The sequence below is a fragment of the Diadema setosum genome, unplaced genomic scaffold (genome assembly GCF_964275005.1).
Source record: "Diadema setosum unplaced genomic scaffold, eeDiaSeto1 scaffold_43, whole genome shotgun sequence".
Taxonomy (NCBI): domain Eukaryota; kingdom Metazoa; phylum Echinodermata; class Echinoidea; order Diadematoida; family Diadematidae; genus Diadema; species Diadema setosum.
In genome coordinates, this window is record NW_027307669.1 from 43,698 (window position 1) to 187,876 (window position 144,179).

At 38.8% G+C, this 144,179-nt stretch overlaps 1 protein-coding gene and 1 long non-coding RNA gene across 2 annotated transcripts; both read left to right on the plus strand.

The window, feature by feature from the left end:
- Nucleotides 1–42,801: 42,801 nt before the first annotated feature.
- Nucleotides 42,802–99,869, plus strand: LOC140245849 (uncharacterized). The gene is made up of 2 exons (XM_072325344.1): nucleotides 42,802–42,909; nucleotides 99,123–99,869. The coding sequence occupies exons 1-2, from the start codon at nucleotides 42,802–42,804 to the stop codon at nucleotides 99,867–99,869; spliced, it is 855 nt and encodes a 284-aa protein (XP_072181445.1).
- A 19,178-nt stretch (nucleotides 99,870–119,047) lies between these two features.
- LOC140245848 (uncharacterized) lies at nucleotides 119,048–120,818 on the plus strand. Its single transcript, XR_011902388.1, has 3 exons — nucleotides 119,048–119,176; nucleotides 119,638–119,743; nucleotides 120,702–120,818. It is a non-coding gene; the product is annotated as an uncharacterized lncRNA (long non-coding RNA).
- The last annotated feature ends 23,361 nt before the right edge of the window (nucleotides 120,819–144,179 follow it).

Below are 144,179 nucleotides of genomic sequence, written 5' to 3' on the forward strand. Positions count from 1 at the left end.
TTAAAATCACCGAGTATAAAGGACTCTGAGTTAGCAAATAAAGAATCTGTGAGTAGCTCGGTGAGATATGATAAAAAATCTTTGTTATTAGAATTTGGGGGTCTATCACAATATTTTTACTACCAGGAACATTAATTTGAACAAAAAGGGACTCCACAATATCATTCATTTTGCTCAACTTTTCACAAACAATACATTCAAAACTGCTTAAAACATATGAGGCAACCCCACCGCCAGAACGATCGGGTCTGTTATTCACAAAAACATTATATCCTTCAAGCGAGAAAGATCGTTTGGGGCATGAAGATAACCACGTTTCAGTTAATCCTATCACTGTATTAAATAAAGGGTTATTTGGGTTATCCAACAACAACTGTAATTCATCAAAATGCTTACTTAAACTTCTTATATTCAAATGTATCAACGAAAATGTGTCTTTACATAAACCCTTACGAATTTCTTTAAATTGATTCATAGTAACATAACTACATAATGGAGCTTGGGTTAAATCATCAAAATCATACTGCATTTCTTCAGCTGTTGAGTTCACATTATCGGCAACTAACTTATCATAAAAAGATGTATGCGAATGAGAAACTACATCATCTAGGAAATCATATTCTGGTGTAGTAGGTCTAAATAGATCAAAAAACTCATCATCCAATACGGAATGAAAAGGCACATTTATCCCTTCAGCCATTTTGAATGAGAAATTCTCTGACAGTTGAGCGCGCAAATGATGTTAACAGGGAGAAACCAGCATAGGCATAACAGCAAAGTCGACGCGGCAAATACTGCACCGGATTCTGCGCAAAGTGAAATGGTAGGCTGGCGCCATGTGTGACAATGAAGGGTACGTGCCTCTCACAGGCATACAAACAAAATGTTCGGGCTAGTTGGCTGTCAGCAAAACCAGGGGTACAGATAGAGTAGTTAGAGGCAAGGAAATAAGAGGAGCATTGAACAGTCAAGAAAATATAAAACATGGCTAATGTCTCTGTAGGCTTACACTTCGTTATAAAACACAACATACTTAGAAAAGAAAAGAACAAAATGTTGAAAATACACATGATGGACATTGATCTAACACGATACACTACAGTACAGGTAAATTTCTCGTATGAAACGAGGGTGTAATCCCAGTTGCGGGTAGAGCTCCCGCCAATAAGTGCTAAAAAAACATCAACAGCTGATTTATATCGAGATACATGGAATGAGGTAGGCCTTTGTGAAAAGGAGAAAAGAGAAAGTGGGATAATTGATCAATAGTGAGAGTACATTGTCAGAGCACCTTGTATTTTGAAAAGAAATAAGTGCGGCGGGGAGAGTCTCGTCTCAGTGGACTTGGAATAGTATTATGCAGAATGACACCGAATAAACCCAAGGGCTTCGAAAGGGTAGAGATTTGGGGGACTTTGACGTATTCAATAAAAACAGAAGATCAGAAGAACTATGTACAGGTTAAGAAAAATGTGCATATACCATGAAATACGACATGTACATCTGAGCAATTTATCGACGTGTTGACATCAATCATCATTTTTTTTTTATCAATGTGCAGCTGTTCAAAAACTTGCTCAACATCAGGGTCAAGGACTTACGTAAGACAAAATAAGAAGAAAGAAAAAATAAGAAAGAGAGAGAGAGAAAAGAATGTTTAAAGGGAAGGTGTCAGCAAGTAAAACGTATGAACCGCATACTTCTGAACTGGGTGTGGGCAAAACAGCACCAACTGAACCCGGTAATCTGCTACATCGACAAAGACTAAACAAGGATAATAAATTGAGGGAATTGACCTATTCCCAACTTGTAACAAGACAAACAAAAATCGGAGAAAAGTTCCTGTAACAGGGAACAAAACGTTTGTACTTGGACATTGGATCTATTAAAGGGAATGTGTATCGGTTCAAAAACTTGCTAAGCATTAGCGTTTAGTCAGAGGACTTGCGTAAGACAGGAAACTTGCATATCAAAACGAGTGGGAAGTATAGAATGAATGCTAGACTAACAAGAGCAAGAAAGAGAAAAAATGTACATATATCATGTGATAATGCACATAAAGCTGAATATTCTGTCGATGTGTTGACATAAATCAACGATTATTCTATCAATGTGCAGCTGTTCAAGAACTTACTTAACTTCAGGGTCAAGTGACCCTGGTAATCTACGACATCGCCAAACAAAAGACTTAACAAATCTGGGACAGGGAACAAAAAAGATTGAACTTGGGAATTGGGTCGATTAAAAAGAATGCGTATCAGTCATGTCAGTTCAAAGACTTGCTAAGCATTTGTTGGAGGACTTACGCTTCCTGCAGTTGTGAACAATGTTATCGTTGATGATGAGGAAGAGAGCTACGCAAAGGAAGTGCACGCTTTCCAAGTCAGCCACCATGTTCCCAGTCCTGTTGATCAGCACAACGTGCCTGTTCGTCTTGATGATTGGTGGGCAGCTGTAGCAGACCTTCACAAGTTTCCCCTACTGTGTAAGATGGCATTTGCCCTCATGAGTTGCTTCCACGGACCTCGTTTTGAAGGATCTTTCAATGTAATGGGTGATGTCATGTGTCCAAAATCTGCTCGCATGGATGTTCACACATACTCAGCAATTCAAACTGTTAAGTATGGAATAAGATCTACTGGGAAAAGTGCTCTGGAGCTCTTTACACGAAAGGAGCCTAAACATGAACCTGTCAACATGAAACTCTGCCATAATATTAGAACTGTACGGAAGCAGTATGCAGATGAACTTGCAGCAAAGAGAGCCGTCACGGAGGAATGGCGCAAGCGGCTGAAATTGACAAAACCAACGGAGAGCACGCAAGCAGCTAAACGAACGTTGGACCTCGCCCAGAAGGCTGCTAAGAAAGCGCACAAAATTCGTCACCTGAAAAAGCAGCGAGTTATGTAATGACATGCACCATGGAGCTGTCATTTATTTACTTTCCGATGCTTTACATTCTGGACTTCATCCAACAATACTTCACTTGGTCTACATTAGCTGTTTATGGACTTAACCTGGTCTACAAGTATACCTCCTGTATGGTATAGCTGTTACATGGACGTAGAGACGGTCAGCAATTGCTGAACTGCATGTATGATTTATTTTCAGCTGTCTTACATACATGTAGGCCCTATAGATTCTCTACATGGACCAAGATCAGCAATACTTTGCCTGGTCTGCGCACTGTAAACTGTTTATGGACTAAAGACAGCCAACAATGCTACGCTGTGATTTATAACACTTTTTTTTTGTGTACCCGTATGAACTGAATCCAGCAAGACGTCACCTGGGTGTACATTACTGTGATGTATTATGGCCTCACATTTGAGTAGGTATAACAGTTCAGCATATTCTTTCCTTTAAATTTTGCAAGTGTCATTTATGAGTTCAATTATCACAATGTTTATCTGTAAAATGTACCTCATAACAATAGTAAATTTCAGTTGTAAAATGCATTAAAATGAGTTTTTTCATACCTTAAATTTCAAAAAGTCCTTACCGTGGGAAGGGGGGACACCCCCCTCACACACCCTCCCCCCGCTCGGTCGCTCCGCTCCCTCGCAAAGTCCCTCCTTTTTTTCTTTTTTTTTTCTGTTTCATGCCTGATATATAGATAGGGCCTCATCCACGTCAAGCTCTGCTTATGATGACGGTCCCCTGTATTGATTTCTCCTTTGTTCATAGATACAGTATGCCTTAAAACCCCTAAAAAGTTCTGGTAGGCCTGCAAAAGTTGTCAAATTTTGCTCCAAAATGTGAACGTATGCCTAGGAAATGTGCGGAATAACGCTGTAATAACAAGATATTCGATGGGTAACGACGAAAATGGGAAATATTAACCAAAAACGTTCAGTCTCAGAACTTACCCGAACGGGGTCAGGCTAGACTCGGACTCGGGGATAACTCGGCCTCGCTCTGCTTGACGGCGGGATGAGTTGTATTGGTTGTCCCTCTGGATTGTACAGTGTGGTGTACTATGCATATGGGAGCGGCCTGTATGAACTACATTCAGCGTGTTTCTACAGAGAATCCGATAGACCTAGCATTTGCAAGCGCGTAATCAAACAGTGCGCTAACGCAGAACCGGGTTGTTTCTACAGAAAGCGCATAATCGGATTGAATCCGATTCTCCACCTGAATGCAGGTGTGACCGGATGTCTGGAAAGTTGGCTGGTGCATTGTGGGCCCTAGCCCGGGTCAAGCATCTACTGATGATGCGGATGCGATCACCGATTGAACGAAACTGAGCACAGGGCTTGCCGGCCCTGGGCCGGCCCGGCGCGGCCGGCCTAGTGTGGGTACAAACTACAACATACAAGTTACAACCGGCTGCTGGACGAATTTGTTTTCATCTAACTTAACGTTAGGGCTCCTACTCTAACGTTAGCTTTTCACAGCGTTTATATGGATTAGAAACTAGTTTTCTACCAATTCTTTGGTTCGTCAATTTTTCACGGATTTTAAGATTGGATTTTTGTTACTGGATTATCACATGTGACGAGACAACATCAGTTCACAGAGACACAGCTTCTGTCGCGTCTGAGTTCTGTAAGTTCTATCTAGATTCTAACTAGTTCTAACAAGTTAGAGTAGAAGTAGTTTTCTAGAACCTCTACTTAACTGTTGGGCTAGACCCTACGTTAGGCATATTTCTAATCTAACATTTAAGGTTGACAAGTTAAGATAAAAAAATTATTTTAGATTAGGGCCTACACGTTTTAGGTGTAACGTTATAGATAGATCTATATATAACAATTGTTAGATGATCCCATAAATAGGCCATAGGGCCTAACTTAGAGTCGTTAGGTCTACTGCGACTGGATACTATCTAACTTGTTAGCTCTAATGTTACTTCTACTTGTTAGACTAGAGTCTTTCTATTCATGTTACTAGTTAGTGATTTCCACATAACATTACTTGTCATTAAGCCTAACGTTAGATTCTAACGTAAGGCCTACGAGTACGTACTTTTATTATTACTAACGATAAAGGGGCCCTGAAATCCAATTTTATTTGAAAACATCACTTTCGCCGTGAAACAAATATCTCCATTGTTACAAGGGGGGTTCTAAGAAACATTCCATAGCCATATGCTCTAGCTTAGGCCTACTACTTTTTAACATTTTTTTTTCTTCTATTTTTCTTGAGATTACTTGGGAACGCCCACAAAAAAAAAAATCCTTCAAAACGAACATGTTAATCAATAGTTTTAACGTTAACGTTAACAGTTAGAACTAGATCCAGTCTAAGTATTATTCTGATATAAATGAGATGACATCATCTGTCAATCATTGCTGAAGTACAGAAAATGAGAAATGTTTAACAAAAGACATTTGGAATGCACCTTCCTTTCGACTCAGCATAACGTAGATTAGAAGTTGCATGTTTCTATCATATAATATCATTGGGACTAACAAAAAACATGGCGAGGGAAGGTGTAACTGTTATTCTAAATCTAATGTATTTTGTTAAATATTTCAGTACTTTAGTCTTTACCAATGACTGAAAGATGAGGTCATCTCTAGAATAATATTGATTAGAAATGTCTTAAAGTAGATCTAGCTGTTAGCCCGTTAGAACTAACATGTAAGTTTTTTTTTTTTTGTGGGCGTTGCCAAGTAGAACTCTAGAGTCTAATCTGAAGAATAAAAAAGAAAAAGTGGTTAAAAATAAATGGAATGTTTATAACGATAGAATATTCGTTTCACCAATAAAGTGATGTTGAGAACTTGAGGGTATTTCAAATCAACACAAATCAACATGCATTTGAATTTCAGGGCCCCTTTAATTAGGCCCTAGACCTAGAGAACCACTCTAACTTAACAAATTCAAATGTTCAGTAGTCTAACTGTTAAGAGTATCAAACACAAACGGCCTAACGTTACAACTAAACTAAGGATCGACTGTGTGTCATTGGATTTATAAGTAACGTTAGAACAAAGGCCTAACGTTAGGGCTAACGTTAACTGTTAACTGTGTTAGACCTCTTTCTTCGGGCAGGAGTGCTAGGATTTAATTCAGGTAGAAACTCGGGTCTATGGAACATCTACTACACTAGAACTGTAACGTTAACGTTAGTTATATTCCAAGTCAACGTTAGATTTTAGAATAGAAGTAGCTGTTGCTAGGATGCCTCACAAAACACTTAACGGTTATCGTTAGATAGCGTTGATTTTAAAGTTTGTTAGTTAGGCACCCTGCCTCTAAATCTAACGTTAACTAGACATCTAACGTTACACCCCAAGTGGACTCACTTTTTCCGTTATTGGATTGACAAAATGTGCTTTAAATGTTTCGATAAATCAATGTTTTAATTTCCTTTCATTTTCGGACTAACGAAACGTCGTATTTTCATAGGCCCTAGGCCTACCAAGATCCATATTTGATTCTTTGTCGGATTAACAAACTATAAAAGACCCTAGTAACGAACCTCTAGAATAATGACAAAAAGTTCGTAACACAAACCCTAACACTAGTTTGCTAGTGCTGGACTTGATTAGAGTTTGTCTTTTCCGAACTAAAAAGTATTACTAATTAGGCCTAGAATATCTATTTAGACCCCAATGTGCATCTCACACGTATTGTTAACGCTAGTAGTAGTATAGTATTGTCAATAATAGAATGTAACAAGTTAGTCGTACTCGTACTAAGTCGTAGAACTAGCGATAGGTTCTAGACTGAGTAGTCTGTCCTAGATCTAGCTCGAATCTAACGTTAACTGTTACTAGTGTAAGTTGCCTTGGTTTTAAAATCACAGCGCAACGGTGTTAAAATAACACCCCTGCCCCTGTTCGTGTGTCTTTTCTTTATGCTAAAATTCAGAGTATTTTCTTTACAAGTTTGTCAAATCTGAGGCAAATTGTGACTAGTAACGTTAGAACCTGATACTCGGCCGTGTTGGAGACACCCAACTAACGTTAGATAAATAGCTGCAGCCTGCAGGGTTACGCCATTTCCTGACCCACTTTATCTGACACACTCTTTCTGACACACTTTTTTTGCCATTCACTTTGTACACGAGGCAGTTTTCATGAGACGGCCTCTGTTATTGGCTACTGTGCTAATGAATATTCAAGACTATGGTATGGCTTGTCGAACGTCGCGCTCAAAGCCGGCCAATAAGAGGCGGCCAGGAGCTGGTGAGCTGGAGGCGCGCGGCAATTTCTAACCTCATCCACGTGTAGGCCTTGCTACTACGTGCGCTTCCAGTACCCTTGGGCCTCTGTGTAATCTGTAATTTCGTGCCTGCCTAGTAAGTCGGCAGTGAACTTGGGCGCGATCTTCCCTACGGCACGATCTACACGCGAAGGGTATTCATACGTCATTGAAAAACTGCCTGTGTCATTCCCACGACAGGAGGGATGATGCATGTACACTTGTGGGAATGTGCACTTAAGTTGACTCAGTACAGCACTATTCATGTGAATTTTATGAAAAGATATAATAAACTGTGAAGGAATTATGAAAAAATAGCTAATCTATTTTAGAATAAAATCGTAATCGATCTATGCTTAGATAACCTAATTCAAATTGGCAGAGACATAGAAAAATATTTGTTTTACAATCGTGATACGTTCAACTACTCATCTGTGCTGAAATCCGCATGTCTGCTCAACACATGTTATCGCTATCGCTCAAACTTCGATCGCGGTGCCGGTGGTACGTGGCTTGTGTGTGTTTACAACATGTGTGCATATGGAGGAAGCATGGGGCTGAAAAAACAGCACCACGTGGTGAGTTAAAAAAACAAATCGGACGTAAGAAGTCTTACATTCAAGAGCTAAACAGACAAATAGCGAAATCAAAGTCCACTGAAAAGGTCTTGACACTGTAATGTATGTTCCAAATTCATGTCTGGCTTAGTTTCGAGAGAATTTTCTGCACTTGTGAAAGTTTTCTTTGCAAGAGATCAGGAGTGAGATCGGTGAAGTAGCTAAACGTGTACTCTATGTGACCGTTGCATGCATGCGTGCACGTGGCTGGGAGAGTGCGGCAAGAACGCTAGGAATGCACCACCAGCAGGTACGGTGGGCTGCAAATTCTTGGGGCAAAATTAGACTTCATTGTTCAGCCCGTCTAGTATTTATAATATATTCATGATAATTCTAATTCTTCATGAAATCACCATAAAAATACTTCATATATTCATAATACATTTTAGAAGCGTAATATGAAATATTTTGACTTTTTTTTTTTGCAATCCAAAGAAAAAAATATTTTGAATAAAAATTAATAATAGATAATAGTTCTTGACTCAAGTCTAAACTTCGTGCGTCTTCTTGCAGTTACCCCGCAGTTGCCCATGGATACGACGCATAAATAATCAGCTGTTTGCTGAGTCATTCCTACCCTACTGCCTCTGTTCAAATTGAGAGCGATTGTGATTTTATCGGTGGCATTTATAGTTTCATGACCTAATCCAATAAAACTAGACAAATGTAAACATCAAATTTGTGAGTTTTTGTCAGAATTCTCTATCAATATCACTTGTTGCCATGACGATAGTTTTCAGATTTCACTAGCTTCATTATCGAAGCTGTTCTGAGGCTGTTGGACATTTGTAAGAACTGCTTTGTAAGAAATCACCTTTCATTTATTATATATTTTCACGCACAAGAATTTTGATGACGTACATAATCTTTTAAAACTATTCTAATGTCATAATATTTCATGATGGTATGTGTTCTGTCTTTACATGGCAAGATGGGATTTTTTTTTCTTCCATCCAGGGTCAAACTAAGAAGGAAGTGACAGGAAGGAAACCAACACGATAGGGAGGAAATGAAAAGGATAGAATGAAACACCTGCTCAGCGGGCTCTTTTTTATTGATTTTTACAATGGTGAATGCAGTACATCAGAATTTAAGTACAGTTCTAAATAATTTATTATTTGAAAAATGAGCAAAGAAAGTGGGATATCATCGAGTTCTAAATGAAAACTAAATTAGCATCGCCATTTAGATCTAATATTTACTAAAGAGTAGCCCTGGTGCAACCTTATTGTCAAGCTTTTGGTTGAGTTTCTTTAGAGAAACGAATTTTTGGAGCACTCACCCAAGTGAACAACCAAAAGGTTTTAAAGAAAATGATGAAATGCAGGTCTCTAGACCACTCCTGTGCATGAGCGAGCAACAGCCCCCGTGGACAGGTGTCACTCTCGTCCTTGGCCTAGGCTAGGCTACTCGTGTCGTTCTCGCCATCATCAACGTCATGGTCACACGAAATAAACTGCATCATCAAAAGGGTTCGTATATCATCACCAGAATCATTATGATCATCATCACTATCATCTCAACCACAGCAAAACCCTGAATATCATTCCCACCATAGTCACTCCCAGCTCACAAAAAACACATCTTGATCAGCAAACGTACAGACATCGCAGACTTTGTAGCTAACTACGTTAGACTTTAGATCAATGTTAGTTGTACACAAAATGAAACGGAGGTGGAAAACTAGTAATGAATACATGGAGATCATCAACGATGGCATTTTACAGTAGAAAAAAATACACTGAACATCTTGCACCGCAAAAAAAAATTGAGGTAAAAAACTACGTTGAAGAAAACTAGGGTGAAAACCCGCTGCTTGGAAGGCGAACAATGAAGACACTGTACGGTAAAAATGCACACGAAAAACAAACGAGTGGGTACCACACAAAGTATGACTGTTCTCGCACATACGTAGATAATCTACATCGTGTTCAATACAAAAACTCAACAAACACTCGAACAAAAACTCACCTCTAAATTGTTGCAAACGAGATAATCACTTCAAAAATGGGGAAAAAACACTTGTGGTAATACGATTGTACTCTAAGAATAACAGAGATAAGATGATACGAAAGCAAAAGAGAGAAAAAGAGAGAGAAATGGACAGGAGACCTGCAGAAGTTCTGCCACACTCACTGACACTAAAACGCAATTCGACACACACACGCACACAGGTAATCAGATATCGTCATGGACCCCCTTGAGGAGATCGATATCACGATACCACGCGTAAGTCAATAGCTAAAAGCCAATCACAGACACAGAATCAGACCGAGTGACTCATTATGAAAAAGAAATCGTAAGGCTGTTGAATATTCATTAGCACAGTAGCCAATAACAGAGCCCGTCTCATGAAAACTGCCCCGTGTACAAAATGAATGGCAAAAAAAGTGTGTCAGAAAGAGTGTGTCAGATGAAGTGGGTCAGGAAATGGCGTAACCCCAGCCTGCATGCAAAACATAAAAAGTCATGGCCACATTACCGTACACGTGTGTGTCAAACTGGTGATTGTCTTCCGGGTCAGTACCGGATTATTGAACCTGGCGTGTTTCTACAGCGCTGACACTGGAAACTGCCCCGGAAAGAACTACCTCATTAGACGGTTAAGTTAAGCGGAATCGGTATCGGAATCTGCATCGGAAAGAAACCGTTACTGGTTTGTTTCTACAGCCCCCTCTATCGGATACAATCCGATAGACCCGGAATTTGGGGTTCTGTAGAAACACGCTGATTGTAGCGTTCTGGCTACTCGCAGTAATGGTCCGAGTTGTTACAACGCGCGCATCAAAAACCTCTTTGGCGCGCATGCAAAATTAGTGTGCGCCTCTCAAGCACCTCTAAAAACAATCAAAGACGCTTGATAAACAACAACAAAAACTTCAAAGACCGCGCGTCTCAGCAACTGAGGTGATGTGCGTATACTAGTAGGCTTGAGGACCGCGCGCTGTCCATTTGTTTTGTACAGGATTAGCACGCACTTTCCTGTCTGCTCACTTTTGGTACCCGTAGTATTATAGAGTACTGATGAACATGGCGATCACGAACTGTGTGTAAATTGTCTGAAATAGGGTCGAGTTTTCCCTGACACCGAGTTAGTCTGGAGCCTTCTGGAATAAATGTCGGTCTACCGACTTTTATTTTTCTGAAAATACTCCAAAACGACTCATCATTCCGGCAAACCGCGTCAGCCAGGTAAGTTTCTTTGTAGACTCTTTCGATATATTGCAAGCAAATATGAAATGGTGCCAGACGGGTTCTCAAGCCCTTACCAGAACTTTGTTTTCACTTTAATATGTTATTTTGATTCATATGTCACTACAGACTGATGTTGTTACGAAAATGATATTTTTTTGTATTGATTTGTATGTTAACTCTCTCTTCTTTTTTTTTTTGGTGCATACTCTGTATCACTCTGTTTTCATTTGCAATTGTATTTGGAGAAAGAAAATGCAGAAATAAACCAAACCAAACCAAACCGATGATGTAGTCCAAAGTCAAATTTGAAGTCTTGAGGACACGTCGCACTTATTCTTCATAAAAACACAAAGCAATATCACCATGTTGTTCGACATTGACGAATGGTGAAGTCTGCATATGTACTTACCATTCAATAGCAGTCTTATGTGCCAAATGTCAACTATTAAAGTGAATTAGCTCAATTCATATTATTGTTGAATACAAAGAAAAACATTGTCGCCATGCAATCACATTGTTTAACGATGACAAAGGAAAGAAGTTTTGTTAATCAAGAGATTATTATGTTTACAGAAGTTTTATAACATTTACAAACATGTTGGAAAAAGGAACCAGTGGGACTCGAACCTGTCAACTACTGGTTTCCGGGCAGCGAGACTACAACTAGGCTGTCCCTAGTTGCCCGCAGTGTCACGATGAACATGGAACAAATATTCAAGCTCCGAAATTCCGACATTATGTTAAGTAGCCGAAGACGGACAAGGCATTTTAAATGAAAGAAAGATATTATTCAGAGGGGTGAAGGTTCAGTTGTGAGTTTCTTAAATTTGTCTCCCTCTACATATTAAATTTGTTAAAATCACAACTGTTGATCTGTAATTAACAAACATGTCGGAAAAAGGAAACAGTCGAACCGATCATCTATTGCTTTCCGCGCAGCGACGCTACCACCAGGCTGTCCCTGACACAATGAACATAGAAAAAATGTCGGAATTTCGGAGCTTGTCTATTTGTTCCATTTATGACCGCTATAATGTCAGTAAATAATTGCGATGAATCATGTTTGTAAGCACACTGTAAAGTTTTCTTCAAACTGTAGATCAATTTTGGAAAAGACTATGCAAAAAAAAAAAAAAAAAAAAATCTAATTGCTGAAGGGGGAAAGGTGCCAGCCCCATTTTAAGAGGCAAACCACTCGGCACACGCGAGCGTGTTGTTTCTATATTTTTTTTTTTTTTTTTTGAGGGGTGGGGTTATAAAGGGGGCATTCCTCGTGCCCTCACTGCCTTTCATGACAGATAGGCAAACCACTTGTTTGAAACCTCCGCCTTCACTGATAACGGGCTGGTCCTTACCAGAATGAGAATGTAAGCGCCCTATGACCACTAGCTCTCTTGATCCCCACCCCTCCTCAATCTCTCTGCCGCTCAGTTCTATTAAACTTTGCTTTCATCAAACAAGAACTAATACGTAGGACAGGGCATACATTTGTCTATTCATATTGTAAAACATTTTGAAAGATAATATTGTAAGAAATGAATAATAATAGTCATGTGCCAATAATCAATGACAGGCAAGAAAACGAAGCACACTTTGCAATGGTATTCTGTCCTATGATGCAGTACGACGTGATAACCGACAGTGGACCGCTATCGCCTCTAATCGCAAATCTTGTCGCTCACTGTCTGGTGGGCAGCAGCCTCCTTCGAAAATGATCGCAGGCCCCACCTCAATGGAAAAGGCCAACGGAGCAACCCTAAAAGGCCAATTTCCCGTGCAACCGCTGCAAAGGACCGTGCCTGACTTGCCCGTCTCCTACGGGTCTCCAACAGACATGGACTGCATCCTCCATTAATCAAAGCAAAGGCACAATATGGGGATGCTCTATGGAGCCTTTCTCTCTCACTCGTTATTCATTTATCTATTTATTCCCATTAACGCAGTCTTTTGACCGTAAAGAAATCGTTAATTACACTATATAATGTGTAAGGTCGTTCGCTGTCCTCTTGACATCTAAGGGCCAATGTAATTCTAACCAGACTAACCAACATAAATCATTTGAAGGACTAATAAAAAGTTTTATTATACATATTGTCCTAACAGTCTTTAAAGGAAAACTGAGGAATATTTTCTCTAGCAAAACACGACCTGCGGAAGTGTGCAGATTGACAATAGCAGAAATAATACCAACATATTTTTCCCCAATTCACTATGGCCAGTCACGATGAGGATATTAACCCGTTTCATACTGAATTTGGAAATCCACACAGACCTAATACGTAGGCCACTAGGTTCCCGTAGGAAATGGGTTAAAGAATTGGAGATTATTTGGCAGTATAGAATTATTATTTTTCTCAAGGCTATTATATCATTAGTTTACATAATCACAACAAGCGAACGAATAGTAAGGATGTGAATGGAATCCATATGAGCATGTCATAAGTAATCAGGTGAGCGAGAAATTACGCGTTTAGAAGCACATCCCCTGTATACTTTCATGTAGTCAACTAAAACTACACATTCGAAAAACATTTTATAATCTGAAATCACGATTTGATAGGCTGACAATAAAATTACATTGTGAGGTCCTAAGCACATCTGTATTCCTCTTTAATTACTTAAAACGGAGGAAAATTGAAGGGGGTGCAGAAGTATTCTCCTAAGATGAATGCAATAATGATTACATGCATGGGATAATCTATCGGCCTTCTTGTAAAAATGGCCGCCGTTGGGTTCCATTGCGTAATTCACCAATGTGCCAAATTCGTAAAGTTTGTTTGTTTGTTTGTTGTTTGTCTTTATTTTCGTCTTCAGTTAGAAAATAAACACACAAGTTGCATATGCATTGCATATACGTACAGGATAACAGAACGGGGGATTGCCTGTTCAGTCATATCAGCAAAATATGACTGTTTTTCCACAGTTTAGCACATCAGTGCGCTTCTATACTCTCTGATTGTGAGTACTTATGCTTACTCGTTGGAGAACCATGGCGTACTGTCATCCATCAAGTAGCGCTCCTCCAGCAATCTTGAACTGGGACGGGAGAAAAAATTTTCATTATCATTATTATCATTAATTATGCAGCCGAACATAGACATTGCTGCCTTACAAGTTTACACACAATACACATTCACATGGAAATGACACAGTTGACATTATATTTACAATTTGTTACCGACGCAACACGTGGGCTTGGGTTCAAAACAAAAATAGTTATTAGAATTATCAACTAGATTTATTAGAATTATGTGAGCCCCCATGCAATGCGATGCCCTCTCCAACATAATTACACATACGATGACAATATCGAAATAAACATTAAAAAAAAACAGATGAATGATGAAAATATCACCTTCGATTATATAAAATGGAATTAAAAAAAACTACTGCAATTCTATTATAATTCACTCAATAAACCTACACAAATCTCTCCTTTTTGCCATTTATTCATGAAAACAAACAAACAAAAACCTCAACGATCAAAGGTCATGATCATGGAAACAGTGTAAAAAAAAGATAAATTCATCATAGTGCATACCATATTCATTGTACACAAACTTTGACAGTATCAGATTGACGATTTAAAATATCAAATGTTAAACATGTCTAAAACACATGTTAAAACACTTCAATAACAAATCAGTAGTGTTGAAATATTCAACCTTTCACAATTTTGCATTGTGCTAATGATGTTATTTATCATCATTTCATGTTTTCAAATGAACTCCTCGTTGCAAAAGCCGAAACTGAGAATGAAACCTTGTGGGGATGTCATCTTTTGGCCAAAGGTACTTCCCAATCTCCTTTGAAATGTATTTTGTTTTCTGCTCCTACTACTTGGTATCAGGTTTTTACAGGTATGATTTTGAATATTGGAGTCAGATGCACATCAGGAAAAAAAAATCGGATTTTCTAATGAAGTTTGTCATAATTGTGTCATTTCTTATTTCGTTGATTTAGTGTAATGATCACTCTGTTTTCCGTGATACGGCGAAGTGACGAAAACCTAAATTTTGGTCAGATTTTCGATTTTGAGTTTTAGTAGAGGCTACTATGTAATCCCGTGAGATTTTTGTGCCAGAATTGATTTTTGTGGCTAACTTTGTCAATTTTGGGGTGCTGAATCCAAAAAATTTTAGTTCCATTTTTTCCGACCACGTCTTCAGCCGCCATTTTGAATTTCAAAATGGCCGCCATAGCAAACAGTATTTTTATCCATATCTCATTAAATGGACATTGTAGAAGCTTCAAATTTGGTGCAAAATGCTTGGTTGTGATGTCAGACACTCTGGTATATGTTTTTCTGATATTGTGGATTGTTTTGATACAATTAGTAGGCTGCCATCTTGAATTTCAAAATGGCCGCCATAGCACACAGTATTTTGAACCATATCTCATACAGTGAGCATTGTACAAGCTTCAAATATGCATGGTTGTGATGTCAGACACTCTGATATATCATTTTCTGATATTGCGGATTATTTTGATTCAATTTAAAGGATGCCATCTTGAAAATCAAAATGGCAGCCATAGCGTTTTTACCTGTATCTCATGTTGCAATTATTGTAGGAGCATCAAATTTTCAGTAATGCACATGTTTGTGGTGTCCAACGTTAGTACAGCTGTTTCCTATTGTGGATCATTAGATAGGCCACCATCTTGAAATTCAAGATGGTGGCCATAGAAAAACATATGATACTGTGGTAAGTGTCTTAGATGAATTTGCCAAAGTTGTCCTAGTTAGACCGAATTCATTTTCAGCTCACGCAGAACGACAGCCATCTCTTAATTCAAAATGGCCGCCATAAATTCAGACTTTAAGGACGAGGTTCCAATGACGTCACAAAGCCATCCTGAGGGGCAAAAACTGCGTAAGGGGGTTGGGGGAGGGGAGGGGGTCCTATACCACTTCCCATAAGTTTTGGCAAGCGTGTAGGCCTAAGCGTTACATCATCCCACGTCCCATAATAGCCAAGCGGATTGTGATTCGAGTACAAGCGATTTGTTTTTGCCTCTCAGGCAAAACATTATTTGGCGTTGTTGAACCTCGTTAATAGTTATATTTAATCCCAGTTATTAAGTATTTGTACAAAAAGGTGATCTTCAAAATCTTGATGCTGCCTCGAGAGAATGAAGACATACAAGGAAGAGTCTCGCAATGGCAAGAAATGCCATGGTCATCCTAGCAGACATCCCATTCACAAGCTTGTTTGTTGACCACAAAATGAAACAACTCATCAGGGAGCTCATAATTGCTGAATGTATTTCTGGAATAACACAGAATGAATAAGAAATGCCAATGAGGAGGTTTTTCCTGATTGCTCTTTATTGTGTGGGTCATCCTCAATCAAGACTTCCAAGATGCTTACTGCTGTACCGCAACTGATTCTAAAACTATTAATACAAAGAGCAATAAAAGCTCAGTTCTGTGGCACTTTGGCTGCATCAGAATTCCTCAACAATTTAGAACACCATCACACGAGGGTAATCTAAAAAATTGTCAATGCATTTACACTGATGAATGTGGTGTTGGCTATCAGGTATCCCACATTCAAGGAGGATATTCTAGAAAGAGATGGAAAGGGAAGTTTTCATGTTCTGTACAAAGAATTTGTATCTGAAAGAATAAAAAAATCAGTCTGGGATAATATGAGAAAGGCCAGACATTCAGCTCTTGCAATTGAATACACCTACCTTCTTAATAACACTTCTACCGGTACAACAGTCTGATATACAGTATGTCCAAAAAAAAAAAAATACAACGGGGCCCTCCGCAATGATATCCTTAAGAATAGTGAATCAATCTAAATACAAATTCAGCAGGGTATGAAACTATAACTCATTGCCCACATCTTACAGTAAACCCCATTCGATTTGCTTCAGTGGTCAAAGACAAATACGGAACTTTGTAGAGGATGTCGGGAATCTCTTCTGTCCAAGTTCTGTCTATTGTTCACACACAAGATCATCGAAATGCTAAACTCGGAAGAATCTGATTCATGACATGCTTTACAACAATCCACATTTCTCTGTGACCACTTAACCAAATCGAATGGGGATTTCTGCGAAATAGAGCTAAAATGTTATATTTCAAGACCCTGAAGTAGCATTTGAAAAATTTAATCATATTGGGCATTATCAATGCGAAAATCGTATTGTAATTTTTTTGGGGACATACTGCAGAAAGTCGCCCCAAAAATTAGACTTTCGAATTGATAACACCTATTATGATCAACCTGTGTACGTGCTACTTGAGAGTCTTAAGGTATAACATCTTAGCTCTATTTTGCAGAAAACCCCATTCAATTTGGTTAAGCGGTCACAGAGAAATGTGGATTGTTGTAAAGCATGTCATGAATCGGATTCTTCCGAGTTTAGCATTTCGATGATCTTGTGTGTGAACAATAGACAGAACTTGGACAGAAGAGATTCCCGATATCCTCTACAAAATTCCGTATTTGACCACTGAAGCAAATCGAATGGGGTTTTCTGTAAGATGTGGGCGATGAGTTATAGTCTCATACCCTGAATTTTTATTAAGATTGATTCACTATTTTCAAAGATATCATTGCGGAAGGCCGCGTTGTAATTTTTTTTTGGGACATACTGTACCTGTCATTATTCAGTCATTACTGGACGATGCGATTATCGGAAGTTATAAGTTCTACTGTTCTAAAAAATTATTCCACAATCACTCTTCATCTCACAATTTTATGGCATTCTCCTCATTCTCACTAACAAACGTTCTTTTTTCATACCCATGCCTTAGAAACCCACAAAACTGAGCCAAATAATCAGCCTGAAAGTTGAAATACTAATCAGTCAATTCCATCTAACACAGAACGGGGAAAAACAAACGAAGGGTTCAGCAAAGATGTCATGGGAGCTGTCACCCGTCACAACGAGGAAGCAGATATCCTCATTCCATGACATGTATTAGATGCTACCTCAAGAGCAACAGGGAATTTCAGAGATATTGATGATTATTACGTACAGACACTGAAATTTTCATTCTCCTGGTGGACCTTTGCTTTACTTTTAATACTGAATCGCATGTTCTCTGCTCCATCACTGGAAAAGGAGATGATAAAGTACAATTCACATTGTTGAGAGATTATGTTCTGTAAATTGTTGCGAAAAAACAAAGGTCTGCTTGGTCATGCCTTTCATGGCGCAGGCTGAAGTTGAAAATGTGATGATGTCTCAAAGAGCAGATGGATCAAGAATTTTCTAAGCCGTGAATCATGCAGAATGTGCAATGACACAGTCCATGCCTTCCAGAAGTTGGGAGTGGATGACTTCAACCTGGACAATCTCCCGCTTTGTTCTCGTAGAGTCTTGATACAACACATCCAGAGAACAAACCGCGTAAACCTTCACAACCTAATTTGTGCCTCTACTTACAGGGGAATATGATACGGTACATTGTAGTTATTTTCAGCGGATATACATAAACTGTGCAATTAAATGCTTTGAGCTTCCTACACCAACGGTAGCCACAGATTTCATTATCTTCATATGCCAAGAAATACAAGAGTCATTGTTTCTGGAAGAATTTAGAACCAATTTTCCCCTGTGTACAGCCCTGTACAAGTGCCGTGACTCCAAAAACACATGCAGGGAATGAGCCTAGAAGACATTAACTATTACAGTGAATTTCCGATAAATTTTCTAGTACACGGCTAATATTGTTTATTTTTAAAAACTCTACAACCAAATCGTCTTAAATGGGGGCATTTTATAGTCACTCAGACACAGTTATTTAGGCTCTTTTGAAAGTCATTTGCTTTGACACCAGAATCACATGATTTCCCATTCGCAAGTTTTACCCAAATGCAATGCTCTTAAAGGAATGTTTCCCACGGCAGCCATTTTGCATTTCAACATGGTAGTGTACCTACAGGAAGCAGTCCCGCCTATGCAATAATAATATTATTGAAGTGATTGACTTACACATACAAGTGTAGGTCATACGTGAAAGTGCTCCAGCATGCTTGAGTTTGCAGGGTAAAGATCTTACAGCACCAAATATGGGTCGAAATCCATCTTGAATTTCAAGAGTGGCAGCCAATGCGAATAATCCATTATTACAGAATGTATATAATTATATTATGTGTGTGTGTGTGTGTGTGTGTGTTTGTAAAAGAATGTACAATGTACACCATCATAAACATTGATATGCCTAAAAGTTGCTTGTAACCACGGATAGGCCTATTAGCCGAAAATCAGCCAGTTTTGAATGATAAAATGGCAGCCTCAAAAATGATCTGCAATATTAGGGAGGGGATCAAAGTGCATTTTGAATTTCAAGATGGCCCCCTATAATATCAACATGGACCATCATTTCAGAAAAAGATGTTTCAGAATGTCTGATAGCATAAGCATGGTCTTTGTCCCAAGTTAGAACCTTACACACTGCATACGATATGTGATATAGGTCCAATTACATTTGCTATGGTGGCCATTTTGAATTTGAAGATGGCCGCCAACCAAAATGATCCATCATTTCAAACAGAAATTTTTATATTAGCATGTCTGACATCATAAGGATGCTTTTTGCCCGTAATTCATACTTTCCATAATGCTTACAACCTGAGATAGGGCCTACAGGTAAAAATACATTTAGCTATGGCGGCCATTTTGAATTTCAAGATGGCAGCCCTCAAATTGTATCAAAACAATCTACAATATTTTCAAGGTATTGAGAAAAAGTATAATTTCAGTATCAAATGGGAAAATAGCATTTATCTAAACATGTCCTTTGACCTCACAGTTCCAAAGAGAATCACTGTTAGGTTGAACATGCATAAATATGTAAGTTTCATGATAATACCTTGAGTTACTTTTGAGATATGGAGGAAAAAGTGCAATTCAGCACTTTCACTTGACCTTTGACCTTTTGACCTTTGACCTTTTGGCAAGAAACCTCCCACAGAATATATATTGGGTAATACATGTATACATCAAGTTAAAAAAAAACAACAACCTTCATTCATTGCATAAATATAAGGAAAGTAGTAATATTTTGAGTAGTTGACCTTGAACTTTGACCCCCCGACCTTTGACCCATGATCCCCAACTTCTCTAGATAATCACTGACCATCGGTACAAGCATATATACTAAGTTCTATGAAGATACCTTGAACCATTTGCGAGATATGGAGAAAAACATGAAATTTCAATTTTTTTTTCACACAAAATAGCCTGTGACCTTCGACCTTTGACCCTGTGACCCTAAAATCCACACAAAGTATTATCCTCCAAGGATATACCCTCATACCAAGTTTTATGTAAAACCACCACTCGGTTCTTGAGATATCGACAAAAACAAAACGGGACGGACGGACGTACGGACGGACGGACGTACGGACGGACGGACGGACGGGCGGACGACCCGAAAACATAATGCCTCCGGCCACTTCGTTGCGGAGGCATAAAAAAATCCTGACCTTGGCATATCGAGAGTTGACGAACTGACGCAAAGCGTGTTCGTCGCTTTGCCGTCTTTTGTTTATGCATGGAGTGAATTGCATGTATGAAGTTGACGAACTGACGAATCAAGTCCCTTCCGTAAGTAATCGAAGGAAAATGTACATTTCGTAGTTTTTCCTCTTATAAATTTGTTTGTAAATGCCTTAAGGACTTATATAATGTACCCTGATAGTATTCAGAAAAGTACAAATATTCATTTTGTCCTCAATCGCTATGTTTACGATCGTTGTTTAAGGTCTAGGCATCTTAGTCCCACACATGCATAAATCTGCTTGTTGACCTTAGCATGTCACGGAGAATCTGCGTGTCACTGTCAGACACTGTTTTACAATTGAAATCAGAGTTACAGTTCGACAACCAATATTTGTCAAGTACTAGTAGACCTACTATCTAGAGAGTCTAGAATAAATCTATCACCCATAGAATGTCTGAAATCGTGGTTTAGAGCTGGGACTGAGAAACTAGAAGTTAAACTAGATTCGTTGATCTAGAAGTGTAGAACCCCTAGGCCTGGCGGTCTAGGATAGAATATAGACTGTGTAACGTTAGGCCTAGAGGGAGAATTAGAGACTCTTATTCTAAAATGGTATAACGGTTAGGTGTAGGGACTGTAGTAGAAATTTCTACTACACCTAACCGTTTTACCATTTAAGAATAAGAGTCTTTAATTCTAGGCCTACGCTATAGTCTATCCTAGACCTAGGGGTTCTAGATCAACGAATCTAGTTTAACTTCCAGTTAAATGGTATAACGGTATAACGGATGGATGTAGTAGAAATTTAAGAATAAGAGTCTTTAATTAGGCCTAGAGTCTACACTATCAAATCTGGGCCTATCTATAGGCCCATACTTCAATGCTGGTATAGGAGTAGTACCGGTAGTAGAACTAGAAGTATTACTATTAGGAGACAACAGGCAACAAATCTTAGCAAATCAATCATGATGACATGACAACAGTCAGTGATCAGAGTCTGACTGTGGCTGCACTTCAGGCCCTGACCTAACCGTGTCCAGCCCCACTGGAAAGCCACAGTAGACCAATATAACTGTACCCTGGATAATAATGGTACAAATGGTTCCTCAGACAGTGTAACTCAGGACTGGGACTGTTGGTACCAGCATATCGATCATTGTTTAACAAAACTGGTGCGGATAGTGTAGCTTTAGGATTTCTTCGTGGTACCGGTAATCCTTAGACATATCCAAAAATACGTTGTAGGCATTTGACAAAGTGTAGGCCCTATGGCAGTCAAAGACAAAGCTAGTGTAGGTGGTCATCCAAGTTCTTCTCAATACTGCCAACGTGTGTATGAATAATAGATACCACTTGGTCTAAATCCTACCACTGTAAAACTAGTAGTTACGTGCACCTACTAGTGTACTTCTCTAAACTATGCAAGAATTTATCTATAAAATCTATAGTAGATAGATAAACATAAAGATTCTGACCACAAAAAACTGTGTCTAGATCTATACTTATAGATAAAGATCTGAGGTAGATGTAGACCTTGTAACCAGGATGCTTATTGAAAAGACCTAGTATAATCTTAGGTCATTAATCCCAAAGAATTGGCCTACATGTTGAAATGAGACAACACAAATGAATTGTCTTTTTGTTCAATAATCAAAAGCTTCAAAAAAAAAAATAAGGTCTGTGTACATGTGTAGTGCATAATCATGTTAATAGATTTCAAATTTGATACAGATGCCAGAAAAAAACATGTTTATATGTAACATATATACTCAAACAAGAGCTGTGATGCACACTTTTTATTTTGTATTCACATCATTGATTGCAGTGTTACAACAAGACTTCTGAACCTTGCTACAAAGCCCAGAGTCAGACCGCTGAACTTTAGCCGGCCCAGAACCAAGCTGCTGAGTACGTCCCCACAAGAGCTAGACTTCTATGGAAGTCCATCGAGCTCGTCAAGATTCATCCAGAGCAAAATGCTAGTGTCTTAGTTTAAACTTTTAACTACTACACAGCATTATGTGTATTTTCTAAAACTGCAATTACAACTTCTTCTTTTTTTTAATTTGGACATCATTGTCTCTGAATTCTTAGTTGCATAGTCACAGTCAGGAGAAGTTAAAAAGAAACAATGGTTGTTATATCAAGCTAGATAATTGAAAATAAGCATTCTTTTTTTTTTTTTTTTTTGGTAGTCATAATGTTGTAATCAAATGTGACACTTCTAGGAATTGTATGCATTTTTATAAAAACTTGACATACTGATCAAACCAAAAAGATTAATATCATGAAACTGGGTGGACCCACTTGTCTTCATTTAAAGAAGTCAATTTAGGCCTGTGGGAGGGGGAAGGGGCAAATACTGTATAAGGGTCAAGAGGATCAGGATGGAAAGTTGTCATAAAAAGAAAAAATGCTGAAAGCCATCGGTCATCAGATGACAATTACACTGACAAGTATTTCTCTGTCTTCACTTGTTATCGTCAATGATTGTTTCCTAGCACTAGAAACAGAATTGAGTTATAAAGTACACACAATAGTGTACTGTTAAATTTCCTTAATTCAGTACTGGAATATTTTCATGCTCTTACAAAGCTGCAAACAGGAATACCCTGCATTATCCATGATTTGAAACTAGTACACCTCCTTTTCACAACTATGCATTTCCTCAGTTCATTGTTGGTTGCAAAAAGATTATTTGATGGAGACTGCCCAAAAGTATCTCCAACATGCTTCAATCACCCTGCAAACTGCAATACATGTGTATGCTTTTAATCTGTATTATGATATAGACCCCAAAATATAACTCTCCTTGCATCTGAATGAACTTTAAACAGTCAAGGACCAGACAATGGTAGAACTTCATCCAGCTGTAGAGAGATAGGCTGCAGCTGAGTCTCATCGAGGTGTATGACCTGACTGCAACTGAACTTCACCCAGCCAAGAATCAGACTGATACACTCCATCCAATTCAGAGGTAAGGGCAGGAGAGCAAGGTGTTCATCAAATGGTCAAGTGACTTTGGGATGGACGTCCTGCTGTCTTCATTTGGTATGTTCAGTAATTATTTCATAGCTCCTAAAACAAACTTGTTCTGTGATGTACTGTGATTGTTTGTGATTACAACCCCCATTTCTTATATCGAAACAACTTCCTGCTATTACAATGTAAAAAAAAAAAACCACAATATTCTGCAGAGTTAATCATTTCAAACTGTAAAAAGTCCTTATTACAGCTTGTCACTTGATACTAGTAAATCGTTCAATCTTTCAACATCAGTTGTAGGGCTTTTCAGTTTGATGTTATTGCTAGTTATAGTGAAAGCTAGAAATACACCCATCGCTAACATACTTTCTAATCATACCATGTCAGGCACTCTGTGTTTTGTTTGTGTAATCTTAATAGCTGTTCTTGTATTTGAATAAACTCCAAACAGTCAAGGACCAGAAAACGGTGAACTTCATCCATTTCAGAGTGAAGGACTAGGGTCAAGGTGCAAATGGAAAATTCCCAGACATGGATATTCCACTGTCTTCATTTGGTATGTTCAATCATTTTTTTTTAGCTCTTAAAACAAGCAATGGACTACAAACTTCATATTGACATCCATCTATAAAAGAACACAGGCATGCTTTTCTCAAATAATTAAACCTGAAAGTATTAAGACTTTCCCTTAATAAACAACTTCGATAAAGATTGAAATCAACCAATTTCTGGTGATGGCTTATGAGATGCAGGGAATTCATTCTTTCATATTTTAGCTATTATTGTAGACTAGGTGACAGGCCATCTCACCTCTTATGTGGACTGTTCTATAAAGAAGTAATGAAGAAACTAGTGCATTTATAGACCCCACTTGGATGTTGTTTTTATGCTGAAGTCTGTGTAGTTCGTAATTGGGGCTTCAGTATTGCTATCAATAAATGAAATTGATAAATGCATTGGCATAGCAATGCAGCTGACTTGTTGCATAACCTCTTGAATCATATTTTATTTTTATCTCGGAACCTCCAATTTACACGACGTAAGTTACAATGCTATACAACAAAAACAAAAAAATCGATTTAGTGTTTACTGGCATGAACGTAAATTTCTGTCAAAGGAGTGTCTTTATTTGTAATCACATTCCCAGATTCCATGTGGGTCATGCCTTTAGAGAAAGATGTTTTTTTTTTTGTTATCAGAATGAAACTGCGAGACGAAGTCTTGTGTATGAAAATCTAGACTTTTTTTTTTTTTTTGCTTGATTTATAACTGTTGTTTACCGTATCAGGACAACTCCCCCGGAGGACTCCTCCCCCGGGGACTACTCCCACCTGACAACTCCCCCGGAGGACCAATCCCCCGGAGGACGTCTCCCCCGGAGGACGTCTCCCCCGGAGGACTACTCCCCCGGAGGACGTCTCCCCCGGAGGACTACTCCCCCGGAGGACGTCTCCCCCGGAGGACGTCTCCCCCGGAGGACAACTCCCCCGGTGGAGTAGTCCCCCGGGGGACTACTCCCCCGAGGACTACTCCCCCGGGGGACTACTCACCCGGGGGACTACTCATCCGGGGGACTACTACCCCGGAGGACTACTCCCCCGAATACTACTCCCCGAGGACTACTTCCCCAGGGGACTACTCCCCCGGAGGACTACTCCCCCCGGGGACTACTCCCCCGAGGACTACTTCCCCGGAGGACTACTCCCCCGGAGGACTACTCCCCCGGAGGACCACTCCCCCGGAGAACCACTCCCCCGGAGGACCACTCCCCTGGACGGCAACTCTCAGGTTGACTAATCACCTGGGTGACCACCCCACCACTTTTTTTTTTTTCATGAAAGAATTCGATTTAAATTCATGTGGACGCTCATCTTTCAAGAGTGACAGAGTTAACTTTAAGTTTGTGTTCTTTGTTAATTCCTTCATTTTTATAATGATAATTGAGCTTCGGCTAAGTACACGGAATTTTATTTCAGAAATAACGCATAAAATAGATGTTCTACATCATTATTCTGTAAAACTAAGGGGACACCTCGTCCCTTAATTCCCAAATTCCCATCTGCTGTCTATCTAATTAATGCACTTTTGGCAATCATATCGTATTTCTTATTATTTACATTCTGGAAAAAAAATTCATACAAATCCCATTAACAAAAACTGTCAACGTGAAAAAATATTCCACACAATTTAGGAACGTCACTGTAATGTTATATTTTCGAAATAAGTTTCTTCCTTCCTTTTACATCTAAAGGAAAGTTCCACAAACCATGCGTTCTTTTGAAGACTTTTACAATGTAGGTTTGAATGTGATCGCATATGTTTTTTCTGTGTTTTTTAGACACCTTACTAATGGGTAAACTTTCCTTGTATTTATTATGATATTACGTTATGAAAAACTGATGGCCGGTAAGGAACCAAAGTCAACAAAATAAGAGTCATTGTGGGAGCGACGGAGCGAGCGTGTTTGAAAATGTTTGCATTTTTGCAGTCCAAACTTGCTCGTTGTCGCTTTATTATATCCAAGTTTATTTGTTTATTGCTCGCTTATTATTCCTTTCAAATTGGTGTAGAAAGAAAACAAGAGCTCGGGGGAAAGGGGGGGGGGTGTGCTAGACGCCCACTCGAGTATCACAGTCACCACATCTGACGCAATTTCCCTGTAAATTAAAGCTACTTCTCTATATTTCTAGGAGCCCCCCCCCCCCCGCCACATACCCAACAAAACTGTATTATAGCGATCTCAGGGACGTAACAGGTGTGGGTGGGGGGGGGGGGGGGAGGGGCAAGACCAACATTTTCCCGGTCAGTGGCAAGTACAGATTTTTTTTTTATTTTTTTTTTTGGGGGGGGGGGTAGAAGAAGTAATTTTCCCTGACTCTTAAACATAGGTTGCTTTACAAAACACATTCCTTCAGCGTAAAACTTGAATGTAGGTCGGGTGCAGAGTCTCCCTGCTGGGGGTCCGGGAGACGGAGCCTCTGGAAGCTCTCGAGATTTAGCCACTTTAAATTGAACATGTCAACTATGTTTTTTTTTTTATGTGACGCGCGTATGTTTTTATTTACACAATACAATCAAGATGTATGTGCATAGGGTGCAGGCTTCAGAGCCCCTTGCCCCTGTCGTGGTTCGGGGAACGAGCCCCCGGAAGCTCCCAAGATTTTAGACATTGTAAGCCTTGGAATTGGGCGCTGTTTCAATCGAAATTAAGCATGGGTGGCTTTACAGAACACATAGCTTCAGCGTAAAACTTAATGTAAGTGGGGTGCAGGGACAGAGCCCCAGCGTGCGGGGAGGGGGGTGGGGGGAGTAGCCTTTTGCCAAGGCCCTCTCGCTGTATGGTGAAGAGAGCCCAGCTGAGTTGGCTGGGCTCGCTTCGCTCGCCCATTACAGCGAGAGGGCCTTGAGAAAAGGCAAGGGGGGGGGGGGAGCGGAGCCCCTTGAAATTCTCGAGATGTATACATTATTTTAAACCATGAAGAAGGCTGCTATTTTGAATAAAAACGTGAAATGCCTATAATTATTATGCTTTACAAAATAAATTGCGCCATTTCTATGCGGGTAGGATCCAGGGGCCCACCTTAGGATCCCTGGTGGGATGCACCGTGCAGGGCAGAGCCCCTGCCGGGGGTCTTGGGGAGCTCTACAGATTTAGACATTTAAACCTTGAAGTCGGCAGCTATTAAAAAAAAAAAATAGCATGGCTGGCTTTACAAAACACATCGCTTCACCGTAAAACTTAGAGCCCATCCAGTGAAGCCCCCCCCCCCGAAGCTTTCGATATTGAAGCACTGTAAGGCTTAAAGATTTTTAATTAACAGTGACATGCCCATATACTTTACCAAAGGTCATACGCACAGTTTTTCCTGCATAGAGGGGCACAATTTTCCTAAATGGTGCGAGGGTGCGAAGCGCCCGAGTTCGAAATTTTTGCATTTTCAGAACTAAAATTGAGTGATTAGGTGCACATTTTTGGGGAATTTCGGGGGCGATTGCTCCCCCCCCCCCTTGCTGCTCATTAAGCAAACACTTTCAACAATATAAAACTTCTGTCTTTCCTCACTTTTAAAAGGTGTGTACAGTTCAGGTCGAGGTGAGGATTTAGCTTTTAATGTTTTGCGAGACATTCAGAAACCACTCTATGAGATGTCAAAGAGCATGCAATTCTAAGGGATATCAAAAGTTTATTTGATGAAAATTGGTTTTGAAATGGCTGAGATATCCAAAAATAAGGTGAAACAAAGAGATCCTAATAAAAGGCGTGGCCTGTCGCTTTTTATTGTTATCACTCTTTTTGATATCTCATCCATTTGAAAAACAATTTTTACCAAATAAACGTTGAATCCTTTTTAAAATTACATGCTCTTTCATATTTCATGAGAGGTTTCTCATTATCTCACTTTGGAATGTTCAAAACATGAATCCCCACCTTAACCAGTACTGTACAGTCCCTTTAAATAACTGGGTTCCCTCGCGTCTCCCAATCTAGGCTTGGCCGCTTGGCCGTGCCCTTTCCTTTTCCCTTTCTTCCCACTTTCTGTCTCTATTCCCTTTATTTTTTCCATCCTCCTTTCCCCTTTCACGTTTTCCGTCTTTTCCGCTCCGTTTTGTTCTTCCCGATTTCCAGTTTCTTTTTGCTCATTGTTTCCTCCTTATTTCTCACATAATTTGTTTTCCCCTAATCCTTCTCTTCAACTCCTCTTTTCTTTCAATTTCCGTCTGTTTCTTCACTTGTCCCATTTCTTATCTTCATTTTCTTTCCTCTTTTTTTTCCTTCCCCTCTTTTTCCTTTCCCTTTCTTCCTTCCCCTTCCTTTCTTTCTTTCTTTTCCTCTTCCTCCTTTCTCTTTCTTTCTCCCTCTTCTCTCTCTCTCCACTCTTTGCCTTTCTTTCTCCCTTTTCCTATTCTTCCTTTCCCTTCCTCCCTTCTTTTTTCCTTTCTTTCTTCCTTTCCTCTTCCACTTTTTTTTTCTTCCGTTTACCTTTCTTTCTTTCTTTCTGTTCCTCTCTCTTTCTTTCCCCTTTTTTCTTTCCTTTTCCTTTCTTTCTCCCTCTCTCCCTTCTCCCTTTTTTCCTTCATTCCTCTCCCTTCATTTTCCCGGTTAGAGTTAGGGAGGACTTCTGGAGGGCAGTCTGCACTGTTTGTTTTTTGTTTGTTTGTGTGTTTTTTTTTTTGTTTCTGTTTTTTCTTTAGAAGGGATTGTTCTGGGCAACTTAAAATTCCTGCTTTGTTACAGGATAACATACCCGCATTTCACATTTGATGTCTCAAAAAGTACTTGGAATTTATCAACAGAATCAACTTCACTCTCACTTTTTACAAAGTGCATGAGTCCCCCCCCCCCTTTTTTTTCAGGATCAAAAGAGGATATCGGCCCTTTCAGCTGCAAGATAAAAAGTGCATGTAACCACCCCCCCCCCCCCCCACCATCCCAAGCGAGAGGGAGACTTTCAGGCCTGGTGGGTAATAAGTATGGGGGGAGTTGTCCTCGGGGGGAGTGGTCCTCCGGGAGAGCAGTCCTCCGGGGGAGTAGTCCTCCGGGGGAGTTGTCCCCGGGGGAGTTGTCCCCGGGGGAGTGGTCCTCCGGGGGAGTGGTCCTCGGGGGGAGTGGTCCCCCGGGGGAGTAGTCCTCCGGGGGAGTTGTCCCGGGGGGAGTGGTCCTCCGGGGGAGTGGTCCTCCGGGGGAGTGGTCCTCCGGGGGAGTTGTCCTCGGGGGAGACATCCTCCGGGGGAGTAGACCTCCGGGGGAGACGTCCTCTTGGGGAGTAGTCCTCCGGGGGAGACGTCCTCCGGGGGAGTGGTCCCCCGGGGGAGTAATCCTCCGGGGGAGTTGTCCTCCGGAGGAGCAGTCCTAGAACCCAGATATGCAGAGCTGCTTTAGCTCTGCATATCTGTGCTAGTTGTGTGTGTATTCATTTAATCGAAACCCTACCTACTTTCACCATTCTGTACATTTATATAAGGCACAGTGGATGTTATTTGAGTGTCATAAAATTTCAAGATGTTACCGATGTTAATTGCATTTCTGTATTTTTTCTTGTTTCCCTTTTTTCTTTCGTTTTCTTTCTTCCTTTCTCTTCTTTTAAACATAGATTCTCAAGGCATGGACCTTGCTGAGGGTGATGCAGACAAGTTGAGTGCAAGATATGATGGTGTAACACTCTATTGTTTTTGGATTGATTGTGGTAAGCGTGGACTTATAGGCGAGTGTCACTGGAGTATAAGTATCAGGATCACGACGGTGATAATAATGCAAAGTCACCACTCGTAACACTTGTATAACTGAGTGTTACTAGAAACGTATAACAGTTCAGTAGAATGTGCGATGACAGTCTCAGCTGGATGACACAATGATAATGATGACGAAGAGACGCGAAGGAAAGTACAGTTCAGCCAGAATGTATACTTTATTTGTAGTAATACAGGAACTTGGTGAAAGTACAATCTCAATATATGAACACTTGGCACTCCCTGGTATGCTCCCAATCGGGGCTGGAGTGTATCACTGATATCCCTCTGCCGGGTGGCTAGAGGCCTGGCCGAACCAGTGTAAGTTTGGCTGAACAAGAACTAAGAGTATGGATTTACAGGGGCATTTATACTAAAACCTGTGAATACATTATTATTGACACTTTGCATAAAATAAAAGGGGAGAGTATTGTTCACTAATACATATGCAGGATATCTCTTAGAAGGCAATCCAAATTTGGGAAGGGGAAAGTTCATATACCATATTTGGTCATGAGAGTTTATGAATGAACTGTAGCAGTGGTCGTCAGCACAAAGGAATGTGCTGGTCAAGTGTTTTAGGGAGAAGTCTAAACAAAGGGGCTCATAATCGGTGGGTGGCATGGGTCAGTGGGGACTGACCACTTTCCAAATAAACCAGTGCGTCCTGCGTCATAATGCACTGCAAGGACATCTACAGTGGGAAGTGAGGAGTGGGGAAGAAGGACATAATTTTGGGTCTTACAATGGTTTTGGCTGCTATGATTTTTTTTTTTTTTTTGCTGGCACTGTGATGACAGTCGTGAATGCAGATTTCATTGTGATTTTTTAATAGATCATTATGACAAAATCTTCCAACAAAACAAAAATTTCTGAAATACTATGTCTTCAAGTACATATAAGTTCAAATTCAAATAAGTTCAATATCAAGTCTTTTAGGCTATCATGTGAAAAAATAAGAAAAAGTCTAATGTTGTGTGGTATAGTTCAAACACATGATAATGAATTTCAAATTCCATGTGTATGCTACAAATAACATGTATAATGTTAAATTTATAAAACATGTTGACTGTTTATTTTTTGACTGATTCTTTAATTGTGTTCACATTAATATTATCAGCTTTATCTGATAATCCCTTCACTACTGTTGCTATGGAGCTTTCCATTATACTTTTGTCTCTTTCATGGTACTGGTAATTTTAATCTTTTAAGTAGACCCGATACTTCAGAGCCCATTTCTCAGTATACTTTTCCAGAGTGTGTACTTCTTTCCAACATTCAAATAGGTTAGAAGAATCAATTTCAATGAGTTATAGACCATTAAAGGCTGAGAGTCTGCTTATGCAGAATGTACTGTTTAACTAAAAATCCATGTTTGAGGATTTTCTTTTTTTAATGTAGGGTAACAATTGCAGTGTTAGGCATTGAGCTACAACCAGACATTTGCGGTCTAACCCCTGAACTTCACTCAGAGTTTTGTCAGAGATGAGTCCATAGGCGATGGTATAAGTGCTCTGCCAGATATCAACCAAACCAGAAAAAAAAAGACAAATCCCCTTTGAAAAAAAAAGGCAAAGTAAGCAAAACAAAACAAAGCAAAAACAAAACAGAAAAAGCATAAATAGTATAGGGGTTAATTATAGCACCAGGAAAGTCAAACGGATTCATAAGTGAAAGGAGGCATGTTAAAATGGACAAATGCAAATCTCCTTGAGCTTGATTTTATCACTATATCATCATTACTATTGTTATCATCATTAGTATCATCATCATTTTCATTATTACTATTATTATTATCATCATTGTTACATTGATACAGAGAACCTCAGAGTGCAATGAGTGTGAACTGGAACATATGTCAGTATATGCGAGTAAATCTCTGTCATGATAGATTTGCTGGCAGTTCAGCTGCTTTCTTGATTTGCTTGATAAACTATGAAAAATATTTCTAATGATTATGAAAGATATGTTAGTCATCTATTGTCATGTTGCCATGCATTCTTGATATTTCTACTTCCAGGCGTGTGACAGCAAACTTTATGTAACCCAGTTAGTAAATTTTATTTATCTGTGCAATTTCATTTGACTTTTTTTTTTTTAAATTCAAGTTCCATATTCCACATTCCATATTCAGGTTTCATATTCCATTTGATTTCAGAGTAAAATATGTATAACACAACATTCAATTTTAGACATAATTTCACAAACGCATAAGGACATGTAATATAATGATGTGTAAATATGAGGAACCTACTAAAAGCAATGCTTGTAGGGTTTGAAAAGAAGAATTAAGAATAGCTTACTAATCAGTGTACTCCTGTAATATAATAAATCTAAAGTGATTTTCAACTCGTAAGTTATTGGGTGACAAAATGCTCTTTTGTATTTGTGTATGTATGAGGGAGAGATTGTGTGTATGTGTGTGTGTGTGTGTTCTTGTCTATGTCTGAATGTTTCCTTGAGTTTTATATTTTGATTACAAGTGTACTTCCTACTGTTTTGCAAGTTCACTTGCAAAATCACACACAAAAAAAAATAAATCTGCAATATAACTAAATATGACATGATGCAAAACGGTGATGATAAGTTTATTTGCTAGCTGAGATTTGTGTGAGAGAGACAAAGGCGGCATGTATTTTCCTAGAAGCCCCTCCTTAAATTTCCTTTATGTATATATAGTTCTCAGTAAAGGACAGTGTTTGGTGAGGTGGTTCCCCCCATTTATAGGCTTTTAGATAGAGACGACACATCTGATATAGAAAGATACAGAAAAAGATATACTGAAACATTGAATAGACCGAAAGTCATAAGCTCCAATGTGTAAGACGGAATCACACTTGTAACGAAAGTTGGGTAAATATCCCTTGCTTCTCTGATGATGAGAATACAGGGAACCTCCGTTATCAGTTAATGAGAAATGTATTGTGAAGCATCGCACCACACACTCAGCACGCAGTTCAGTCGGACAGCTTGTAGTGTAGAAAGTAAAGGGGACACAAAGTCTTCCGGACCTGACAGCAAGTTTATTGTCTCATCCCAACTCGGAGTGTTACACAGTTCAGAACAGAATCTCTTGGCTGACTGTCCAGCCCGACTCGCAGTGTTATGGTGATAAGTGTTTAGTCCGAACCCGCAATCGCAATCTCAATCCGACTCTCTCTACTCGATACACTCCCTAATTTCTGCAAGGAGCCAGTATTTATACCATTCATACGTCCCTGGGCCTGGCCTGGGCGGCACGCGACCAAGCCTCAAGAGAGTACAGTTAATTGGTCACAAGGCTGGACCTAAGAACTTAGTCCTTGACCTAATTCGCTGAGGGCAAGTTGAGGACATGGCCAAGTCAGGTCAGTGGAGCGAGGACACTGTGGTCCCGAAGGAGAAGATAACAGTCGGGAGAATCAAAGGGACTTGGAAGGGAGAAAGACTTGTCGCAGACAGAGTAAATAGAATAGCAGATGGGGGAAGGGAAAGCGAGGCCAAGACCGTTACATTCCAAAGCGTTACATAACCATGATAGCAGGCTATAGTCTGACACACAGGACGTAGTTATTTGTAATATTATCATCAAATATCCGTAACACTACCTCCCTCCGTAGAAAAAGTCACTGTCCTCAGTGACGAGGAAGTTTAAAAAACAAACAAACAGAAGATTCACTAAACATGTACAACTTAGTAGAGACCATTGGATTGAGTGTCAAGGACTTTAAATGTACGTATACCAGAGAGTAATGAATCAGGTTCAAAGTAATGTCATTAAAATACCGTGTAAGCAATGCTGTTGTACAAAATACAGCAGTCCGGATAAACGCATATACAGAATATTTACAAGTACCGGGTTAATTAAAATAAACACACTTTTAGAGCAGTGGCAAGTAATTGGGTGTAGCCCACTTAAACAATCACACAAAAAACAAATCAGTGTTAACGAGAAATGCAACATGTAAAATCAACAATAGCGAAAGAAATACGTCACTTGCCTAAATTTTCACAGAGGGAGTGCGTTGAATAGGAACACTCGTAGGATACGAAACTACAATAACACATAACGTACAGTTCAACTACAGAGCAAGCATAACATAAAATAATCCATCTGAAAACGAACGCACAAAAAAAAAAATGTGTGAATATGACACAAGAGAAAAAATGACGGAAAATCCAACTAAGATACTTTTACACTTGTGGCAATGACGCCTACTCAAAATCGTCTGAACAATCTTCAAAACAGAGTCAATTAAATCACAATATCACAGAAAACGTAAAACCGCCACAATATGTCACCCAACAAGCTGGTTCTGAATGGCATGATTGGAAAACAATATTCATTCAAGTTTGCTCTTTTGTTTACTCTGGATGCAGCAACGGCAATCACACAAAAATGTAGACTACGACTAACTGCTTACCGTGAGTGAGAAAAAAAAAATATGACAGCATAATTATAAAAAACTATACAGCTTCCGACGAGCGACATAATAGTACACAAATTCAGCCAAAGAAAAAAAAAAACGTCTTCAAAAGGTGTTCAAATAAACAAGGAACAACTAACAGTTTTTGCTAATAATGGCATAGTTGTGAACTCCTTACGACAGCACTCTTCTACTTTTGTCCCTGGGTGTGCTGACCACTGACCTATCCAAACAGTCGTAAGAGTGCACTGACCACGAGGGAACGTTGAGTCGAAGGCCAGTCGGCCTTTAGAAAGAGATTACACTGCAAGATCAGGCCTTACGTAACAGGTGGCAGAGAGATGTAGAAGGAGAAAGAGGATGGAAAGAAACAGCCGGGGTCGCTAGGCAGAGGTGAGAGGTAAAGGTGGTTTCTGAGAAGAAGCCAAAATTCAGATAGATCATGGAAACCGGGTAATATACGAAAGTGCCCTGTTTCTACCCAAATTTGTTAGGTTCAACGACGATATCGAGTAACAATTACTAAAATCGGCCCTTTTCAGAATTACACGATAAAGACATGCATTAATGCGAGACAAGATGAATGTAAATACGACAAAATAAGGGAAGAATTAAGACGGTAGTTATATGAGACATAATATCAACGTATGAAACAAATGAGAAAAAAAAATCACAGTCATCACGATAACATCACAATGGTAAGTTATCAGTACCATGAGGCAAGATGTGACAATTCGAAACTAAATCTGAATATCAGCTGCGCATATCATCATAACTATATTTACACTTGTAATGACTAACATGAAATGCTAATACACAATTTTTTTTTAGCTTTCGTTTTTAGCAATGGTAATCGGACAGCAATCAACGAAATGTCACTTAGACATTTGAAAAGAAGGAAATTAAAAACAGTCGAATTACTGCAATCTGTCATTGTAATTTTATCGTATCAGCAAAATAGCATAATTATTATACACTAGGTGGCTTATCACGTTTAGAACACACCGAGTGAATGTTAACGAAGCTAAACATATTAATATATACACGTATCTATATACAGCAGAGAGATTTGCAGACAAACCGACTGGAGAATCATATCTGAGTACTGCCAGATCACGTTTTTTTTTTTTTTCAATCGATTAGTCCTATGCAATAATAGAGAATCAACTTTAAAGCGATAATACCCCGTAAGGGCAAGTAGAGGCCTTTACTTGAGGACCGTCACAAAACATAAATCTATAGTACGTGCATAAATTTAACTCGTCACGTATGTATGTATATTATTGAAAAATAAAATATAAAGAAATAGAAAACAACAATGTTATAGACACATAATGCTTTTCATGACTGGAACACAAAGCGAATAAACGATTCAAGCAACAAAAGTGAGAGGTGAACCATAAGAATACAGAAGGAAGAATATGTGACAGGGCCGAGGAAATGATAATGCAGACAAAAACAAGCGAAAACAGACTAATGGCTCAGAGTAGAGGATAAGGAGAATGAAACGAGGAGAAAGTACATGACTATACAGACGAAATACAACCGTAACAAAATGTAACCGCACAGGCATGTCATATGCCGACTCCATGCACATCAAAACGTCAATAAGATCAATCGAGTCCCTTTGGTCAACAAGAGTTCACTGTCCAAAGGAGGGGAATGCAGGCATGCACTCATCAAATGGAAGTCCATATTTATCCGTTGAGACGAAATGTGAATTGGTTAATCATATATTCTCCGTTCACGTAGTGTAAGAAAAAAAAATCAGTTATCGTCATCTCCGCAAATGAGAAAACAAAACAAGTAAAAAAAAAAAATATTATTTTATCCCTATGTAATCCGGATGGGCGTGGGCAGCGGTCTCTCTCGGCAACGGATCGGGACGCTAGGTATTAAATTGATTAAAGAAAAGAAAAGAAAGCACTCGTTTTAACTAACAAAACTGGGGGAAAATCCTCCTCGGGGATCGTCAGACGTGAAATAATCCAAAATGGCACAGGCGAGGGTAGAGCCCATTAACTGGAAAGTAGACCCCGTAGCAACGTAGATGCTTTTTGAATCGTCTCCTTCTCGTTTGTGACGAGGCCAGCTACGTGGTTGATCCCATGGCGTAGATTGCTCTGGAGGCACTCCGCGTCGGCCCTGGCATCAGCGGCGAGTTGGGAGTTCTTTTTGTCCATCTCATCGACGGCATGACGGAGCTGGGATACCTCTCCCCTAATAGCATTGAGCTCAGCCGAAAATCTTCCCTCCATGGCCCGCAAAGCTGCAAGTAGGTCGCCATTCGAAGGCGCATGTGGCGTGGTCGGGGCGCTGCAGCGTGGTAGGCCTACTGGGTGCTGGCGACTGGAAAATTGCCTAACGCCGTCAGGCCTGGTCGGCAACGGGGTCGGTGTAAATCGAGAAGGAGCTGACTTTTCGGGTGACGAGTCACCACTCACAGAGATTGGAGAGTATTCTGGCTGCTGAGGGGTTGTAATAAGCCCAGAAACAAAATCTTCTTGGAAGGCCATGTTAAAAAGAGGGACGAATGGCAGGAATCCAGCGCTGGGCTCGTTCGGAGAGGAGGATAAAATCAATGTTGCTCAACGAAGTGTCTGGTGAAAAGTGACGTGAGACGAGGGGATGGAATCGGCAATAGGACCAACTCGGGAGGGGGGGGGGGGGGAAATCGAGAGCGTTAGCCATAAATCAGTCTCTCCGGGGGCTTGATGGTCCTTCTGGAGCGTCGCGGCACGATAAGATCCTTATCCCTCGTCTGCGTACTAACATGACGCTTCGCGGGATCGCCTGACAGCTTCAATTTAGCAGAAATGTTTGTTGCCCACGTGGGAATTTCTGCCGACGTGTACGGCTTCAAGCGATCATGATGTAACACTTTGGTACTTCCATTTTGACAGGTGCGAATTTCTATCGTAAGGTCACTGAGTCGCCGGGTCACTACACAAGGTCCAACCCACTTGTTGGGATTTAGCTTGGGGGAAAGTCCCTTGCGTCTAGAGGAATCCAAATAGTAGACGAGGTCACCGACATGGTAGTTATTTACTGATAGGCGAGAATCATAGTTTTTCTTTTGTCGAGCCCTTGTTTTTCCTAGGTATTCTCTCGCCGTACGGGATGCCTCCGTCATGGTGGCGACGATATCAGCGGCGTGGTCGTTTGGAGATTTTCCCTCGTCGTCTGGGCTGCCTACTCCAAGTGCGACCTCTATCGGTGTCCTAACTTCTCTACCGAGCATCAGGAAGTTAGGGGAAAACCCGGTTGACTCGTGGGCAGTGCTGCGGTAAGCGGACGTCAGCATGGGCAGATTTTCATCCCAGTCGGTTTGTCGCTTGTCGACGAACGCCGTGATCATGTCCACTAGTGTGCGGTTAAACCTCTCGATCATGCCGTTGGATGATGGATGGTACGGGGTGGTCCGAGTTTTAGAAATTTGTAGCAGACTACACAAATCACGAAACAGATCTGAGTCGAAATTTCTGCCCTGATCTGTGTGTATTTCATGTGGCGTACCAAATCGTGATATGAATTCCTTGGCGACTACGTCAGCGATAGTGGCAGCTGTCTGGTCGGGTATGGCGTATGCCTCGGTCCATTTTGTAAATGTGTCCCCAATGACAAGCACATAGCGGTTTCCCTTGCTACTCACGGGAAATGGTCCCATTATGTCCATGCAGACACGGTCCATGGGGGACCCGGCGGAGTAGTCGCCAAGGGGAGCTCTCGGTCTCATCGTCGGCCGCTTTCTAGCTCCACATTTAGCACAGTTGGCGAGGAATATGCGCACGGTCTCTTTCATGTCCAGCCAGTAGAAATGTCTTTTAATTTTGCTTAGGGTCTTTTTCAGTCCTAGGTGCCCAGACATTGTTGGCGAGTGATTGGACTCCACGATGCGATCACGGAACTTGGCTGGGACAACGAGCTGCAGTCTCGAAGTCACCATGCCCTCCGTGAATCTCTTACATAATAGTCCACCAACGATGTCGAGCTGTCCCCACACGAGCCAAAGGTTGCGAACCACAGGGCTCTTGTCGTGGACGCGACCTCGATCTGGCCTGTCCTTGGATTCATTCAGCCACCGATATATGAGCCCGACGTCGGGATCAGCCTTCTGAGCAGCAATCATTTCGTCGCGGTTGATGTCGGTCAAGATTACACCCTGCCGCCCGGTAGTCATTCCGGCAAAGGCATCCGTTTCAGGGACGCAGCGCGGGTTGTTGTCTTGCTCGACACCGACTTCGTTGTCGCGACCTCGCCTCCTCTTAATTCGCAAAACCCATGCACGCACCACATTCATTCCACCACTAACTAATTTGGGAGATGTCCTGCATCCCCACCTCAAATTTAGGTGTGCGTTTCTCATCATGCGAATTACTAAGGCTACCACTGCACACAGGTACATCAGTCCACATAGTACCGCAAGTCGCGATTTACACATCGGCCACGATAGCAGGGAAAGAACGAAAGCGGCCACGACCACGGCGAGACGGCAAGTAGAGTCCTTTCCACGTTCATTTTCATTGAGAGTCAGGCAAGAATTTTCATCGACAGCATTATTAGAACATGTGTACTTCACTCGCTTTGCAGATAGAGGGACGACATCATCGACGCTGAAGAAATCAGACCACTCCCGATGTCGTCGCTGGCATGTAGAGCAGCCACCGCAAGGCAAGTCGCGCAGTATGGTAGCTCCATCATAGCACTCACACTTGTCGGGGTCGCACGGTATTCCAGACAGTGAGTCAGCATTACCATGCCGTTTCCCTTCCCGATGCTCGATCACGAAGTCGAACTGCGATAAGATTTCGATCCATCGCGCCATCTGGTCTGTCGGTTCTCGAAACGACATGATCCACCGAAGGGAGGAATGGTCCGTGCGAATCAGGAATTTCCTCCCGAGAAGGAAATGGCGGAAATGACGAGCGAAGGAGACCACGGCTAACAGTTCCCGTCTTGTCGTACAATATTGTCTTTGAGTTCGTGTAAGTGTTCGGCTGGCGAATGCAATAGGACGTTCAACCTCCTTACGGCTATGTTCGTCCCATTGCATCTGCGACAAGACTGCCCCAATTCCTGTCGCTGAGGCGTCAGTATCGAGAATGAAGAGTCCCTCGTCTTGAGGGTACGCCATCACGACGTCGCTGGTGAGCGTCGATTTCAGCTGTTCAAATGCATCTTGGCAGCTTGCGTCCCACTGGAAGCGACCTTTCTTTTCCAATAGTTTGTTAAGTGGGGCAGCAATTGTAGAGAAGCCCCGGATGAAACGTCTATAATAAGAGCAGAGGCCGAGGAAGGAGCGGACATCGGTTACCGATGTCGGAGTCGACCAGTCTTGAATTCGAGCGACCTTTTCGGGATCAGGCCTCACCCCGTCTTGGCTTACGACGTGTCCGAGGTAGGCGACTTCGGTTTGCAATAGGTTGCACTTACTCGGCTTCAGTTTGAGGCCCGCTTCTCCCAGTCTGGCGAGGACTTCGTCGAGACGGTCAATGTGTTCGTCCACCGACGACCCCATCACGATAATGTCGTCCAGATAAAGTATGATTGTCTTCCACTGTAGGCCTTTCATAATGAGCTCCATCGCCCTCTCAAATGTGCTCGGTGCGTTACATAGTCCAAAAGGCATCGTCACATATTCATAATGTCCTGATCGTGTAGAGAAGGCAGTCTTCGGGCGATCCGCTTCGTCGATTTCAATCTGCCAATACCCCGACTGCAAGTCGAGTGTAGAAAATATCTGAGTTCCACTAAGGCAATCTAGGCAATCTTCTATGCGGGGCAGTGGATAGGCATCTTTTCTAGTCACATCGTTAAGTTTCCTGTAATCGACACATGGTCTTGTCGAGCCGTCTTTCTTTTTCACGTAAACGAGAGGGCTGGACCATGCACTGCTTGACTCACGAATGATGCCTGCTTCAAGCTGGGTTTGAATGATTTCTTCCTCGTCATTCATAAAAGCACGAGGCGGCCGGCGTGGTCTCTGCTTTATTGGTGCAGCATCACCAGTCTCTATTTTGTGCTGCACAATTGATGTCCGCCCGAGATCGGTGGAGGAAGCTGCAAATGACGAGCGATGCCGATGGAGAAGTTGCCCGAGACGATCACGATCAGTTTGTGACGAGAGTCCCTCACAGCTCCTGTCATACAGAGCCTTCAAATCTTTGCTCCATAAATCCATGCATGCAGCACTCCAGCGCTCCTCGCCTTCAGTCACGTTTACGCTCCTCACACGGGTAAAACTACTGTCAATTTCAGCGTTAACACAGTCACTATCATATACATGATCAATAGGGTTAATCACAGCTAACCTTCTCCCCGCGTGTAAGCGCACATCTTCGTCAGTTAAATTGAGGACACGAATGGGCACCTTGGCAACGGTATCGGTTACGCTGACGAGGGAATGAGCGACGTATATTCCTTGTTGTGTACGGTGCTCGAGGGGCAGGGGCTCGACAAGGGCGTGTCCATCACATGCATCAAACGGTAGTGGCTCACTAAGGGCGCCATCAACGATGTGTTCGGAGTTGGCACCAACAATAACTTCTGTTTTCGTTATCAAATAACACACTTTATCGAACTGTATTTCACATGGAAATAAGCGATTATTTATACGCACCCCATGTCTGGCCTCAAGCGAGCAATTGTAATGGTGCATAAAGTCAAAACCTAACAATCCCTCGTCATTGATATCAGCAACATAAGTGTCCCACGGAAAACGCTCGTCGCCTAGTTCGATCACTGCCTGGAATATACCGTGTACCGTGATGTCTCCGTTATCTGCCGCTTTCAGCTTTATGTCCTCGCACAAAGGTCGTAGTTGTGGTCGCGTGTCCATAGGCATTGCATTATACAGCCTCGATGAAATTATTGTCGCGGTCGCTCCCGAGTCGACCAAGAACTTGGCACGAGTCTCATTGATTTTTAGTGGGAGAAGGGCAGAATTCCCACAATGTTCACCAATGCGAATGATATTTCGCCGGCTGAGTCTGTCTTCGTCGACGTCTCGTTCATGATCGACGGGGGCGGCCAACTCTAGTTTCCCGATCCGCGAGTATCGAGAGGGGCAGCTCGATGCTGTGACTGTGGAGGGAGCGGAGGAGGAGGCTGTGGTGGCCCTGGTTGACGGTGTTGCTGCAGCTGTTGTGGAGGTGACTGCCACACAGGAGCTGGCTGTGATGGAGGTGGAGCCCGCGTCCCTACAGGAAACTGATGCTGTGTTTGCCATTCCGGAGCGAGCTGCTGTCCGTAATAGTGACTACTATGAGGGCAAAATTTGGCGATATGCCCCTCTGTATTACAGTTGAAACATCGAAGTCGAGAACTCCCTCTGCCACCATTCGACCTCCCACGCGACCTGCTCGGAAGAGATGACGAAAACTGCGCTAGCCTTGCCTCCATTTCTCCAAGACGCCGCTCTAGTGAACGCATGGCCTCTTCCACACCGGCTGTCGTCGTAGAAACCGCCCGAACCGGCCGGGTTGTAGATCGCGTTGACTCCTCACGCAGCTGCATATACCTCTCGGCTATTTCACGAGCCTCGTGGAGCGTCGTGGGCTCGTGCATGCCGATAGTCATCGACATGCTCCCATCCCCGAGGCCGCGAAGAAAGTGGCGAGTCGCTATAGTCTCACGTGTCGCTAGGTCAGCCGTGGGGTACCCGAAAGTTGTCAACCGACGGATATCGGCGGCGTATTCAGCGATTGTTTCCTTCAAAGAGAGACGCCGGGACTCCAGTTGAGACACAAATGTCGATGGAGATGGTTGATGGGCAAATCTGCCCCCGAGAGCAGTAACCAACTGTTCAAAATCTTGCCTGACTTCGTGGCTTAGTTGCTGAAACACAAAGTCTGCTGCATCTCCCCTCAAGCAGGCCAGGAGCCGAAATCGCTTTTCGTTGTCATCCCATCGACAGGCACACGCGAGAGTAGAGAAAGATGAGATGAAACTTTCCCATGGTCTGCCGTTGCCATCGAAATGCTCTTGGGGTGGGAGTTGTACCGACATGTGATATCCAGGCTGGTGCAATACTCCTTCGACGTCGCCTTCCTCGAGGTCCTCCTTTGTCGCGTGCTTTGTCGCTTCCTTAAGCAGTCGACGAGTCTCCTCGAGATGCAGATGGAGCTCCTTAACTTCAGCCTCTAGCTGGCTCTTTCTCTTCTTTGGTGACATGTCGGAGTTAATGTTGTGTTTATGTCAAAGTCAAATCGAGTCGTGTTTAAGATCGGATCCCACCGCTGCCACCAGTGTAACGAAAGTTGGGTAAATATCCCTTGCTTCTCTGATGATGAGAATACAGGGAACCTCCGTTATCAGTTAATGAGAAATGTATTGTGAAGCATCGCACCACACACTCAGCACGCAGTTCAGTCGGACAGCTTGTAGTGTAGAAAGTAAAGGGGACACAAAGTCTTCCGGACCTGACAGCAAGTTTATTGTCTCATCCCAACTCGGAGTGTTACACAGTTCAGAACAGAATCTCTTGGCTGACTGTCCAGCCCGACTCGCAGTGTTATGGTGATAAGTGTTTAGTCCGAACCCGCAATCGCAATCTCAATCCGACTCTCTCTACTCGATACACTCCCTAATTTCTGCAAGGAGCCAGTATTTATACCATTCATACGTCCCTGGGCCTGGCCTGGGCGGCACGCGACCAAGCCTCAAGAGAGTACAGTTAATTGGTCACAAGGCTGGACCTAAGAACTTAGTCCTTGACCTAATTCGCTGAGGGCAAGTTGAGGACATGGCCAAGTCAGGTCAGTGGAGCGAGGACACTGTGGTCCCGAAGGAGAAGATAACAGTCGGGAGAATCAAAGGGACTTGGAAGGGAGAAAGACTTGTCGCAGACAGAGTAAATAGAATAGCAGATGGGGGAAGGGAAAGCGAGGCCAAGACCGTTACATTCCAAAGCGTTACATAACCATGATAGCAGGCTATAGTCTGACACACAGGACGTAGTTATTTGTAATATTATCATCAAATATCCGTAACACACTAGAAAATGCTAGAAACGATGAAAAAACACTGACCTAATGAACACTAAAATGTTTTGTTTTTAATTGTTGCTTTTCATGTTGAAGTTGTTTTATTTTAAGAACCAAATGATGTGAAAAAGGTGAAGAATAGAGAGCACATAGGTACATGTACATAATACATTAACAAGAACACAAGTTGATTTGTCAATGAACCATGGAAATCCACAGAACGAGGGGAAAAACAGCAAATTACGTCTATATTATTTTGTTGTTTTGGCGTGGTACCTGGTCTAAAACTCCAGGCATGACAAAAGAACATTTACATTTTTAGAGCATGGGCCGAACCATGTAATAAGTGACGAATATCATCATTCCCATTGACTTACACGCGTTGCGCCTACGCGCCGAGATTCGGCGAAGTGACGCACAGCGGTATGTGTCACTTCGCCGTACTCACCCTAATACACGGGGTGCTATGGAGACCGTAAAAAGGGAGAATTCGACGAACTGACGTTCGTTGTTTCCACATTATTCTCATTAACATTAGCCTTTGTTTCTCTGTGAAAACAACATTTTCTGAGAGCATAACTCTTACTCTCACCACTTTCCAAACATCTCATCAGTTTGATGGGGAGAAGGTATGAAATTAGTGCACTGGCGTTACCCATTTTTTTTTTTAATGCGATTATCTCGGAATTGTGTTTTTGGGCTGCGCGGCGGTTTTCGTCGGTTCGCCGTATCACCGACGATATAGTATTATGTTTATTCAGTTACATTACAATATCAGTTACGCATGAAATTAAATTCTAAATGGAACCTTGTTTTGATCCATTTTCATATTTTTTATACACACTGTAAACCTTCACTATGTAAATTTCCATCTAGTGAATTAAAGCATAACCTCCTCAGTAAGAAAAGCTCTCTTGTACCAACTGTTTGATATCAGGTAGGAATATTTCAATATAGAAAACTCAATGTGTGATATACGAGTCATTTACGCATATTAAGTCTGGGTGTTATTCGTTATTCCGAAGGTTCGTTATTCCGAAGGTTCGTTAATCCGAAACACACAAATTCCCTATACCTAGAGGTTTGTTAATCCGAAAATGGAAAAGGGTTCGTTAATCCGAACATTTGTGGCGTTATTCCGAAGGTTCGTTATTCCGAAGGTTCCTTTATCCGAAAATGAAATAGGGTTCGTTATTACGAAGTTTCGTTGATCCGAACTGGTATAGGGTCCGTAACGAGCCTTCGGAATAAAGAGCTTTATTTCATTTTCAGATTAACGAACCTTCGGAATAACGAATCTTCGGAATAACGAACCTTCGGAATAACGAAATTTCGGAATAACGAACCTTCGGAATAACGAACCTTCGGAACAACAAGCTGTAACCATTAAGACCATGGGTAAATCTGGAGGACATTAAACATGTAACTTTTTTTAAAACCAATAATGATTAACGACAAAGCACTTTTTACGATGTAATTTGAATATAATACTCGAGTACGTATTTTGTCACATTATGTACGATTATTCTACTTGTCTTATGTTTTAATGAGCATTTCCAGTTTTAGGAATATATCACTTTTCATGCAGGTGACTCTGAATGTCCAATTCCACAATTCTTTTTCACTGAAAGTGTTTTGATATTTTTTCTTTTTAGTATATTCTGGAAAGTATTAAAATGATGCATAAATCAATTCAAATAGACTCTCCTAACCTATCCTAACATTGGAAAGAAAGCATGCACTTTGGAAATTGTGAACTGAGAAAAGAGGCTCCGAAATACAGGGTCTTTTCAAGCGCTAAGTCTTTACAAGCCGTACTAGCTGCTGTGCGAAGAATGGAACAAAAAAAATAAAATAAAATAGGATGTTAACCATCGGAGCAACAACAATGAAGGGATTGTGCTACATTAACACATTCTCTCCATGATTAATGTCAACTTGCAAAGCAATATCTTGATTCTTTCCAAAGTTATTGGATTTGAAAGTGAAAAGTGTGGACAATGTAAAGAGGATAAATAAGCGGGGGGCCGAGAGCTAAAAACAGAGGTTAAGTTCCACTCCCTCTAGAAACTAAGTAGACCATGCTTATTTTTAAGTTTTAATTGTAACAAATAACATTCCACTGGTCTACCTCAAAAAAATTTGTTGCGAAAGCCTTCAAATCCAAGATGGCGTCCAATATGGCCGCCATATTTATTGAATTTGTTATTTTTAAAATAGAATTTGATAGAAATATCAGATTTCAACAAATTTGATGTCATATGAAAGAGAATAAAATTTTCTACAACTTGATACCATTGTTGAGGGTTATTGTGATAACTAGATTGAGATTTTATGGAAAAAACTATTTTGTTAAAAATATTTTTCTGAAAAAAAGGAAAATCATGAAAATGCATAAATCAAAGAAAGACTGAAGGATTGGAGAAAATTAGGGGTCAGTACCATTTTTGGTTCAGGAGTTATAATGTCCCAAACTTGAAAACTCTTTCTATGTAAAAATGGCCACTTTCGTTGTGACAAGACCTTGGTGATCGTAAAAAGTCTGCATTTGCCAAGACTACTACACGTTCCACTGACACTGCTACAGGCGCAAGTGCCAGTGGTGCGTGTAGTAGTCTAGGCAAACGCAGATTTTTTCTTCGACAAACAAGGGTTTATGCTTGCAAAGTAACTTTTCATACCAAGTGGAAGCTCAGGTGACGCTGATCGCTATTATTTCAAAGTAGATTATTCTGAAGCAGATGAGATGAAGCAAAAAAAAAAAATGCTTTTCAAATAGAGGTAGAAGCTTGAAACTTGGCAACAATCTTGCTATAGATAGTTCAAAGACAACATTTAGATCAACCACTCAAAAAATCCATCAAAGTTGAAATAGTGTATTGCCCCAAAGTAAATGTATTATTTCTATTTTGATACAATATTGTATATTTTGCAGTTTATTTATATGTTTTTGTACATTCTGAACACTGTAATGCCATTTTAAACCATCTAGGGGTTTTTTTGTTTTTTTTTTTAAACAGTGATATTCTACTCTCCAAAAAAGAAAAAAAAAAAACAATCGAGTGAACGTTTTCACTCCTGAATAACAGAAAACATTTAATTTAGAGTAAAATTGGAGTGAATTTTGAGTGAAAATTTTCATTTTCACTCATCACTCATCCCTCTTCGAAGGATCCCTGAGGTCACTATAAAATGAATGAAAATGAGCATTATTTTTTTTTTTCACTCTCGATTTAATACGGGAAAACATCTACCAATACCACAAGTTCAGATCATAATTGTGACGCTATAACCCACATGAAATCAGCCTAAAAAACAATGTAAGAAAAAAAATAATAATATAGGTTTTCCCGGTCAATTTCATACTTTTGTCACTCAAATTCATTAATGTGCATTCAAATTAAGGCAGCGCACGCACGCGAAAATATTCGGTCATTCAAATTCAGAATCCGAGCGATCAATTTCATTTATGAGCGTTCTATTTCGTTTTCGTGAAATCAAATTCACGATTGGGCATTCAATTTCAAAATGCGAGCACCGACTTTCCTACTCGTGCATTCAAATTCATGCGATAGTCACGTGATAGTCCCAATGAGCTTATTTGGAGCGTTCAAATTCATTTTTAGGCTTTCGAGTTCCTACTTCGTGCAATCAATTTAATGAGGAAAAACGAGGAGACTTTTAAGAAAGCAAAAAGGACCAACAAAACCAATGAATGCTTGCATATAGTGTAATTAGGATTGTTTACATGTTCTACATTGTTCTCTGTTCATGTACTCTTTCTTTTTCATCTCAATAAATTTCAAATTATAATGTAAATCAGCAGTGCATCCAAACAACACAACGACTAGTAATCAAATTTCTAGATGGTGCATGTTGATAATGCCTCAACACCAACCACATAATGAAATTCATCAATAATTAAAGACAAACTGACACACAATGATCTCACTTAGTCCCGCAAAAGCAAATCAAAAAGACAGCAATACACAACAAACAACACGTATACAATGTTCATGTATCAGTTTCAATATAGTCGAAATTGTGGGGTTTTTTTTCTTCGAAAGTGTCAACCAACCCTCCGTATGCTCGTCTGTAGGCCTATACAGTGCCTAATTTTTATTTGTTTGTTTCATTTTCTATCAAAGAAGATGGCTGGATAACCAATATTCAGCTGCAAAAGCTGGTCTTCCATATAGGGTCCAGTTAGATGTTCTGCTCTTTATGATGAATAAATGAAGTGAGATCTTCTACGTGCATGAGTTGTGACTCTCTTACACGTGGGACCTCCATTTTATGTCCAATCCGAGGGACATGTGCCTGCCTGTATATTTCTTTTTGTTAAGCGCGAGTTCGAAATTGTCAGTGAACAGGTGGACCCCTACTGCAAAATAAATAATCATCATAAATCCCAATATATCAAAAGTCAAATGAGAAACATATGCATACACGGCCCTAAGCTAACTAAATTCAGGACTTCTTTTAAATTGAATGCAGTTGTTTGGAACATGGTTGCCTATTCACGAATTTGAATGACCGACGAGATTCCGTCGCCATCGGTTCATTCTTGACATGAATTTGAATGCTCATTGATGAAATGCGTGCTCCTCTTTTAAATTTGAATGCTCCGATAGTGAATTTGAATGCTCCGAGAGTGAATTTGAATGCTCCGAGAGTGAATTTGAATGCTCGGATAGTGAATTAGAATGACTGGATTTTTAAATTTGATTGCTGATTCAGTGCTGCGACTGTGGAATGCGTGAAATCGAGTAGGAGTAGTAGGAACTCGAATGACATAAGTAAAAAATTGACCGGGAAAGCCTATAGTAAATACAGCTTCAGTATGCTTATTTCAACATGTATACAGCACAAATAATCAATTTGAACAGTTCTATTCGAACAATATACTGAAAAGTAATTTCGGACAACACCTTTAAGAGCAAATTTGAGCAATGGCCGCCATGTCGGATTTTTCGAAGGGGGGTTCTCGGATCAGAAAGGCTTTCAAGGACATCTACGGATCAGACATCATTACACATGTACTGTGTACCATCATCATTCACGTTTGTACAACAGCAGAGTAACATACATTAAAAACGGATATCTTTGATACAGAAACATGTTTTTTTTTTATATTAAAGATCGGGCCTTTACCCAAACACTGGAATGAGCCCCATCCCCCCCCCCCATCCCCAAACAAAAATACCCTCAACATGGTTTACACTAGCACAATATTGTTCGGATGTATTGTGTGATAGACAACAAAATAAGAAGATGAAAAAAAAAAATCAAATTATAAGTTGAGATTTTACTTTGAAGCAACACGCTAAAGTTATCGTTTACCATTGGCAGAGATATCACATTTGGTTTATATATGTAGCTATATAGGTTAGTTGTATCACAAAACATCCTACCATGTAAAACATTTTGTGATAAAGCCTAAAACATACGGAGATACACTGTATCACCATTTATTTTCAATAAACCATAACCATGATAGATGTTGACAGTTTACTATATAAGACATTTTTATCAGAACTATTTTGTATATCTAACAATATTTAGCATTGATTACACTTATTTACGTTTGGACATTAGTTGTTCTATCCCTAACTCACATTTAAGAACTATTTTGAGGAGCTAAAGCTGAGTTTTTGTTTCACGTGCAGTAATGGTAAATAATGCCTTAAACGACAACCTGGATTAATTATCGTCATCTTGAATTTTGTGTGGATACTATTTTTGTCGCAAAATATGACACATTGGCAAAACTCCAAGCTTCTATCTGTTTTTGGAAGATACTTTCTGTTCAATCTTATCTACCTCAGAACAATCTACTATGAAATACTACAGTAATAGCGACCAGCGTCACCTACCACTTGGCATAAAAATTTAGTTTGCAGGCACTTGCAAGTCACTAGACCATTACAGTATTACATGTGGCCATGTAAATACATTGTATGCAAATGCATAGATATCATTTTTCAAGTTTGAGATGTTAACTTGTCAACAGTGTATGATATTGCGTGTAATTACATAAATATGAATTGTGTCTCAGTAAATCGCTATCTCAATCTTGGGTTTCAAAATAATAATTCAGTTCTTCTTTGATAAATACTAAATCATGCATTTTCATATTTCTTCCTTTTTTTCAAAACAATATGAAAATATGGATTTTATCGCCCCCCCCCCCCAAAAAAAAGCACCACCCCCCCCCCTCAATTTATCACAATACCCAGCTAAAGTGGTATCAACTTTTAGGAAGTTTTACTCTCCTTTATATGACATCAAATTTGTTGCAATCCAATGTTTCTATCAAGTTTTAAAATTGAAATGTTAAATTCAATAAAAATGGCGGCCCTATTGGACCGCATCTGTACTTTGGAGGTTTGTGCGACAAATCCACTGAGGCGTACTTATGGAACATTGCTAAGTATGTGTAAATGTTGAAAATATGCATGGTCTTGTTTAAAGAGAGAATGTAACTCGAAAAGTAAGCACGATTTTGGATTTGCCCCTCTGTGAAGTCTTTGGAAACAGATGCGTGTAAATATATGATATCATGTAAAATGAGTTTTCAAGTTCTAGACATCTATAAATCCTGAACCAAATACAATACTGACCTCTCCAAATGTTAATTATATGGTAAAGATGTTAATTTTTACGTGGTTTTAATAAACATTTTTTTATATATCATTTTTTTGTACTTTTTAGAGAAATATTCATTGTGCATTCTGAAAAAAATGTCTCCATAAAAACCTTAAAATAGCATTACAACATTCCAAGTATGTAAAAACATATAAATAGACAGGAAAACAGACAAAGTTGTATCAAAATCAAAATAATACATTTATTTTGGCGCAACACACTAAGTCAGCTTTGATGGCCTGCAATCTCGAATTTTTGGAGTGATTGATCTAAATTTTGTCTTAAACTTTCTATAGCAAGTTTGGTGCCAAATTTCAAGCTTCTACCTCTATTTGAAAAATATTTTTGCTTCATCTCATCTGCTTCAGAACAATATACTTTAGAATGATAGCAATCAGCGTCACCTGAGCTACCACTTGGTATGAAAAGTTAGCTTGCAGGCACAAACAATTGTTTGTCGAAGAAATAGTCTGCGCTTGCCGAGACTACAACATGCATCACTGACACTGGCGCGCCTGTAGCAGTGCCAGTGGTGCGTGTAGTAGTCTTCGCAAACGCAGACTTTTTACGATCAACAAGGTCTTGTCACAACGAAAGTGGCCATTTTTATAGAGAATGAGTTTTCAAGTTTGAGACCTTATAACTCCTGAACCGTAAATTGTACTGACCCCTAATTTTCTCCAAATATTGATATGTCAAAAAAAAAAAAAAATCTTGAAACGTTTCAAGATAATCCATTAGTCTTTCTGTGACTTATGCTGAATCAAGCATTTTGATGATTTCCCTCTTTTTTACAGGAAAATATTAAAAAATCGTCTTTTTCCTTTAAATTTTGATCTAGTTATCACAATAACCCTAAAAATGGTATCAACTTGTATAAATTTGTTTTCTCTTTCCATATGACATCAAATTTGTTGAAATCTGAAAGTTGGGAAAGTCCTTGAGAACCCAGTCCCAGTCCCACCTACAGGTGGTCTTTCATACATTCCACGAAACAGACTACACTTTCCGTTCAACCAATTTTGTTCGTAAACCCATTACCCCATCCACAGAAATTCTTTATTTGAGAAATAATTCAATTTTTATTTGTGACTGTGCATCACAAAACGAACAAAAATTCGCACCCCTTGATTGTACGTGAGGACTGAAAAAAATGTGAAATGGGTCAAATTATTAACCGGGTCAATCTTGAGTTTTCATATTTCCTGAAAGACCTACTAATATACCTCTTCTACATGTGACCCTGCACGACAAAACCAACAAAAAGTCGCCATACATGGATTTTTAGTTGAGGGCAGATTCTAAAAGAGCAGACTCTTAGCTTTAAAATGATATATAACTCGATTCAAATGGATTCTCCTAACCTATATATTAATATTAGAAAGAAAGTCCACACTCTGGAAAACTTTGAACTGTGTTGGAATCCCCTTTTACATCATACACGTTCCTATCATCATGCTATCATGTTTACGAGTCAGATGTGGCCTCTAACATCTCTCTGAAATTTATGATTTTGCATCTGATTAGAAAAGAGGAACTGTAATGTATCTTATTAGGAAGGCGTTGTTATCATGGTTTCTTCTATCATCATTACAATCACTTGTTTATCAGTTTCATGCTAATAATCCCGATTTTATGGCCATCAGTCGGTTATCTTTGATAATCGCATCCTTCACTAAATAAGATTGCTGTCGGTTTTGCAGTGTACTCCCGTTATAACAATCCGCGGGACCGGCCCAGTACAGTATAATGATGATGAAAACGCGCAAACCATACGTACACTGTAGGCCTATGTTGTTTTAATATTAAACTCTCATCATATAACACGCTGTAAAGTTATGTCAAATGGGATGCTATCTCATCAATTTTGAGAGAATGTTACATTCCCGAGAGAGGGAGCATAATATTGTTTTTATACTTTCGTTCCCAGTTTGGAAACACATGTATATGACGTGATGGCTTAGGATTCTGTTACAGTTTGTTATTCCAAAGGTTCATTATCAAGGTTCTTTATTCCGAATGATCTTTCTTCCGAAGGTTCGTTGATCCGAAAATGAACAAGGGTTCGTTATTCTGAAGCTTCGTTCTTCCGAAGATTGGTTATTCCAAAAGTTCGTAATTCCGGAAGCAAGATGAGATGCTTTGATCTACAAGTTAGTTGATCCAAAAATGAAATGTTTTTGTTATTCCCAAGGTTTGTTGTTCCTAGCAAACGTTTTATTATTATTATTATCATTATCATTATTAGAATGGTTTATTAGGTAAAATTTGCAAAATCGTAGCCCGAAGGCTAAAATACATTGCAATGACAACTAGATACATTTAACTGTCGTACATTACATCCACATTAAAAGTCACAATTGGACATAAAATATATTGCACAAAAATTACCACATATTACTACACAAAAAACAAACAAAAATTAACCCATTAATACTATACATTAATTACCGTATTCAATATTGTGTTTCTGAGTGAGACAAAAAGAAACCTGTTTCTACATATTTCCATACTGTATCTCAATGTATGAAAAATACAAAAAATATTCATTTATAATTATATCACAACTTGAAAAATATATTGTGAATTGCATGTATATAGTCATGTATGCAATTACAACATGATTAAGATTACATAAGGGCATAAAAATGTCCGTGGTCAACCGGGTGATAACAACATACTATACAAATTGATTTTGAAAGTCTCTCATCACAATATCACACCTAACACTTCATTTAAAATATATAAAAAAAAATCATGTTAATTAACTACGTTAATCCGAAAGCGAAATAAGGTTCGTTATTCTGACGGCTCGTTTATCCAAAGACGATACGAGGTTTGTAATTCAAAAGTTTGGTTCGTGTACTAACCTCTTTTTTTTCACTTTTGGATTAACAGACCTTATTTCATGTTCCCGTTTATTAAATTTGGATTAACGAAGATTCCTGTAATTTCTGGATTAACGAATATTCGTTATAAGAACGTAATTTCATTGTCGGACCTTACGAATAACGACTCTGGAATAGCGCCAAAAAAGTTCATTTTAACGAATCCTACTTTATTTTCGAATGAACAAAAATCGAGGCATAATAACGAACCTTTAAAACAACGAACCTTATTTCATTTTAGATTAACGTGTTACAGTAAAGCAATTTCCCCTCAGAAACGGTGCGTGACACAGGGAGCGATGATGATGGTGATCATGAGAAGGGCCCGCTTATAAAGAGACGGTCTGTAAATGCTATATTCGTAAACGGTCAGCATATCGTTACAACGCAGCACATTTCTTTGGTATTTTTTTTTTTTTTTTTTTTTTTGTCCACGGCGTTACAACGCAAATCTCGCTATAACGCGCTCGTCATTAGCAAACTTCTTGCATAGATTTTAACGACGATAATATTAGGAGAAAAAAAAAATTACATCGTAATGGCGAAATTTCATTATATGCATGTTCGCTGTAACGGGAGTGTACTGTATTACATTCGCTTCGCCGTAATCGCTTTATATCTATTTTTTTTTATTGGGTACTTCTTATTAACACCCCATGGTTCCTTACACTAATGTATCTTCATTAAACATCACTGTTACCCAAAGAGGTTCTGTTACATTTGTGACCCTGCACCATAAAACAAACAAACAAAATCTCCGCAGCATAAAAAACGAAGGGATTTTCATTTTAATTTGAAATTACAGATGCTCTATTCACATTTTCAATTCTTGTTTATCGCCAACTTTTTAAAGCAATAGCATCATTCTTTTACAAGTTACTAGAGTTGAGAGTGAAGTGTGTACAAAAGGTTTGAAGAAAGGGGGCACCAAGACACCCCTATGCACAATATTCTACCCACAAAAAGTGTCTTAGAAAAAAAAGGAGACAGTTTCCTATTTGTTTTATGATCACAAACTTTTACATGATTTAGATGAAGTATATAGCTCTTTCAGAAAATGTGTAAAACTCACGATTGAATATGTTGCCCATTCTTACCTATTTCAATCTTTACACAAAATCAGTCTGTGCGACTTTCTGCTGGTTTTGTGATGCAGGGTCTCATAAAGAACCTCTTTCTTAGGACCAGAGAACAGAACACACTGTTTCGGTTTACTGTAGTGTGAGATACGTTACGGGGGATGGTGTCAGCCCCATTTTAGTAGGCAAATCACCAGATAATTATGAGCGAAGCCCTTTGTAGTAACGTTTGACTATCTTTCATTTGTTTTGTTTTGTTTTGTTTTTGTTTTTGTTTTTTAGGGGTGGGGGTATACACGGGGCATTCCTCGTGCCCACACTGCCTTCCATGAGAGATAGGCAAACCAGTTGTTTGAAACCTCCTCCTCCACTTATAATTGGCTGGTCCTTACCAGAATGAAATACAAGTGCCCTATGACCACTAGCTATCTTGCTCCTCACCCCTCCTTACTCTATCCACCGTTCAGTTCTATTATACTTCGTTTCCATCAAACAAGAACTACTACGTACGACAGAGCTTTCATGTGTCTATTCATATTGTAAAACACTTAAAAGAAGTGTAAGACATGAATAATAATGAAGATTATATATATTATACAGATAGTGCATGCTCTATGATGCACTATACTGGATTAGAGAACGACAAATACTAAATTATCCCGAGTGCCGTTTTGTTTCACCGAGGCCGCAGGCCGAGGTGAATAGAACTGCACGAGGGATAATTTAGTATTTGGAGTTCTATAGTCCAGTACTGGTGCATCAATAGAACATGCACTAATTGTTATAGTAAATAGGTCCCTCGAGCTACATGTATTTCCGTAGGTCTAGGCCCTAATTTAGATCTAACAAGACTCACCGTACCGCCGGCACTGCATGCACTTGTTGCACCGCAACCTACCGTAGTTTACGTACAAACTGTACACAGCGTGCGACGCTAGCACAGCCGTGTATGCGTATTGCACATCACCACAGAGCAGACTCGATGTGAAACTCCTACATTCTGCGTCCAGAGCTCTACGCGCGCATACGTTGAAATGCTTGGCTGGCCTTGTCTTACTACGTAAGTCCATTGGCCCTCCCTAGGCCTTGCGCGAATCTCTTCGTACATAAAGCGTAGGCACGCACTGTAAGAGTTATAGTGGCACGGTCGTGCCACTATAACAAATTTTTTCGCAATCACGTGATACTATCCAAGCAATCACAACGCAAATTTCACTCTACCTATTTACTATATATATATATATATATATATATATATATATGGAATCATAACGGGCAAAAAAAAACACACACTTTGCAATGGTATTCTGTCGTATTATGTAGTACAACGGCATAAAGAAAGCCCTAAGTGCCTGTCACATTGATCACCGACAAAGGACCGCGATGGCTTGTGCCGAAAGGATGGGTTGGGTGGTGGCGCGTCGCGTTAATGGGAACACCACCCTTCGTCCAAAGCCCCCCCCCCCCCCCCGTTTTGCCGAAAGGGTGCGTTGGGAGCGTTGGGTCGCGTCGCGTTGACTGGAACCCCACCCTTCGTCCAAAGCCCCCCCCCCCCCCGGTTTTGCCGAAAGGGTGCGTTGGTACTTTTTCTCATGTAATATTAAAAGACGCGTTTTGAATTTGTATTTAACCTTCAAACAACCATTTCAAAGAGGCTATCGTCCGGATCGGTTTACACTCTATTACCACTTGGTCTACAGCCAGTTGGTCTAACAGACTGTTTAATATCAGTTGGTCTAATAACCAGTTGGTCTGGTCATCATTTCGTCCAGTTACTATTTAGTCTAATTGTTATTTGATTTAATTACTATTTGGTCTACAGTCAATGCGTCTAATAATAGCCATTTGGTCTATTTTTGGTCTAACAACAATTTATATCATCAAATACCGATTTGGTCTATTATGAGTTGGTCTAATTCCATTTCGTCTAATCATCAAATGGGCTAAAATAAAACCAAATTTGTCCAATATAAATTTGGTGTACACATCATTAATTTTGGTCCATTGCCCAGTTGGTCTAGCCTTAGTCTATCTATCATCATTTAGTCTACACCCATTTAGTCTAATATCCATTGATTTTATTGTCATTTGGTCTAATAACCAGCCTCCTGGTCTAATCAGGTACCATTTGGTCCAATCATCGTTTCGTCTATATGACCAACTGGGTTATTATTATTATCATTTTATTTTTTTTTTATTTATTTTTTTTTTTTGGGGGGGGGCCCTTTTTCAACGACTACGGACTACCCTCTGACCCTTCATTGAGGGAGAAAAAAATATGTTCATACACATGAAATAAGATTAGGGTAAAGTTTAGGGTCCCTCGCCCCTCCCCCATGGTGCCAGGCCAGCACCCCCAGCAGCTGGACTATAGATAAGCCACTGGTTATCCACATGATCCATGCCCTGTAATGTAAAACAGAAACGGATATTAGACCAAAACTAATGGATATTGGACCAAATGAACATTGGACGAACTAGATATTAGATCCGGACGATAGCCTCTTTGAAATGGTTGTTTGAAGGTTAAATGTAAATTCAAGACTCGTCTTTTAATATTACATGAGAAAAAGTACCAACGCACCCTTTCGGCAAAACCGGGGGGTGGGAGGGGGGGGGGGGCTTTGGATGAAGGGTGGGGTTCCCATTAACGCGACGCGACCCAACGCTCCCAACGCACCCTTTCGGCAAAACCGGGGGGGGGGGGGGGGTCTTTGGACGAAGGGTGGTGTTCCCATTAACGCAACGCGCCACCACCCAACCCACCCTTTCGGCACAAGCCGACCGCGATCACCTCTAACTGTAAATCTTGTCGCTCACTGTCTGGTGGGCAGCAGCCTCCTTCGAAAATGATCGCAGGCCCCACCTCAATGGAAAAGGCCAACGGAGCAACCCTAACAGGCCAATTTCCCGTGCAACCGCTGCAAAGGACCGTGCCTGAGTGCCTGACTTGCCCGTCTCCTACGAGCCTCCAACAGACATGGACTGCATCCTCCATTAATCAAAGCAAAGGCACAATATGGTGATGCTATATGGAGCCTTTCTCTCTCTCTCTCGTTATTTATTTATTTATCTATCTTCATTAACGCTGTCTTTTGGCCGTAAAGAAATCGTTAATTACACTATTTAATGCGTAGGGTTGTTCGCTGTCCTCTTGACATCTAAGGGCCAATGTAATTCTAACCAGATAAACCAACAGAAATCATTTGAAGGATTAATTATACACATTGTCCTAACAGTCCTTAAAGGAGAGCTGAGGAACATTTTCTCTAGCAAAACAAGATCTGCGGAAGTGTGCAGATTGACAATAGCAGAAATAATACCAGCATATTTTTTCCCCAATTCACTATGGCCAGTCACGATAAGGATATCAACCCGTTTCATACTGAATTCGGAAATCCACACAGACCTAATACGCAGGCCACTAGGTTCCCGTAGGAAATCGGTTAAAGAATTGGAGACTATTTGGCAGTATAGAATTATTATTTTTCTCAAGGCTATTATATCATTAGTTTACATAATCACAACAAGCGAACGAATAGTAAGGATGTGAATGGAATCCATATGAGCATGGCATTAGTAATCAGGTGAGTGAGAAATTACGCGTTTAAAAGCACATCCCCTGTATACTTTCATGTAGTCAACTAAAACTACACATTCGAAAAACATTTTATAATCTGAAATCACGATTTGATAGGCTGACAACTAAATGATATTATGACGTCCTAAGCACATCTGTATTCCTCTTTGATTACTTAAAACGGAGGGAAATTAAAGGGGGTGCAGAAATATTCTCCTAAGATGAATGCAATAATAATTACATGCATGGAATAATCTATCGGTCTTCTTGTAAAAATGGCCGCCGTTGGGTTCCATTGCGTAATTCACCAATGTGCCAAATTCGTAAAGTTTGATTGTTTGTTGTTTGTTTTTATTTTCGTCTTCAGTTAAAAAATAAACACAAGTTGCATATGCATTGCATATGCGTACAGGATGAAAGAATGGGGGATTGCCCGTTCAGTCATATCAGCAAAATATGACTGTTCTTCCACATTTTAGCACATCAGCGCGCTTCTATACTCTCTGATTGTGACTACTTATGCTTACCCAAAATGATAGCATGGCGTACTGTCTTCCGACGAGAAATTCACCTCCCGCCGCCTTGAACTGGGACGGGAGACAAAATTTTCATAATCATTGTTATCATTAACTGTGCAGCCGAACACAGACGTTGCTGCCTTACAAGTTACTCATAACACATTCACATGGGAATGACACAATTGACATCATATTTACAATTTGTTACTTACGCAGCACATGAGCTTGGGTTCAAAACAAAAATAATTAGTAGAATTATTAATCAGATTTATTAAAATTATGTGAGCCCCCATGTAATGCGACGCACTCGCCAACATAATTACACATACGATGACAATATCGAAATAAACATGTAAAAAAAAGATGAATGTTGAAAATATCACCTTCGATTACATAAAATGGAATTAAAAAACTACTGCAATTCTTATAGTGATATTATAACAAACCTACACAAATCTCTCCTTTATGCCATTTATTCATGAAAACAAACAACACAAACCTCAACGATCAAAGGTCATGATCATGGAAACAGTATAAAAAAAAAACTTAAATTCATCATAGTGTATACCATATTTGTTGTACACAAATCTTGACAGTATCAGAATGACGATTTAAAATATCAAAAGTTAAACATGTCTAAAACACATGTTAAAGCACTTCAATGACAAATCAGTAGTATTGAAATATTCAACCTTTCACAATTTTGAATTGTGCTTATGATGTTATCATCATTTCATGTTTTCAAATGAACTCCTCGTTGCAAAATTCGAAACTGAGAATGAAATCTTGTGTGGACGTCATCCTTTGGCCAAAGGTACTTCCCGAACTCCTTTGAAATGTATTTTGTTTTCTGTTCCTACTACTCGGTATCAGGTATTTACAGGTATCATTTTGAATATTGGAGTAAGATGCACATCAGGAAAAAAAAAAATCGGATTTTTTAAGGAAGCTTGTCATAATTGTGTCATTTCTTATTTCGTTGATTTAGTGTAATGATCACTCTGTTTTGGTATATTCTATAAATAGTATTATTACATTACAATATTAGTAAAGCATGAAATTCAATTCTACGTAAAATCTTGTTGTTTTGATCCATTTTCATATTTCCAAATACACACACTACTGTAAACCTTCACTAAAAAAAATTCCATCCAGTGAATTAAAGCATAACCTCCTCAGTAACAAAAGCTCTCTTGTACCAACTGGTTGATATCAGGTAGGAATAACTTCACTATAGAAAACTTAATGTGTGATATACAGGTCATGTACGTGTATTAAGACTATCAGTGAATCCGGAAGCACATTGAAAAGGCAACTTTTTTTTTTTTAACCGATAACGATTAATGTCAAAGCACTTTTTTACGACGTAATATAATACTCGAGTAAGTGTTTTGTTACGTTATGTATGATTATTCTATTTGTCTTATGTCTTGATAAGAATTTCCAGTCTGAGGAACATATTACTTTTCATACAGGTGACTCTGAATGTCCAATTTCATGATAAGTTATTTTTCACTGAAAGTGTTTTGATATTTTTCTTTTTAGTATATTCTGGAAAGTTTGAAATGATGCATAACTCAATTCAAATAGACTCTCCTAACCTATCCTAATATTGGAAAGAATGCATGCACTTTGGAAATTGTGAACTGAGAAAAGAGGCTGTGAAGTACAGGGTCTTTTCAAGCGCTTAACCTTTACAAGCCGTATTAGCTGCTGTGGGAAGAATGAAACAAAAAATAATAGGATGTTAACCATCGGAGCAACAACAATGGAGGGATTGTGCTTCATTAAAACATTCTCTCCATGATTAATGCCAACTTTCGAAGCAACAGCATGATTCCCTCCAAAGTTATTGGAATTGAAAGTGAAAAGTGTGGACAGGGTATAGTACGAAACGTAAAGAGGACTAAATGAGAAACACCTAATCGCACTATTCTTCCAAAATGTATTCAAGAAAAAGCTGCTAAAATACAATTTGCTGTTCGTTATACAATTTTAGTATATATGTAGCAGAAGACTTCTTCTTTCAAAAAATATGAAAAACTCAAGATTGGCTGGGTTGACCCATTTCACCTATTTTTAGTCCTAAGACAAAATCAGTGTTGAATTTGTGACGCACAGTCATATATATTATATATATGAAGAGTTTGTTTGCAAAAACCGATAAGTCCATATTTGCCAAATGGAGATATTTGCGATTAAAGGTCAAGAAAAATGAAGAGAATAATAAGAAAATTTTTGTTCTTTTGACCATAACTTCAAAAATATACTTTTATATGTAGTTACCAATATATCATTTAAAAGGTATTATTTTGTACTTTATGACAAAGATCGTACTTCAAAATCTTCAAAAATGGACTTATCGGTTTTTGCAAACAAACCCTTCATATATATATATATATATATATATATATATATATATATATATTTGTCTACTGTTACTGTTAACTAATTAAGTTCAGTTCAGTTTATTTTCTTTTAGCACGGATCCTGCTTTAGCCCATGGCTGTTCTTCAGCTGGTCCCTGCCCGATTAAAAAAAAAATCAAACAAAAACATTCATCATTATACATTGTACAATAACAAGAAATGACAATGCAAACAAAACCAAAAATGCAATATATCAATACCCCCCCAAAAAAAAAAACAAACAAACAAACAAACAACACAACAACAACAACAACAAACAAACGTTTACCCCTTCGCACCCCCTCAATTCATGGCAAAATACTGAATATTCACATTATCTTTGGTCATCAAATTTTTCAAATTAACTCGTTCCGCAATTCTGTGAGTGCCTGTATGCCCCCAAACGAGATTTTTTTTTTTTTTTTTGCCCATCGACAGAGAAGCAGACAGGCTTGTAATCCACCTGTGTGAAGGCAGTCAAGCGATACATTGTATCCCCTCTTCACGGTCAAGTACGTGTGCAAGTGAATAAAGGGAATATCGAGGGTGTGAGGTATGAATAGAGCGTGCGCTGATGGGCTCACAGAATCTTTTGTTCTACATAAAACCATGCACCTGGCTGGGGTGACTGTGTATGATCAGGGAACTCAAATATCTCACTGATCCCAGCCTTGATCGCTATGTACATGATCGTACGAGTTTGCAGCAGAACAAGCGAAAACTAAATCAGGAAAAAAGGTAAATAATACTCTGAAATACGCATTTTTCAAACAGAAGGAAAACAAATGCTGATAGAATAAACTCTGATCTTTTTATCAGACCCACTTTTCTGGGCATTTTAACACAAGGAAACATGAATTTAGGCCACGAAAGCAGGCACTCTTGTTTTCATTTTGGGAACCTGGTATACCGTGCAGGTTCCTATATATCAGTAACAGTAGACATTATATATATACATATATATATATATATATATATATATATATATATATATTGTTAATGTACTCACCTCTTTTTTTTTTCAGTTTTGGATTAACGGAAATTATTTTATGTCCCGACTAAACAACATTTGGATTAACGATTATTCCTGTAATTTACGCATTTACAATTCTTTTTTTATAAGAATGCAATTTCAATGTCGCTGTAACAAACCTTTAACGAATAACGGCAAAAAGTTCGCATTAACTAACCTTGTTTCATTTTCTAATTAACGACCATCGAGGCATGTCATTATTCGTGTCTTTCGTAATAACGAACCTTCAGAACAACGAACCTTATTTCAATTTGGATTAAGGTGTTACAGTAATGCAAGTTCTCCTCAGAAACGGTGCGTGACTCAGGGAGCAATGATGATGGTGATGAGAAGGGTCTGTAAATGCTTGTTCCGCAATGTATTTTCGTAAACGATAAGCATTTCGTTCCAACGCAGCATATTTCTTTGGTATTTTTTTTTTTTTTTGTCCAAGGCGCTCGAAAAACACATTTTTACATTGACAATCTCGCTATAACGCGCTCGTCATTGGCAAAGTGTGTTGCATAGATTCTAACGATGATGATATTGGGACCAGAAATTTTACTTCGTTTTGGCGAAATTTCATTATTACCGTGTTCACTGTAACGGGGGTCCACTAGTCATGAATAGAAAATGTGAATAGACCATTTTTAATTTCAAATCAATCTGAAAATCCCTTCGTGTTGTTTTTTTTTTTTTATGTTGCCGAGTTTTTTTTTTCTTAGTTTATGGTGTAGGGTCACAGATGTAACAGAACCTCTTTGGGTCACAGTGATGATTAATGAAGATACAGTAGTATAAGGAACAATGGGGATGTTAAGAAGTACACTAATCAAAAGAACAAAAATAAGCGACTACGGTGAAACGGATATAATACAGCGCGCCTAGAGCTCCGCCGCCAATAAGGGAAATTTCCCAGTATCTAAGATAATAGCGCAAGCCGGTTGGGCCAACGAAAGAACCTTTCGCAAGTATTACAACAAGCCCTGTCCTGCTGAGAAAACCTTTGTAGAAACAATTATCAAAAATAGACGTGAAGCCCTAAGATTTGGGCAGACACGTCTTTGAACTGCCTGAACTAGTGAACTCTTGGAGACACAATATCTCTGCAGCATTCAGCCTGAATGAGAGTTGCATCGGGACCTTTATCTAAGGTATGCTTCTTACCCCTTTTCGGGGGGGGGGGTTGCCTCGAGAATGTAACCACTGGCTTTGAAATCTCATATATGACGTAATCTTTCACGAAATGACGATATAAAATGGAACGTTAAACGAGAACTTACAGTTTGAAGTTTAATATTAATTTTATAAGTAATTGGAGGGTGAGATTACGTCCCACCTCACCCTCCCCCAATTTCAAACGGTAACTTAATCTCTCGTTATCTTCCTACATCAGTGGTCACATTCTTGCTTCTAATATTGAGTGGCCCTCATCGCTAATGAGCTCCTGAATCTCCAGGCTTGACATAAACATAGCCATCTCAGTGAATTCCGCCCAGCATATAAAGGTAGCCTCAACAACATTAACAACAAAACATGGCGAGAGGTACACGTTGTACTGGTCTGGCAATCCTCTGTCTAAACGACGTCCATTAGACCTTGGCTTCATGGTCAGTAATTCCACCGCCTAAAAATCTCGAAAACATTTCAACAGGACACTTTGGCTTGATTATGTTCATGTGCTTCTCCCTTCACAACAGATAACACATCACTGTCTCTAATATTTGTGCCCCAACCCTTCAGGCGGAACCATCAGCAGCTGCAGAAAAGGACATGTTCTAAACTGATCTGCGTAATTCTTCGAAAGCACTATAGAGGACTACAAATTAGGTCATCATCCTTGGTGACTTCAACGCTCCCGTCGGCCATGACCTAGAAACCTGGTGTCGGAAAGTGCAATGACAAGACGCGCCGCTGGTTTGAGTTCTGCACAGAACAGCAACTGTAGTCATTACAAACACCTCTTTTCACCAGAACGACTGTCTAAGGTCTACTTGGATTCACCTCTGGTCAAAACTCTGGTACCTCCTGGACTACATTCTGGAACGTAGAAGAGACCAACATGCTGTGCTTCACACTTGGGGTAAGCCCAGTGCTCAATGCCACACTGACCACCGGCTAAGCCTTCACTTCAAAACCAAACTGAGAACAGAGGAGCCCCGAAAGATATTTAACGTTGATTACCGGCAGTCAGCTGAAGTAATTTATAAACAAATCTTAAAACAGCTACACGTAGCTTGAAGATGAAAACTACCAAAGAGACCCTTCTCCTGAAGTCCTCTGCTATACTGCAATCATCCAAAGAGGTAGAATTGAGCTTCTCCTCCTTGATAAACAGGGATTGGTCAGACGGTCAGATCTACCAACAAAGCTCAATGCATGGTTGTGCTAAAATCTATCTCCCGTAAGATCTTCTGTTATGACTTGGCATAATTATGTTTGGTGTTTTTACATTTTATTTGATTAATCAAGATTTATTGAGATAATATTTTGCTAGGAAAAAAGAAAAACAGAAGTTGTTCAAGATTGTTTTTCTTTGATCTTGATATACAACTAGCCATACGTGCCTGTCACATTGATCACCGATAATGGGCTTTCTAATCTAATCTAATCTATCTAATCTATCTAATCTATCTAATCGGTTCTTTTCGCTTCACTCTCCGGCTGCGGGCAGCAGCCTCCTTCGGAAATGATCGCAGGCTCCACCTCAGTTGAAAAAGTCAACGGAGCAACCTCAAAAAAAAAAAAAAAAAAAAAATCCCGTGCAAACGCTACAAAGCCTGACTTGTCCGTCTCCTACGAGCTTCCATCAGAAGTGGACTACTGTCCATCCTCCATAAATCGAAGCAAAGCCATAATATGGGGGTGATTATAGAACCCTTTCTCTTCCCCTCGTTATTACAATAATTTTTGTATCTATCTGTCTCCATTGTCGTTCTCTTTTGGCTGTAAAGAAATCGTTAATCACCGTAAAACGGGGTGAACAGGGACGGCGAGGTGAATAGGGACAAAACCGAGGAATTTACATGCTTCATATTTGCTTAGATTTTCTTTTCTTATTTTAATCAAAGGATAGAAGGACTATCCAGCAGTGTCCATACAGAAAGTGGTCCACCTGATGTGATGTGAAAACAAATTCTTTAAGGGTACAGGAGGTCCAAATGAAAAAATTTTCAGAAAATATCGCAAAAAAAAAAAAAATCAGGGTGGCCAAATTTTTTCTGCTCCTGTTGTCATTGATTAATGAAATTCGCTAAAAATGTGCATAAATCAAGCCTGTTAGGTTCTACACCGCACCTTACAGTTTGAAATAATTATTCCAACAGGAATTCATGACAGCGTGTTTTTTTCTTCTCTTGGGCAAAAAAAAAAAAATCAGTTAGACTGGGGTGAATAGGGACACAATGGTGTGGTTTGATTGGCCCTTTAAACTTTCTGTATGATTAATCATTATAATGTCATAAATTGCTCTGTAATGTTTGTTATGTCCAGCTATTTCCAAAAGTATGAATTTTTATTCTAACTCCCTCGACAAGAGAGCGATAAGATCTTGGGATTAGTGGCTTCACTTTTGCATGCACAGATGAGAGTGAACTTTGCTGTCTTAAAGGGATCGTATAGTTTTGGCTGAGACCTAATTTCAGGTTTCTAACATTTTTTGGTGAGATAATGAGAAACCTCTTATGAAATATGAAAGAACATATAATTCCATGAGGAATTCAACGTTTATTTGAAAAAAAAAATGCTTTAAAATGGGCTGAGACATCCAAAACAGAGCGATTCTAATAAGTGTGGGACCCACACTCTTTGTTCGGATGTCTGAAATGTCAAAAAATATTTCTACCAAGTTTCAAGTCAATCTGACTCAATATGACGTCATACGGGCCCGTCAAAGTTGAAATCCCGCGCGCGCGTAAATGGCGATATACAGTGCAACTATGCCAAAAACCGCCAATTTTAAATCCGATTTTACTCGTCAGGATGGACGGTGACCCCCCATTTTCTTTACATATTCTGAAAACTGATGAGTTGTACATGTCATTTCATGAGTTGGCGATGCTTAAAAAATGAATAAAAGAGATCAAATTTTTTAGTAAAATAAAAAAGTAAATTTTCAAAATGTCGTCATCAAATTTGAAGTTCACTCGAGCGTTTCTCACTTATCCTTTGCCGATTTTCACCCAGATTTCAGTATGTTGTAGCTTATTAAATGCTCTTTCATAAATAAAATAAAAAAATATTGATTGGATGACGGCATAACTTCGTAAAAATGGATTGAATGTAATCTTTTCAAATTTGACCAGTTTACGTGTTATCTCTATGGGAGTGCAGTTTTCTGGAAATGAAAATTGACATGACTATCTTTTTCGAGAACCAGCTCCCTTTTCCTTCGGTGAATTTTCCCCAGATTTTAATATGTTGTAGCTAAGACTTTGGAATATCATAAAATGGCCCTCTGATTTTTCATACGACGTCGGCATCACTTCGAAAAACTTGGTTGAAATTAAAGTTTATCTTCGATGTTTTGAGATATTTCTTTCTGCAACTTTCTTTAGAATAACTCAAGAAAAACAGTCCCTATCACCCCCATATTTTGCACATGTTTAGTTCATGTCACGTACATTATTTCATGCAATAACAACTACTTGATCGGACACCATTTTGGGTATGAATATTAGGGTCAAAGGTCATAAATGTTTCATCCTGCATCTTGGTGAATACATGTCCTATCTTTCCCATATTTTGCACACGCAAAGACCATGTTACAAGAATCATTTCACAAAATAACCACTTTTTGCTCAGATGCCATCTTGGGTGTGCAAAGTGGGGTCAAAGGTCATATGTACTTCTTTCTGTATCTTTTTTTTTTTTGACGTGTTATCTCTATGGGAGGGAATTTTTCTAGATGTGAAAATCGACATGATTGTTTTTATCGAGCACTAGCTCATTTGTTTAGTTCATGTCACGTACATTATTTCATAAAATAACAACTAATTGATCGGACATCGTCTTGGGTATGAAAATTAGGGTCAAAGGGCATAAATGTTTCATAAAATGTTTCTAAATGTTTCTACATAATGCTAAAATTTGGTATCATAAAATGAACAGGGAAGTGTGTTCTTTAGCAGTTTTTTCTCGAACATTTTTTTTTTTTTTTTTTAGAATAGTGTGATTAGGTGTGTCTTTCGAGTCACATTTTCATCTCTTAAAAAAAAAAAAAATCCTGCACACACTCTTCACTTTCATTTTTACCTTTATTTTTACTTTTAGAAAGGATGTTGCTACTGTTTTGAAAGATGGAATTTATCATGGACAGAATGTTTCAGTAGAACATCCTCAATTTCAGCCTAATCTGATAATCCCTTCATTGTGGTTAAACCCGTGGTTTTCATCCGTTTTTTTTTTTTGTCCCATTCATTGAACAGGTAGCAGGGCTTGGTGAAGATTAAACGCTTGAATAGACCCTGTGCTTCAGAGCCTCTTTTCTCAGTTCACACTTTTCTGGAGTGTGTGCTTTCTTTCCAATATTTATATAGGTTATGGGAGTCCATTTGGTTTGACTTATACACCTTTTCAAACTTGAAGTCTGCTGTTTTTAGAATATGCTCTTAACTAGAAATCCATGTCTGGCGACTTTTTATTTGTTTTGTGGTGCAGGGTCATATATACGTACAGAATGAAGAAACGGGGGATTGCCCGTTCAGTCATATCTGCAAAATAGGACCGTTCTTCCACATTTTAGCACATCAGTGCGCTTCTATACTCTCTGATTGTCATTACTTATGCTTACTCGATGGGGCAGCATGGCGTACTTTCCTTCCACGAGAAAAGCTCGTCCAGCGTCCGTGACCTGGAACGGGAGACACAATTTTCATTATCATTATTAGCATTAATTATGCAGCCGAACATAGACGTTGCTGCCTTAATACAAGTTTACACACATAACACATTCACATGGAAATGATACAGTTGACATTATAATATCGAACCTGAAACCTCTCTATGAGTGTGGGTAATTTTACAAGGGTTATTGGCCTCGTTAATGGATTCATTCAAATACTTTCACATACCAGGTAACTTTCGTTCCCTGGTATGTGACTTGCTGTTTAAAGTTCATCTTTGGAGATATAGTAGGGCCTAAGTTGTCAATTATTCTCGTTTTTATAAAGTCGACAATTCGTGTGATAATTACCTATGTAATGCGTAATATCATTTCCCTGGTTAATAAAAAACTTACTGTCCCATTTTCTTATGATGGTTTGGGCCGCGACGGCATGTAGAGAAATCGGAAGACAAACATTATTAATGCCCAAATAGCACGTGTTCCCTTTGGAGGATATTCTGACTCTTGTCATCTGTGTACTTTTTAGAAGTAGAACCTATTTGAGAAAGTGAAAGAAAGCTGTGTCGGTACTCAAAAGTGTGCTTCTTCATTTTTTTTTTTTTAAATCAGAATGTTTTTAATGATTGTTGATTGTCGTGTATTTACGTGTAGCTGACATGTGAGAGGTCAAGTCTGCAAAGAATTTGGCTAACAGCTTTGCGAAGTAGCAGCGCTAATTGCCTATTGAATTGTGTATTCTGAAGAATTCCGAATGAAAGAACTCGGACGACACTGTTCACGCCTTGTATCCGAGTAAACACCGCATCAACGAAGCCTTGAACAATGAAAGGTACTTCCTGCTGTCAAAGGGTGGATAATCACGCAACCAGTATTCTTTCTTCGCCATTGATAGCAGAATCAGTGACGCAATGGAGTAACAGTGATGTAGGATCGGCATTATGTCTGCTAATTTGTAAAATAATTTTTCAGTCCCTTTTTGTGTTCAGAACCACAGTCAGGGACGCTAACTTACTTTATCTCCTACAAGCTATCGTTACTATCTTAAAACGTGATTTTCTGAAAGGTTAAAAGTGATCGCGTAATCAGTTTCTTCTGCGTGACACCCGGCTTTTATAATAGCATACCAAGATTAAATTATTTACCTGTATAGAAAGGGCGGGAATACACACTTATTGCAATCATCCTGATTTGAGAGTGATACACTCTACTATTTTTCTTCATCTTTCCCCCGACAAAGACCGTATGGTAATTCAAAACAAACAAACAAACAAACCAACAAGCAGTTGCATTATTTTTTTGTATTTTTGTATTTGTTTGTTTGTTTTTGAATTACCATGGTCTTCGTCGGGGGAAAGATGAAGAAAAAATAGTAGAGTGTATCACTCTCAAATCAGGATGATTGCAATAAGTGTGTATTCCCGCCCTTTCTATACAGGTAAATGATTTAATCTTGGTATGCCTGGTGTCACGCAGAAGAAACTGATTCATTGCCCTCCTGAAGACGAATACTAGTCACAAAATCACCAAACTCATAGCAACAATTCAAGACCTGAACAACCTTCCAAGCCCAAGTACGTAACAATAGATGACGACAGTAATGCTTATCATTACGTGCAGCAACATTTTTTTTTTCTTTCTCTTCTTCACGCTGACCTACTTCCGTGAATGGTTTTTCATTGTCTCACACAGTGAGAGTGAGGCATAGTCTATGACCACAAAAGTCACACCACCGATACAGGGCTGCATAAGCGCTGTACACATTTTATAGTACACGTTCTTGTCAGTCAAAAGAGATGAAATTTGTAAATTCCTGGTGAGTTGATCAAGCTCACTCATATGTAAATCTTCCCTATGATCATTATTTCTTTTTTATATGTACATGTTGATCTTGTTTATGTAATTTCGAATAGTGTTAACCCGGCAAAATTTTTCTATCATTACATTTTGCATTTTGAGCTTACAATTTTATACGTACATGTACCTTACGAATCAACAGATGTCAGGTTCTTTCACGTAATGTCGACCTTTACCCACAAGTTTGGATATTGGTAATCAGTATAGCATCACTGAATTCAGCGAATTGTCTAAGTCACATCCAGATACATTATTTTCTTTATTGCACATTAATTGTAGAAGCTTGAATAGGAACTACAGTGAGGTTCAAGCTACGTTGAGTCAGATTGACTGTCTATTCAAGGTTATAGCACTCACAGAAACTTGGCTTAGTGACAATGCTCTACCTCCTCATATGTTCCATGGTTATATATTTGTTGGATCAGAACGTGAGAATAAAAGAGGACGGGGTGTTGGATTATGTGTTAACAATCAATTGTTTTTTAAAGTCAGACAAGATTTAAGTATATTTGGAAATGTATGTAAATCGCTTTTTATTGAAATACCAAAACCAAATAAAAGTTTGCTTGTAGGGGTCTGTTATCGGCCTCATAATCAATCTGTATTAGAATTTAATGAAAAATTAGGAGAGTCTCTGAATATTATTGATAAAGAGGGAAAAGATTGTGTTATACTTAGTGATTTTAATGTTGACTTCAATAAAGTTGATAGTTGTAATATTGCAAGTGAATTTTTAGAGATATTATGTCATACGTACGTCCTCAACGGGTTAAGCGGTATTCTGCGTTGGATCAAGCAAAACATTTCACTTTTTAGAGTCTTCGGATGCGTTTTAGGGTGTGCCACTGTTTCCGAGGAACGGTGAAGCCCTTTGGCTTTGCTCTCGGGTCGGTGGTGGTATTATACGTAATTTCAGTGATACTGGAGACAGCATCAGATCAGAATCTGCGCCATTCAAAGTTTGCCAATGACGGAAGGGACACCCAGGGTGGCTTGCGAGATTTCGGGTGCATTAGGGTGGGAGATTGCAATCCTCACGCCGTCCACCCTGCCCTTTACTAATGCAATCAACCCTATGTCATGCAACTTTAGAATGCTGATAAAGGTAAATGCCGTTCTTTCTATACGCCTACATTTTGTATCTTCTTTATATAGGTTCTCTGCCTGTCAAAAACAATAGTACTGTAATCATGCTTACCTACTGGGCCGAAACGTCTCTCTCATGGTTTCGAGGGCTCTCGTCAATTCCTTCAGACTGGGATAGGAATTGGGAAGGAATGAAATTTTTGATTTGGCATCTGATTAGAAAAGAGGAACTGTAAGGTATCTCATTAAGAAGGCGTTGTTTATATCATGATTTCTTTTATCATCGTTACAATCATTACTTTATCAGTTTCATGTAAAAAATCTCGACTGCCTTTGTTTACAAGCAGAGCGCCATAACGACAAAATATTGAAAGGTTTGCATTAAAAGCCCGGGTCGAGCCCGGCACTGTAAACGAACAGAATTGCGTGGCTCGGCCCCGCAAGTGAGGCCGGGCTCGGCCGCGGCTCGGCCCAGCCCCGCACTGTAAACGGGGTCAAAGAGACGGTCTGTAAGTACGTGCGATAAAGTTCCTTCGCGCAAGCGATAAATCTTAACAGTAGGCCCATACTCTAACTTTACAATCAGCATTATTTCGTAGGTTTTTTATGCTTGTTCATGTAAAGACGCGTGAATTATATGCGTCTTATTTATCTGTACGATATATATCTCATTTCGCGTGAATAGAACGAAAACGAAATAATAAATATACAGAGCAATTGTCATCAAAAATTGACTAGTCGAATGCTATCCCCCCCCCCCACCCCACCCCCCGACCCCGGATTCGCTTCATACAATCGGATAACGAAGACTTCCCGACGACCTTGACATAATATTTAATGTGGATGGCAATGTCTACCTATTAAACTCGCCATTTAAACGTGAATCGATGGAAAGCCAACTACTATTAGTATCAATGTTCTGTCACTGTTTTTCTATTGCGTCAAAGTATGATAAATAGATGTAAGTTCATTTCCTTCGTGGCAGAAAATCATTTAGGAAATTTTAATGATAAAGGGGTCTGATCAAATCATGGCCAAAAACACGATTTTGTGATAGTGACCCATCAGAGTATTGACGCACTTACAGATCGTCTCTTTGTCCCCGTTTCAGTGCGTGCGATAAAGTTTCTTCGCGCACGCGATAAATCTTGACTAAATCTTGCCAGTAGGCCCATACTCTAACTTTACAATCAGCATTATTTCGTAGGTTTTTTTATGCTTCTTCATGTAAAGACGCGTGAATTATATACTTCATTTTTATCTGTACGATATATTTCTCATTTCGTGTGAATAGAACGAAAACGAAATAATAAACATACAGAGCAATTGTCATCAAAAATTGACTAGTCGAATGCTATCCCCCCCCCCCGTATTCGCTTCATGCAATCGGATAACGAAGACTTCCCAACGACCTTGACATAACATTTAATGTGGATGGCAATGTCTACCTATTAAACTCGCCATTCAAACGTGAATCGATGGAAAACCAACTACTTAGTATCAATGTTCTGTCACTTTTTTTCTTTTGCGTCGAAGTATGATAAACAGATGTAAGTTCATTTCCATCATGGCAAAAAATCATTTAGGAAAATTTAATGATGAAGGGGTCTGATCAAATCATGGCCAAAAACACGATTTTGTGATAGTGAACCATCAGAGTATTAACGTCTATGACGAAAATATTAAGCAGTATTCTGAGTTGGATCAAGCAAAACATTTCACTTTTTAGAGTCTTCGGATGCGTTTTAGGGTGTGCCACTGTTTCCGAGGGACGGTGAAGCCTTTTGGCTTTGCTCTCGGGTCGGTGATGGTATTATACGTAATTTCAGTGATACTGGAGACAGCATCAGATCAGCATCTACGCCATTTCGTTTTGAAGTCAAAGTTTGCCAATGACGGAAGGGACATGCAAGGTGGCTTGCGAGATTTCGGGTGCATTAGGGTGGGAGATTGCAACCCTCACGTCGTCCACCCTGCCCTTTACTAATGCATTCAACCCTATGTCATGCAACTTTGAATGCTGATAAAGGTAAATGCTGTTCTTTCTATATGCCTAAACTTTGTATGTTCTTTAGATAGCTTCCCTGCCTGTCAAAAAACAATAGTATTGTAATCATGCTTACCTATCGGCCTTTGACATCTCTCTGCGCTTTTCCATGAGTTTCGAGAGTTCCTTCAGACTGGGATAGGAATTGGGAAGGAATGAAATGTTTGATTTGGCATCTGATTAGAAAAGAGGAACTGTAAGGTATCTCATTAAGAAGGCGTTGTTTATATCATGATTTCTTTTATCATCGTTATAATCATTACTTTATCAGTTTCATGTAAAAAATCTCGACTGCCTTTGTTTACAAGCAGAGCGCCATAACGGCAAAATATTGAAAAGTTTCCATCAAAAGCCCGGGCCGAGCCCGGCACTGTAAACGAACAGAATTTTCTTTCCACATATTTCATCTTCTGCAAATTTGTGCACGGTTTTAAACCCAAAATTATCCATTTTAAGCTAAAGAAAGAATGAAAAAAAAAAGTCTACAAATTTTTTTTTTTTTTTTTCATCTCATCGACTCGTCGTAATCGTGTTCGGGCCGCGCGGTGCCGCAGGCTACGTTTTGTAGCATGCATTGCATGCTAGCTACCTTTTTGGCTCACGTGCATGTAGCAGGGTCGGCTGCACACTGGTGCCGGTCCGACGGTCCCAGACCGGTAAAAGTCACTGTCGGGTCAGTAACTTTTCAGGAAATCCACAAGTTACCGGTCCGTCATGACCAGTAAAAAAATAGCATTGGCGGGGTCAGTAGAAAGAAAAGAGCAGCCCCGATAAGGGAGAAATAAAATGCAATATATCTGATATATCGCATCGTTTAGCAAGTTTTACGCAAGTTTTCGTTTATGTCTACCGGTGCAATTTGTAGAGTAAACATACCGCTAATTAGTTTTGAGCATTAGCAGTCGACGAGATGGTTATCCGCGGTCGCTTGCGCATTGGCGCTGCTCACGCACTGTCATGCCATGCAATACATGCAAAGTATGTACAATGTAGCTGCTGAAATGCATTAATTCCCCGACCCCGTTTGTTCGTTCGTTTGCTTGCGATCGGCGGTCATGCCAGACAAGGAGTATTGATAGAGGCGCACGCATTTCTGTGGTCATGTCATTTTACTCATGATATTTTTAACGCAAGATCCGATCCCGGCATCGCTGCAGCGTGGCAGTAGAAATGTTAAATTTAATTTACTTGTGTCGATTTTTAGAAAAAGTAAAAACATATTCAGCAGTAAATAGATCTGAGTATGGCCATTTTCATTTTACACATTTCACAAAATGACTATTTTTATTCCTTCAGAATGGTCTCATAATGAAGATAGAATCACGAAATCGACCCTGCCGTGTACCTTTCAAGAACACATGCACAAAATGTGACGAGATTATCGGGAGAAAAAAATCGTACAATCATCGCAGTTCTATTGAAATTTCAGGAAACAATAGGCGCATAAAGGATCTTGATTCGGTCCTGCATGCCGTGTTGGTTATCAAAAACGCATGCACAAAATGCGAAGAGATTATCGGGAGAAAAGTAAAGAACGCATTTTCAACCCTGGTGGTGCGTGCATCACAACAGATTACAGCCGAAATAGTTCATGAAATCATCGCAATCCCGCTGATATTTGAGGTAGAAATAGGCGCAAAAAGATCGTGAATTCGGCGAGTCGTTTACACCTTTTAAGAACGCATTTACGAAATGCGAAGAGATTATTGGGAGAAAAATAAAGGACACACTTTCAACCTCTTCTGGCGCGTGTATCATAAAGATTACAGCCGAATATTAAAGGCATAATTTACCATTTGCAGATGAAAGCATTAGTGCTTTAAAATAGTTCTAAAATGTGAGTTAGGGATAGAAACAACCACTGTCAAAATTTGAATCCGTATAATCGATGTTAAGTGTTGTTAAATACACAAAATGTGAACAATAGTTATAATAAAGATGTTTCCAGACTAAACCGTATACAGTTACGGTTTACTGAGAAAAACCCTGATATCTCCTTATATTTTAGGTTTTATTGCAAATATTTAATATGGTAGGATGTTTTATGATATAACAGACCTACACATATGCATCAAATGTGATATCTTGAACATTTTTGAAATCACTGCTCCCAAAGGTAAACTGGACCTTTAAATCATCGCAATCCCGTTGAAATTTGAAGAAACAATAGGCGCAAAAGGATCTCGAATTCGGTCTTGCAATGCTGTGTGTTTTTAAAAAAACGCATGCACAAATGCCAAGGAATTTTCAGGAAAAAAATAAAGAACGCATTTTCAACCCTTCTGGTGCGTGCATCACAAAAGATTACAGCCGAAATAAGTTATGAAATCATCGCAATCCCGCTGAGTTTGAGGTAGAAATAGGCGCAAAAAGGATCATAAATTCGGCCGTGTCGTATACCTTTTAAGAACGCATATACGAAATGCAAGAGATTATCGGGAGATAAAATAAAAGACAGATTTTCAATGCTGTTGGCTCGTGCATCATAAAGATTCGCAGCCGAATAATAATTCATGAAATCATCGCAATTCCGTTAAAGTTTGAGGAAACAAAAGGCGCAAAAAGAATCATGAATTCGCCCGTGTCGTATATCTTATAAGAACGCATTTACGAAATGCGAAGAGTTTAACGGGAAAAAAATTAAGGAAACATTTTCAACTCCTTTTGGCCCGTGCATCGTAAAATATTACAGCCGAAATAATTCATGAAATCGTCACTATCCAGCTGATATTTGAGGTAGAAATAGGGGCAGAAAGGATCGTGAATTCAGCCGTGTCGTATATCTTTTAAGAACGCATTTACGAAATGCGAAGAGTTTGTCGGGAAAGAATTAAGGACACATTTTCAACCTCTTCTGGCGCGTGCATCGTAAAAAGTGACAGCCGAAGTAATTCATGAAAATATCACAATCGCGCTGATATTTGAGGTAGAAATAGGCGCAAAAAGGATCGTGAATTCGGCCGTGTTGTATATTTTTAAAGAACGCATGTATGAAATTCGATGAGTTTATCGGGAAAAAATAAAGGACACATTTTCAACCCCTCTTGGCGCGTGCATCATAAAGATTACAGCCGAATAATAATCCATGAAATCATCGCAATCCTGCTGAAATTTGAGGACACAATAGGCTCAAAAACAATCTCGAATTCGGACCTGCATACTGTGTATATTTCAAAAACGCATGCACAAATGCGAAGAGATTTTCAGGAGAAAAATAAAAGAATGCATTTTCAACCCTTCTGGAGCGTGCATCACAAAAGATTACAGCCGAAATAACTCATGAAATCATCGCAATCCCGATGAAGTTTGAGAAAACAATAGGCGCAAGAAGAATCATGAATTCGGCCCTGTCATGTGTATCTTCTAATCCGAGAGGACACATTTACGAAATGCGAAGAGTTTATCGGGAAAAAGTAAAGGATACATTTTCAACATCTTATGGCGCGTGCATCGTAAAAGATTACAGCCGAAGTAATTAATGAAATCGTCACAATCACGCTGATATTTGAGGTAGAAATAGGCGCAAAAAGGATCGTGAATTCGGCCTTGTCGAATATCTTTTAAGAACGCATTTACGAAATTCGCAGAGTTTATCGAGAAAATAAATAAAGGACACATTTTCAACCCCTTTTGGCGCGTGCATCGTAAAAGATTACAGCCGAAGTAATTCGTGAAATCGTCACAATCCCGCTGATATTTGAGGTAGAAATAGGCGCAAAAGGGATCGCGAATTCAGCCCTGCCGTATATAAGGTATTTCAAGAACGCATTCACAGATGCTAAGAGATCATCGGGAGAAAAATAAAGAACCCCTTCTGGCGCATGCATATGGACATTACTACAGCTAAAATAATTCATGAAATCATCGCAATCCAGCTGAGCACCAAGAATGTGAAATGCGCATCAAGTTAAGTAACGCATGTTACTCTATGTGCGCCGATGTTTAGAAAAAGTCACAAACGCATTTGATACGATCTGATTTTGTTCATTATCATTTTACACATTAATTCACAAACAAACATTCAATTCTTTTAAAATCGTTCTATACACGAAGAAGAGATAGGAGTACAAAGCATCGCAAATTCGACCCTGCAGTGTACTTTCAAGAACGCATACAAAATACGCGAAGAGATTTTCGGAAGAAAATTAAAAACCGCATTTCAATACCTTCCTGTTGTTTTCTTCCTTTTCGTATCAATAAATCAATTCGCAAAATGAGTCCCTTTTGTTCCTTCTCAATGTAATGATCCATAAAGGCTTTCTTGTGAAATAAACAATGCAAGTTTGCAAAACATTAATCTGTAAAATGTACATTTTTTTTTTTTTTTTGCATGGGGGGGGGGGAGGTTAATAGTAGTCGACAAAAACATGAAAATGAATTTGCAAGTCATTTGATGCTTTTTTAGGTTGTTGTTGACCAGTAAATTTTCTGTTCGGACCAGTAAAAAATTGGTAAAACGGGATATTTACTGGTCCGACAGAGACAGGTCAGACCGGCAGAAAAATGGGTTAGTGCGCAGCCCTGCATATTAGATAGTGCGCTAGCTAGCTAGCTACGTACCGGCCGCGGCGCAGCGCAGCGCGACTGCCACCTACTTTTGCAGCATCCGTTACCAGCTGTCATGGCACCAAAACTGTTTGGAGTTCAGCATCTTACTGGAAGGTACTTTTTTGGAGCTGTTTGCAAAATTTAACAACCTTATAAGTGTTTGTCAGTGAGTGTTTCTGCCTCGCCTACCGGGCCCTGCAAAGACGTAAATTTGAATGAATCCCTTGGAGTTTTGAGTGCATTAAACTTGCGCCACATCCTTTACAAAGTTGAACTGGAACTCGAAGTATTGCCAGAAAGGTTGCCAGTGTACGAGATGCCCTGTCAAAGTTACACAATTACTGTAGTACATGGGTAAAAAAAAAGAAAAAAAAAAAGACCGACCTACCGACCCTCTTGGGTTTTGACAATTAAGGGCAACAAAACAATTTTTTTTTTTTTTTGCCTAACGAAGACTTCCCCACGACCTTGACATAATATCTAATGTTGATGGCAATGTCTAGCTATTTAACTCGCCATTCAAACGTGAATCGATGGAAAGCCAACTACTATTAGTATCAATGTTCTGTCACTTTTTTCTTTTGCGTCAAAGTATGATAAACAGATGTAAGTTCATTTCCTTCATGGCAGAAAATCATTTAGGAAAATTTAATGATAAAGGGGTCTGATCAAATCATGGCCAAAAATACGATTTTGTGATAGTGAGCCATCAGAGTATTAACGTCTATGACGAAAATATTAAGCAGTATTCTGCGTTGGATCAAGCAAAACATTTCACTTTTTAGAGTCATCGGATGCGTTTTAGGGTGTGCCACTGTTTCCGAGGGACGGTGAAGCCCTTGGATTTGCTGTCGGGTCGGTGGTGGTATTATACGTAATTTCAGTGATACTGGAGACAGCGTCATATCAGCATCTACGCCATTCCGTTTTGGAGTCAAAGTTTGCCAATGACGGAAGGGACATGCAGGGTGGCTTGCGAGATTTCGGGTGCATTAGGGTGGGAGATTGCAACCCTCATGTCATCCACCCTGCTCTTTACAAATCGTCGGTCGCATTACGAACCGGCGAATCTTCGAATTTTGGTCGATTTTTCAAAATTCACTTTTTTTCCATTTTTTGAATGCTCATATCAAACTCTATCTATCCCCAAAATATTAAATCGCAAAATTCACGAAAACACGTATTTTCGGTGATGACGAATTTTCAGAATGTCCAAATGCTACCATTTGTGACATTAAGAAGCGGCGAATGTTCGTATTCGCCGCTTCGTAAAATCGCTGCTCAGACGGTAACACACGTGAGGTATGCGGCGAATCGAGGAGCTTGCGAGGCCGCGAGCGAGGGCTCATCATTACCATCAGCCCCATGCACTCGGAATTGTGCTGGTACGTAACTATTAGGTGCATTTTATTGCTCATTTTTTTAAATTCAATCTCCTGTATAAAAAAAGTAATGACAATCGGGGCAGGTTAATGTATAATCAAAAACATTTCATCAGAAAAGTACAATTGCTCGACAGGATCACGTAAAAGTAGCTTGCTTGTGTCTTTCATGTGCTTTTTTAGACCCTAGCCACTCCAAATTAGTAGAAATTTGTTGAAGGGGATCCTTATTCTTGGTCAGAGATAAAGTAAGCCTGGCATAAAACCATGATGCAATTTTTTTTTTTAACTTAAGTATATTTAAGTATAGTAGAATATATTAATTAGAGCATCGTGTAGCAATTGCCAATACCCAGGTAAAACTGCATATAGATCCTTAAGTAATTCAATATTGTATTCAATAAAGATTCATGTTGTCACAATAAAAAAAAAAAAACAAATTTAAGTAAGAATGAGATTGCATGAAGAGACTGTTTAGTGTTAGTGTTACAGATAAGTGTTATATTTAAATAGCTTCCTTAAGCATATAATGAAAGCTACTCTGGCCTTTACTGTCTAACTATAATCCTGCATAAACAGTAAATTTATAGGCTCTAGATCTAGGTTATATTTACCGGTACTTATTTTGATTACCGGTACACAAATATCAGTGAACTTATTAAAAAGTAAACGAAGTTGATAACCGGTACCGGTACTCACAGTTTGTTTAACACTCATGTACATGTATAAGCCTATATCCAGAAAGGGATTTGTATTTTATTTAACTTATCCTATTTGTGCCCTGATAGCTCAGGCATAATTTTCCTGATTTATCTTGGGGATAATTCTAGGAGCAGCACCACTACTAGCAGGAGCCGAGTCCCCATGCACAAACAAAGGCAGCACCGCTATCATTACAACTGCAGCAGCTAACATCCCAGGAACATCAGCAGCACCTCTCGACGCAACAGCAGCATTAGCAGAGACTATAAAGTGCGACCGTAGCAGCTGAACTTCTGCATACAATAGCGGCAGCAGAGCCTTTCGTACTACGGTACTATAGGATAGAAACAGAGCCTCTATGCATGGTACCGTAAAACTGTACATTGCAATGTAGCAGCATGACCCTAACTTACAACTGTGGCAGCTAAGCCTTTCAGACTGTAGCAGCAGAGCCTCTACGTACAATTGCACAGTGGTGGTAATGAGGATGTTTTTCCTTCTGCCTATAATGGTAAGTTTGATTCATGACAAGTGATTGCCGGTACTTGTGGACCGTATACAGTGTACCAGGTACCAGGTATTCACAAACATTTTTCTGTTTGCATAGTATGAAGGTGAATGGAATAGGTCATTTTTTACTGTCAGTGGAACAGATGATTGGACTATACCATGTCATTTGGCCGAAATCACTGATTTGATATCTGGAATGAAATACATTTACTGTGATGTGGATCTTATATAACTTTACTGTAAAGTATCTTATGTAGATATTAACCTGGTGAGGACAGGCTGATATTGATATTACAGCCAATACAGGCTCTTCCCTAGACACCACAATTACGGCACATTTTAGTAAATCGGCACATTTTGGTAATTTACCAAAACGTGCCGATAGTGCACTATACCTGACGGGATCAACTGTTACCAAAATGTGCAGCTAAAAGTGGATTTGCCTGCACATTTTGGAGAATCTGCACATTTTGGTAACTGAACTAAAAATCCATGGATGGGCTTGAGATTTATAATACGGTCAAGGGGTTAAGGTGATATGGTCCTGCTGCAGCAGTAAAGACAGGCAAGACACTTATTTAAGCTCACCCGAGCTGAAGGCTCGAGTAATTGCGATTGCTTTTCGTGCGGGTATGCTGTGTGACCTGCGTGCCAGGTGCGTGGGGCTGACAACTCAGTGAAGGAATTCCTCTGAAGGAATGGCAAAAGTACCACAGAATGTCACTAATTTGGCCGCATACGGGGATTGTGAAATACATGCGTGGGAGTTGCCTGCGAGGTGCTGCCGCTAAGGACCTCCTACTGGCGTTCTGCGTGTACCTCTGCGGTCAATTCCCACGACTCACCCGGAAAAAGGTTTGGTCATGCTGTAAACTTAGCTGCGGGTAAATCGGACTTACGTGCGCACCTAAGGGCAACCTCCGGGTAGCAAATTTGCTTCCCCGCAAGTCAAACTTCCCCAGATACGGTATGACAAGGCCTTGAGCATGTTCAAAATATGTTCCGAGTGTGTTGCGGGGGTACACGCAGAACACCAGTAGGAGACCCTTACCGGCAGCTGCAGCAGCACCTTGCACACAACCCCGACGCAGGTACTTCGCAGTACCCGTAAGTCGCTCGTAACAGAAAACAGATCGGTTTCAAAGTTCTCACGCAGGTCAAACGGAATACACGTAAGTAGAAAGTAAGTAGCACGCGTCCAGCAAATAAGTGTGAAACTCGTAAACATTCTTGTCCGGTGGCAGAAAATTTTCCTGCGTGCTGAAAAAAAAAAAAAAAAAATCCCTACTCACAACAAGCCCAGGTAGCTTGCCCGGAAAGGTTTGACACGGCCTTACAGGCCGTGTCACATCTTTCCGGGCAAGCCTTGCGTGCGACTTGCGAAGAACAATTTTTACTACCCAGAGGTCCCCGCAGATGACCTGCACGTGACAGTACCTAGCACGCATCTCACCCGCAGTCACCCGGAGGTGCGCACACAAATCCTTTTTACCCGTAACCATGTTAAGGCCTTGTCACACCTTTCCGGGCAGGCTACGCGGGCTTGTTGCGTGTGAGGATTTTCCAGGATACCGGACAATTTCTGAGGGCGGACAAGGATTTTTGCGAGTTGTGCATAAGTGTCTTACTTGCGGGATGCGTGTTACTTATCTTCTTCTTGCGGGTATTCTGTTTGACCTGCGTGCCAGGCGCGTGGGGGCTGACAACTCAGAAATTCATCTGAAGGAATGGCAGAAGTCCAACAGAAATGAGAGAATGTCATTATCTTGGCCGCGCTGACCGCATACGGGGACTGCGAAGTACCTGCGTAGGAGTTGCCTGCGAGGTGCTGCTCAAAATTTGACTGCAGGTAAATCGGACTTGTGTGCGCAGATCCGGGCAACTACGGGCGAGATTTTTTTTCCTGCGTGCTGGGAAAACCTTACTCGCAACAAGCCCACGTAGCTTGCCCGTAAAGGTGTGACACGTACACGGCCTTTAGCCTGCCGAACTCATTCGGTGGGGACAACAACCAACTGCACTTACAATTTGATTTTGTGATGATTGTGGAGGAGCAGAAAGTTACCAAAATGTGCCGTCAATGTCCTGCACATTTTGGTAAATTTACTAAAATGTGCAGTTACCAATATGTGCCGTAATATAGTTACGGCACATTTTGGTAACTGCACATTTTGGTAATTAACCAAAATGTGCAATTTACCCAAATGTGCCGTAACACACCTGCCCGAGCTTACTTGGGGCAATTTTTTAATGGCCTTACTGTAATTATTTCATATATCAATTTTGAATGCTACTCAATGTAGTGAAAGATTGTAACCAGAAAAAGAGAGAAATGAAAGCACTTATGTGTATAAGATTGTTATGTTTTTACATGAAAAACATCACATTTCTAATCAAATAATGTGTATCAGTTATCATTATTTACCTTTGCCAACCCCAAGGTGTAAAAGCTCAAACCAATAGCACCTGAATTACTGTAGTCTTCAGAGATCAGCAGACTTTGATGACAAGTTGCAGTTCAAATAGGTATGCTGTAGCTATTTTCATTTCGTCTCACATAGTGTCGTAGTTGATTGCCTGTGAAGAATTTCCTTATGTTATTTGTTTTTCTTCTGAAATTGTGCTTTAACTCTAAGAAATACTCTTTTCACATTTTTTCAAACCTGCAAGTACTTGTAATGTTTTATCACATAGTGTATGACACAACTGTCAAGTTTCTCACTGAAATTGTCCATACAAGTTTTTGTGTTTTATGAACCACCGTAGGCATTGATGATCTTGTCAAGTGGAAGAGGGATGGTTCTATGAATCCTGTCAGCTCAAGTGACCTCTATCGTGCTCAACGGACCGAAATGAAACGAGGTTTCTGCGTACATATGAGAAGTGAAAATGGCTGGTGGAAAGGGAGGGTGCTTCAAGTCTTCAACATGCCCATGGATGGACGTAGGATGTCAGATGACGAGGGCATTCCTCTTTCTGCCTGAGGTAATTTGAATACATAGTTACTGATTTGTTCTAGATCAATAAGTGTATCAAGAAATATTATGTTTCTATTCATTTTAAAATATGTAGAGATTTTTATGCATAGTATCATGAAGGTACAATGTACTTTCATTGCATTACCATTTGAATATAAATGTTCAATTCTGTGTAATGAATAAAATGAATGTTGTAATTATGTTGCAATTTGTAATGACTGTAGGATGCTGAAGATTGTTAGCTTTCCACTTCCTTTCTTTAAAAGTCTGATATTGATTATTACTAATGTCAATGTCTCTTCTCAGTCCCTAAACAAAATCAATTACTGATAATTTGCTTTGTGTGCATGTAATATACTGTAGATTCTAGTGTCCATGATAGATGTTTGCAAGTATATCTAGTATAAATCTTGTAGATTCTACCCTCAGGATGCTCACATAATTTGTTCATTGATGCATTGCCTAAGACTTCCCCAGCAGTATCGTTACTTGTGACAGCAGTAGCAGAGCCTCAACGTCGATTTGTAACAGCTGAACCCCCAGAAACATCAGCAGCACCGCTTGAAGCAGCAGCAGCAACAGTAGCAGAGCCTGTACATACAGCCCTAACAGCTGAGCCTCTAAGTACGACAGTAGCGGTAGAGCCTCTACTTACAACTGTAGCAACTGAGCCTGTACTTACCACTGTAGCAGAAGAGCCTCTACTTGCAACTTAAGCATCTGCACTTCCAGGAACATCAGCAACACTGCTAGAAGCAGCAGCAGCAACAGAAGCAGAGCCTCTACAAACAACTGTAGTGTCCACATTCTAAGAAACAACGCAGCGATGCTACCTTTGAAATTCAACTGGAGTTGAGAAGTTCAGGGCTTTGTACAAGTGCTGTTTGTATTTCTTGCACTTTCTGTGTGTGTGTGTGTGTGTGTGTGTTAATGTAAATTCCTAAGAAAGCAATTATGAGCCAAAACTTAGTTTTCCAATAACAAATGTAAAATAATTTAAACATGTGATAAATACTTTGATTATCATTTTTCTACTTTCTTTTATCCTTCACTCTTGTACAAAAAGTTTGTGGCAGGCAATCTGTAAAATTCAAAGAAAATAGTTTTTCTTCTGCAAACAATAGTTAAAAAAAAATCCAGTAAATGAAGTAACAATTTATTCAACCAGACTTGGCAGTTCCATTAGATTATGTATTTGTTGTCCTTGCATTATATGTACCTGATTTCAATATGAAAGCAGACTAAGTCTTCCACTCCTTTAATTTTCTTATTTCAGATTACAAAGAATACTGAACCTTGCTGGATGATGGAGAACTGTTAAATCTCGAGAAAGCAATGTCCCTGTCAGACATTGAAGAACCGATTTTGATGGTATCCGGACACAGGAAAGCAATAGAAAACTGTTTGTGACGTGTAATGGAAGTACAGCATATTCATATGTCGTATATATTCTATACTGCCCTCTAGTCTTGTGGGTATACATCTGGTTGTATTTACATTATTATATTTAGTGCACTAACTGTTGACCAACTTTCCTAAAATAAAAACCATTTGGGCAAACTACATGTTTCTTGTATTGAAAGAAAGGAAAATTGGTGAATTTCTTGCTCATAATGCATTGTACAAAATATAAACTTGATGCGTGATCAAGTTTGTAATATTTTCTGGTTGATGTTTCATCTTCAGTGTTACATATTTTCTACATGCTTTCAATAATTTCAACACAGTTTCACATAAATTGACTATCAAGGATTCACTAGCAATTACTAGTTTTGATCACCACGGGAGGACCTTATTCAAATATCCTAAGGACAGCAAAAAGAGACAAATGACATACACTACTCTTCCACCATCAGTCCAGTAGTTGCCAGACTGTTAAAATTTGTAGACTCAGGTTCATAAACACGTTGGGTATCACTCTCATTAATTCAAGGGTAAGATAACCTTGTGAAGTGTGAGGGGAATGGTACACTTGATCATGTTATTGCACTATTTGTGACTTAACATGCATACTACTATAATACATTTGTGAAGTCGAGGAAATGCAGAACTTCTCACCAATTTACAGTTCAGATTACCGCCTGAAGTGTTGGAAGAATTTTGTATTTTGTACATGTTATTGCACCACTTTTATAGTGGTCAGAACACAATTCTGAAGTGCAACAAATGCATAACTTCTCACCGATTTTCAAGTCAGATTACATTGTGAAGTATAGGGAGAATGTCATGTTTATTTTGCACTAGTTGTAGTGTAATGTAATGTAATGTAATGTAATGTAATGATAGTGTACAATGTAATAATTGTGAGGTATCGAAAATGCAAAAAAAAAAAACAATTTGCTGGTCATATTACCTCTTGAACTTTAAGGAGAATGCTTTTTTTAAAACGTACTGTACAAATTATGAATAAACGTGTGTAATGGTGCATTTTGAATTATAAAAATGCAGAATTTTCACAAATTTGGGGACTGGTGAGTAGAAAACCAAAAAAAAAAAAAAAGAACGAGAGAAGAGAAAAAAGAGGAGAGAGAGACACAGACACAGAATTAGGAGAACGAGGTGATTATGACTGCTTGTAAGAGGGTACGTGTGTGTGTGTTTGAGTGTGTGTACTGGTATGTGCGTGTATAGTGTATGTTTGTGTTTGCATGGGTGTAATTATATTATTATACGATTATATTGAATTTACGATTATATTGAATACGGAGCACCTGTTTTCAGTGGCAGCTTAACAAAAGAAGGAAGTGATCTCCTTGAAGTCATTCAAAAACGGTCTTGCAGGATAATACTAGGCGACAACTATACCACGTATAATGAAGCACTTGAAATTTGTTCCTTGGATACGCTCAGAAACAGGCGAAACAAGCTTTGCCTGTATTTTGTTACCAAAATAGTCAGAAACCCATTGTGTAGTGATTGGATTCCTGTTACTCAAAATGTCAACTACAGCCTACGTAAAGACCTAGATATCGACAATTTAACTGCAAAACAAAACGGTTTCAAAGTAGTGCCATTCCCTATCTTATACACTTATTAAATGAATAGCATAGTTTTGTTTAGTTTGTTTGTTTTGTTTTTATGTCTCCTTCATAAAGTGCCACAGAGTATTTATCATTTCCCTCATTATGCAAATTATTATGTGCATGATTTGTGTTGCCAAAGAGTATACCATCAATATGAAAAAGATTGTGGACCACAGAGTCAAGGGTTTAATGGTTTAATGACAAGGTCAAGGGTTTAATGATAAGTTGAAAGAGTACATGTCTAATTGTATCCGGTATTCTCGGACACGGTTCAAAATATTTTTAATGTTATCTTTCAGTGTTTTGGTGTTTTATTACGTGAAATCAAATTCTGGTACAAAATGTGCAATAATATCATACAGAGTGTTGGTTACATACAATAGAGTCTATTTGCTGGTTAGATGTACGAGAGAGTGTGCATATAAGTGGAATGAGAGTTAGGAGAGAGAGAGAGGGGGGGGGGGGGGAGAGAGAGAGAGAGAGGAGAGGTGGAGAGAGAGAGAGGGTGATAGATGTGCAAATATCAGACTTTCTTAAAACGGTTTCAAACAAAATGGTTTCAAATAGTGCCATTCTCTACCTCATACATATATAAATGAATAGTACAGTGTGTTTTTTTTCTTTGTCTGCTTGTTTTGTTTATGTCTCCTTCATAAAATGCCACAGAGCATTCACTATTTCCCTCATTATGTGAAGATGTAATTTTTGAAAGTATATATACATATTGTTTTAATTATGATGTGCATGGTATGCGTTGTCAGAGAGTTTATTATTGATATAAAAAAGGTTGTGGATCGCAGGATCAAGGGCTTAATGACAAGTTGAAAAAGTATAATTGTATCTTTTTATATTATTATTCTTTGAAACGGTTGGATTTTTTTTCATAAGGTTATGTTTTAGCATTTTGGTGTTGGTTATTTGTGAGATTGAATTTTGGTGTAAAATGTGCAATAATATAACACAGAGTGTTGGTTATAGAAACAATAGTATATATTTGTTTGTGAGATATACATATTGTACGTGAGAGTGTGTGTAATAGTGGAATGAGAGTTAGAAGAGAGAGAGAGAGAAAGAAAGAGAGAGAAAGAGAGAGAGAGGGGGAGAAAGAGGGGGAGAGATGTGCAATTATCAGATGCTATTTTCGTATATACAATGCACATATGTAATGCGAATCATTGATTGATTGATTTGATGTAATGCGCTGTGTATAGATTGAATGTATTCTGATATGGGAGTTTATGTATATTACGAAGAAAAGATTGTGAAGATTTTTGTTTTCTTTTTAAATCAAACTGATTATCTTTGTTGTGTAAAATGTGTTGATTTGAGCCTTATGATTATCTGATTATTTTTGTTTATTTGACTATCTTTGATCATTTTTGATAAACTGATTATTTTTGTTGTGTAAAATGTGTTGATTTGAGCCGTATGACAACACAACATCTGTATTAATTAATAAGTATAAATGACCGGTATATATAATTAATATAAACTCATTTTTTTATATAATTATTGAGAATAGTAATATATTGTATCTGTAATATCTGATTTTGTTTTGTATTATAGGTTAATCTAATTGTGCAATGGTTCTGATTAATAAGATTGACCCTTTGTTGTTTTAATATATTTTTTTTTTCATCGCTACATTGTATTTTGTGAGTATTTTTAATGTATACATGGCCATTGTTAACAATGTCTGTAATTCAGCCTCCGGGCTGCGAAAGATATTGATTAATAAAACACCATTTCAATTCAACTCTCCATACTGATAATGAATTTGACACTTTATTTGTAGACAGTGACTACTTCAGGCACACTTGTAACACTCATTAAGTAATCAATAAAAACCCATTGCACAGTTTGATAACATTACTCGCATCACCAATTAATGTGTAAAGAAAGTAGGTTGTATAGTTTGAGAAAATAACTTTCTGGTGTTCATTACTTTTTCCTAATATTTATGATTATGATACAGCTAACATAATGAATCACAATCCACTACCTAGAGCGGCAAATGTATACATTACACTGTGCGCGTACCACTTAAGCGTCTGGAATGTGTTATGATACGCGCCATTTTATGTTACATTCGTCTGTTCGTGTTTGTTCGTGCGAGTATTGAGCATGTGCTTTACGAACCGGCGGCGAATGCACACATTCGCCGGTTCGTAATGCTCGCTCTTTAGTACGCGATATACGTGCAACGTTGAAATGAGGGGTTTTACGAACCGGCGAACGCACTTTGCATCGCTGCCACAGAGCCCCGGGTGCGGTTACAAAGTAATATTTAGTACCAAACAAAGCAGAAAATTCTGCTTTCATCACTCTCTTAATATTATCATCAATGGGCGGATATAAGACACGTTTTTATACGTTTAAAGAAGTCCTGATTCTTTAAACGCGATTATCTCGTAATCGTGTTTCCGCGCAAATTCGAACATTCGCCGGTTCGTAATGCGACCGACGAAATGCAATCAACCCTATGTCATGCAACTTTGCAATGCTGATAAAGGCAAATGCTATTCCTTTTATACGCCTATCTTCTTTAGATAGGTTCCGTGCCTGTCACCAACAATAGTACTGTAACCATGCTTTCCTTTTGGCCTTTAGCAATGATCTGATCGTGCCCATGAGTTTTGAGTGTTCCTCCAGTCTGGGATACTGAATGTCTTTGAACTCCACGTCCGGGCTTGGTATTGGGAAGGAATGAAACGCTTGATTTGGTATCTGATTAGAAAATAGGAACTATAAGGTATCTCATTAGGAAGGCGTTGTGATATCGACGGAAAGCCAACTATTTAGTATCAAAGTTGTCACTTTTTATGCGTCAAAGTATAATAAACAGATGAAGTTCATTCTCCCCATGGCTGAAAATCATTTTGGAAATCTTAATGATAAAGGGGTCTGATCAAATCATGGCCCAACAACACGATTTTGTGATAGTGAACCACCATATGACGAAAATATTAAGCAGAATTCTCCGTTGTATAAAGCAAAGCATTTCACTTAGGGTGTGCCAATGTCTGACAACAAGGAGAAAATTTCAGAAGGTATCTGGACAAGGAACAAATGAAGAGAGAAGAAATGCTTGCAGTGTGTTTTCAATAAACCTAAGCTTGAATTTGATACATTTGAGGTACAAGTGACAACTTTAGAGAAACATTTAAGATTATGATTATTAGTTCACTTCTCAGAGAAATGAAAAGTTGGAAGCATCTGTAGCAAGATTTCCCCCCTTATTCCATCAAACTTTATTTAAATGTACACATACAAGATGCCATCTGTTATTTTGTTTTTCACTATTTTGTATTGCTTTTTGTTTTTTTACCTAGCCAAAATATGGAAGGTTACATGGAAAATACTTTTTTTGGACCAATGGTCTTGCCTTTTCCATCCTCATGAGGAAACTTAATCCGCAACAACAACCTTTAACAACCAACTAAAAAGTAATGAAGGAGCACTTGAATTTTACTGTTTATCATCAGTATGACTGATATCCCTGAGAAGAATATTGTGTTTAAGTTTGATGTCATTTGACCTTTGGTTAAGTATGTTATTAAGAAAAATATGGCAATTTACCTTTCTCATCCATGTGTCCCTACATCGAGGTTTACCTTTTGGCCTTTAATATTCGCATCATTCACTAAAAACGATCTTTTGTTATATCCGAACAGAATACAACATATGATAAAATGCTCAAACTATGAGTTGTCTTGCAGTTGTTGTTGTTGTTGGTTTTTTAACTTTCATCCCCAGTTTGGAAACACATGTAAGTAAAATGATGGCTTGGGATTCTGTTGCAGCTCGTTATTCCAAAGGTTTATTATCAAAATCCTTTATTCCGAATGCTCGTTGATCCGAAAATGAAATAGGGTTCGTTATTCTGAAGCTTCGTTCTTCCGATGATTGGTTATTCCCAAAGTTGGTAATTCCGGAAGCAAGATAAGATACTTTGATCTACAAGTCAGTAGATCCAAAAATTTAAATGTTTTTGTTTTTCCCAAGGTTCGTTGTTCCAAAAATACGTTAATCCGAAAGCGAAATAAGTTTCGTCATTCCGAAGATTTGTTAATCCAAACTAACAGAGGTTCGTTACTGTGACGGTTCGTTTATGCAAAGACAATACGAGGTTTGTAATTGAAAAGTTTTGTTAGTGTACTCACCTCATCTTTTTCACTTTTGGATTAACATATCATTTATCATGTTCCCGTTAAGGAACATTTGGATTAACGAAGATTCCTGTAATTTCTGGATTAACGAATATTCGTTATAAGAACGTAATTTCATTGTCGGATTAACGAACCTTACGAATAGTGACTCTTTCGAATAACGCCAAAAAGTTCGTATTTAACGAGCCCTGTTTCATTTTAGAATTAACGTACATCGAGGCATATCATATTTCGTGTCTTTCGTAACAACGAACCTTCAAAACAACGAACCTATTTTATTTGGAATAACGTGTTATAGTAACACAAGTTCTCCTCAGGTGCGTGACACAGGGAGCGAGCGCATGTTGATGAAAAGTGACCGCTCATGCAGAGCTGGTCTGTAAATGATTGTTTCGCAATGTACGATTAGCATGTCGTTACAACGCAGCAGATTTCTTTTTCTTTCTTTTTTTTTTTGTTCATGGCGCTCGAAAGACACTCCTTTACAACAAAAATCTGTCTATGATCACTTTTTTTTATGAGCATGCTTCTTATTAATGCCCCATGGTACTATTTACTGCTGTATCAATAATGTAATGTATTAGTCATCACTGTGACCCAAAGAGGTTCTATTTCATTTCTGACCCTGAACCATATATGACAAAATACCAAAAAAAAAAGAAAACAACAACAACAACAACAACAACTCCGCAGCATAAATCATTTTCAGATTAATTTGAAATTACAGATGTTCTATCCACATGATTTTATGACTGTCGCCAACTTTCAAAGCAGCAGCATCATCCTTTCAAAAGTTATTAGAGTTGAGAGTGAAGAGTGTAGAAATGGCTTTCAAGAAATTATAATTAGGGGACTCTAAGACAAACCTAATCACACTGTTCTATCAGCAAAAAGTGCCCTAGAAAAAAAAAGACAATTTCCCATTAGGTTCAAGATCCGAAACTTAAACATGATGCAGATATACTCCAGCTCTTTCAAAAAATATGAAAAGGTCACTATTGACAGGAGTTACCTACAAAATCGAAAACAAAACGTTTCTCTGAAAGAGAACGACTCAAATCTAGAATTCAGCAAATGTGGTGTCCCACAGGGTAGCTTATTAGGACCTTTACATTTCATTATTTATATTAATGATTTTTGCAGAACAACTGACATACTCTCATTTATACTTTTTGCTGATGATTCAAGTATTTTCTTTTCTCACCGAAATCCAGATACTCTCATACGCATCGTTAATTCCGAATTGAAAATAAAAGTAACTTAGTGGATAAGAGCTAATAAATTATCACTTAATCTCCAGAAAACTAGGTATATGCTTTTTAGCAATTCAACAGAAGCTTTACGCACAACTATCATTTTTTATGACACTCTGCTAGAACGTGTATCTCATATAAAATTCCTTGGTATCACAGTGGACAATAAACTTTCGTGGAGGCCGCACATTATTAACATAAGTACAATAATTTCACGTAATATTGGTATCATAAATAGACTAAAGTCTCATATTCCATTGTCCTCTTTGTTGACATTGTATTTTCTCTAATTTTACCTTATCTTAATTACGGACTCCTTGCATGGGCTAGTGCCAATCAGACTTTACTAGATAAATTACTGCTACTGCAAAAAAGGCACTTCGTATTATTTGTGGCGTCCCGCCATTTCCCCATTCAGAGCAATTATTTACTAAATATAAGATTTTGAAAATTAAAGATTTCTACCTTTTTCAACTTAGTCAGTTTATGCTTAATTACACTGCAAATGCACTTCCCATGTATTTTCAATTCAATGTTCCCACGGAACCATTTTTTATTTTATAATCATCCCACTAGGCAATCTAATGAGTTTCATTTACCCCTCCTGAGAACTTTATTAGCTCAGAATACATTTATATACACCGGTCCCAGACTTTGGAATTCATTAAGCTATGAAATAAAATATTCCACATCTTTCCATTCTTTTAAGCGCAAGTTGAAATTCTTCTGTTAAATCCTCTCTGATATATCTTTTTAAGTTATTAGTTAGATCTCATCAACTTCAGGGTTCATCAACCATCCACCAATCAATCGATCACGGAATTCATTATTACGTAATGAAGTAGCCATCACAATCTTTGCACAGCTGCGTGCAGTACTAGCTCTCTGAAGCACATCCTCAATCACCACCTGTTCCATTTCTCTATTTCAGCGTGTAGGCATTCTATTTTTTTCCTTTCTCCCTTTCCATTCTTTCCATCTTTCCTTTTGCGTCGGCCTAACCTCACAAAGGAAAACACAAACTGGGCTCATGTCCGAAACCTCATTGAACTTCAGGCTTGAAACATTCCCATCCGCGAAAAGACGGTTGTCCTCAAATGACTTGTATCCCTTTAGCTTTTTCCGGTCACAGTCAGTCCGATTGATGATCAGGTAGTTGAACACATCAAAGAGTCCAAAATCTGGAATACTGTCGAAGTTGGATGTAAACCCAGCGAGCTTGGTAGGATCGGAGAACGAGTAGCCTACCCGAGCGAGCTTCTCCTGCAGTGACCGGCCGGTGTCCGCCCGGGAGGCGATATTTTTTTTTTCCCAGGATGGGAAAGACATTTATTTGTCTTGGTGACTTGGATAGAGAATAACTATCAAGTCTTTGACTTTATTACTCTCTCTAGCCTTAAGCCTGACGGAATAAACCGTTACAAACTTAATATATTTTAGAAATAAAGAGCAAAAATGAAAACAAGATGTTGAGCAAAACCACGACAGGGGTTCGAACCACCGTCCATCTGTTTTTCAGTGGTAGCTCCATGATCAGAGCCCTAAAACATCGTGCCACGGCGAGGAGCTGCCGAGAATGGTGATCATTGGGGTTTTGAAGTATGCAAACACAATTTGTCTTAGGTAGAGTCTTAGGTTTCAGACCTTTTTGTCAGTAGACCGCCGTAGACTTTACACACACTAGTGACTTTCCCATCCTGGGGAAAAAAAATATTGCGCCCGGGAGAGGTCGGGATCGATGGGCAAATCCAAATCGGCTACGGCAGTTGCAAGTTTGATGAGTTTCTCCTTGTTGTAGCCACTTGTTCTCACACGTCTATCCCTCAAATACTCAGTTAATTCCTTAACTGTCCAATCCTTCCATGGCTTGCTCGAACTTTGGCTAGAACTTGAACCTGACCTCATCACAAAGCAAGATTATAGCAAACAAAAGTAAGTTGTCGATTATCCGCAGCGAGTAACGATCGTAGACAATATTATAATACATGCCTGAATGCAAAAAGAATGTGGCGTCCGCGCTTGCGCTTGTCCGAGTTAGTTACATTCACTAGGGTCCCGTGGGGTGTGACGTCAGTATGCATGTCATTAGTAAACCGGCCTATTAGGGTACACTTTTCGATTTGCACGTTGAGCCCGGCGTCACCATGCTATGACGCATTTGTTACGTACTGCGCACGCGTGAGTGTCGACCACAGAATTGAGTTCTGTGGTGTCGACTCCCGGTTCATCATCAAATTTTCGAACGCGTTCATCCCGGTTAGGCCTAAAAAAAAAAACAAAAAAAAAAATGTTTGTTTGCCCTTAATTGTCAAAACCCAAGAGGGTCGTTTTTTTTTTATTTATTTAATACAGGGTACCCTTTTTTCCATGTCAATGCACTCAAAACTCCAAGAGATTCATTCAAATTTACGTTTTGCCAGGGCCCAGTACGCGAGGCAGAAACATTCACTGACAAACACTTATAACGTTCATCTTTGTTAAATTTTTGCAAACAGCTCCAAAAAAGTACCTTCCTGTGAGATGCTGGCAACTGAACTCCAAACAGTTTTGGTGCCATGACAGCTGGTAACGGATGCTGCAAAAGTAGCCATCTTGTGAAGGGCTGCACACTAACCCATTTTTTCTGCCGGTCCGACCTGTCTCTGTCGGACCGTCAAATGCCCCGTTTTACCATCTTTTACAGGTCCGAACAGAAAATTTACCGGTCAACAACGACAACATAAAAAAAAACATTAAATGACTTGCAAACTTATTTTCTTCTTTTTAATGGATGTACCCCCCATGTACATTTTACAGATTAATATTTTTTTTTTTTTAACTTGCATTATTTATTGCACAAGAAATGTAAAAATAAAGACAGGGAAAAATTAGAATGTCTGTTTGTGAATTAGTGTAAAATGATAATGAACAAAATCCGATTGTATCAAATGCGTTTGTGACTTTTTCTAAACATCAGCGCACGAACTTGCTGCGTAACCTGCTCTTGGTGGTCAGTTGGATTGCGATGATTTAATGAATTATTTTAGCTGTGATATTTTCTGATGCACGCGATACAAGGGGTTCTTTATTTTTCTCCCGATAATCTCTTCGCATTTGTGCATGCGTTCTTGAAAGGTACACGACATGCAGGGCCGAATTCGCAATCCTTTTTGCGCCCATTTCCACCTCAAATATTAGCGGGATTGTGACGATTTCATAAATTACTTCGGCTGTAATATTTTACGATGCATGCGCCAAAAGGGGTTGAAAATGCGTCCTTTATTTTTTCCTGATAAACTCTTCGAATTTCGTAAGTGCGTTCTTAAAAGATGTACCACACGGCCGAATTCATGATACTTTTTTGCGCCTATTTCTACCTCAAATGTCAGCGGGATTGTGACGATTTTATAAACTATTTCGGATGTAATCTTTTGTGATGCACGCAACAGCTGGAATGGTTGAAAATGCGTTCTTTATTTTTCTCCCGATAATCTCTTCGCATTCCGTAAATGCGTTCTTAAAAGATATGCGACACGGCCAAAAATCATGATTCTTTTTGCGCCTATTGTTTCGTCAAACTTCAACGGGTTTGCGATGATTTTATGAATTAATTAATTCGGCTGTAATCTTTATGATGCACGGGCCAAAAGGGGTTGAAAATGTGTCCTGTATTTTTCTCCCTATAATCTCTTCGCATTTCGTACATGCGTATACGACACGGCCGAATTTACGATCCTTTTAGCGCCTATTTCTCTATCAAATCGTCGCTGATACGGCGAATTGACAAAAACCCAAAGTTTGGTCAGATTTTCGATTTTGAGTTTTTGTCATTAAAAGATTGCTTTTGAGGTACTCTATCAACTATCAAAATTTCGTGCCGTGAAAACTCATATTTTTTGAGAAAATGAGAAAATGTAAATGTAAAAAATCCCGACCTTGGCATATCGAGAGTTGACGAACTGACGAAAAGCTTGTTCGTCGCTTCGCCGGCTTTTGTTTATGCATGGAGTGAATTGCATGTAAGAAGTTGACGAACTGACGAAATCAAGTCCCTTCCGTAAGTAATCGAAGGAAATGTAGATTTCGTAGTTTTTCTTCTCATAAATTTGTTTGTAAATGCCTTTAGGACTTATATAATGTACCCTGATGGTATTCAGAAAAGGTACAAATATTCATTATTTGTCCTCAATCGCTATGTTTACGATCGTTGTTTAAGGTGTAGGCATCCTAGTCCCACACATACATAAATCTGCTTGTTGACCCTCCTAGCATGTCACGGCGAATCTGCGTGTCACTGTCAGACACTGTTTTACATTTGAAATGAGAGTTACAGTGTGACAACCAATATTTGTCAAGTACTAGTACTAGAGAGTCTAGAATAAATCTATAGAATGTTTGAAATCGTGGTTTAGAGCTGGGACTGAGAAACTAGAAGTTAAGCTAGATTCGTTGATCTCAGACTCAGTAGAGAAGTGTAGAACCCCTAGGCTAGAGAACTGGCGGTCTAGGATAGAATATAGACTGTGTAACGTTAGGCCTAAAGGGAGAATTAGAGACTTTTATTCTTAAATGGTATAACGGTTAGGTGTAGGGACTGTAGTAGAAATTTCTACTACACCTAACCGTTTTACCATTTAAGAATAAGAGTCTTTAATTCTAGGCCTACACTATAGTCTATCCTATTCTTATTCCTAGACCTACCTAGTGGTTCTAGATCAACGAATCTAGTTTAACTTCCAGCTAAATGCCAATGGTATAACGGTATAACGGTTGGGTGTAGTAGAAATTTAAGAATAAGAGTCTTTAGTCAGGCCTACACTAGCAAATCTGGGCCTATAGGCCCGTACTTCAATGCTGGTAAAGGAGTAGTACCGGTAGTAGAACTAGAAGTATTACTATTAACACTCTAGTATTAGCCCGTTTAGGACGTTAACCGGAGGGCCAAACCCCCAAAAAGTCGCTTACTTAACGAGTGAGTTGCACTCTCTCTACAAACTAAGTAGACCATGCTTATTTTCAAGTTTTTATTGTAACAAACAACATTCCACTGGTCTACCTCAAAAAATTTGTTGCGAAAGCCTCCAAATCCAAGATGGCGTCCAAGATGGCCGCCATATTTACTGAATTTGTTATTTAAATGATAGAATTCGATAGAAACATTAGATTTCAACAAATGTGATGTCATATAAAAGAGAATAAAATTATCTACAAGTTGATACCATTTTTGTGGGTTATTGTGATAACTGGATTGAGATTTTAAGGAAAAACACTCATTTTTTGATATTTTTCTGAAAAAAGGAAAATCATGAAAATGCTTGATTCAGCATAAATCAAAGAAAGACTGAAGGATTATCTTGAAACGTTTCAAAAATTATGTTTGACATATCATTAATATTTGGAGAAAATTAGAAGACAGTACCATTTTCGGTTCAGGAGTAATAATGTCTCAAACTTGAAAACTCACTACGTAAAAATGGCCACTTTAGTTGTGACCAAGACATTGTTGGTCATGAAAAAGTCTGCGCGCGCCAAGACTACTACACGCACCACTGGCACTGGCGCTTGTAGCAGTGCCAGTGGTGCGTGTAGTAGTCTTGGCAAATGCAGACTTTTTCTTTGACAAACAAGGGTTTGTGCCTGCAAACTAACTTTTCCTACCAAGTGGTAGCTCAGGTGACGCTGATTGCTATTATTTCAAAGTAGATTGTTCTGAAGCAGATGAGATAAAGCAAAAAATATCTTTCAAATAGAGGTAGAAGCTTGAAACACTAACCTTGCTATAGAAAGTTTAAAACAAAATTTGGATCAATCACTCAGAAAAATTCAAGATTGCAGGCCATCAGAGCTGACATAGTGTATTGCGCCAAAGTAAATGTATCATTTTGATTTTGATACAATTTTGTCTGTTTTGCTGTCTATTTATATGGTTTTTATATATTCTGAACATTTTAATGGTATTTCAAACCATCTTAGGTTTTTGTGGAGACATTTTTCAGAATGCACCATGAATATTTCTCTAAAAAGTAAAAAACAAATAAAATTAAAAATGTTTATGAAAACATGCAGAAATTAACATCTTTCCCATAATATAATCAATATTTGGAGAAAATTAGGGGTGAGTATTGTATTTGGTTCAGGAGTTATAATGTCTCAAACTTGAAATCCAATTTTACATAATATATATTTGCACGCATCTGTTCCCAAAGACGTCACAGAGGGTCAAATCCAAGATCGTGCTTACTTTTCGAGTTCCACTCTCTCTATAAACAAGACCATACATAATATTAAGTATATTAAGCAATGTTCCGTAAGCACACCTCAGTAGATTTGTTGCAAAAACCTCCAAAGTACAGATGCGGTCCAATAGGGCCGCCATTTTTATTGAATTTAACATTTCCAACACAAAATTTGATAGAGACATTGGATTGCAACAAATTTGATTTCATATGAAGGAGAGCAAAACTTCATAAAAGTTGATACCACTTTAGCTGTGTATTGTGGTAAATTGGGGGGGGGGGGTGTTTGCTTCTCTTTTTTTTGGGGGGGGGAGGGAATACATATTTTTATATTGTTTTGAAAAAAGGAAGAAATGTAAAAATGCATGATTTAATATTTATCAAAGAAGAACTGAAGAATTGTTTTGAAACCTGCGGTTGAGATTGAGATTTACTGAGATTGAGACATAATTCATATTTCTGGAATTATAGGCAATATCATACACTGTTGACAAGTTAACATCTAAAACTTGAAAAAATTATATTTATGCATTATAAATTTTGCATACAATGTGTTTACAAGGTCACATGCAATATTGTTATGATTTAGGGACTTGCAAGTACCTGCAAACTAACTTTTCATGCCAAGTGGTATATAGGTGTCGCTATACTGTAGCATTTCATCATAGTAGATTGTTCTGAGGCAGATAAGATTGAACAGAAAGTATTTTCCAAAAAGAGATAGGAGCTTGGAATTTGGTACAAATTTTGCCAATGTGTAATATTTAGCGATAAAAATAGTATCCACACAAAATTCAAGATGGCGATAATTAATCAAGGTTGTCGTTCAAGGCATTATTTACCATTAGTGCACGTAAAACAAAAACCCAGCTTTACTCATAATGCCTCAAACTAGTTCTAAACTGTGACTTAGGGATAGAACAACTAATGTACAAACTTAAATCAGTAAAATTAATGCTAAATATTGTTAGATATACTAAATAGATCTGATAAGAATGTTTTTTTATATACTAAATTTTTAACAGTTATCATGGTTATGGTTTCTTGAAAAGAAATGGTGTTATCTCCGTATGGTTTAGGCTTTATTATATTTTTTTACATGGTAGAATGTTTTGTGATACAACTAACCTGCACATATAAATCGAATGTGATATTTCTCCCAATGGTAAACAATACCTTTAGTGTGTTGCGTAAAAGTTAAATCTCAACTTATACACTGTAACTTATAATTTGATATATTTTTTTAATCTTCTTATATTGCTGTCTATTACATGTTTCTATACATCCGAACGATATTGTATTAGTGTAAACCATATTGAGGGTTCAAATTCATGATTTTCTTCCGTCGAGATGTTTTCATTGCAACTGATTGACAAATTGCCCTACATCGACGTAAATAGACGTAAATACGTCGATGTAGGGCAATTTGTCAATCAGTTGCAATGAAAACATCTCGACGGAAGAAAATCATGAATTTGAATAACAAAGCAGTACCCGCTGCATGCTATAAGGGTTAGAACCAACACTTGCTTTCGGGCGAAAGCTCGGTGGTCTAGTGGAGATGACGCCTGTCCGGTGATCAGGAGGTCGTGGGTTCAAATCCTGCTCGAGTATGTACGCCCATGATTTTTTATCATGGCTACTACTAAAAAAACACTGATCAATTCAGTGTCTATTTACGTCGATGTAGGGCAATTTGTCAATCAGTTGCAATGAAAACATCTCGACGGAAGAAAATCATGAATTTGAATAACAAAGCAGTACCCGCTGCATGCTATAAGGGTTAGAACCAACACTTGCTTTCGGGCGAAAGCTCGGTGGTCTAGTGGAGATGACGCCTGTCCGGTGATCAGGAGGTCGTGGGTTCAAATCCTGCTCGAGTATGTACGCCCATGATTTTTTATCATGGCTACTACTAAAAAAACACTGATCAATTCAGTGTCTATTTACGTCGATGTAGGGCAATTTGTCAATCAGTTGCATATTGAGGGTCTTTTTTTTGGGGGGGGGGGAGGGGGGTGGTGCTCATTCCAGTGTTTGGGTAAGGCATTTGGGGATTTCAGCTCTCATGTTTGGATGTGTATTGGTCGATATAGTGAAAGATGACTTCGCTGTTCTAAATTATCTCAAGAGTTTATCCTAATACTTGCTTTTTGACCTTCAGTCTCGTCTCTGGAGTGCCATTTAAAGGAGATATTTTGACAGCTGTTGTTATCTCTCCACCACGTGTTTTGTTTTCACTGTCCCACCTACTGGATTTTGTGTTTGCTGCTCATATTACTTTCATCACTTGTCAACTGTGACCTCGTCTTGCCATGCAACCATTTCTACCAAGTTTGCCACACTTGAGGATGAAGGAGATACTGATGTGTCTTTCAAGATTAATGAGGTGGTAGAGGGGGCAATGCAGCTTGTCCCTGACCGTGAGGGTGGAAACCGTCAGCTTGTGGGGGACATAGTGAAGGCTGTGGTTGCTGCATTGTTGCCAATGGTGCAGTCCATCGCACATCAACTTGTGAGTGGCCCACAGGTGTCCGTGCAGAAGGTGCAGGCCACAGTTCAAAATCATGACAACAGACTGGACGAGGTAGAACAGTATTCTAGGAGAGACAATGTTATCATGCGAGGGGTGCCTGAAAATGATGGCGAGTCTACAAATGCTGTAGTCATCGATGTTGCTGCCAGCGCAGGGGTTGCCGTGTCTGAGGCAGATATCAGCACCAGCCACCGCGTGGGGAGGCCTCAGCCCAATAAAATGAGACCTATTGTTGCGCGTTTCGTACGTCGTGACCTCCGCACTCAGCTCCTTCGTAGTAAGCGTAAGTTAAAGGACTCGGAACAACACAAGGACATAATGATCATGGAGCATCTGTCTCCTGGGCGTGCCAAGCTTCTTCAGGCTGTGAAGCAAGACGAGAACACAGAGAAAGTATGGACAATCGATGGGAAGGTGCATTGCACTCTGAAGAGCGACCCGCACAAGAAGCACATCATTCACGGTCCGGACGACCTCTTCAAGCGTCTAGGATGGAGTGAGGACAAGCTGAAACAGTCGGGTCTCTTCCTCGACATTTCGACCTAGGAATTACCCGGCCCTCTTTCATCTACAGATTTAACCCAGATTTCATTTATAAGTTTGAATGTTAATGGTTTGCAGAGTAAACTCGATATTGGAATTTTGGACTTACATTTGCAAGCATATGATGTAATCTGTCTTTTAGAGACAAAAACAGACACACCAGATTTGTCTCAATCTCATATTTGCGGTTTTCAGTGTTATAGTATGCCAAAATATTCCAATAAACAAAAGTTTGGTGGGTTTCACGGTATGTGTATTCTGATGAAGAATCATATTTTTAATTGTTCTGAAAGAATTCATGCAACAGTTTCTGAATCAATTTTATGGTTCAAGGTAAATAGTAAAATTTTAGGTTTTGAGTTTATTGTTGGTGCAGTGTACTTGCCATGTGAGGGATCAATTCACCATTCTAATGAAGTTTTTGACAACCTGGTGCAGGATATTATTGATATTAAAAGTAGATATGATGCACCCTTTTGTTTGCTGGGTGATTTCAATGCCAGGACGGGTTTGCTTGATGATTTTTTAGATGTAGAGGATGTGTTGACAGATCAGACCGGATTAGGCTTTTGTAATGATGCCTCTGATATGCATGTAACTACTGATGGCCTAGATATTCCAACTACTCGTTATAATACTGATGTCCATGTAAATAATAATGGAAAGTCTGTTATTGATGTGTGCCAAAGTTTTGATCTCAGGATTGTTAATGGAAGAATAGGGGAAGATCAGTCTGTCGGAAAATACACATGTTTCAACAAAAATGGTGGTTGTAGCACCATTGATTATGTTATTGTATCTCGCCAGTTATTTTCTAGCATTACACATTTCAGTATTGATGTATTTGATAAATGTTTGTCAGATGTTCATTGTCCTGTCAGTGTGACCTTGCAATCAGAAAATTCTAAATCTGCTGTGAATGTCGACACTGTTTTTAACAATTCTCAAAACGCTGCAGTAGACAACGCAGTTTTAGATTCACAGCCTAATGAAAGTCAACGTTATTTATTATTCCAGTGGAGCAGTGACAGCGCTGCAATATTTAAACAGAAAATCAAGGACTCGGCTGAGCTAATGTGTGAAAATGTGGAATGTTTAGATGGGAATGCAAATCAAGATAGTATTGATTTCTGTTACTCACAATTATGCAATATGTTCGTCAGTGTTGCACAAGATGTTGGCATTTGTAAGTGGAGACAATCTCGACATAATATAAACAAAAATGAGACTGTCAATAAGGATAAAAACAACCATCAGCCTTGGTTTGATGCAGAATGTAGAGCTGCCCGTCAGGAGTATTTGAATGTTAAAAATCGATTAAAGAGGAAGCTTAAATTTCTGGGCAGGTCAGGGGCTACTTGTCTATTGAATCATTATGAGTCTACAGGAAAGCTTTATAAGAATTTATTAAGACATAAAAGAAGGGCATTTCATAGAGATTTGAATGAATCTCTCCGTTCATTACAGGCATCAAATCCGAAAGAATATTGGCAATTACTCAACAGTAATAATGAACGCAAAGTAAAGAAAACAGGAAATGTTTCATTAGGGGATTTTGTTAATCATTTTAGTCGTTTAGGTAATAGCCAAGAGGACCAGCCCACAGGCCTGGAAGATAGTATGGGTACTTCAGAAATTGTTGAGGCAGATGGTCCCTTGGATGCCCCAGTCACTTTGGAAGAAGTGGTACTAATGATTAAGAAACTTAAAAATTCAAAAGCTTGTGGAAAAGATTTCATAAGAAATGAATTCCTTAAGAATTGTCCCGTAGAGATGCTTTATGTGTTGGTAAAGTTCTTTAATGTGGTACTGGACAGTGGTATTGTTCCAACTGAATGGTGCATAGGGATTATCATTCCTATTTTTAAGAATAAGGGTATAGACACAAATCCTGATAATTATAGAGGAATAACTCTTCTCAGTTGTCTAGGAAAACTTTTTACTTCCATTTTGAATCATCGAATCTCAGAGTTTTTCGAAGCAGCTAATATGTTAGGTGAAGAACAGGCTGGCTTTCGTTCTAATTATTCTACAATTGATAATATTTTTGTTTTGAAGACTATAATTGATGTTTATCTGCAAAATAAAAAACGCTTATACTGTGCATTTATTGATTACAAGAAAGCATTTGATCTAATTGATAGATCATCTTTATGGTACAAAATGTTGAAGATGGGGCTTAGGGGTAAACTGTTTACTGTCATTAAGAATATTTATGAAAGTGCTAAATCATGTGTGGCGGTTAGGGGGGAGATGTCAGAGTTTTTTACTTGTAACATTGGTGTACGACAGGGTGAAAACCTTTCCCCGCTTTTATTTGCCATTTATCTGAATGATTTTCAAGAATACATAAGAAATTCATATGGTGGACTTAAATATTTGGAAAGTGAGATTTCTTACCACCTGGATTCTGATAATGTCAAAAAAGCTTTAAATCTTTCTTGTTTACTTTATGCAGATGACACAATAATTTTAGCAGAAACTCCGGAGGAGTTGCAAAAAGCTCTTGATGCTGTAAATAGTTATTGTCAGACATGGCGCTTGACTGTAAATGCAAGCAAGACTAAAATTGTTATTTTCTCCCGTGGGAAGGTTAGAAGAATTCCTGAATTCGTTTATGCTGGTGATCCACTCAAGGTTGTAGATGACTTTGTGTACCTTGGAGTTAAATTCAATTATAATGGTAGTTTTAAAAAGGCAATTTCTAAACAAGTCACACAAGCTAGAAAAGCACTCTATAGCATGTTGGTCAAGGCTAAAAAGTTACAGCTCTCTGTGGACACACAGTGCCACCTATTTGATCATCTTGTTTTACCTGTTTTACTCTATGGTTGTGAAGTCTGGGGTTATGAGTGCATAGACCAAATTGAAATTTTCCATAGGAAATTCTTAAGAAAAATTTTGCTTGTGAACAAATGTACTCCTGATTGTATGGTTTATGGTGAAACTGGACGTGGAGTAATTTTGAACCATATTAAATGTCGAATGATTGGATTCTGGTTGAGATTAGTCAAGGGAAAAGAAACCAAACACTCATGTACAATTTTCAAATTTCTTCTGCATTTACAAGGAGACATACACTCCCCGTCAAAATCACAATGGTTATTATCTATCGCAAATATTTTTTATTATGCAGGGCTAGGGAATGTGTGGTTAGCACAAGGGGGTGGATTTAGTGCTGCATGGATTTCACACACCTCAAAAGTTAGACTTTTTGATATGTTTATTCAAGAGTGGAGAGCAGCAACATGGTCAAATAGAATCTGCACAAATTATAGAATGTTTAAGGATAATTTGATGTTAGAGAAGTATTTACAAGTCTTGTGTAAGAAAGATTATATTACATTAAGTAAATTCAGATGTAGATCTAATGGATTACCCGTTAATAAGGGCAGGTTTGATGCAAGCCTGACAGATGAATTGCATTGTACTATTTGTTCATCCGATGATATAGGGGATGAATTTCATTATATTTTTGTTTGTCCCTTTTTCAACAAAGAGAGATTATTGTATTTACCAAGTAGCTTGACGGCCAGTAGACCAAGTGCATTACATATGGCCAAATTATTCAATTCAACTAATGCTTGCCATTTGAAAAAACTAGCCAAATTTGTCAGAATTATTATGTTTCAGTTCTCTTCAATACCAAAGAAGAAAGACAGTATTTTTGTAGAAAGTAAAGTAGATGTGAATGTTTGTACACGTAGTGGTAGAGTAGTTAAACGTCCTTTACGCCTTGTTTTGTAAACATATTTATTCATATCTGTTATTTTCACACGTACATGTACATTATCACTTATATTTTTGTATTCATATATTGTAAATATGTTTGTACTCTCATACCCCGAGAGGGGGTCGATAGAGTCAATAAAATCTTACAAATCTTACAAATCTTACAAATCTTACAAATCTTACCCAATCTTTGATAAGAAAGAAATGCTTCTGTATCAAAGATATGCTTTTTTACTTGTATGTTACTCTGCTGTTGTAGAAACGTGAATGATGATGGTATATGTGTAATAATGTCTGATCCGCTGATATCTTTGAAAGCCCTTCTGATCCGAACCCCCCCCCCAAAAAAAAAAAAAAAAAAAAAAATCTGACATGGCGGCAATTTCTCAACTTTGCTCTTAAATGTGTTGTGCGAAATTACTTTTCAGTATATTGTTCGAATAAAATTGTCCAAATTTATTATTCGTGCTGTATATTCACATTTACAAGTAAGCATGCTGAAACTGTATTTACTGTTATCAGATTTTCTTACATTGTTTTTAGGCTGATTTCATGTGGGTTATAGTGTCACAATTGATCTGAACTTATGCCATTGGTATGTCTAGATGCTTTCCCATATTAGATATAAGGATCTCTCGAGAGTGAAAATGTTCATTTTCATTCATTTTAGAGTGACCTCGTGGATCACTCGAAGAGTGACGAGTGATCCCTAAGGCAGGGCTCGAAACTAACGGTGGTCCGGTGGCCCAGGGCCACCAAAAACGCACGTCGGGCCAACAAAATTTCAGAAATGAAGAATTTGGTGGCCTGATCGGGCAAACGAAAAAGGTCGGATATTTGCCTTTGGGCCACCAAAAACAAAAGTTAGTGTGGGGCCCTGCCTGAGGTCACTCTAAAATGAGTGAAAATTAACATTTTCACTCAAAAGTCACTCCAATTTCACTCTAAATTCACCGTTTTCTGTTATTCACTCCTCACATCAAAAGTAAAAACTTCCACTCGATTTGTTTTTTTTCTTTTTCGGAGAGTAGAATATCGCTGGTTTTAAGAATATGTCCATAAAAACCTAAGACGGTTGAAAATAGCGCAACAGACAAAATTGTATCAAAATCGAAATAATACATTTAATTTGGCTCAATACACTATGTCAACTTTGATGGCTGTCATCTTGATTTTTTTTTTGAGCGGTTGATCTAAATTCTGTCTTAAACTATCTACAACAAGATTGGTGCCAAGTTTCAAGCTGTTACCTCTATTTGATTTTTTTTTTTTTTTTTGGCTTCATCTCATCTGCTTCAGAACAATCTACTTTGAAATAATAGCGATCAGTATCATCTGAGCTACCACTTGGTATGAAAAGTTAGTTTGCAGGCACAAACCCTTGTTTGTCAAAGAAAAAGTCTGCATTTGCCAAGACTACTACACACACCACTGGCACTGCTACAAACGCCAGTTCCAGTGGTGCGTGTAGTAGTCTTGTCGCGCGCAGACTTTTTCTTGACCAACAATGTCTTGGTCACAACTAAAGTGGCCATTTTTACGTAGTGAGTTTTCAAGTTTGAGACATTATTACTCCTGAACCGAAAATGGTACTGTCTTCTAATTTTCTCCAAATATTAATTATATTTTAAACAAAATTTTTGAAACGTTTCAAGATAATCCTTCAGTCTTTCTTTGATTTATGCTAAATCAAGCATTTTCATGATTTTCCTTTTTTCAGAAAAATATCAAAAAATGAGTGTTTTTTCCTTAAAATCTCAATCCAGTTATCACAATAACCCACAAAAATGGTATCAACTTGTAGATAATTTTATTCTCTTTTATATGACATCACATTTGTTGAAATCTGATGTTTCTATCGAATTCTATCATTTAAATAACAAATTCAGCAAATATGGCTGCCATCTTGGACGCCATCTTGGATTTGGAGGCTTTCGCAACAAATTTTTTGAGGTAGACCAGTGGAATGTTGTTTGTTACAATAAAAACTTGAAAATAAGCATGGTCTACTTAGTTTGTAGAGAGAGTGCAACTCGACCTCTGTTTTTAACTTTTGGCCCCCCGGTTACGTGTCCCGAGTATACTCGGGCTGACGTTTTTCAGGCTGTGGACTGGTCCCGAGTATACTCGGGCTGAGAGAGTGAAATGAACACGCATTTTTAAACTTAGAATTTCACCAACAATACGATGCCTATGTTGAAAATGATTTATATTTTGTTGGACTACATACATCAAAGTTGCCATCTGTGAACATTTTGCGATGATTGGTCATATCTTATGTCTATAAACAAGCAAAATATTGACAAACATGAGTGCAATTTTCACGACATTCAGACCTTCGCAACGGTCGGGAAACTGACCAATGACGAGCGACCAGCCGCATGCTCTGGCGATCTCATTTGCATCGGTATGCAAATTGTCACACTCAAGTGAAAAGCGTGCGTGCGGCGGTCAAGACCGTTGCGTGCACGCACCTACCTTATTAGCACACATTACATGATAAAGTATTGTAGCATACTACTTCGTGTTATATCAGTAATGCAATGTCGTACTTATGGATTTTCTATGAAAGCCATCTCGGCATGGCAACCTGCTTACCATCATTGGCATGAAAATTAAATGTTGGCCTTCTTCTTCCGCTGCCGAGTCCTTGGATTTACCAAAACTCGGCGAATTGAATAGATTCAAAAGTAAATCTTTTGCGTGTCCCTGCATGCATGTGATGTGTGTGAACGTTTTTGTGTCTGTTTGTTATCATGACAGCGATGTTACTTGTAGTTGTTTGAAGATTTTTACCGTCATGAATAATATTCTGATTATTATAAAATCGTTTAAAAAAAAAGAAACCACTTGGCCAAGAACAAACCGAGTAGGGGATGTACTGCATACAAACAACGCAGTCGATTGTGCTACTTCATCGAAGTCGTAAATTCATCATGGCGTAACACAGCGTCACATGTGCACTTGTTATGGGCGAGAATATTTTGAATAAACCAGCTGGCAAGAGTATTAGGTTACATTGTACATTTATGAATAGACAGGATGCAGATACAAAACACTCCTAGATAGACCCTCTCGTAGACGCAACCTAAAAGGGCAGGGGATTATGAGCATAATAGATAAGGTCAAAGGTCGATTACTGACAGTCTTTTCGTTTCTGTACCGGTCCATATAGAATGGATGTTAGCGATGTGCTTCGTATGTATATGTAACCATAACTTTATGGTTGTTGGGAATTGAATGTGCAAGTTCTCATGTGCATGTTCCAAACATTAATTTATTATAGAAATTAAAGTGCAACAGCGAAATGCGCTGCAATAAAGCGAATAAAGAAGACACATGGCACAAGTTTTCTCTCATACGTTTATAGCATTTGCGAGAAATTGTCTATGAAAAAAAAAAAAAAACCGATCGGTATTTGGGATTTGCAGCAGTTCAAAAAAGTATATTAGATAAAATTATATCCCATATTACGTTCATAGTGACAATGGTGATTTCGACTATTTAGTCTATATTTCTATTTTTTGTATGAATTCTTTATAATATGCTTATTTTCGGATGCAGTCGCTTTATAAATTATTTAAACGTTTAGAAATCTGGGTTTTTAGTCCATTTCTTTCGTAAGTTCATAAGTCAAAATGATTTTGCTATCATTGAGTTGCAAGGATTTCAGCCAAACGCCACTGGTTGTACAATCCATTTTCAGTCAATCGGATATGACAACTCATGCCGAAAAAAAAAAATCATTCAAATTACACTGTAGTAGAAAACGCTACAAATTTGCGAAGCGGTCATTCAATTCTGCGAAAGACGGAGATGTGATTATGGAGCTCTTCAATTGTAGCACTCGACATTTTGGGAGTAAGGTATTTCGAGCAATAAAAGTACAAAATGCTCTTCTCTATATTTGATGTAATTAATGTTTTAATGCTATCACCAAAGTGGTTTAAGCTCTTATTGTGCATGTGTCTTCTCTCTATCTACCTCTGCATTTAGGTACATACTTTCAATCGAATTAAAGACTTTATGAGATCGCGTTGCAGCATTTTCATATTCATAAACGATTGCAGCAAATGCTCTTTTGCTTTATGCATTATGCACATTGAATGAGAAAAGTACTTTATTTTCCGTCTTTTATCGGGGGATGATTGGTATACACAATGAAATAAATATTAATTTACACTCTTGACAGAAGAGAAGATCATTTCAGGGGAATTAGCCCTCTGCTATGAGAGATCGAAGAATGTCGGGAGAAATGGTGTAATTTCAACAAACGTGTTGTCTTTTCCTTATTTTTTGAAGTAATGTAACGATGTTAGGCCTTCAAGCCTGTGTGGTATGTGCTCGCCATTCTTCCATGGTCATGACGACTTCTTCAGCTTCCAGGTGGCCAACCTTTTGTTGCTAAATTGAATGAACTTTTCCGACGAACTCGGAAATGCTACCTGCGACTCTGTTTGGAAAAAAAAAAAAAAAAACTCTATCACATAGAGACGATTGTGAGTTCTCGATTGGTATTCTAAATTGAAGTGTGTTCATGCTACATTTTTGAAGTGATAGGATATAGCGAAAGGAAAACAAAGCTGAATGATCATCTTCATGGAACTATATTTTTTGTTACCGATTATGAATTACCTAACTATGAATTGAAATACAAACATACGCAAAAAACGACTGCAAAATCTTCGCATAATGCACCATTTTGTAAACTCAAGTTTGCCATTTTGCTTTTCTCTTATGATACATTATTTGCTTCGATTAGTGCTCCTTCATTCTATCTCATTACATTTCATCACTTTCCTTTCCAGCTATCCACTATATTCCCGTCTACAAGCGTATAGATTGGTTATTATCATTGATGGTGGCGGTCACTTCTCCAATATATTTTGCCCGTTATATAATCTAAAAAGATATTACCATAACACAGACAGGCAAACCTAGCCGTGTGTAACATTACATTTCGATTACAAAAGTGTGATCGGATTACCATCCACCAAACAAAATTTAGAAGACCACCATATTTCTCTCCCCCCCCCTTTCCATCTCTCTCCCTCTCTTTCCCGTAATCCAATTCTTCATTATCTATAATGTGTGGATTGAATATTATCATTGATGGTGACGATCACTTCTCGAATATATTTTGCCTGTATTATGAATATATATATATATATATATATATATATATATATATGAAGAGTTTGTTTGCAAAAACCGATAAGTCCATTTTTGAAGATTTTGAAGTACGGTCTCTGTCATAAAGTACAAAATAATACCTTTTAAATGACATATCGGTCACTACATATAAAGGTACATTTTTACAGTTATGGTCAAAAGAATCAAAATTTTTCTTATTATTCTCTTTATTTTTCTTGACCTTTAATCGCAAATATCTCCATTTGGCAAATATGGACTTATCGGTTTTTGCAAACAAACTCTTCATATATATATATATATATATATATATATATATATATAATCTAAAAAGATGTTACCATAACACATATTTTATAGGCAAACCAAGCTGTGTATAATATTACATTTCGTTTGCAAAAGAGCGTTCGGATTACATCCATCAAACATAATTTAGAAGACCAGCCTATTTTTTTTTCTCTCTATCTCTCAATCTTTCTTCTTATCGCATAGACTCCAATGTTTCGCCTGAAGACCGGAAGACCTCATAAATGTTATATCAAATATACATATTCATCAAAACAATCAGCTTTCCTGTTAGTGATTACTTTTTATCATATGATGAATAACTTATGTCTTATCACTTTGTGAAATCTTGTTTCATGTGATTCGTAATGAGCAATATCTTCCCCGCAGTACGATAGAGTTATAAGTCAATCGTAAGATTGCACTAGTAAAATTGGCAGCATTTAAACCCCAACAGTAAAATCACAAATGCGCTCGTTGATATCTTTTATTTATCCCAGGGAAACCTAAGTTATATCTGTAGGCAGTCATGATGGATAATTTTAGAAAGCAAACTTCTTTATACACACAAACTTCAGTGTGGATGGCAGGTACCGCAAGAGCATGGATTTTTCAGATTTAGTCATCATTAGTTGTCAAAAACAGCCAGAAAGATGCAGTGATTTATTTGAATATTGAAGATCCCATCAGGCTCTTGTCAATATTATGAAAAAAATAATTGCTGAAACAAAACCAAGAAACAAACTCAAATGAAAACTTGGTCTGCAAAACTCAACTTTGATGATGCTTGAAGTTTGTTTTTTTCTGTCATACTTATGAATGACAACCTGATTATGCTATAAGATCGTTCAAAAAATCTACTTGGCCACCGAACCAAATAGAGGATTTAGTGTATGATATTCATACAACGCAAGAGCCGATATTGTCACTATGGGATCCTATTTATTCATCATGGTAAAACACAGCCTAACATAATATGTGCGTGTTTTAGGCAAGAATACTTTGAATAGACCAGGTGGCCAGAGTATCAAGTTACATTGTACCTCCTTGAATAGACAGGATGTTGATACAAAAACATTCCTAAGACGCGCTCGTAGACGCCATCTGAAAAGTCGGGGATTATGAGCATAATAGAGAAGTTTAAAGGCCGATTACAGACAGTCTCTTTTTTTCTGCACCGGTCCATAGAATGCATTGATGTGCTTCGTATGTATTACGTAACCACTTTTACGGACCCCAATGATTTTATGGTTGTTGGGAAGCGAATGTGCAAGTTCTCATGTGGTTGTAACCAACATATATGTATAGAATTTAAACTTCGACAACGAAATACGCTGCAATAAAGCGAGTAAACAAGACATATGGCATTTTTTCTTTCATACGCTTAGCATTCGCCCAAAAATTGTAGATATAATTATGATGTTCGGTATTTGATGTTTGCAGCATTTCAAAGAAGCAGTCAAAATAAAATAATATCCCATATTTCGATGATACCGACGATGGTGATGTCGACTGTTTAGTCTTTTTTGTTCTAGTTCTGTATGAATTCCTCATAATATGCTAATATTCGGCTATAGTCGCTCTGTCAATTACTTATACATTTAAAAGTCTAAGGTGTTTTCAGTCCATTTCTCTCGTAAGTTCACGAGTCAATTTTTACACTCATGGCATAAGAGAAGATCATTTCAGCAAAATTACCCGTCTAATATGAGATATCAAAGAATGCCGGTAGAAATGTCGTTTATTTCAACAAAAATATCGTCTTTTCCTTATTTTCTGAAGTGATGTAATAATTTTAGGCCTTCAAGCCTGTGTGGCTTGTGCTTGCCATACTTCCATGATCATGTTGGCTTCTTCTACAGCTGCCGGATGGCCAACCTTTTTTGTTGCTAAATTGAATGAATTTGACTCCGTTAACAGTGCGAGGCTCGGCCGCGGCCGAGCCGCGGCCGAGCCCAGCCCCGCTTCAGTGTAAACGCGCAAAAGGCCAAATGCGAGGCCAAAATTGGCCTCGCATTTGGCCTCGCTCTGGAGGACCCCGTTTACAGTGCGAGGCTCGGCCGCGGCTCGGCCGCGGCCGAGCCCAGCCCCGCTTCAGTGTAAACGCGCAAAAGGCCAAATGCGAGGCCATTATTGGCCTCGCATTTGGCCTCGCTCTGGAGGTGGTCTCGGCCTCTTCTTGGTGTAAACGCAAACTGGGCCAAATGCGCGGCCAATTGCGCGGCCAATTTTAGTCTGGCTTCCAAACCCTCTGCCTGTATCTTTCGCCGCGGCTCGGCCGCGGCTCGGCCGCGGCCGAGCCGCGGCCGAGCCCGGCCCCGCACTGTAAACGGGGTCTTTCTCCGTCGAACTCGGGAATGCTCACCTGCGACCCTGTTTGAAAAGACGCTCTCTCATATTGAGACGAATTTGAATTCTCAATGGACATTCTAATTTGAATTGTGTTAAGGCTACGTAATTTGAAGTGATAGGATATAGTGAAAGGAAACTGAGATTGAATGAACATCTTCATTGCGCGATCTTTTTTTCTTTTTTTTTTTAGGCGATTTTGAATTACCTAACTGTGAAATTAGAAGACAAACGTGAACACACACACACACACACACACACAAATGACTGCAAAATCTTTGCTTAATGTTGAACCATTTTGAACACTCGAATATTCCGTTTTGCTCTTCCTTTGTAATACATTTGCCTCGATTAGTACTGCTTCGATTTATCTCATTGCATCTCATTACTTTCCTTTCCAGCTATCCACTTCTTCATTCCCATCATCTACAATTAATCGTTTAGATTGAATATCCCCATTGATGGTGGCGATCACCTTTCAAAGATACTTTGCCCGTATTATTATATATAATCTCATAAGATATCACCATAACACAGATTATAGACAAACCTAGCCGTGTGTAATATTTCATTTCGTTTGCAAAAGTGTGTTCAGATTACCGTCCATGGAACTAAATTTAGAAGACCAGCCTATTTTTTATCTCTTTATCTCTCAATCTTTCTTCTTATCGCATAGACTCCGATGTTTCGTTTGCAGACCGGAAGAGCTCATAAATGCTCCATCAACTGACTTGAATAGGTGTTATATATATGTATATATATATATATATATATATATATATATAACAATAATCTATTCCGTTTGCTGATGATTATCATATCACTGTGTGACATTTAATTTCAAGTGATGTACAGTGAACAATACCTTCCCGCAATTACGGTAGAGTTGTAAAGGAATCATGATTGCACATAAAATTTGCAACATAAAACCCGACAGTAAACTTACAAATGCGCTCGTTGATCTCCTTTATTCATCTCATGGAAACCTAAGTCATATAATTATGGTCGAAATCTGGAGGCAGTCATGATGGATAATTTCACAAACGTCTTTATACAAAAATGCATGGAGTTCGCAGGTTTAGTCACCATTAGCTGTCAAAGATTGCAAGAAAGATGCAACGGTTTATCTGAATATTGAACATCCCATCAGGCTCTTGTCAACATTATGAAAATTGTTGAAACAAAACCAAGAAACAAACTCAAATGGAAGATTGGTTTGAGAAACTCAACTTCGATGTTGCTTGAAGCTTTTTTTTTCTCTCGCTCATACTTATGAATGACAGCGTGATTATGTTATAAGATCGTTCAAAAAATCTACTCGGCCAACGAATCAAATAGAGGATATACTGTATAATAGTCATCATTTTCATACAATGCAAGAGCCGATATTGCCACTATGGGGTCTTACAATCATATTCATCATGGTGAAACACAGCGTAACATGTGCGCGTGTAATAGGCAAGAACACTTTGAATACACTAGGTGGCCAGAGTATCAGGTTACATTGTACCTCCTTGAATAGACAGGATGTTGATACTAAAACATTCCTAAGACGCATTCGTAGACGCCATCTGAAAAGTCGGGGATTATGAGCATATATAAATAGAGAAGTTCAAAGGCCGATTACAGACAGTCTCTTTATTCATAGAATGCATTATAATGATGTGCTTCGTATGTATTACGTAACCGCTTTTACGGACCCCAATGATTTTATGGTTGTTGGGAATCCAATGTGCAAGTTCTCATGTACTTGTTACGAACATGTATTACAGAATTTAAACTTCGACAATGACATACGCTGCAATAAAGCGAGAAACAAGACATACGGCAGTTGTCTTTTCTCTCTCTCTCTCTCTCTCTCTCTCTCTCTCATACGCTTAGAATTCACAAATAAAAATTATGATGTTCAGTATTTGATGTTTGCAGCATTTCAAAGAGGCAGTCAAAATAAAATTACATCCCATATTACGACGATACCGACAATGGTGATGTCGACTGTTTAGTCTTTTTTGGTTCTAGTTTTGTATAAATTCTTCATGATATGCTAATTTTCGGCTATAGTCGCTCTGTCAATTATTTATACGTTTAGAAGTCTGGGTTTTTCAGTCCATCTCTTTCGGAAGTTCACAAGTCAAATGATTTCGCGATCATTGAGTTATAATGGTTTTAGCAACACACTACCGTTTGTAGCTCAATCGATTTATAATCAGTAGAATATGGTAACTCGTGCCTAAAAAAAAAATAAACTTTTTTATGTAAATTTGTAGAAAGCACTCCAAATTTGCGAAGTGATGATTCAGTTTTGCGAGAGACGGAGATGTGATAACCCGTCGCTTCAATTGAACACTATACTTTGTTAAGGAGCAAGGAATTTCGAGCAACTTAAGCATGAAATGTTCTTGTCCATCTCATATATTGATGTGATCAAATGTTTTCATGCTGCTATTGAAGTGGTTTATGCACTTATCGTGGCTGCGTATTTTTTATAATAATTGCATTATACATCTCTGTATTTAGGTAGACCTACTTGCATTCATTCCTTTAGACTTCGTGAAATCGCATTGAAGCATTTTCATATTCATAAACGATTGCAGCAAATGCTCGTTTCCTTTATACATTATGCTTATTGAATGAGAGTACTGAGTACTTCATTTTCTGTCTTTTATCGGGCGATGACTGGTATACACAATAAAACAAAATAATACACTCATGACATAAGTGAAGATCATTTCAGCAAAATTAACCGTCTGTTAGGCCAAAAAAAAAAAAATTGTTGCATTGGCGTAACATGAGATTTTCAAAAAGGATCGGTCGGGCGGATTTTTTTTTTTTTTTTGCTACCTGCATTTTACGTGTAAAACTCGTGCTCAGCTCAGTAAACAGTTACAACTGCTGCACCGAATGTGCTGTGTTCATCTATTCTACGAATCATTTATGAGGCCGATATTACTGGAATTATACCCCTTCACAGAATTTAAAGATGTTGAAATCCCTATCCTGAATGTTTTCACTTCATATTTTACTATTTTGACTTAGATAAGATAGATGCAAATTGACCCATATGTACGATCTTTTCATCGCACACGGCGATCTCTATTACAGTCCCGCATATACAGATTCGTGTAAGTTCTCCACACAAGAAACCTATGGCAAAACTGTGCACAATACATCGCAGTCTGAATGCTACGTATACACTGAATAAATCTTGTTAGAGTACGTGTCCGTGTTGGAAACAGATGACGTACTGATCAAGGAAGGCTTATGCGAGGCGCTAGATCTCTCCCTCGTACATCCGATATCCCCAGAGCCGTTTCCACTTCCGGGTTTGTGCGATCGCGATCGCAATCAACAAGATATTTGATATCGATAGCAAAAAAAATAATAAAAAAAACATGGGGTCGGCGGAATTTTTAGGGTCGGGCGGGTTACGCCAATGCAACATTTTTTTTTTTTTTGGGCCTTATGAGAGATCGAAGAATGTCGGGAGAAATGTCGTTTATTTCAACAAACATATCATCTTTTCGTTATTTCCTGAAGTGATGTAATGATTTTAGACCTTCAAGCTTGTGTGACACGAGATCACCGTTCTCCCATGGTCATGTCGTCTTCTTCTATCAGCTGCTGGGTGGTCAACCTTTATGTTTCTGATATGAATGAACTTCTCCGACGAACTCGGAAATGCTCACCTGCGACCCTGTCTGAAAAGACACTCTCTCACATTGATGCGAATCTGAATTCTCGATGGGAATTCTAATTTGAATTGTGCTAATGCTACATTTTTTGAAGTGATAGGACATAGTGAAAGGCATACGAGGTTGAATGAACATCTTCATGGAGCTATCTTTTTTCTTTTTTTTTGTGTTGGCTATTTTGAATTACGTAACTACGAAATTGGAAGGCAAACGTACACAAAAAATGACTGCAAAATCTTTGCATAATGTTGTACCCTTTTGCCCTTTTTTTGCCGTTTTGCTCTTCCTTTGTAATACATTTGTCTCAATTAGTGCTCCTTCATTTCATCTGATTACATCTCATCACTTTCCTTTCCAGCTATCCCCTTCTTCATTCCCATATACAAACGTGTAGATTGAATATTATCATTGATGGTGATGATCTCTTCTCCAAGATACTCTGCCCATGAAATTTATATTTGTTGTATATATATATATATATATATATATATATTATATAAAACGTAGAAAGATATTACCAAAACACAGGTTGTAGGCAACCTCATTTTGTATAATTTTACATTACGTTTGAAAAATCTTTTCAGATTATCTACCGTCAATCAAACAAAATTTAGATGACCAGCCTATTTTTCTCTCCTTTTTTTTTTCTTCTCATCGTATAGACTCCCCTGTTTCATCTGAAGAGCTCATACATGTTCTGTCAACTGGCTTAAACAGGACCGGTGTTTTATTCTTAGTTTGTTTGTTTGTTTGTTTTTTTCTATGTAAGAAACAACGATACTCATTTAGGTTGGTGATTACTTTTTATAATAATTAAATATATGTCTTGTATCACTGTGTGAAATCTCATTTCACTTGATACATAGCGAATAATCATTATCTTCCCGACATTACGTCGAAGTTGTAAAGGAATTGTAAGATCGCACAGAAAAATAGCAGCATCAAACCCCGATAATAAACTCACAAATCCACTCCGTGAAATCTTGTATGCATCCAATGAAAACCTATTATAAGTCGCATGATCGAAATTTGTAGGTAGTCACGATTGATAATTTCAGGAAGCAAACTTCTTTATACAGACTTCTTCAGGGGGTGGCAGGTATCGCGCAAGCGTGGATTATGCATTTTTATTCGTCTCAAAGAAAGTTAGAAAGATGCAAAAATTTGTTTGAATATTGAAATATTCCAGGCTCTTGTCAATTTTATTGGAATTACTGAAACAGAACAAAGAAATAAACTCAAGTGGATGTTATTCTACAATTATGTATTACGAAATTCGACTTTGATAAATCAGTATCACCAATTCTACTTGTAATATTACATCGTTGATGGTTTGCCTAGTGTTGATATAAAGCCACGTGCTTCTGTTACAGACACGCGAGCTTTGTATTTGGATACAAGTAGCGGGGACAAACAAGGTGTAACAGATTTTCAAATGTTGTATACAATGAATAAACTTCCTTCTGTTTCCAAAATTCATTGACTAGCTATGGTAAGGAATTTTGTGAACAACAGGAAGTCAAGAGTGGGTTCGTGTGCCTTTGATATCGCCACAATACGAGATTTACTTGGCGTGTCGTGTAAATGGAAATACGCAAGCCTGTACACAATCCTCCGATCGATCGCTTTTCATTGAAAGACTTTGAAGGCTTGTGATCAACGGATTACAGTTTCCATAAAAGATTGCCTCCATGAATCAGTAAATTCAAGACAATTATGTAGTAGAAATTTGCGACACCCTCGACCTAGCCTGGTGCCCAATAAGAAAAGACGCTATTCATTTGAGTTGACGAGGGAACGTAAATTGACGATCGTACAGTACGTGAAGTTCAAACCGCGCGCGCGAACCCAGACAGCGAAGGGAAGCGACATTATTATTCATGAACGGTCGTTATTCATCCAATCAGAAAGCGGATTCCTACACCGCATACACGGCAATTTGATGATTGGGTAAAGCGGGACCGTAAGTCACACCCCCTTAGTAACCCTCGGTTCGGGCTCGATTTTGGAAAACCTGTCCGTCTGTGGGGGTGTTCGCTCGCCAAAGCAAACCGTCTTAAACGGGTTAGGACACAACAGGCAACAAATCTTAGCAAATCAATTTCATGGTGACATGACAACAGTCAGTGATCAGAGTCTGACTGTGGCTGCACTTCAGGCCCTGACCTAACCGTGTCCAGCCCCACTGGAAAGCCACAGTAGGCCAATATAACTGTACCCTGGATAATAATGGTACAAATGGTTCCTCAGACAGTGTAACTCAGACCTGGGGACTGTTGGTACCAGCATATTGATCATTGTTTAACAAAACTGGTGCGGATAGTGCAGCTTTAGGATTTCTTCTTGGTACCGGTAATCCTTAGACATATCCAAAAATATGTTGTAGGCATTTGACAAAGTGTAGGCCCTATGGCAGTCAAAGACAAAGCTAGTGTAGGTGGTCATCCAAGTTCTTCTCAATACTGCCAATGTGTGTATGAATAATAGATACCACTTGGTCTAGATCTTACCACTGTAAAACTAGTAGTTACGTGTACCTACTGTACTAGTTTACTTCTCTAAACTATGCAAGAATTTATTTATAAAATCTACAGTAGATAGATAAACATAAAGATTCTGACCACAAAAAAAAAAAACTGTGTCTAGAGCTATATTTATAGATACAGATCTGAGGTAGATGTAGACCTTGTAACCAGGATGCTCATTGATAAGACCTAGTATAATCTGAGGTCATTAATCCCAAACTATGGGCCTACATGTTGAAATGAGGCAACACAAAATTAATGAATTGTCTTTTTGTTCAATAATAAAAAAAAACTTTAAAAAAAAGGTCTGTGTACATGTGTAGTGCATAATCATGTTAATAGATTTCAAATTTGATACAGATGCCAGAAATAACTTGTTATATATGTAACATATATACTCAAACAAGAGCTGTGATGCACACTTTTTATTTTGTATTCACATCATTGATTGCAGTGTTACAACCAGACTTCTGAACCTTGCTACAAAGCCCAGAGTCAGACCGCTGAACTTTAGCCGGCCCAGAACCAAGCTGCTGAGTACGTCCCCACAAGAGCTAGACTTCTATGGAAGTCCAGCGAGCTCGTCAAGATTCATCTAGGGCAAAATGCAAGTGTTTTAGTTTAAACTTTTAACTACTATACAGCATTATGTGTATTTTCTAAAACTGCAATTACAACATTGTCTCTGAATTCTTAGTTGCATAGTCACAGTCAGGAGAAGTTAAAAAGAAACAATGGTTGTTGTTATGTCAAACTAGATAATTGAAAATAAGCATTCCTTTTTTTTTTTTTGGTAGTCATAATGTTGTAATCAAAAGTGACACTTCTAGGAATTGTATGCATTTTTTTTAACTTCACATACTGATCAAACCAAAAAGATTAATATCATGAAACTGGGTGGACCCACTTGTCTTCATTTAAAGAAGTCAATTTAGGCCTGTGGGAGGGGGAAGGGGCAAATACTGTATAAGGGTCAAGAGGATCCGGATGGAAAGTTGTCATAAAAAGAAAAAATGCTGAAAGCAATCAGTCATCAGATGACAATTACACTGACAAGTATTTCTCTGTTTTCATTTGTTATCGTCAATGATTGTTTCCTAGCACTAGAAACAAACTGAGTTATAAAGTACATACAATAGTGTACTGTTCAATTTCCTTAATTCAGTACTGAAATATTTTCATGCTCTTACAAAGCTGCAAACAGGAATACCCTGCATTATCTATGATTTGAAACTAGTACACCTCCTTTTCACAACTATGCATTTCCTCAGTTTATTGTTGGTTGCAAATAGATTCTTTGATGGAGACTGCCCAAAAGCATCTCCAACATGCCTCAATCACCCTGCAAACTGCAATACATGTGTATGCTTTTAATCTGTATTATGATATAGACCCAAAAATATAACTCTCCTTGCATTTGAATGAACTTTAATCAGTCAAGGACCAGACAATGGTAGAACTTCATCCAGCTGTAGAGAGACAGGCTGCAGCTGAGTCTCATCCAGGTGTATGGCGCGACTGCAGCTGAATTTCACCCAGCCAAGAATCAGACTGATACACTCCATCCAATTCAGAGGTAAGGGCAGGAGAGCAAGGTGTTCATCAAATGATCAAGTGACTTTGGGATGGACGTCCTGCTGTCTTTATTTGGTATGTTCAGTAATTTGAGAAATATTTCATAGCTCCTAAAACAAACTTGTTCTTTGATGTACTGTGATTATTTGTGATTACAACCCCCATTTCTTATATCTAAACAACTTCCTGCTATTACAATGTTGAAAAAAACCCCAATATTCTGCAGAGTTAATCATTTCAACCTGTAAAAACTCCTTATTACAGCTTGTCACTTGATACTAGTAAATCATTCAATCTTTCAACATCAGTTGTGGGGCTTTTCAGTTTGATGTTACTGCTAGTTATAGCGAAAGCTAGAAATACACCCATCTCTAACATACTTTCTAATCATACCATGTCAGGCACTCTGTGTTTTGTTTGTATAATCTTAGCTGTTCTTGTATTTGAATAAACTCCAAACAGGCAAGGACCAGAAAACAGGTGAACTTCATCCATTTCAGAGTGAAGGACTAGGGTCAAGGTGCAAATGGAAAAGTCCCAGACATGGATATTCCACTGTCTTCATTTGGTATGTTCAATCATTTTTTTTTTTTTTTAGCTCTTAAAACAAGCAATGGACTAGAAACTGTATATTGACATACATCTATAAAAGAACACAGGCATGCTTTTCTCAAATAATTAAATCTGAAAGTATTAAGACTTTCCCTAAATAAACAACTTCAATAAAGATTGAAGGCAACCAATTTCAGGTGAAGGCTTATGAGATGCAAGGAATTAATTCTTTCATATTCTAGCTATTATTGTAGACTATAACAAGATGACAGGCCATCTCACCTCTTATGTGGACTGTTCTATAAAGAAGTAATGAAGAAACAAGTGCATTTATAGACCCCGTTTGGATGTTGTTTTTATGCTGAAGTCTGTGTAGTTCGTAATTGGGGCTTCAGTATTGCTATCAATAAATGAAATTGATGAATGCATTGGCATAGCAATGCAGCTGACTTGTTGCATAACCTGTTGAATCATATTTCATTTTTATCTCGGAACCTTCAATTTACACGAAGTAAGTTACAATGCTGTACAACAAAAACAAAAAAAAAATCGATTTAGTGTTTGCTGACATGAATGTAAATTTCCGTCAAAGGAGTGTCTTTATTTGTAATCACATTCCCACATTGCATGTGGGTCATGCCTTTAGAGAAAGATTTTTTGTTATCAGAATGAAACTGCGAGACGAAGTCTCGTGTATGAAAATCTAGACATGTTTTTGTTGTCGCTTGATTTATAACTGTTGTTTACATATCACTGAGCAATAAAAAGCAGCTCTGCATATCTGTGCTAGTTGTGTGTGTATTCATTCAATCGAAACCCTACATACTTTTACCATTCTGTATGAGGCACAGTGAATGTTATTTGAGTGTCATAAAATTTCAGGATGTTACCAATGTTAATTGCATTTCTGTATTTTTTCTTGTTTCGCTTTTTTCTTTCGTTTTGTTTCTTCCTTTCTCTTCTTTTAAACATAGATTCTCAAGGCATGGACCTTGCTGAGGGTGATGCAGACAAGTTGAGTGCAAGATATGATGGTTTTGGCTGCTATGTTTTTTTTTTTTTTTTTGCTTGCACTGTGATGACAGTCGTGAATGCAGATTTCATAGTGACTTTTGTAATAGATCATTATGACAAAATCTTCCAACACAACAAAAATTTCTGAAATAATATGTCTTTCAAGAACATGTAAGTTCAAATTCAAATAAGTTCAATATCAAGTCTTTTTAGGCTATCATGTGAAAAAATAAGAAAAAGTCTATTGTTGTGTGATGTAGTTCAAACACATGATAATGAATTTCAAATTTCATGTGTATGCTACAAATAACATGTATAATGTTAAATTTATAAAACATGTTGACTGTTTATTTTTTTTTTGACTGATTCTTTAATTTGTGTTCACATTAATGTTATCAGCTTTATCTGATAATCCCTTCACTACTGTTGCTATGGAGCTTTCCATTATACTTTTGTCTCTTTCATGGTACTGGTAATTTTAATCTCTTAAGTAGACCAGATACTTCAGAGCCCATTTCTCAGTATACTTTTCCAGAGTGTGTACTTCTTTCCAACATTCAAATAGGTTAGAAGAATCAATTTCAATTGAGTTATAGACCATTAAAGGCTGAGAGTCTGCTTATGCAGAATGTACTATTTAACTAAAAATCCATGTTTGAGGATTTTTTTTAAATGTAGGGTAACAATTGCAGTATTAGGCATTGAGCTACAACCAGACTGTTGCGGTCTAACCCCTGAACTTCACTCAGAGTTTTGTCGTAGATGAGTCCATAGGCGATGGTATAAGTGCTCTGCCAGATATCAACCAAACCAGAAAAAAGACAAATCACCTTTGAAAAAAAAGCAAAGTAAACAAAACAAAATAAAGCAAAAACAAAACAGAAAAAGAATAAATAGTATAGGGGTTAATCATAGCACCAGGAAAGTCAAACGGATTCATAAGTGAAAGGAGCCATTTTAAAATGGACAAATGCAAATCTCTTTGAGCTTGATTTTATCATTATATCATCATTACTATTGTTATCATTATTATTATCATCATCATTTTCATTATTACTATTATTATTATCATCATCATTTTCATTATTACTATTATTATTATCATCAGTGTTACATTGATACAGATAACCTCAGAGTGCAATGAATGTGAACTGGAACACATGTCAGTATATGCGAGTAAATCTCTGCCATGATAGATTTGCTGGCAGTTCAGCTGTTTTCTTGATTTGCTTGATAAACTATGAAAAATATTTCTAATGATTATGAAAGATATGTTAGCCATCTATTGTCATGTTGCCATGCATTCTTAATATTTCTACTTCCAGGCGTGTGACAGCAAACTTTATGTAACCCAGTTAGTAAATCTTATTTATCTGTGCAATTTCATTTGATTTCTTTTTTTTAATTCAAGTTCCATATTCCGCATTCCATTTTCAGGTTTCACATTCCATTTGATTTCAGAGTAAAATATGTATAACACAACATTCAATTTTAGACATAATTTCACAAATGCATAAGGACATGTAATATAATGATGTGTAAATATGAGGAACCTACTAAAAGCAATGCTTGTAGGATTTGAAAAGAATAAAGAATAGCTTACTAATCACTCTACTCCTGTAATATAATAAATCTAAAGTGATTTTCAACTCGTAAGTTATTGGGTGACAAAATGCACTTTTGTATTTGTGTATGTATGAGGGACAGATTGTGTGTGTGTGTGTGTGTGTGTGTTCTTGTCTATGTCTGAATGTTTCCTTGAGTTTTACATTTTGATTACAAGTGTACTTCCTTCTGTTTTGCAAGTTCACTTGCAGAATCACAATAATAAATAAATTCTGCAATATAACTAAATATGACATGATGCAAAACGGTGATGGTAAGTTTATTTGCTAGCTGAGAGTTGTGTGAGAGAGACAAAGGCGGCATGTACGTATTTTCCTAGGAGCCCCTCCTTAAATTTCCTTTATGTATCGTTCCCACTAAAGGACAGTGTTTGGTGAGGTGGTTCCCCCCATTTACGCTTTTAAATAGAGACGACACATCTGATATAGAAGGATACAGAAAAAGATATACTGAAACATTAAATAGACCGAAAGTCATAGAGCTCCAATGTGCAAGACGGAATCACACCAGAAAATGCTAGAAATTATGAAAAAACACTGACCTAATGAACACTAAAATGTTCTTTTTTTATTGTTGCTTTTCATGTTGAAGTTTTTTTTTTTTTCTTAAGAACCAAATGATGTGAAAAAGGGGAAGAATAGAGAGCACATAGGTACATGTACATAATATATTAACAAGAACACAAGTTGATTTGTCAATGAACCATGGAAATCCACAGAACGAGGGGAAAAACAACAAATTACGTCTATATTATTTTGTTGTTTTGGCGTGGTACCTGGTCTAAAACTCCAGGCATGACAAAAAGAACATTTACATTTTTAGAGCATGGGCCGAACCTTGTAATAAGTGACAAATATCATCATTCCCATTGACTTACACGCGTTGCGCCTACGCGCCGAGATTCGACGAAGTGACGCACAGCGGTATTTGTCACTTCGTCGTACTCGCCCTTATACACGGGGTCTATGGAGATCGCAAAAAGGGGGAATTCGACGAACTGACGTTCCCTGTTTCCACATTATTTTCATTAACAGTAGCCTTTGATTCTCTGTGAAAACAACATTTTCTGAAAGCATAACTCTTACTCTCACCACTTTCCAAACATCTCATCAGTTTGATGGGGAGAAGGTATGAAATTAGTGCATTGACGCTACCCATTTTTTTCAAATGCGATTTTCTCGGAATTGTGTTTTTGCGCTGCGCGGCGGTTTTCGTCGGTTCGCCGTATCACCGACGAAATATCAGCGGGATTGCGATATTTCGTTTATTATTTCGGCTGTAATCTTTTGTGATACATGCACCAGAAGGGTTGAAAATGCGTTCTTTATTTTTCTCCCGATAATCTCTTCGCATTTGTGCATGCGTTTTCAAAACTATACACTGCATGCAGGGCCGAATTCCGAGATTCTTTTTGCGCCTATTATTGTTTACTCAAATTTCAACGGGATTGCGAATTTTTTTATGAATTACTACTCGGCTGTAATCTATATGATGCAAGCGCCAAAAGGAGATGAAAATGTGTCCTTTATTTTTCTCCCGCTAATCTCTTCCCATTTCGTACATGCGTTCTTAAAAGGTATACGACACGGCCGAATTCACGTTCCTTTTTGCCCCTATTTCTACCTGAAATATCAGCGGGTCTGTGGCGATTTCATTAATTACTTCGGATGTAATCTTTTGTAATGCACGCACCAGAAGGGTAAAAATGTGTTTTTTTATTTTTCTCCCGATAATCTCGTCGCATTTGTGCATGCGTTTTGATAACCAACACGGCACGCCGGACTGAATTCAAGATCCTTTTTGCGACTAATATTTCCTCAAATTTCAACGGGATTGCGTTGATTTCATGAATTTTTATTTGGCTGTAATCTTTTATGATGCACGTACCAAATGTGTCCTTTATTTTTTTTTTTTCTCCTCTATAATCTCTTCGCATTTCGTACATGAGCTTTTGAAAGGTGTAAGACGCGGCCGGCTGAATTCATGATCCTTTTTGGGACGATTTCTACTTCAAATATGTAAGCGGGACTGCGATGATTTCATGATTTTTTTTTTCTACCTAGTATTATCTCTTCACATTTTGTGCATGCGTTCTTAAAAAGTACACGGAAGGGCCGATTTCGTGATCCTTTTTGCGCCTGTCTTCATTGTGAGATCATTTGTGAAATGACTGTGTAAAATGAAACTGAACGCAAGCAGATCCATTTACTGTATCGCTGAATATCGAATATGTTTTTACTTTTCTAAAAATCGACACAAGTAAATTAGTTCTAACATGTCAACTGCCACGCTGCTGCGAAGCCAGGATCGGATCGTGAGTAAAATGACCCAGAAATGCGTGCGCTTCTAATTTTATCAATGCTTCTTCCTGGCATGACCGCCGATCGCAAGCACGAAAAGCAGTTACACTGTACATGCTTTGCATGTATATTGCATGGCATGGCAGTGCGTGAGCAGCGCCAATGCGCAAGCTAGCGCGAATAACTGGTCGCCAGTGTGCAGCCCTGTACTAAGTGCATATAATATACATGCATTGATTGGATTTCGTGCGCGTGCACGCATGTGAGCCAAAAGGGTAGCTACATTGTAGCATGCAATGCATGCTATAAAACGTAGCCTGTGGACCCGCGCGGCCCGAACACAATTACGACGGGTCGATGAGATGAAAAAAAAAACAAAACAAAAAAAACATTTTTAGACTTTTTTTATTCTTTCTCTAGATTAAAATGGATAATTTTGGGTTTAAAACCATATACAAATTTGTAGAAGATGAAATTTGTGGAAAAAAATAAACTTGAAAGAGCAAAAAAAAAAAAAAAAACGCGACCCGAAATTTCCGTGATTTTCGGTCGGTCGCAAAGGGCAAACAAACCATTTTTTTTTTTTTTTTTGGCCTTATCATCGTCCACCCAAAGTCACTCGCGCCGCGCTCAAGCCGCCTTATCTATGACGCACACTCCTCTCGCGATAGACGAAATTGCGCGATAGAGCATGGTGACTCTCAGGAAATCCGTGCTCAGTTCACCCGTTTTGCTATTTCTTTCGAGAGAATATTAATAATTTGATTACATGAAAGCTTATGATCTTGATACGTCCAGCAGCAGCGCTGACATCCAAACTACAGCCTTTGGTATGTACCTCCTTTATTTGCCCGCTTTCACTGTTTCGCAATTTGGAACTGCATACCATAGTCCCACACATGCATTTGCACGTAATGCTGTACGCAATCACATCTCAGTACTTGGCCTAGTGCAGCGCATTTTACTTTGCAGCCTTATCGTGCATCATTTTTTAAAATACACATAATTCATCCCAGAATAGTTATTCGGCATCGAGTTAAAGACAAAAAATATTGCAAGTAAAAAAAAAAAAATCACACATTCCACATAACATACAGTGGCGTATCCAGAGGGGGGGGGGCGCAACCGGCGCACGTCCCCCCCCCCCCTTGTTTTTCGTTAAAAAAAGAAGAAATAAAGAGAAAAAATGAACCCGGAAGTTGCACAAGAAATATTACTTCCACCCCCCCCCCCCTTCACAGATTTCCTGGATCCGCCCCTGTACATATGCACTCAAGGCACAGGTAACCTCTCGTACACGCCACGAGACGTGACGCACGAAATCGAAATGTATTTCAGCAGCGGGTCAACGTAGAGACGTGGCGCCTTGACACACGCTTTCGCTCGGCGTCACAACCTTCTCGTTCACCCAATTGAAAACTCCCTACTATAGTGTGTATAGCGTGCCGACGAGTAGGTAGCTGCATGTTTTTCCACTTTTTTTATATATATATAATCAATTAAAACATCCGATGAGCGCATTGTAGTAATCATAATAATGATAACTTCATCATTCACCTCGGCTTTTTGTCCTGATGAGTGTTGGTTCGCTTGCTCCTATAATCAGACACTGTGCGGACAGTCAATCATCGTTGTTAAACAGGTCAAACCCTTTGCCCTGCTCTACCGATTAACCAGTTTAGAATACTATTATTATTGTTATTATTATTATTATCATTATTATTATTATTATCATTGTTATTATTATCATTATTATTATCATCAAAATAGATATGATTATGATTATATCTACTAGTATTTACTTGACCATACAATTGCAAAATAGTACACATGCAGGCATGAGAGGGGTATAAAATGTATTGACATCTACAATCACTATAACCTTTTGTATACTTAATTTGATATATCGCCATATGATACAAAATCACGGTGCTATCGTAGAAATAACCGGAAGCTAAACATCAGTATACAATGATTATATGTGTGTGTGTGTGTGTGTGTGTGTGTGTGTGTGTGTGTCAACCTGTTTGTCACCCATGTGTCTGATTTTGTTTGTGCGTGTTCGTGCGTTCTACCCCTCCAGGAACTTTAATTCTCAACCACTTTCATTTAACCTGTCATACATTTTTACTTAGGTTTTAGCTCTCGGTTATACTTGAAAGGTACATCTGGCTTTATCCTTTAGTTTCATATTATGAGTATTTACGATACGATCGCGAATTGCTAGCTTTTTTCGTCAACATCGGCGCTTACGGACAGCTGACTCAGTTGATATGGAGTTGATGGAAATAAACAACTATATTCTCTGGTGATTCCCGTGCAATTCGGTTTTGTGGAATTCGTGGTGCTGATAGTGATACGAAAACAGATTAATAATTCGCGATGCATGTAATCCATTGCGCAGTTGGTGCCCCGCACAGCAGCAAACTTGCTTACACTACCAATGATGTACTCGAGTATCGCACAGAACATGCATGGCGAGCATACTTATAGAAATGTTTATTCTTCTACTCTACCTTGTAGCCCAATGTCTATAACGTCACAAATATATAAACAAAGTCAAACCTTCAGAAAATTACAAAATGAGGCATACATGAGTACAATAAAGATAGTGAAACGATGTCATACAGATCACTATAGATTGAGAATATCATTATGTGTGTATCTTCAGCTGCTAAATCCCTGGGCCGTCGCATCTTAGTAGTGTGTGAAACGAGAGTAAAGAAGAGGCGGCAGACGTAGCTTTTGAATCCTCACAATTTAATTTTACCCTTCCTGTAACCTTGAATGCTGTCAAACACATTATTATACACTTATTTCTGGTTAAGAACAGTACTTATGTGCTCTGTTCTTCTTCTTTTTTTGTTCCGTTTATTTATACATACACTCCTTAATTTAATTACTACACCGTATTATGATTTTATCAATTGCCGTTATCGTTTATATGGTTGCCTGTCTTCACATATGTGAGGAGATTTACAAAGTGTGTTTGTGCGTACATATTCGTATCTATACGTACATGTGGGTGCGCAGATGTTAAGCCATACGTATTTGTAAGTACTGATATGTATGCTTGTCTGTGATTGTACGTATGTGATTGTACGTATGTGATTGTGATTGTACGTATATGATTGTACGTATGACATACGTACACTCGTACGTATGTACGAGTGTACGTGTGTACAAATGTACACACAAGTAGTTATGTACATGTTTAATGTATCAAGGCTGTATGTATGGTTGTTTTAATGTGTATGCACACAGGTGAACCAGATTAATGGAGAACATTCTATATGATATAGATATAGTACATACAGGCTGACCAGATCAGTGGAGAATTTTCTAAGTGGTATACAATGTAACTACAGTACATGCATGTGACAGGAAATACATTATAGCTCACTCAATCTAGAATGATTTAACCCATTCCAGAATATTCTGGGAAGTGCTTACATATTTGGCTGAGTGAGGCACTGCCCCTGTAACCCAATGTGATTGGTAGTTGATTTTGGCAATGATGTTATGCACATATTTAGGCAGTGAGTCATCCAGGATTCCTGGAACTTGGACTTGCTAGTATGTTCAGGTGTGTGGCCCCAGGTTGGAGAAAATTACAGAATGTACTAGAAAGGGGTGAATGGATAGTATATAAGCCGGAGAAATTCTGAGGTAGGCAGAGTACCCAACACCTCTGCTCTGAGAGTTACGTCACTTTTGGCTCTGAAGCGACTTGTTATAGTCAGTCCTGTGTTACCTGCTGACCTGCTATACAAACTGTGTTTGTGGAGATAAGGCCTGGGAGACATTTTGCCTGCAGAGAATTAATTTGCCTACGTTGGAGATAGACTCCATATTTTAGTGTCAACGGACAGTATTACGGCAAAGCTGTGACGGGCTGGATTCCTTGCTGGACATTATAAAGTGAATCATCATTCAACGCATCAACTGGACGTGGTCGTCATAACGTTTGGATTCTACACGTTTCGCCGTGGACATATATCGTGGATTTTACCCCGGATCTATACCGTGGACTATCGTATCCTGTGCCTCTGGAATTACGTCGGAGGAATCATTCATTGGTGCGTCACGGATCATTCATCTGTGCATCGAACATCAGATCTGGACATATTCAAAGGATTACTTAATACGTGTAAGTGATTGTATTACCGATTTATAACTGTTAAGTGTTTTAGTGATCATTATTGTACTGATGTGAAAACCGATTATGAGTCTGTACCCACAATATCACTGTTAATAAACCGCCTGAACATTAGTTGATTGTTTCTTTTGTGCGATCATTCTCAGAGTGATTTTGGTCGTAACGGTATGTTATATTATGTAAGATTGACGCACATATACACTCCCACTAGTGTATCTATTTTCTACCGTCTCTGCCTCTATCATTGTCGTTATTATTTTCACTATTGTCTTGATCATCATTATTTTTTTGTGTGTGTATGATATCCATGCTCTGTATTTTGTCCGATTTGTCCTCAGTCTTGATAAAGGGCAGAGCCCGAATGCTCGAAGTAAAATCAAACTGTGAGGATTCAAAAGCTACGTCTACCGCCTCTTCTTTACTCTCGTTACATATATATATATATATATATATATATATATATATATATATATATACCACGGGCAATTCCACGGTAACTCGCGTTACAAATAATGGGTACATTTATGGGATAATGTGCCAATATCTTGGTAATTGTTAGGATCTACAAGTTACTTTTTCCATCATGGGTTAAGTAGACATACACCAACTAAATAAATCCAAAAAGAAAAATGAAGCACAAACATGTTGGGATTCTTGAATCATTAAACTTTGGTAACTGGCGTTACATAAAAAGGACATGGTCAATTCTATAAAGGCCTCTTTTTGGAAAGTCTCATACTAGACAATCTTGATAAAAGTTTTTCTACCCTGAACTGAGAGTGGGTTAGGACTCATAAATTAACACTATCAAAGTTGAATAACAATGATCTGGTGAAATGTGGGGAGCCTTTATCTCGGTAACTCGCGGTACGGTAACTCGCGTTACATTATGTCCAGTAACACAGCTTGACACAAACTGATGACATACAACTGTTCTGATGGCACTGCATCTTGTGTTGAATATTTTAAGAGATACTTATTTGTGTACATAGTGAAATGAAAAAACGTTAAACAAGTATCTTAATGATTAACCTAATTAATAGAGAAGAATAGGTGTTTAAGAGCTTTACTCCTCATATGGACCTCGAATATGTTTGAATATTATACCCAGATAAGTTATAAGTACATTGTGATTTTCAGAGTGTAAAGATGAAAAATGTTGAATGTCTTTAACAAACATAAATGTATCCAACCCTATCTACAAGTTACAAAAAAAAACTTACAATCTTTCAAAAATTAAAATCTTTTGTGTGTGAGGAGTGAAAACAAGACACTTCTTGTTTGCAATTCAATATTTTCTCAAGAAAACCATATGACTAACATAAATTACAACATGTAACACTACAATAGCATTTCTTAACATTTTCTACATGTCAGACAAAATCAAATGCAGAGCTCTTTCTCAACAGGCACACACTCTTTGAAGAAATTTTTAAGATGTCATTTCAATGAAAACAAAGAGGGTGTTCTTCAAAAGATGTTCATGCTGGAGCAATGTCTACATATCTACGATGAAGTTTAGGTTCTCGATCACTGCTGGATGTACATGTACACATGCAGTGAAAGCCTGGCTAGACTCTGGAATGTGACATGTGGTCAGTGGCCTTGATGCTAGTATTATACAATCACAGTTATGCTGCCCTCCTTTGTTTCAGTTCAGCATAGTGTGTATAACACTGCAATTGATTGTTTTTACCACAATTTAGAATCATGTTGGTGGAAACTTGTGTCTATAGTCGGTAACTCGCGTTACATGCCGGTAACTTGCGTTACACGGTAACTCGCGTTACACTTTTCATTGACATTTTTTAATGTGATAACAGTGTTTATTCAAGTCAACATCCTTTGCACAGTATCAGGGTGTGATGAATTTAGAAAATTATGATTCCCAACAAATTACCTCCACTGCTTCCTTCAGAATGAAAAATATTTCTTGTTTCGGTAACTCGCGTTACATGGCTCATAGGCTGAACTTTCATGTGGTGATACAAATTTTTTGAAAGTGGCATAGAAATTTCCTCATAGGAGACTGGAGTAGAACCAACTTGCTTCAGGAAAATAAATTAATTGAAGTGCTAGATGGATTTTTTTTTTAATTAAAAAGATGTATCCTGACTTAAGCATGCATTTTTGCAACTTGAATGACTTAAAAAATGTCAACGTTTGTAGCTGCTTCTCGGGAAATACAAATTTGTATGACCGATTGATATAATTCTTTTAGTTTCTTTAGCTTCAATATATTGGTAATGCATAATAAGTAATTCTTTTGCAATATGATAAACTTGAAATTTTAGTGCCATGTCCACATTCCCATGGAATTGCCCCTATTATACCGTGCATATATTTCACACACACGATAGATATACATTACTCGTTTTTAAAGACAAATAGAACTGAAAAAAGGTTACTGTGCTGACTAATGTGACTCCGCCATAACTCACTTAATTCCCCCAACAAAGCTATAATTCTGATATCAAAAAATGTTAGTTTCAAATGGCTATGACGTTGAAAAAAATGATTAGAAATTAAACCCCCAAAATATCCATTTTTTAAATAATTTATTTGTATTTCACTCAAACAGCGTGATCATCCCATAAAACAAAAATCCGGGAACCTGAGCATTTCCACCAGACCGCCGAGTGCCCGACCCCTATATTTGTGTACTATACTTTAGTATACTATATACTGTGTGACCCACATGCTTCTTTTAATAGTTCCCAACTAAAGCATCAAATAAATGTGACCCGCTTCAACAAAAGGATCTTAAAGTCGCTGACGGTTGACCGGAGAAAATCGAGTTTGAAGTCACATCATTAAAATTAGTCAAAACAATCAGATTTCTATTTTTGGAATAATTCTGTACTCTAATGGCTTGTCTATCATCTACCAAAATTTCGAAGCTAAAAAAGGCAAGAAATTAGTGTTTTTCTGGGCCATGATTTTCCGACTTTCAACGTAACAGAAACGTGTCCGAAGATTTGGATTTTTTAATAGCGCCGCAACTAGACTCCGCCCCTAGCAACAAGGGAGTAATCTTATTGGTCAGTGCGTGGCACCCTGATTACTGATTGGACGTGCGTAGACCGCTGGCGCTAAGCTTGAATGAACATCGCGGAGGTCGCTAGGAACATACCTTCTATCTTCAAGCGGATGTAAACTGTCTTGCCTCGCCTTGATTATGTTAGCGTCGGAAGCAAAATCTTTCAAGGCGTTTTTCTCGAAACTCTGGTTTCCTCAACCACTTGACATGCGGTAATAAAATCATCGACATCTCTGCAACCGAGTACCTTTATGAGTTGTGTTGTATATGAAATTAAAGTAGAAGAGTAAGGGAATAATGCCATGTCATTTTCAGCCTAGAATTATGTTCTTCTGATCTTCTATATACAGGCTGTGTATAAAAGTCTCGAACTACTGCTGCTGCTGCCGCTCGCTTTTGCTCGGTGCACTCAGGCGGAACGCGAAGGGCATTCATAGGTCATTGAAAGACTGCCTGTGTCATTCCCACTAGGCAGGAGGGATAATGCGTGTACACTCGTGCGAATGTGCACTTAGTTGACTCGATACAGCACTAGTATATGTCAATTTCATGAAAAGAAATAATAAACTGTGAAGGAATTATGGAAAAATATTACGTTTCTGTATATTTTATTCATAAATCCTCTTCATTTCAACCTATCTGTAATCACATCTTACCCAATTGCGCATCGACGTGTCTATAACGTTCTCGAGCCCCCCCCCCCCCCCAATAGCTCTGGAACATTCCATTCAATGACGGGGATTTTATTTTGTAACGTTATCAAAAAACTCTCATGTAAGTAAGTTCTTACTATGGCTAATCTATTTCATAATGTATCATAATCTATGGGCTTAGATAACCTAATTCAAATTTGCAGAGACATAGAAAAAGATATGTTTTACAATCGTGATACGTTCAACTACTCATTTACCCTGTGCTGAAATCCGCATGTCTGCTCCGCACATTCGATGGCGATGGCTTGGCTTGTGTGTGTTTTACGTACGTTAGGGTGCGTGACGATATCTGATCACAGAACTCTTTTTTGTGTATCTGATTAGTACTCTGTGTGTGTCGAATTCAAAGAGGTTCTAGCGCGCTCGAATACAGAAGCGGGGCCAATTGAACGACCCGCCGCCATTTTCAAAGAGGTCGACTACCAGAAGACTGAACCCGGAAGTGCCTATAGTAATACACGTAAAGTACAGTTTCGAAGATGGGGTTGGGTTGGAAAAATCATTCGAATTTTAAGGAAAATCAATATTTGTCCATATGCCTCCGGATTTTATAAGAGAGATATATTCTCAACACAGCATACGTGTTTTGATGAAAAAAGGACTTGCTCTAATGTGTCAAATATGTGCCTTAAAGGTACTAGCCCACATTTGTAAACCTGCAGCAATTGGTCTCATAGTTAGCATGGAGTTTGGGTATGATTGCAGTAACACCTGTGAAAAAATTTCGTTCCAATTAGTCCATTACTTTCATAAAAATAAATGAAAATGCACCGTATGCATGCGTATAACGCTCGCTAGCTTCGGTCCACGTACGTACTACTTGCATGCGATACATGTGTAAGTTACATGTACGTATTAGTAGCTAGCCCCGGAGACCGCGCCGCAAGGCGCGGTCCTGGCGGCTACCTCGCAGCTGAGCGGGAGCAAAAATCACTGCCACATTCACGGCGACTTCACAAATAAAGCACGGCTAAATTTCTATCATAAACACAGTGACAATTAATACATTACCTTTTCGACTTGGTTTTTCTCACCCATTTATCTAGAAACTGCAAAATTGTCTACATTTTTTTTTAGGAGTAATAAGCGGCCTGCCCTAGTGCAACAGTGGAGAGACTTGCTGCTATATCCATTAGTACGCATTACGCATGCTCTCAATGCACTGCACTGCATGCATGCTGTGCGCCTGTGCAAGTGATTGTGAGTTTCAGTGAGCATCAGTGAGCTGAAGATATTCGCGTTATAAGACAACATTTTCTGCATCATAAGCAATGAAATGCATCAAACAGTCGCCGAAATTAATCGAAACGGCACCCGTCTTGTACAACTCCTCGATCTGAATGCGAAAACGGCATAGCCCCAACGCTGCACGTTGGGGCTGGTCGCAGTTAGTACGTAGCTAGCCCGCGCTCGTAATTCGATTTAGGGTCGGGTTGACCCGGTTTGAAAATTGATTTTAAAACGACGATTTTCTTTCTTTTATCGAATGGTATAGACAAAGAGCAACAGGTGAGGTATGTTAATGTTATAACTTGTACATTGAAGTCATATTGGACCTGTTTTATGCAGTTTTGATTTTCGTGGGTTTGCAAATGTGGGCTAGTACCTTTAAACATGAAGCCAAAATTGCTAAACAGGCATTCATGCATTCATACTACATATAAAGATTGCTGAAAGGTACAGTGTATGCTCTCTGGTATGGGAGTACTGATTTCACAACTATCATGTCACTTAGAAACATCAGACACACATACAACACACACTCCCACGCACATACAACACACATTCCCACACACACCCACACACCCACAGCAAACACACACGCACCCACACACATACGCACACACATGTACACACCAAACCACATTTTTTTTTCAAATTCCCACACACACACACACACACACACACAAAGCACACTGTGTGTTGTGTGTGTGTGTATGTGTGTTGGAATTTGAAAAAAAAAATGTGGTTTGGTCTGTACGTGTGTGTGCGTATGTGTGTGTTTGTTGTGAGTGTGTGTGTGTTTGTTGTGGGTGTGTGTGTGTGTGGGAGTGTGTGCTGTGTGCGTGTGGGAGTGTGTGTTGTATGTGTGTCTGATGTTTCTAAGTGACGTATGTGAAATCAGTACTCCCATACCAAAGAGTATACACTGTACCTTTCTGCAGTCTTTATATGTAGTATGAATGCATAAATGCCTGTTTGGCAATTTTGGCTTTATGTTAAGGCTCATATTTGAGACATGAGAGCAAGTCCTTTTTTCATCAAAACACGTATAGGACTACTGTGTTGAGAATGTATCTCACTTATAAGATCCGGAGGCATATGGACAAATATTGATTTTCCTTAAAATTAGAATGATTTTTCCAACACAACCCGCTGTAGAAATGTATACTTAGTACGCAAAGTCCGCCATTACTAAGTGGGTACGGCCCACGTACTGGGCTCACGCCCGTAAATACAATGGAATGTCCCAGACCCCTTCACAAATTCGTACCAAAGATACCAAAATAAATGAAGAAAACAATTAGTTAAAAATCAATGATGTAGTTTGGCAAAAAACTGAATAGCTGTAGATATTGAGTATGAATTCTTCTACAAATTGCATTTTGGTCGGAAGATGAAAGCTTTTCTGGTGGAATTTGAGGGGACTATATTTCATTGGGTACGTGTACGGAAAATGGGTGATTTTTTGAGTGACAAGAACTCGTAGTCTGGCTTTGCGGACCCCTGGACAGAATTTGGACTGAAGAATCCACCCTGAAAATTTGATGGATGAAAGGATATACATGTATCTCACTTATCCAGGTTAGTGAGGCTGAAACACCTCATTTCTCCCAGCTATTTTACAGAATTTTTTGAAATTCGATTTTTAAGACACATCCCTATGGGGAAATATTTATGGGTGTGAGCCCTATAGAGGATGCATGCAATGCACACAAGTCTATGGGAAGTATTCATCCCATACAAACTCTCCTGGTTTATGTTGATCTATTGTGTCAGATCTCTTCCTCCCTCCCCCTTCTCCTTCCTACCCCCCTCTACTCCTCTCCTCTACCCCCCCCCCCCCAACTCTGTTTGGCTACAATTTGTGTTCTTATTATGTTATTGTGGTACTAGATCTTTGTACATAGCAGTCACCAGTACCACACAACTTTGAATGACTGTGTTATTTTAATGTATTTCTTTGTTTGGCTACCACTGAAACAGGTCAAAATTCATAAAGTTAGTCTGCTTGAAAAAAACAAAGTCTTTTAAAGTATTTTGTAGGCAATAATGTGATGATGACAACCCATAATCAAAGATTACCGCCTACCTCAAAGGGCATGAGTTTCAAAAGTGTCCCTTTGAGAAGCTTTATAACACTTGAATGTGTAATTTCCCATATGATGTAGGGGCAAATATCATCAAAAACACATTTATGATGTTTAAAAGTCAAATGAGAAATATGATCTCCACTCTAGGGCTCACACCCGTAAATACAATGGAATGTCCCAGACCCCTTCACAAATTCGTACCAAAGATACCAAAATAAATGAAGAAAACAATTAATTAAAAATCAATGATGTAGTTTGGCAAAAAACTGAATAGCTCTAGATATTAAGTATGAATTCCTCTACAAATTGCATTTTGGTTGGAAGATGAAAGCTTTTCTGGTGGAATTTGAGGGGACTATATTTCATTGGGTACGTGTACGGAAAATGGGTGATTTTTTGAGTGACAAGAACTCGTAGTCTGGCTTTGCGGACCCCTGGACAGAATTTGGACTGAAGAATCCACCCTGAAAATTTGATGGATGAAAGGATATATCTCACTTATCCAGGTTAGTGAGGCTGAAACACCTCATTTCTCCCAGCTATTTCACAGAATTTTTTGAAATTCGATTTTTAACACACATCCCTATGGGGAAATATTTATGGGTGTGAGCCCTACTGCCCCCATGAAATCACTGTAGCTGACACCATTGTAGAGTCCGCCCTCTAGTGGTGGGTAGGAAAAAAATCTCTTTGATGTGGCGTAACTTCTCTAAGTTTCCCGTCCACTTCTCTCCTTTTTTCTCTCTTTGGCTTTCATATCATTTTATCTCTTTTATTTTCAGAGTACAATTGTACTTCTGAGAGTGTGGTTTTTTTTTTTTTTTTTCATTTGTCAAGTGATTATCTCGTTTGCAACAATTTAGAGGTTTTTGTTCGAATGTTTGTTGAGTTTTTTGATTGAACATGATGTAGATTATCTACGTGTGTGCGAGAACATCGTACTTTGTAACCCACTATACTTATACCCACTCGTTTGTTTCCATGTAAGCATTTTTACCGTAAAGTTGTTACGACCAAAATCACTCTGAGAATGATCGCACAAAAGCAACAATCAACTAATGTTCAGGCGGTTTATTAACAGTGATATTGTGGGTACAGACTCCCAATCGGTTTTCACATCAGTACAATAATGATCAATAGAAATAATTATATATCGGTAATGGAATCACTTACATGCATTACAGTCAAATATGTTAAATCACATAGTCCGTGTAATTCCCTTGAAGTGTCCGGATACGATGTTTGATACACAGATGAATGATCTGCGATGCACCGATGAATGATACCTCCGACGTAAATCCAGATGCGCAGGTTACGATAGTCCACGGTATATATCCGGGGTAAAATCCACGATATATGTCCACGGCGAAACGTGCAGAATCCAAACGTTATGACGACCACGTCCAGTTGATACGTTGAATGATGATTCACTTTATAATGTCAGCAAGGAATCCAGCCCGTCACAGCTTTGCCGTAACAGTGTCCGTTGACACTAAAATATGGAGTCTATCTCCAATGTAGGCAAATTAATTCTCTGCAGGCAAAATGTCTCCCAGGCCTTATCTCCACAAACACAGCTTGTATAGCAGGTCAGCAGGTAACACAGGGCTGACTATAACAAGTCGCTTCAGATCCAGAAGTGACGTAACTCTCAGAGCAGAGGTGTTGGGTACTCTGCCTACCTCAGAATTTCTCCGGCTTATATACTATCCATTCACCCCTTTCTAGTACATTCTGTAATTTTCTCCAACCTGGGGGCTACACACTTGAATATTCTGGCAAGTTCAAGTTCCAGGAATCCTGGATGTCTCACTGCCTAACTATGTGCATAACATCATTGCCAAAATTAACTACCAATTACATTGGGCTACAGGGACAGTGCCTCACTCAGCCAAATATGTAAGCACTTCCCAGAATATTCTGGAATGGGTGAAATCATTCTAGATTGAGTGAGCTATAGTGTATAAATTTCCTGTCACATTCATGTAATGTAGTTACATTGTATACCACCTAGAAAATTCTCCACTGATCTGGTCAGCCTGTATGTACTATATTTATATCATATAGAATGTTCTCCATTAATCTGGTCACCCCGTGTACATACACATTAAAACAACCATGCATACAGCCTTGATACATTGTACATGTACATAACTAATTGTGTGTACATTTGTGACACCATCCCCCATGGGAAAAAGAAAGCCTTGCCGTAGCAAGGGTTTCTTTTACCTTCACAATTTCTCATTGTTATCTACAACGAATGTGAGGTAAAATCCAAATCAAGCAACCATAATCACATACTATTACAGGCCTTTTCAATAGCTGCATTAATTCCATGTTCTCTTTTCATGGATACCAGTTACATTGATACTGCTTGGATTCTCGAAGCTTATACAATCATGTCAAACTGTTTTGCATACATTAACAGATGTACTAAACACATACACTGTAAGTGATACGCGGTGAAAACTTTTCACCTTTAACTTCTACTGTGCTATCCACTATCTATGTCACACCAACTGACTGTCTGTTATAGCACTCTTTCAACATATTGACATGACACATTCTCTGTTCTTTGCATCTATCTGATGTGCAGATCACATAATTCACATCATTAATTTTCTTTTTGACACAGTATGGGCCACTGAACTTGGCTTTCAGTGGTTCATCTTGTATGGGCAGCAGTACAAGAACTTTGTCATCTGGTTTGAAGGTTCGGGCTTTGGCATTTTTGCCTGCCTTTCTCTTCATTGGGTCTTGTGACACTTTCAAGTGTTCCCTAGCTACCTCACAAGCCTTTGAAAGCCTTTCACGAAACTTTGACACATAGTCAAGTAGGTGGACCCCATCATCCTCAGTCATAAATTTCTCTTTGATGAGCTTCAATGAGCCCCTAACTTCATGACCGTACACCAACTCAAATGGGCTGAAACCCGTCGACTCATTTGGGGAGTCCCTCGTTGCGAACAGCAGGAAAGGGATGCCCTTATCCCAATCCTCGGGATACTCCTCACAAAATGCCCTAATCATTGTCTTTAGGGTCTGGTGGTAGCGCTCCAACGCACCTTAGGATTGGGGATGATAAGCTGACGACTTCAGCTGCTTCACACCCAAACGATACATCACTTCTTGAAATATACCTGACATGAAATTTGACCCTTGGTCAGACTGCACTTCCTTGGGCAACCCATACCTAGTGAAAAACTGCACTAGAGCATCTACCACAGTCTTAGCAGTGATATTTCGCAATGGGATAGCCTCTGGAAACCGTGTAGACATATCCATGATTGCCAAGAGGTACTTATGACCCGACCTAGTCCTAGGCAAAGGTCCAACACAGTCAACTAGAACCCGACTGAATGGTTCTTCAAACGCAGGTATCGGAATCAATGGCACCGGCTTCACTGAATGCTGTGGTTTACCAGCCACCTGACATGTGTGACAAGTCTTGCAAAACTCAACCACATCCACATTCAACCCTGGCCAATAGAAATGCCTCATGATCCGATCCTTTGTCTTTCTGACGCCTAAATGGCCGCCAACAGGTAACTCGTGAGCAATCCTCAAGATCTCACCGCGGTAACTGGGAGGGACAACAACTTGACGGACCACCGTCCAATCCTCATCAGCTGGCCTATGGGGAGGTCTCCACTTCCTCATCAAAATGCCATCTTTGACATAATAGCACTCGGGGACCTTTTCAGCCTCAGCCTCAGAACACGCCGTCTGAGACAAGCCTTTCAACTCAGAGTCTGCCTGCTGTGCTTCAACCAAGGAAGACTTGCTAAACAGCCCATCACTGTTAGCCTCGGAGCCTAATACAGCAACCCATCATTCAAATCCATGAAAAATTTTTCTGCCAACCAATCACCGGAATTCTCCTCCACATCAACAGAATCCGCATCATCTTGAACAGCTCTACGAGCCTGAGACCTAGTCACAACACAATGTGGGAAAATCCCAGGAAACTCCTGCAACTGCTCAGTTTCAGCAACCACCACTGGTTTATCCGAAACAACTGGAGACGCAACCACCTTGTCCCCAGCCAAGTCATTCCCTAACAGGAAATCAATGCCTACCATGGGCAACTCAGGAACAACTCCAACAGTGACAGGACCAGAAACTAGGTCACACTTCAAATCTACTCTATACAGTAGAACTGACATATAACTGCCATCAACAGTTTGAATCAAGACTTTTGCATTCACTGCACTATCTGGTGGAAAAGTGATACCACCATCCACCATCAACGACTGAGAGGCCCCCGTATCCCGCAGGATGACTACTGGCTTACCTGCCTCACCAGAAGCACATGGGGTCACCTCACCATCAAACAAGAAGCTACGATAGCTCTCATCCACCTGCTTCAGCCTATCTTTGAATTTGGGAGATCGACTTTCAGTGGCCTGTGTTTCACTGAACGGGACACTGTTTTCGGGTAGGACACTTTTTGACATGACAAATCCCATGTCCTTCTTTGTTTTGTTTTGCAACTTCCAACACTGTGACTTTACGTGCCCTGTCTTTTTACAGTGAAAACATTTGATGACATTTGCACTTGTACTGGACCCTTTGTCAGATTGAGGCTTTGGTGCCGATGAAGTTTCAGAACTCGTTCCTTTTCCAGAACCAGTGTTCTTTGGATTGCTCGACTGATTTTTGTCTCTCTTATTTCCCGAGAAATTCCTGAAAGGTGGTCTGTTGTCATTTCTGTGGGTCAGCTCATACTCATCAGCCATCAAGGCTGCTTTATGCAAACTTGTCACTTTGTGATCATCCAAATGCGACCTCACACTGAAAGCAACACTCTTTTTGAATTCTTCCAAGAGAACAACCTCACGTAGGTTATCAAAATCCTGATCCACTTTCAGGGATCTGTACCACCTATCAAACATCATTTCTTTTTCACGAGCAAACTCAACATGTGTCTAACCTGGTTTGCGGTACGAATTTCTGAACTTATGTCTGTATGCCTCTGGCACCAACTCATAAGCATTCAACACTGCCTCCTTGACTGTAGCATAGTCACGTGATTGCTCTTCAGAGAGAGATGGGTACACATCGGCTGCTTTGCTGACAAACACACTTTGAAGGAGCAAGGGCCAAAATTCCTGTGGCCAGTTCAAACTGTTAGCCACCTTCTCAAATGACACAAAATATGCATCAACTCTGTTTTCCTCAAATTTTGGCACCAATCGAATGTTCTTGGCCAAATCAAACTCAGGGGGTGCCCTTTCACGATTTCCAACAGTCTCTCTGTGCATGAGCCATTTCCATCTCACGCAATTTCACTTGTTGCTCCACCTCAAATTTCTTCTGTTCCATGTCAAATTTCTTCTGTTCCATTTCAAGTTTCTTCATTTCAATTTCTCTTTGTTCTCTTTCCCTCTCTCTTTCTAATCTCATCTTCTCTTTTTCCATTTCTACTTCCCTTGCTCTTTCTCTCTCCTTCATTTCTAATTTAGCAAGCTCAAGCCATGTTTGATCTGAAATTTGAGCTTGAGCTGGAGTGTCAGTTTCTTCTCTAACCGCCATGTGACCAGCTACTAAGTCAAGAATTTCTGCCTTTCTTACACCTTGTGGAACATCTACATTTAAATGCTGTGCAATAGCAGTCAAATCACATTTGCGTAACCTTTGCAAATCTTTGAGGGACAAATCTGTCCTCTGAACAAATGCCTGAACATCCATTGTACTGATTGACATTGTCACATGTATTACACACAATATGCAATTGAACAATCAACTCACTGGTATTTTGTCTGTACCAATATTCTGGATTCCGGAACGTTCCAAATTCTAAATTTTGGCTTTAAATTCACTCCCGGACAAGCCCCCAATTTTGTTACTACCAAAATAACTCTGAGAATGATAGCACAAAAGAAACAATCAACTAATGTTCAGGCGGTTTATTAACAGTGATATTGTGGGTACAGACTCCCAATCGGTTTTCACATCAGTACAATAATGATCAATAGAAACAATTACATATCGGTAATGGAATCACTTACATGCATTACGGCCAAATATGTTAAATCACATAGTCCGTGTAATTCCCTTGAAGTGTCCGGATACGATGTTTGATACACAGATGAATAATCTGCGATGCACCGATGAATGATACCTCCGACGTAAATCCAGAGGCGCAGGTTACGATAGTCCACGGTATAGATCCGGGATAAAATCCACGATATATGTCCACGGCGAAAAGTGCAGAATCCAAACGTTATGACGACCACGTCCGGTTGATGCGTTGAATGATGATTCACTTTATAATGTCCAGCAAGGAATCCAGCCCGTCACAGCTTTGCCGTAACAATGTCCGTTGACACTAAAATATGAAGCGTTTGTTTGCAAAAACCGACAAGTCTATATTTGTCAAATGGAGATATTTGCGATTAAAGGTCAAGAAAATTAAAGAGAATAATAAGAAAATTTTTGCTTCTTTTGACCATAACTTCAAAAATATACCTTTATATGTAGTGACCAATATATCATTTAAAAGGTATTATTTTATACTTTATGACAGAGACCGTACCTCAAAATCTTCAAAAATGGACTTATCGGTTTTTGCAAACAAACTCTTCATATGGAGTCTATCTCCAATGTAGGCAAACTATTTCTCTGCAGGCAAAATGTCTCCCAGGCCTTATCTCCACAACCACAGTTTGTATAGCAGGTCAGCAGGTAACACAGGGCTGACTATAACAAGTCGCTTCAGATCCAGAAGTGACGTAACTCTCAGAGCAGAGGTGTTGGGTACTCTGCCTACCTCAGAATTTCTCCGGCTTATACTATCCATTCACCCCTTTCTTGTACATTCTGTAATTTTCTCCAACCTGGGGCTACACACTTGAATATTCTGGCAAGTCCAAGTTCCAGGAATCCTGGATGTCTCACTGCCTAACTATGTGTATAACATCATTGCCAAAATTAACTACCAATCACATTGGGCTACAGGGACAGTGCCTCACTCAGCCAAATATGTAAGCACTTCCCAGAATATTCTGGAATGGGTGAAATCATTCTAGATTGAGTGAGCTATAGTGTATAAATTTCCTGTCACATGCATGTACTGTAGTTACATTGTATACCACCTAGAAAACTCTCCACTGATCTGGTCAGCCTGTATGTACTATATCTATATCATATAGAATGTTCTCCATTAATCTGGTCACCCCGTGTACATACACATTAAAACAACCATGCATACAGCCTTGATACATTGTACATGTACATAACTACTTGTGTGTACATCTGTGACAAAGTGTCTTCATCGTTCGTCTTCCAAGCATCGGGTTTTCACCCTAGTTTTCTTCATCGTAGTTTTTTACCTATATCTTTTTTTTTTTTTTTGCGGTTCAAGATGTTCTGTGTATTTTTTTCTACGGTAAAATGCCATCGTTGATAATCTTCGTGTATTCATTACTAGTTTTCCACCTCCGTTTCGTTTTTGTGTACGACTAATGTTAACGTAGCTGGCTAACTGTTGGGTCTGCAATGTCTGTATTGTTTGCTGATATGTTTTGTGAGCTGAGAGTGACTATTATGGGAGAGATATTCAGGGCTTTGCTGTGGTTGAGATGATAGTGATGATGAGGAGGATAATGATTCTGTTATGATGATGCAGTTTATTTCATGTGACTATGACGTGACGTTGATGATGGCGAGTACGACACGAGTGGCGTGGCCTAGCCTAGGCCAATATGTCCCATGACGAGAGTGACAATGAAACGGGGGCTGATGCTCGCTCGTGCACAGGAGTGGTCTGGATCTAGAGACCTGCATTTATCATTTTTTCCCCTTTTGCTTATTCACTCGGGTTTAGTACCACCAAAATTTGTGTCTCTGAAGAAACTCAACCAAAAGCTTGACAATAAAGTTTGCATCAGGTCTATTCTGTAGTAAATATTAGATCTAAATGGCGATGCTAATTTAGTTTTCATCTAGAACTCGATGAAATCCCACTTTCTTTGCTCATTTTTCAACTAATAAATTATCTAGAACTGTACTTAAATTCTGATGTACTGCATTCACCATTGTGTTAAATCAATAAAAAAAGAGCCTGCTGAGCAGGCGTTTCATTCTATCCTTTTCATTTCCTTCCTATCCTTGTGGTTTCCTTCCTAGCTGTCACTTTCTTCTTTGACCCTGGATGGAAAAAAAAAATCCCATCTTGCCATGTGAAGACAGAACACATACCATCATGAAATATTATGACATAAAAATAATTTTAAAAAAAATATGTAAGTGATCAAAATTTTTCTTTGTGAAAATAAATAATAA

Coding starts and splice junctions, on each gene's coding strand:
- LOC140245849 (XM_072325344.1), top strand. CDS start 42,802: ATGGCCAAGTCAGGTCAGTGGAGCGAGGACACTGTGGTCCCGAAGGAG. Junction 42,910..99,122: donor AAAGACTTGTCGCAGACAGA/GTAAATAGAATA, acceptor ATTTCTACCAAG/TTTGCCACACTTGAGGATGA.